At 36.8% G+C, this 144,179-nt stretch overlaps 6 protein-coding genes, 2 long non-coding RNA genes and 5 pseudogenes across 26 annotated transcripts; 8 read left to right on the top strand and 5 right to left on the bottom strand.

The window, feature by feature from the left end:
* The first annotated feature begins 17,844 nt into the window (after window positions 1–17,844).
* Window positions 17,845–21,123, top strand: LOC147481946 (uncharacterized). The gene is made up of 4 exons (XR_015205214.1): window positions 17,845–17,902; window positions 17,978–18,100; window positions 19,151–19,247; window positions 20,996–21,123. It is a non-coding gene; the product is annotated as an uncharacterized LOC147481946 (long non-coding RNA).
* LOC147481947 (cyclin-D3-1 pseudogene) lies at window positions 19,848–20,978 on the bottom strand (annotated as a pseudogene).
* Window positions 21,124–61,874: 40,751 nt separating the features above from the next.
* Window positions 61,875–62,237, bottom strand: LOC147481945 (uncharacterized). The gene has a single exon (XM_086579134.1). It carries the CDS (start codon window positions 62,235–62,237, stop codon window positions 61,875–61,877), a length of 363 nt encoding a protein of 120 aa, XP_086435260.1.
* A 1,510-nt stretch (window positions 62,238–63,747) lies between these two features.
* Window positions 63,748–76,995, bottom strand: LOC147481944 (disease resistance protein RGA2-like; annotated as a pseudogene). The gene is made up of 5 exons (XR_015205487.1): window positions 73,808–76,995; window positions 68,264–68,492; window positions 67,601–68,016; window positions 65,360–65,430; window positions 63,748–64,394 (listed from the first exon to the last, which is right to left on the bottom strand). The product of XR_015205487.1 is annotated as a disease resistance protein RGA2-like (transcript).
* A 315-nt stretch (window positions 76,996–77,310) lies between these two features.
* LOC147481941 (uncharacterized) lies at window positions 77,311–94,232 on the top strand. 5 transcript variants are annotated; one of them, XM_086577598.1, is made up of 4 exons: window positions 77,311–77,841; window positions 90,398–90,562; window positions 93,718–93,767; window positions 94,033–94,232. In XM_086577598.1, the coding sequence occupies exons 1-4, from the start codon at window positions 77,731–77,733 to the stop codon at window positions 94,097–94,099; spliced, it is 393 nt and encodes a 130-aa protein (XP_086433724.1). In that variant the 5' UTR covers window positions 77,311–77,730; the 3' UTR covers window positions 94,100–94,232. The 5 variants fall into 5 exon arrangements, 1 of the variants encoding a protein (XP_086433724.1); XR_015204689.1 differs by lacking the exon at window positions 93,718–93,767 and having other exon boundaries at window positions 77,311–78,125; XR_015204687.1 differs by having other exon boundaries at window positions 77,311–78,125; window positions 93,718–94,232.
* On the bottom strand, window positions 78,993–83,765 carry LOC147481943 (uncharacterized; annotated as a pseudogene). Its single transcript, XR_015203912.1, has 8 exons — window positions 83,493–83,765; window positions 83,288–83,402; window positions 83,182–83,210; window positions 81,080–82,179; window positions 81,030–81,036; window positions 80,775–80,989; window positions 80,551–80,669; window positions 78,993–80,439 (listed from the first exon to the last, which is right to left on the bottom strand). The product of XR_015203912.1 is annotated as an uncharacterized LOC147481943 (transcript).
* Window positions 87,904–89,571, bottom strand: LOC147481942 (K(+) efflux antiporter 4 pseudogene; annotated as a pseudogene).
* Window positions 94,233–96,768: 2,536 nt separating the features above from the next.
* On the top strand, window positions 96,769–101,394 carry LOC147481940 (F-box/LRR-repeat protein At3g58900-like). Of its 4 annotated transcripts, XM_086580440.1 has the most exons (5): window positions 96,803–97,001; window positions 97,476–97,540; window positions 97,617–98,572; window positions 100,314–100,475; window positions 100,916–101,394. In XM_086580440.1, exons 3-5 carry the CDS (start codon window positions 97,640–97,642, stop codon window positions 101,204–101,206), a joined length of 1,386 nt encoding a protein of 461 aa, XP_086436566.1. In that variant the 5' UTR covers window positions 96,803–97,001; window positions 97,476–97,540; window positions 97,617–97,639; the 3' UTR covers window positions 101,207–101,394. The 4 variants fall into 4 exon arrangements, with proteins under 4 accessions (XP_086436565.1, XP_086436566.1, XP_086436564.1 ...); XM_086580439.1 differs by having other exon boundaries at window positions 96,769–96,899; window positions 97,476–98,572; XM_086580438.1 differs by having other exon boundaries at window positions 96,804–97,001; window positions 97,476–98,572.
* A 14,081-nt stretch (window positions 101,395–115,475) lies between these two features.
* LOC147481939 (uncharacterized) lies at window positions 115,476–117,170 on the top strand (annotated as a pseudogene).
* A 517-nt stretch (window positions 117,171–117,687) lies between these two features.
* Window positions 117,688–119,498, top strand: LOC147481938 (uncharacterized). The gene is made up of 3 exons (XM_086579133.1): window positions 117,688–118,244; window positions 118,324–118,608; window positions 118,696–119,498. The coding sequence occupies exons 1-3, from the start codon at window positions 117,688–117,690 to the stop codon at window positions 119,399–119,401; spliced, it is 1,548 nt and encodes a 515-aa protein (XP_086435259.1). The 3' UTR covers window positions 119,402–119,498.
* A 1,196-nt stretch (window positions 119,499–120,694) lies between these two features.
* On the top strand, window positions 120,695–132,437 carry LOC147481937 (uncharacterized). Of its 4 annotated transcripts, XM_086578099.1 has the most exons (8): window positions 120,695–121,004; window positions 121,082–121,186; window positions 121,283–121,357; window positions 121,497–121,736; window positions 128,241–128,312; window positions 130,054–130,193; window positions 130,281–130,379; window positions 130,779–131,011. In XM_086578099.1, exons 1-7 carry the CDS (start codon window positions 120,948–120,950, stop codon window positions 130,282–130,284), a joined length of 693 nt encoding a protein of 230 aa, XP_086434225.1. In that variant the 5' UTR covers window positions 120,695–120,947; the 3' UTR covers window positions 130,285–130,379; window positions 130,779–131,011. The 4 variants fall into 4 exon arrangements, with proteins under 4 accessions (XP_086434225.1, XP_086434226.1, XP_086434227.1 ...); XM_086578101.1 differs by lacking the exons at window positions 128,241–128,312; window positions 130,779–131,011 and adding an exon at window positions 131,998–132,437 and having other exon boundaries at window positions 120,696–121,004; XM_086578100.1 differs by lacking the exon at window positions 128,241–128,312 and having other exon boundaries at window positions 130,054–130,379.
* A 2,782-nt stretch (window positions 132,438–135,219) lies between these two features.
* LOC147481936 (uncharacterized) lies at window positions 135,220–140,733 on the top strand. Of its 7 annotated transcripts, none has more exons than XR_015204621.1 (8): window positions 135,220–135,403; window positions 136,107–136,197; window positions 136,561–136,609; window positions 137,348–137,538; window positions 137,735–138,173; window positions 138,290–138,922; window positions 139,038–139,084; window positions 140,373–140,733. XR_015204621.1 is itself a non-coding variant. In XM_086577490.1 (7 exons), coding segments are annotated over exons 5-6 (627 nt in total). In that variant the 5' UTR covers window positions 135,220–135,403; window positions 136,107–136,197; window positions 136,561–136,609; window positions 137,348–137,538; window positions 137,735–138,163; the 3' UTR covers window positions 138,915–138,922; window positions 140,373–140,733. The 7 variants fall into 7 exon arrangements, 4 of the variants coding, with proteins under 4 accessions (XP_086433616.1, XP_086433614.1, XP_086433615.1 ...); XR_015204620.1 differs by having other exon boundaries at window positions 139,038–139,090; XR_015204622.1 differs by lacking the exon at window positions 135,220–135,403 and adding an exon at window positions 135,442–135,505.
* A 1,004-nt stretch (window positions 140,734–141,737) lies between these two features.
* LOC147481935 (uncharacterized) lies at window positions 141,738–143,698 on the top strand. The gene is made up of 2 exons (XR_015205707.1): window positions 141,738–143,014; window positions 143,377–143,698. It is a non-coding gene; the product is annotated as an uncharacterized LOC147481935 (long non-coding RNA).
* The last annotated feature ends 481 nt before the right edge of the window (window positions 143,699–144,179 follow it).

Genomic DNA, 144,179 nt, shown 5'->3' with positions numbered 1-144,179 from the left:
AACGTTAGGATCTATACCCGCACATCAATATACGACCACGCGAAAACATCTTTATTCATGGATAAAAAGTTTACAAGCTGGGCTTTGAATGTGGGATCGAGGTTATCCACTACATAGACGAACTTAGGATCGTCTTTTGTTCCTAAGTTCACTCGGTGCCTTTCTTTAGCTTGTACGGTGGCATGTGGTGGGTGAACGTCCTCTGGGGGACTACTCTCTGTAGATGCTTTGTCGGTCTGATGAGTAATGGGAGTGGCTGCAAGAACCGGAGCGTCTTCTGTGGTTACGACAACAGGGTCTGAGATGACTTCTGTGGTCATAACAACAGAGGCTGGAGTAATTTTCTGAAGCTGTATTGGTTGTATGGGATCTGGTGGGGCGACCCTCGGGGTCCGAACAGTGGAGCCGATCGCGGGAGCGACCTCCTCGGGGTCGATTTGTTGGATCAATACCTACTTTAGCGACCTTCGGGGTCTGGACAGATGGATAGACCTTTTTGCTAGGCCCCCAGCGTTCTGATTTGGTGCGTTGCCTCTGACTTCAGTGACCAAGTCTTTGGCCATCGTGTAGCTGGTGGGCTCGTTCCTTATGCTGACAGGTGAATCGACGGTTTTTTTCGCTAAGAGGATCTGATTACAATGATAGGCCTTGAGTTGATTGCTTCGAAGCTCCATCATTCCCCTAGGGCCTGGAAAATGAAAGACTTGATGCAATGTTGACGGTACGGCCTACATTTGATGAATCCAACGCCGTCCTAGGATGGCATTATAAGACGACTTGATATCTAAGACGCTGAAATGCATATTGAAGCTGACTTTATCCTCTCGTGATCCCACTGAAACTGGGAGTATAATGTCACCAATTGGGTCGGCTCTAGAGCCATTGAACCCATAAAGAGGAGCAATCGGATCTATGAAGACTAACTTAGGTAAGTTCATCTCCTGGACTGTGTGGTAGAACAAAATGTCACATGAGCTACCAGGGTCAATCATAACACGCTTAACTGTCCAGTCGCTGATTTTGACATGGACTACAAGCGCGTCATTGTGCGGGAGGCAAACTTTGTTAAGGTCGGCTTCTGTGAAAGTTATGTCTCCGGTGTTGCGACCTGAACTTCGCGGGGAAGGTGTTGCTTGTGAGGAGAAATGGCAAACTTCTTGAAGGGCACCCACCGCCTTCTTTTCTCTCTGGACGAACTAACTAAGTCGTCAGGGAAAGTGATCATGTGAATAGTTCTTTCATTGTCACGATCTGATGAGTGCAGGCGTCGTTCGTGGCGGGAACAGTCGCTGGGACGTCCTCTGCTGCAAGATCGAGTTTGATCATTGTGGCGATCACGGCGAGGTGGAGTTCGGCTCCGTAGCCTACGAGCCATCAGTTTATGGCGCAGATCGCCATCAGAGATGTTGGTGTACTACTTGATGTGTCCTGCTTCGATGAGGTCCTGAAGGTATTGCTTTAGCCCCCAGCATGCATCGGTTTCGTGACATTTTGCTCGGTGAAAGGCGCAGTAATGCTTGTCAGGTCGATCTACTGGTTGTCGTACATCAGGTCGGTAGTATGCAGCTCGCTTGATCTTTTCCAGTATGTAACTAGCAGATCATGTGAGTACAGCAAACTCATGGTCATTGTTCATTCGGTTTCCTGACTTTCATTCTTGCTGTTGTGGTTGCTATCGGGGTCGTTATTTTAAAGCTAAGGGGTCATCGGAAATTGCGTGCTACTTCTTCTTCTTCTGGTAGGCCTTGGTGCCTCAGTCCTTCCTGTAGCTTAATGTACTTGTCCACGCGAGCGTATAGCTCGGATAACGTCTCGGGGCATTCTTTCATCAACGATCTGGCGAGGGCCGTGTTGCGTACACGACAGGCGTTGGAGAATGCCAAGGTGGCAAATGATTCTTTCAGGCCAGCTTCCATGCATAGTAGTTCTGCTTTGAATCGACCTAGAAATTCACGAATGGTTTCATCTTCACCCAGTGAGAGTTGGAACAATGAATCAAGATCAGCTTTCTTACGTCTGTTGTGGACGTACTAACTAGCAAACAAATCGGTGAGTTGCTCAAAGGTCTTTATCGAGTCTGACTCGAGTGAAAAGAACCAATCGAGTGCGCCATCTTTGAGACTGGCGAGAAACAAACAACAATGAAGATGGTCAAACTCTGGTGCACTATACAGTGCCAAGCTTTGAATGTAGCGGGCTACATGCTGACCAGAACACGCGCTGCCATTATACATCGAAAAATGTGGTTGGATGAAATCTGGAGGAGAAGCTCTGCTCAGTACTTCAGTAGTAAATGGGGACGTGCGGTATGTCCTCAGCATTTTTTAGACAATCTGGGTGGCGTCTTTCTTGATAGCACTTTGGTCAATCCATTGTGACAGTTCGTTAATCTGTTGATTAACTTTGTTGATGTCGTCATCTGCTAAGGCAGGAGGTGGATTCTGCGTGTCTACTTGCGTGCGAAGTATGACGTTCTCCTGCCTGAGCAGGGTGATTTGTTCATTCATCGATCCTAGCTGACTAGCTAAACTCTGGATTTGAGCTTCGAGGCTTGCCATGCTTCGTGGGCTTGAGAATTTTGGTTTTTGGTTCTAGGTTTTAGGATTTATGAGGTGGTTTCTCAAGAAATTGAGACCACAAGGCGCCAATGTAAAGGTGCGTTTTGGTCTTCCCTTTACATACAAGGAGAAAGAGGGAGAACGGATTAGAATATGGTTAAGACCGAGTTCGGCGAGGAGCGAACTGCCTACGTATCTTCTCTCGATTCTGGGGGGAGAGAAGAATCAGGTCTGGCGTAGTTCATATGGGGAGTATTTATAGGTGATGAAAGTGAATCCTCACCCAATACGTGTAAAGAACAGCACAAATGTAGGGTCAAGATTGTGAAAGCATGTGAGAACTGCACTCATAGGCCTGCTGTAATGATGGGGATTAATAGCCTGGCTTAGTAGCTTGTGGCAGTGGTCAGTAGCTGGCGGCAGTGATTTGCGTACGTGTAGTTTCATTCATGATTGCTTCTAGAAGGTAAGTTGAGTCACGATATAGAACGATCTGTATAATGATACGAACTATTTTGGAGCGATCTCGTAGCTTGTTGATGCGATCTAGTAATTCAGATCGGCAAAGTACATCAGAGATCGGTGTGGTATTTCCACCATGCTTAGCACGTGCCTGATATTCCTGAAGGAGAATATCACTCCCTCACAGTCACCACTAAAAACATAAATGTTCCCATTGAAAGCTGTGGTAAAAGGAGAATCCTTGTCCCTAATCATTTGCTTCGTGGTAATTGCTTCTTCCAGGTGTTGTCGAGTTGTGTCAATAACCAAGACAGAGGAGGGTACTTTTACTTGTAAAATAGATATATATTTTAATCTTGTAAAACACGGAAGGGTCCATCGATCTCTACTATAATATGAATGAGAAGTTACTGGGAAAATCTTGGCAATGATAGAAGAACCACCACCACCAACATATTTGTCCTTTTCCTTTCTACTTTGCCCAATAAATCTCGAGAAAAATTGAACTATTAGCCTCGAAAGAACCAGAACTTTGGTCCATGGCTGTTGCAGAAGTAGAAGTAGTAGCACTGTTGTGGGCAAATATCCTCAACCCGATATTCCAGCCCGATATAAATGTCGATATTTCGTATGTTATTGAAAAAAATGCATAGATGGGTAACGAACTATACCCTTAATCAAACATTGGGGTTCAAACTTTATTTTGAGCAAGTTTGGGTATCCATGTCTACCACGTTTTGCAACGTTTGGTTCTGTTTCGTTTCCGTCCATTTTTTTTTACATGTGGCATGCTATTTTTCATTTTCTCTAATTATTTTCCTATGTGGCTAACAACTTGCCACATCCTCAACCCGATGTGGGTTTCAGTTTCAATTTCGGGTAACCCGATTAAAACCCGATTCTTCAAGACAAAAAAAAAACAGATCTGAGAAGACCTCTTCAAACTCCGGCATTAATAAGTCTCTTAAACATTCAAACACATCCAAAATCTTGAACAACCGCTCAGCGACCGACCCAATGTTATTTGAATTGCGGTTCCTCGACACACTTCCATAAATGAAAGATCAGCTGCTGAAGTAAGATTGTTGAAAATCCGATCACATAATCTTCGTTCACTTTCGGAAAAAGTATCATAACTTAGCGACATTTATCGCTTTAACCCATTTTTCAATCTCGTCTTCTAATTTAGACCAACTCATTTTCTGAACTTCTTCAATACTTAATTTTATCAACCCCAACCTTAGATACTCTCTTCCAAGAACTCTCTTCTACAAGAACTATAAACATGTGCACACTCTTTCCCAAACCCGGTGACACCATCCGGCGAGATTTCGTGCAAATAATAGTCCCCGACGGCAGCGCATCAATTATGATATCATAATCCGTTATCGGATTTTTAGGAATCGGCTCATCTTCATTATCCTCCTCCTCGTCATCGAGAAGCCTCGAGATTAGATCAGCACTTCTTTCAATCAGCAAAGAACGAAATAAGCGGAACATAGTTTGTTGTAAAAGATCATCGGCCCGGGACTAATTTCTCCCCACTCATAGGCTCCCAACTCGAATAGTCCCAATTAATTCATCGATGGCGTCAAGAAACGCCAGATGGACAATAGGTTTGGAGGATTCTATGGCGATATCGCCAAATAATATATATGTCGATTTTGGAGGATTCTATATGTATACATAAAGATACATAGCCACATAGGAAAATAATTTGATAAAAAAAAAAGTGTGCCAGAGGAAGAAAACAAAATGTGGTAGACATGGACACAAAAAAGTTTGATGTTTGATTAAGGATATAGTTCGTTACCCATCTATGCATTTTTTTCTATGTTAAAAGAAAGGGAGAAGAAGAAAAGGGATCATTGTGGCATAACACGATTGGACAAGGCTATAAAGGTAGCACTATATAAAGATTGGTAGAGGAAGAAATATGGACACTAGATTCATTCTAAAAAGATCTAAAAAACCAGAGCAGTGAGAGTGAGAGAGCGACACTTGTAACCGATATTGCTACCAATTAATAAGATTCGATTACATTTTTAGTTTGATCTTTGTTCTTAGTTTGGATTAGTTCTTTGTGATTGATCTTTGAGAAACTTCTTTGCAAACTACATTGGCGCCACCCGTGTTTCAAGGATCAAGAAAGATCATTCTTTTCTTGGTTTTTAGGGTTCGAATCTACTGATTAAGGGGTGTTGAAGGAGTTTTGAGAGGATCAGTAAAGAATATTAAATTTGTTTAGGGAGATATTCAGTTTCATATCAAGATGCCTCCCAAACGAGCGACAGCAAGTAAAATATTAATGGTTACTGAAGCAAGCACATCTCAAGTAGCATCTAAGAATGCAGAAAGAAGAACTAGAAGATCAGCGAGTAGACTGGTGGAAGAAGTGGATGAGATACGAGAGGAAGAAGTGTCTTTGAAAGATTTGTTGAGAAGGATGAATGAATTGGAAAAACAAAATTAGATGTTAATGGCTGAGAATAAAACGGTTAGGGAAGAAAATGGGAGGCGTGCTGAAGACGCTATGTATGATAAGGATGGCGAGGAGTCGAGCTCAGGCACCCCAGTGGTAAGAAAGAGCCTCCTCGAGGAGGTGAGAAGAAGTCATTTTGAAGAAGTACAATCTTTAGCGAAAGTGACACCGAAAGTAGGGCAAGAGGAAGAAGTCAAAGCACAAATCACGAAGGAAATGGTGCAAGAAATGATGCAGAAGCAGTTTGGAGATCAGTTCCTAGAGAAAGTCTCGCCCTTGATACGAAAGCTGGCAGACGATGTGAGTAGAAATCCATTGAAAAAAGAGATAGAAAGGGCCTCGTTACCTCTAAAGTTCAAGAATCCAAAATTCAGTCAGTTCGAGGGGGCCACTGATCCCATGGACCATCTTTTTAGCTATCGACATCAGTTCTCGATATATCAGGGTACCAAGTACTGGGATACGGTACTATGTCGATCATTTTCTTCTAGCCTAAAAGGCAAAGCATTGAAATGGTTTTGTACTATGCCTGAGGGATCCATTTCATGCTTTCATGAAATTGAAGAAAGGTTCCTCACCAATTACGGTCACTAGAGGGTGAAGCCAAAGTAGGTGTCGGACTTATTTCAATTGAAGCAAGTGAAGAAGGAATCATTGAAAGATTTCTTGACAAGGTTCAAGGCTGAAATGCAGTTAGTGGAAAGATTGGATGAATCAGAAATGACAGCTGTCATAGCTTTTCAAGCAGGGGTAATACCAGGATCTTATATGCATAAGTATCTGTTGAGGAAAGAGGTTAAAACATTGCAAGAATTGTATGATAAGGTTGATAGAGATATCATAGTAGAGGAGGGGTTGAGAACAGCCACTGCGCAAGTGGTATTACAAGTCATCGATGCAGGAAAAAGAGATAAAGAAAGTGGTGATCGACATGAAGGCAGAGACTCCTCGAGGTCAGACAATAAAAGACCTCGAGAGCATTACCTAAATCGAGATGGCCAGCCACAGCAAAGAAGGAAATATAAGAGAACATTAAGGGAGGAGTTGGATCCTAGTAATTTTATAGCTCTCAATTCCACGCCGGAAGATATTTTGAGGAGGATAGCAAAAGAAGATTTCGTGCCAGAGGACTTGTCCAAGGTAATGTTACCACATGACAATGCTTTGTTAATCACTTTGCGTATTTCGGGCTATGATGTACAGAAGATAATAGTGGACTGTGGTAGTTCAGTTAATATTTTATTTTAGAAAGCATTCAAAGGAATTGGTCTAGATGAATCGTATTTAAAACCACCGAAGTTCAGTTTATATGGTTTTAATGGAACTTCTACCAAGCCTGCTAGAGAAATAAAATTGCCAGTTTGAGTTGGGCCTCAAACGGTGATGAGGAAATTCGTGGTCATCAAGCACCAGTCTGGTCACAATGCCATATTGGGAAGGAAATGGATACACAAAATGCGTGTTGTGCCTAGTACATTTTATCAAGTTATCCGATTCCCGACTGTATATGGATTGCATGAAATTAGGGGCGATCAGTCCGAGTCAGAAAAATGTAATTTCGTCACAGTAAAGGGAATGATGAAGGGGAAAAGCCAAGACACTGGGGGCGTCTTGGAAAATTCTAACTAGCAGTTACAGCAAGCTTTACCTGTCGACCCCGACATACAGATACATGAGCAGGTAAAGTTCACTCAAGAGATAAAGCAACATGAAGAACCCACATGGGAAAGAAAGACCATAGAAACGGTGGAAAATGTTAACATTAGTACAGAAGAAAGTGAGCATCATACGTTCATTGGGACAGAGATGGATGCAAACATAAGAAATGAGTTGATGATTTTTTTGAAAGAGAATCAGGATGTTTTTGCATGGTTGATGTCGGACCTCACTGGTATCGACCTAGATGTCTGTTCACATAAGCTGAATATGGAAGAAAAGGCAACTCCGGTGCAACAAAAACATCGGTAGGTGAGACCAATGTATGAAGAAGCGGTGCAAGCGGAGATACATAAGATGTTAGATAATGGCATCATCAGAGAAGTAGAGCATTCGGAGTGGGTAGCGAACATAGTGGTCATACCCAAGAAAGATGGTAGAGTTCGAATCTGTGTCGACTTTACCGATGTAAATAAAAAGTGTCCAAAGGATCATTATCCTATGCCCAGAATTGATGAGTTAGTTGATCAAACAGCTGGTTTCGAGTTGATCAGTTTTTGTGATGGGTATTCAGGGTATTTTCATATTTTAATGGCTATTATGGACCAACTAAAAACAGCATTCGTTGTTAATGGAGGTATATACTGTTTTATCAAAATGCCTTTTGGGTTGAAGAATGCTGGAGCCACCTATCAAAGATTAGTAGAGAAGATGTTTAAAAACTCATCAAACGAATTGTCGAGGTTTATATAGATGATATGGTCATTAAATCTATGAAAGTTGTAGACCATGTAAAGGACCTCGACACTGTATTCAAAATATTGTGAGAGTTTAATATAAAGCTTAATCCCGAAAAATGTACCTTCAGGGGTCAGTTCTAGCAAATTTTTGGGGTACATCGTTACAAAGTGAGGCATTAATGCTAATCCTAATCAAATATGAGCGCTCCAGCAAATGCCGTCACCTACAACTAGAAAGCAGATACAAAGGTTGACAGGAAGAATAGTTGCGCTCAACATATTCATCTCCAGAACTTCTAATCGATGTAAGCCGCTTTTTAAGTTGCTTAAAAAGAATGTTAAATTCTGTTGGAATGAGGAATGTGAAGAAGCATTTTCTGAATTAAAGAAATATCTACAAGAAATGTCAACTCTTACAAAACTAGATGAGGGAAAAAGTTTGCTCCTTTATTTGGTTGTATCAGATTTTCCTATAAGTTCTGTCCTCGTGAAAGTAGAAAATGGGTTGGAGAGACCAATATATTTTCAGATCAAAACAATGCTCGAGGCGGAGACTCGGTATCCCATTTTGGAGAAATATGCTCTGGCACTTTTATTCTCATCTCAGAGACTGAAGCCATATTTTCAAGCACATTCTGTGATAGTGATGACGAATCTCCCATTAAAGCAAACTCTAGCAAAAACTGCTAAGTCAGGATAGATGTCTAAATGGTTTGTACTAATAAACGAATTCGGAGTCGAGTATCAAAATCGAGTATCAGAGAAAAGTCAGGTATTGGCCGACTTCCTGGCAGATTTTCCATCTGAAGATGCTAGTTGGGGCATGGAAGAAGAGGAATTCTCAATGTTGTAAGAGCCTGAAGAGGTTATCGATGTAGACGATCCATGGGAGGGAACTAATGGTTGGAGATTATTTGTCGATATATCATCTGGAGGCAAAGGATGTGGCATCAGAGTGGTGTTGGTCACTCCTGAAAATCAAAGACTCAAAACGGCAATAACATTGGGTTTCCATGCATCTAATAATGAGGCTGAGTATGAAGCTTTAATAGCTGGTCTCAAAATGGCTAAATCTCTCAATATAAAAGAGTTGTCAATCTTCAGTGACTCGATGCTCGCGGTCAGCCAGATCAATGGAGGGTATTCGGCAAAATGTGAAAACATGGTGGATTATTTGAGCTTCATAAAATCCAAGTTGAGGGATTTCAACAAAATAAAGCTTCAACATCTTAATAGAAATGAGAACAGGCATGCTGATGCCTTGTCATATGTTGTAGTGATATTAGAAAACACATAGGGTCGCACTCTACATATCAGAGTTTAGCAAAAGCCAAGCATCGACATCGATGACTCAGAAGTTATGGAAATTGATACACTGGGGGCGTCATAGATGGAAGCATATATCTCATACTTAGCTAATATAAAACTAATGGAGGACAAAAATGAGGCCAGAAGGATTAAGTCTGGCGCTCAAAGATATGTCTTGATTAATAATGAGTTATATCGAAAGAATCCAAAAGGTCCACATTTGAAATGCATATCGTCTGAGGAAGCGTTGCTAATTATTGCCGAGCTTCACGAAGGCGAATGTGAAAACCACTCAGCTGGTAGATCGTTGGCTAATAAAATAACGAGGCAGGGATATTTCTGGCCTCAGATGCGAAGAGACTGTCTTCGATTTGCAAAAAAATGTATAAAGTGCCAAATTCATGGGAAAGCCATACATGTTCCAGCTGAGGAGTTACATTGTGTCTCAAAACCCTGGCCCTTTGCTCTATAGGGTATGGATATTGTAGGTCCTCTAGTACCAGGGAGAGGCAAAAGAAGGTTCATGTTGGTGGTCACAGACTATTTTACAAAGTGGGTAGAGGCTATCACTTTGCAGCACATCAAGGAAAAGGATGTCATAAATTTCCTTTTTGAATGAGTCATATGTCGATATGGGTTGCCCTATGCCATTATATCAAATAATGGGCCGCATTTCGAGGGAGGACAAGTGAAAGTTTTCTTGGAATCTTACAAGATAAAACATTTCACATCTGCACCATACTATGATCAGGGTAACGGGCAAGCCGAGGCGACAAATAAAACTATTATGGATAATAAGAAAAAGTTATAAGACAAGAAAGGTCTTTGGGTGGATGAGCTAAACAGCGTTCTATGGGCTTATAGAACGACACCTCGAACGGCCACAGGTGAATCACCTTTTACTTTGGCCTATGGTATGGAAGCAGTAACTCCATCTAAAATGGTGGTGTCGACATCCAGAACCAAAATCTTAGTAAATGGTCAAAATAATGAGGTAATGGCTTCAGAAGTTCTAAATCTCGAGGAAACAAAAGATCAAGCAAAGATAAGGCTCGATACATATCATAGGCAGCTCAGAAAAGCTTTCAGCAAGAAAGTAAGAGAGCGACATTTTCAGAAAGGTGATTTGGTCTTGAAAGTGGTCACTCAAGCTACGAAAGGAAAAGGGGTTGGCAAACTAGCAGCAAGCTGGGAAGGGCCTTACATTGTTCACAAAGTGGGAGTTAATGGCGTTTACTACTTGAAAACGGCTAAAGGTGTAATATTACCAAAGTCTCAAAATGTAAGCAATTTGAAAGCATTTTATTAATAAAGAATATTTCAAATATCATGGTGAAATTTTTATTTAAGATTATACGTTCACTAAAAATATGGTCATTCTCAAAATCAATATCTATACAAATATAGAAGATCTTCGTATCTTTAGAAATATATAACTGATACAGGTCAAACAAAAATCCTAGTGATCTGTAGATCCGTATCTCGATACCAGGTCAAACAAAAAATCCTAGTGATCTGTAGATCCGTATCTCGATACCAGGTCATACTAAAATCTCGATGCTTGTCCAAGATTGGAAGGGCCAAAACATGAAATATGTGGTATCGGGGGATCGATTCCAGGTTAAAAAAATAAGGAGACAAGGAGGTATGCCATTTTAAGTGAAAGGTTATGTATTATTTTTTATTTTTTCTAATGATTGAACTTTTCAATAATGAGATGTTGAATGTCGATGATAGTTGTTGATTATGGGTGCAATGTCACATGTCGAAGCATGTAATTTAGAGTGCCGGTGGACGAGGTAGTGCAATAATAATTCATTAAAAGGGGCAAATCATAGGCCTAACAGGCTATTACAAATTGAAACAAAAACTAAAAAGATAGAGAGCAAGTCTAATCATCATCTTCATCGTCATAGTCATCTTCATCTTCATCTTCATCATCATCATCACCATCTTTACCATCATCCTCATCATCACTGGTAGTTGAGGACCCATTGCTATCTTTGCCATAATCGTAGCAGTAGGGGTCTCTCAACCACTCGTCATCATACTCTTCTTCTTTTTCTTCTTGTGTATCTTTTTCTTCTTCTTCTTTTTCTTTTTCTTCAGGTTTTTCTTCTGAGTAGTCTGTTGTAGGGTAGTCAGACCAATGTGGAGGCGAGTCGGGCAAAACCATGAAAATTGCTAAGATAATGCGAAAAAGGGAGATGAGAGACATTCTTCAATAAAACTAAGGAGTCTTTAGTAAGAATTTTAGAAGAGATGTTTAGAATCAGACATTTTGAAGGGTTTTTATAGTGGTAAAAATTATATAAACGAGGAACATTAATGGTGATTAACAAGAAAATGATGAATATTAAGGTTAGGTGAGTAAGAAAACGATGAATATTAATGAAAAAGTAACTCTTTGTTATTTCTGTGCGGGACAGTTTAAAATTTGAATAATAATGAAATAAGGATTAATAACATGGTTGTTTTTCAAGGAATGTTGGTTTATGAGCCAGTTGGTTAGAGTTATTTATTGGAAAATATAAATGTGTATTTGTTACATGGCGAAGGGTGCTAAGTAAAACAAAATCCTGGTGATCTATAGATTCTCATCTCGATACCAAGACAGAAAATTATGATTCAAGGGAAAAGCTATATATGGAAGTATGTCGATATTAAACCTAAGTATCGATACTACTTTTGGTTGGAGTGGTATCGAAAGTCGAATTTGATTTTTAAATATTGCTAAGTATCGATACTATTATGGTTGGAGTGGTATCGAAAGTTGAATTTGATTTTTAAATATTGCTAAGTATCGATACTACTTTTGGGTTGGAGTGGTATCGAAAGTCGAATTTGATTTGCCAAATTTTTTTTAAGTATTACTAAGTATCGATACTACTTTGGGTTGGAGTGGTATCGAAACTCAGATATAATTTTTCAAAGTATTACTAAGTATCAAACATATTGCATATATAAGTAGATGGTAGCAAGCAAAAAGATCTTTTTGAATAATTCAAAAGGAGTTTAAAATAGTCAAAAGAGATAGCCAAGCCATTGTATCAATATTACAATTACAAAACATCAGAGCAAAGAGACTAGAGTTGGGTTGAGGTTTTAGTTTGGTTTACATCAAGGCATGGGGTCTCAAGAAGGGTATTGAGGGCATCTCGCACTTTGGGTCCATCCAAATAGCTGGTTGTACTGATGAAGGAGTCAGGATTGAAAAGTGGAGTAGCTGCTTTAATCTCGGCATTATCAGCAACTGGTGAAGCAAAATATACAACATCTGTATCCAGATCATGGGCAGTGTCGGAGGGCATCTCATTCTCGTCATCAGAATCAAGATTATATTCTTTGATAAGATCAGCGGGAAGATGTGGTCTAAAGCTCTTCATGGTGTCAACACAATATTGCATGTGCTCAGTTTGAGTAACCAGCTTGAGATGGGCCTCCTTCAGCTTAGCCTCCAGATCAGTTTTTTGGGATACCCATTCTTTTTTCTCATTGACAAAGTTGGTTTTTTCTTGTGCAAGTTTTTTCTCCATACTTTCATAAGAGCTTTGCAGTTTCTTATTCAACTTGGTATGCTCGTCAAGATATTTCTTCATCTCGTCAGCATGTTTTTTATGGGCTTTCTCTAGAGAGTGTTGAAGTTGTTCTTTTTCTTTCTTCAATTGGTCATTCTCTTCCCTATAACAACGAAAGCTAGCAATTTCATTATCAAACTAGCCGACAGCGGTAACTTTTAGTAAGGCCAGCGATAAATACTTACTTTTTCGATAGAAGAACACAAAAGTTGGAAGCGTTCATCTATACCAATTTCAGACATTGCGGATCTATCTTGAGGAAGGATGGTATTCAGGAGAAGAGCTTTTCCGAGGCCAGGTATCGGAGGATTAGAAAACAGAGAAGCAGACTTCGGAACCCTTTTCTGGTTTCGAAGAACAAGATCAACCAAAAAGTCTTCAGATGGAGAAGAAGAGCCAGAGGCAGTAGTTTTAGTAGTGGTGGGCTTAGCTGAAGATTTGGAGGGCACATGAACAGGTTCAATACTGGTGGTCGTTTTTGCAGCCTTAGTTATCCTTGAGGTTGGTGGTGCTTTAGTATGGCAAGGTTATTTTCTTTTCGAGGAATGAAGATCAATGTCAACGTTTTTTTCTTTGGAAGAGGTGGGAGCTTGGGAAGAACTGCCACCTGTTGATTTTTTCTTGCTCAGAAACTTGTCCAGAGATTTGGATGTCATATTTGTGTACAATAAGCAGTGGTGATCAAACACATCTTGCAAAAAGGGATAATTATAGAAGTCTGGAATTTCTTGATTGATCTTGGGAAAGAGATCTTCAGTCATTTTAAAACTAGTTATCACATAATCAAAGTAACATCGAGGAGTATTTACAGGTAATTCAGAAGCATCAAAAGTTTTCCTAAATCCTTTTTCATATGAGCAAGGTTGTAATGAAAAAGGGGCAGTTTGGGAGGGGATAGCAGGTTGGGAAGGTGAAGGATTTTGACCTTTAAGCACATTACTTTTTAAGTAATATAAAGGAGCAACATAGTTGTCGACATCTTGTAACACGACCTTCGAGGTAGGGTTGCCATATCTATCAGCACCAGTTCTAACTGATATTTCTTCTTCAGTGCCTTTTAGAAGATCCATCACTCTAGTGGATTCTCCAAGACTTCTCAGCGATGCAGGTTTTTGTACTGAAACAAGGTCACAACAATAAACCAATCAGATAACCGGTCCGAGATAGAGGGTCGAAAGATTGGTTCAGGAAAGGGGATTCGTAAAATAACGTACCTCCAACGTTAAAAGTAGGATGGGTCAAGGATGGCACAGTGATTAAAGCAGATGACTCCCATTGCCCAGAAATAATGATAGGATATAATGGCCATCTGAAGTCACTATCTTAATTTTTTCTTATGATGCCTGCGCGATTGCTCCGTTTTTTGGGATAAAAGTAGCCGCTAGGCTCCGGTACACCGTTTTTATTCTTTTCAACACGTTCGACAAAGGTATAGTGTTTTTGAATGTCGACAAGGCGGATTTTTTGGGATGCCCGTACATCGGATTCAAGTTGAGAATTATAATAGTTACAAATGTACAGTAATCTCCAAAAATTGCATGTGCCTTGGCTGGGAGAGATGGTCAGATAGTTTAATACTGATCGATCGAGGTCAGATAAGGGAAATCGCAAACCAGCAGCTAGTTGCCCAACAGTGATGATGGTGGTTTGGGGATCGCCACTTTGGCATCTAGTCCCTTTCTTATATCCAGCATAGTGTCGAAGGTTGACAGCATCTGGGATCTGGTAGGCAGCTCTAACTATGTCTAAATTGGGTCTTTTTGGAAAGCAAGGATTCAAGCCACTACTCCATATACTATCATTGTCCATAACTTTGTGTTCGGACTCCAAGGTCGCAATATCAAAGGGATGACATGGTAAGCCTTCAACAATATACGTTGTGCGCCACTCGGGTACGTCAGTTATAGTTCTTTGTGATGTCGAAGCTGAGGAGGATGAGCTATTTCGAGTTGCAGACTCGGTACTTTCGTTCGACATGTCGGTATCATTAAAAACAATAAATTTTTTATTAGAATTATATCCTTTATCTGTGCTACTATCAATATACTCTGTATAATTGTATAATATATTATTTGACAAGATATCGAGGTTTCGAGATGACAATGTCGGGTTTCGAGGTAAGGATGTGTGTCTCAAAAGCATGCGTTCTTGACGTCGAAGCCATGATTGTTTCGAGAGGGTACGCCTAAAGTTAATACAAGTTTTTCTCCTAGTCATACTGTCAAAAATTATAATTCAAGGTCTAGTTAGTATAGGGATACACAAATAGCACGTTTGAACTCAAAACCCTAATCCTAAATTCTAGTAATTTGGAAAGGGGAACAGATGCAATTCTTCAAGATAATTAAAGACAACGATAAAGTTTTTTCCAGAAAGTAGCATATTAAGCATTTATTTTAACTAACCTGACAAGTGTGCAGAAAGATTTGGTGATGAAGACAGCGAATAGAACCAAGTTCAAGCTTTTCAGGTTGCTAATGGTGGTGGGGTTGGAGTGTCTCAAGTCTTTTTTGTGAATAAGTGAAGAGAGAGAAAGCGATTGAAAATTTTTATATCTGATATTTCGTGATAATTGTTCAGTTTCTAAGTGTAACTGCTTGATATTTTCAAATTTTGAATTTTCAAATTTTCAAATTTGATTTATGATTCTTGAAGCATTCAAATTTTTCATGGTCGAAATTTAAAAGTTTCGAGAGGGGACGATGTCGTGGGCAAATATCGTCAACCCGATATTCCAGCCCGATATAAATGTCGATATTTCGTATGTTATTTTGTATGTTGCAAGTTTAAAGCGGGAAAGGAAGGAAGAAGAAGAGAATGGACACGTGGCATAACGTGATTGGACAAGGCTATAAAGGCAGCACTATATAAAGACTGGTAGAGGAAGAAATAAGGACACTAGATTCATTCTAAAAAGATCTGAAAAACCAGAGCAGAGAGAGAGAGAGATAGCGACACTTGTAACCGATATTGCTACCAATTAATAAGATTTTATTACATTTTCAGTTTGATCTCTGTTCTTAGTTTGGATTAGTTCTTTGTGATCGATCTTTGAGAAACTTCTTTGCAAACTACAAGCACCACCCGGAGGAGGGTGAGGGACATTGATACGGTACCAACGCAGACTAAGGTTATTCCATTTGAGACCCAAACACAGAGCAATAGTTGCTTTGGTATCTTTCTCTTCTACACAGGCTTGCTCTATTATTACTACTACTTAAACTTTTCATCCCCAAGGTCCGTGATAAAAAATTATGTAAGGATTATGGAAGCTCTGTTACTGCTTGGGCTTCATCATCCCGGGTTTATCTCTTGTTCCACTTATTCTTTTTTTCTCATCGCTAAAATATATGGGACTGGACCGAGCATCCTTTATTTTCGGTCCCTTTTTTCTTTCCAAATTAGCCCTGATTAAGATAAACAAAACGGTCAATACCAAACACATCAAGTAAGGATACCAGCGTAGTTTTCAAGATAAGGTTTGCGTTTTTTTTTCCTTTCTCTAATCATTTTTTACAAACATGGCGATGGCGACCCGAACATTAACAATGATCTCTCAGTTTTTCAAGTCTACCAAGTCTAGTTTCGTTATTTTTTCTTCCCGCCACTGATGAGTTTCCTAGATCTCCTTCAACAACATCAACTAGTCCAACAAGCCAAAATGGAAGTGTAAAGTCCACTTCCAGAAGAAGAAATCCTTGAATATTATGTCAGTCCTCGGATGGTTGATAATTATGTTATGATTATAATCATTCATTTATTTCTAAATGGAATTGTTCTAATTACGAAGAAATGAATAATTTTACTTACTAATTAATTATCTTTGGCTTTGATTGCATCTACCATCCCAAGAAGTTTATGGTGATGAGGAAGAAGCAAGAAAACGAATGATTATGGCTTTTACTAGGCAAGGTTTCTATGGTTGATATAATGCTTTTCACCCTACACTACAACAGAAGGGCTCTTTTGCAGCGCACCCTTTTGCCACGCTAAAAATTTGTTGCTAAAACACATCTATTTAACGCGCCCGGCGGCCGCTAAATGTCTTTCGACTTATTTGCATTCACATATTGCAACGCCCTAGACCGTGACAAATGCTTGCTTTTATTATTTTTAAGAAACAATAACAAATATTTTTTAGAAATTTTAGCATTATAACGCAGCTTGTCGCGCCGCGACAATACATGGAATTATTTGCGCCAGATTCATTGCTATAATCTTTAGTCGATTTAATATTTCTGGTTTCTCAATATTTGGTATATATTTGTTGCGGCGATTGTGGCGTCACAATTGAACTCTTTCAATTTTCACAGCCTTCTTCGCGGGCTTTCTTTTGGGTTTTGGCTCGAACAAAATAACAAAATACTGAAAATAGAAATAACAACAGAATAACAAAACAAAAAAAAAAAAAAAAAAACCCTAAAATCACTTCTTCTCTCCAACTGCTCGCTCCCCTCTTTAGTTTCTTCAACAAATATTGCTATTGCTAGGTGGCTTCAATCTTCCACCCCCGAATTAAGGTAGTCTTCTTCTACATTTAAGATAATTCATATAAGCTTTCCATATTTCGCAATCTATTTTTTTTTTTCATATTACATATTAAATTTAAAAAAAGACTTTGTTTTCGGTTCTAGGATTGGGATTGGTGTTTTGATTTTAAGGTAATCTCCCACAACCAGAAAAACGTTAGTTTTGATTTTGGGTTTGTTGAAAGTTTCATTTTTTTTTTTCGATTAAAAGAATCTGTTGTTTCACGTACAATTAGATTCAACCGTCTCTGCTGGGGCAAGGCCGGATCTGGGACCACCGAAGAATTCTCCCTTGGTCTCATTCATTTGGTGGTCGTCGATGGCAAAGATCAACATTTGGAATCCCCTCTCTCTCATTCGGTAGTCTATTTCTCAATGCCTTTATTATTATGATTTTTATATTACCATCAACCGATCCATCCATTGTTTTCCTGTTATATCGGGATCCATTTAGGGTTTCTTCAATAACAACTACAAAATTCATTCCTTACTTAATAATAATTAATCAATTAATAAACGTTTATCCCTGCAGTTCACAGGATGTTGACCGTTCTCTTGTTGGACGCGTTTTCCAAAGCATACAGGCCCTGTAAGTTTTTCATAACCCCCGCCTACATCATCCTCTCTTGATTTCCTCACACTTTTACTTACCTCTGGGCTAAAGGTTCGTGGTCTCGAATTCAATACCAATTTGCCAAACCTTCTTGTATCTGGTGCTGTTGAAGGGGAAATCTGCATTTGGGACCTGGCAAATCCAGCAGAACCTACTCATTTCCCACCACTCAAGGTAACAAAACAACATTATTTCTCAATTGATGCATGCACTGTAAGATTGACAACAATTTCATCTTTGTCCGATTTTTGCCGTCTGAAGCTCAACTTATTTGACTCTTTTGTATGTAATGGAGTATCTAGTTAGTTATATATTAATGGCAGTGAGCTTTACCGGAGTGGCTTAGAGGGTTTCGTATAATTTTTCCATATCCTTATGTCTTAAACCTAGGTAGATCTTCTAATCCCGACAAACTAACTTGCAGAGCTACACTGCTTATTGGATCCAAATGTACAAAACGCCAAATTCTATCTATTATAGAATTCAAGGAGAACCAATTTAAAGCAAATTTGTAAAGAAAACGAGAATGAAATAAACAAGTAGTGAAGGAACCCCAAGAAATGAGAGAGAGAGAGAGAGAGAGAGAGAGAGAGAGCATTCGTTTCTGCGTTTGCACTGTTACTCATCCGCAGTCCTTTTTATTCCTTTTCACCCAAAACTTTGTCAGATATACCTTTTAAGTCCCTCCGCCAATCGACTTGCAAAGAGGAGAGTTATGTTACTGTTCACCACACCCGAATTTGTTTGTTCCTATACCTATTAAGTAAGCACCCCATTATTTGAGACTACAAGAATGACAAATTTTCCGTTATCATTCAGAAATATGGACTTTCAAATTGAATGTCATTCAAGTACAATATGGGAAATTTTCAGCTAGGCTCGGCATTTTTGTTTTGTTTTTATGTTTTGTGTTTTTGTTTTGGGGTGCTTTTTGGGAATTCTGTTTAGGCAACTAGAGTGCTTTAGGGAAATTGTAATCACCCTATCATTGTATATATTATTGTTACACATAGCGCTTTTAACTATTATTAGTTGTTCAAAGGTTTACCACTTCAAGCAGGTCAGTGAACTTAGCTTATGAACGTGCTACTTCTAGTAAATTTTAATGGAATCGGTATCTTCAAGTTGAACATGCTTTGTTGTTCCAACTGAATTCGACCTCCTTTAAGAAATGATTCTTGTCGAGATGAAACGCTTGCGATTTGACAGTGAAATATTGTGCAGAGTGTTGGATCTGGTGCGCAAGGAGAGGTTTCATTTTTGTCATGGAATCATAAGGTCCACCATATATTAGCATCCACTTCTAATAATGGTACCACAGGTGAGAAAGGGAAGACATTATCATTTCTGTATATTGATAATTGTGTGTTTTTTTTTTTCTTTGAATTCTTACTAATGCATGTTTTCATAAATAAGAATAATGGCTGAGACATAATAGTGTACTATATCAAATAGTTCATTCCCTCATCACTGTTCATTCTTTTCCAAGTCAAATGCCACACATCTCTGCTTTCCAATCTCCCTCTTCTCTTTATTCTCCAAAAACTGGTGATGGTGGGAGAAGTTTCCAATAATTTTCTCATACATGTGAAATGTGAATTAGGATTGGCTAGAAATGCAGAGATGGTGAAATTTGACTTGCACTTGAAGAACATATATGATGAAAACCACAATTCTTAATAGCATGGATCTTTGGTAGAATAAGAAATAATAAGAAAAGAAAGAGTGCTTAACGAGGACTAGTAATGACATCGACCGCTAAAACGATTGAAAGAAGTTGGCATCCGGAGCTCCCGGATTCTCGCTTTTTCTTGAACGGACACTTTGGAGAAGAAGATATCTTGAAGAACTCACGCTTTACGAATCGCGTTCGAGCTATCGAGCTGAAAAGACGATCAATTACTCCATTTGGGCTGCGGGTTCAAACCGATACTAGCGCTTTACAAGTGCAGCTCACATTCTCGGTTCTCCTTGATATCTCCGAAGTAGAGTCCAAGATAAGAACTGCACTCATCCAGCTTTGTCGATTGATTTTAAGGATATCCATAAGCTGGTTCTCGATACTTTCGGTGGGATTACAAGGTTCAACCTCCTTGATAACATGCGGCATTGTTGCAAGCAAGTGAAGGGAGATAACAAAACGGACCTCGAATCAAGAATGATTTAAGCAAACGTTCACACCTCTTCATAAACTCCCAATGAAGATTATTCTTCAATCCAAGCCTCCTTATTATGTGATCAAGAAATGAAAGTGGTGTAACTTGATTCATCCTCCAATGAAGAGTAGAAAGTACCAGAAGCTCCATTCTCTGAATAGATTTGGCTTCAAACACATACTTTGTTTCTTCCACTTGCAGATCTAAGAGAAGGGGAACTTGGGTCTCTTCCACCTTAGCAGCAACAGAAAGACAAGCTACAGCAGCAAGTTGAGTCATCCATGGCTTATCTTTCTGAAAATGAAGGCTTGACATGAATCTATCAAGATAGTTAGTTAATGCAAAGAAGAACCGCAGTGAGTGCAGAGAAACCATAGTAAAAGGCGTCAACTTTTAACATCCACTCAACACCTTCTTTACGAGCTAAAACAAGACTTGAGTCAATATCGAAGTTACTTGTGTTAATAAGAAGATGGGGTTCTTTTTCTTTAGAAAAGAGTGATACAAGCTCTTCATCTTCCCAAAACAAGTCTTGTTCTAATAAGAAAGTAGTTGGGTTTGTTGTTTCATTAGTAACATTACTATTCTCACACTCACTCTCTTCTCCTTCTTCCAAACGTTCTTCTTCACAGTATAGTGCATCAAGAAGATAGAGACGGTGCTGGCTTGATGATTGTTGTTGTTGTTCGTTTTGAGGTGCCATCTTCTTCTGGGAAGAAGAGGTTTAAGGCTCTATACATTATAAGCCATACAAGGTTGAGCAGCTTACACACTCACACATCTTCTTCTCTCTCACACTCACTCTCACTCACACATCTTCTTCTCTCTCACACTCACTCTTTTTCCTCTGTGTCAGTTTAGTTTCAATGCATATTATTTATTTTTGAATATGGCTATACCGTTGGTATTTCAGTTGTTTGGGACTTAAAGCGGCAAAAGCCAATGATCAGGCAAGATACAAACTTGTGACTGGAAAATATCTTTGGCAAATTTTCATCTTATGTTCCATTGCATGATTGGTTGTGATCTTTGTGTCATTAAGCTTTTATGGATTCAAATCGAAGACGGTGCTCTTCTTTTTGGTGGAACTGGATGTTGCCACACAATTCATTGTTGCATCCGATGACGATAGCTCACCTTCTCTTATAGTACGCTTCTCTTGACATTTATCTTATCTATGACCTGGTTTTCAAGATTCTGTGTACTTAGCTTGGTATGTTTCTCTGATCTTTACCCACAGCTTTGGGATGTGAGGAATACAATATCACCAGTGAAGGAGTTTGTGGGCCACACAAAAGGTATGAGACATCACTGTTTCATTTTTATTATTTATTTTTTCCAATTAATTTAATTCCAGTGGCCTACTGGTAAGGACTTGGGAGGTTGGGCCCAAGGTCTAGGGTTCAATTCCCGCCTTTACTGGGGAAAAGGGAATTTAAAGGATTAGGAATAAAGTTATACTATAAAAAAATAAGTCTTGAAAATATTGTCGTCATCATATTGATATCGCGAAGTTAACCTTGGATGGCTATATATGTATACAAAATTTCTCTTGCTTTCTTTTCTCTTTCTTCATTTATATTTTTTAAGTCGGTTAAGTTTTTATTATGTGTGTTTTCCTTGGCTGGTAAACTTGGGTGCTTTGTTTTAATCAAAATCTGGAATAGCTATTTCTGTGGCAATGTCGAGTTCTCTTCATATAATTGGATGTGTTTGTTTCAAATAAAACATCTTGACCATATTTATCCAATTATTTTCTACACCGGATGTAATCGCGAATGTCATGGTGTCCGATCGACAACTCTTTTTGCTAAATTGCAAAATACAATAGGACTATTTCTTTGGGATACAATCTCGGGAGAGGTGGGAATGTTTTATTTTCATATTTAGTGCTACTTCTTTTTTGGCTCTTTGTTATTCAACCATTTGTGCTCCTAGATTCTTGTTAACATTATTGTCCGCGACTTGGCTATAGTTTTTCGATGTCAACAATATTGGCTTTATATTAAATTTGGTGCAGATAGTATGTGAATTACCTCCACGGAACCAACTGGAATTTTGATATTCACTGGTATCCAAAGATCAGGGGTTGATATCGGCCCTCCTCTTTGATGGGAAAATTGGCATTTATAATGTTGAGGTATGGACATTCTACAATGCATGTACAACTAGTTTTTGGAGACATTGTTTGACAAGGCTTCATCCGAGTTTTATACTTTTATTTGCATATTGTCGAAGAAAAATAACTGGATTGTTAGAATTAGACATTTTGCATGCTTGATTGAAGGTTGTAAAATAACCGGATTGTTAGAATTTTACATTTTGCATGGAAGATTGAAGGTTGTAAAATGGCTCGAAGAGACAGGAAGTCGTCCCTACTTCATATTAGCAATCGACAAGTTAGAACCTAAAAAAGAAAAGATACTAGAAATAGACAAGAGAACAAAACCTGAAAACCCACCTTTTATTTTGAGAATACAGGAAGCATCCCACGGCCGATACCTTTACATCTGACTCTGCCATCTGTTGGAACTAATTTTTGTAATTGAGCTTGTTTGCTTGATTTACTTGATGTTTAGCCTTGTTTATTTTATTGTTTTATTGGTGATAACTTTATGACACAAGGTTTTTTAATGGTTTGGCATTTACATGTACAATTTAGTTCAAAATCTATTAGCTTTTGGCTATTTTTGTCTTCTTATTTGATCTATGTCTTCATGAATGTGATCGAGTTATAACTTTGATAAGTTCTTTCTAAGTTTTTGGCCATGGGCACCAATTTACTCATATAGGAGGTGCATAGTTTCACATACATTGCCAACTTGAGTGTATTTTAGGTTTATTAATGTTTCTAATAAATTTACTTAAGTAATTTTTTTAATTTGTTTGTTGCATTGGGTCGGTCGCTTGAAGTAGTAGAATCAAGAAGAAGCTCCGAGTGGATGCTGCTCAAATTAGCATGCTATAGACATTATTTGTGGAATTTTAGTTTTGAATAATTCGTCTAAATTTAGTTGAACGTTGTTAAGATTATGTGAGATGATGTTTTTTTGCAAAAAATAGTTATGTGAATTCTTTAAGATCTTTTGTATTGAATGATTTAGCATTACAGATGTGTTATATAAAAATTGTTTTGGGCAGGATTATGTAAATGGAAATATATAGGTATATGTATGAATTGCACAATCTGTAATGTTAAATGCGTCCCAAATAAAGCGTGTGTTTTTCTGAAATTTATATCATTCGCAACAATTTTAGTGTAACTAAAGCTTTGATTCTACCGTAACGTAGACATTTTTGCCACACTTTGGTGTGTGGCTAAATTATATAGGCGTCTTTTGCCCTTCAAATGTTCACTAAATATTCAAGCTTCCCAAGATTGTGTAGCCAAATATTTAAACTTTTCGCAACGGAAATAGTGTAGCAAAAGGTTGCCTTTTGTGACGCCTAGTTGTGTAGCTAAATGTATCACTTTTGCAACGCCATCCTAGTTGTTACAAGCTCACTTTTGCGACGTCAAGCGTTGCAAATAGTTTGAAATTTTTTTGCAATTAATTTAATTTTCATAAATGAAGTAGCAACGGAATTAGTGTATTAGCAGCGTCCACAGGCGTCGCAACAAACTAAGAACATTTGCCATGCCACTTTTGGCGTTGCATTTGAGTATTTGAGACGCACTTTTTAGCAACGCCTTTGCAACGCCATCTGGTGCGTTGCGACAGATCTTTTGCCACGCTCAAAGGCACCTTTAGCGATGGGGTATGGCGTTGCTAAAACCATGTTCTGTTGTAGTGTAGGAAATATCCTCTCTCTTTTATTTATTTTTGTTTCCTGGTCAAGTAAAAGCATATCAACTGTCAGGAAAGGTTACAATGTTGGTTGAGAAAGATTATAATTCTCTCCATCTGTTCAAACTGGCGCTTCCTAATGATACAAGCTTTCCTTCCTATACTTCTAGTAAATTTCTCGCTAATAGAATAATTGCAGCTACAACTAGACGACCTACCTGATAGTGCGTGCTATCGTTTTTACTGCTACATTCCTATAAACAAGGCATACCAGCTTGAAGGTACAACAACCTTTGAACCGTTACTGTTGTGTATATCCTATCATTTTACTTCCCGAATTAATTGGTTAATCTGTTTTTGCTTGAAATTGCTCCGAAATTTTCAAGTGAGCTTGTGATCAAGGTAAGTTGTTTTGAAACATCTTGTTCAACTCACGTATGTTGGATTTTATTGAATCCCTAAAGTTGTCCCACAATGGACACATGTCATGTATAATTAATGGTTTACATGACATGGGCTTATATGATGAAATATCCAAATTCATATTAATATTTTGGCAATTAGAAGTTGTGTCTAATTATAGTCTAATTTTTATAGAAAATTAGAATCATTGTCCAATTAAGGAAACTGTCATCTCCCGCCTTTTCTCTATATACACATGCCTCATAGTTGTGTATTATGTCATGAAGTTAAGAAAAACACATTAGGGTTAGAGAATAGACTTAGGGTGAGAAACAAGTTCTCCTTTTGTCGTTCTACAAGTTTCATTCATTAAAGCTATGGATTAAGGTATGTTTATTTACATTTAATCATTGATTTATTATTATTATAATATTGGTGAGTTCATGCAATTCAAGATCTTGGTTTACATTTAAGAATATGTTTACATGTGGTATCAGTCGCCTTGTTGCCTTGTTGTGAATCGTATGTTTCTCCCGTTACAAATACGAACTTTAATATTTAATTTATATTGAGGGTATTATGATCTAATTGAACTGCAAAAACTTTGTTTGTATATATCAGTTTTTGTCAGGTTTTAAGAACTCTCACCCTCTCATTACTGTAAGGTCCATGATTCTTGATTGAGATTTAGTTTTTCGGGATTTCGATCGTCACCGTAAAACATCATGTTTTCTGTTAAAACCTTGTCTTGACAAATCAAGCTTTTGTTTTCCATTATAGTGAAGTATAATCAGTTAAGTAATTCTTACTGCTTGTTTTTCACCGATATTATGCGTATACTTGAACTACTACGAATTGCTCATGTTGGGGTTATTTTTTTGTCAGAAATTGAATTTTTTTTATATGCTGATATACTGATATTATAGTTTTAATCACCTATGATGATATCGTGGTTATTAAGGGACCATAGTATATTTGCTAGCAAATGGTGTGTATGGGTCTGTTCAAGGGTTAAAGTCGATGGTTCGTTAAGTTGTTTTGGTGGTGATCGGCCGCCAGAATTCATGTGATTGTTTTATCCATAATTGATTTGTTTTATCTGCATGGTAAAATATGTATTTCCGTTTTGATGATGTGTTTTTTTTTATTATTTTGCAAAGTTGAAAGTCTGTTCATACCTATCTTTATATATATATAATAGCAGTCCCTTTTCGGGCTCATTGGGGTTGTCCACGTAAGCAGGGGGATTAAGAAAAAATATGAGAAAAAAAATAGTAAGTAAGAGTCTCAATTAATTATGTTTCCTACTTTCCTTTATATACTAAATCTCTTTTCAAGAGTCCTAATTAATTATGTTTCATGTTTCCTAATCTATACACATCCAAACAAAGAATAATAAGGATTACCGGAGAGACTCTCTTCTTCAAGAGTCCTAATTAATTATGTTTCATGTTCCTAATCTATACACATCCAAACAAAGAATAATAAAGATTACAGAAGAGACTCTATTCAAATCAGGAGAAAAAAATTGCTAATAAAAAAGCTAGAGAAACAAGTTGCGAGAAAAAAACTTAATAGGAACTAAAAGTCCCAATTCTTGAACTTCTAAGTATCCCATATTCTCGAGTTCTTCAATTTACAACTATTATGCTGATTTCAAAAGTCTTCTTTCTCTACCTCCCCAGTATGTGCTGATTTCAAAAATCTTCTTTCTTTTGATTTGTGTTTACCATAAAGTTTGGAGTGTTAAGGGAGAAGATAATGCAGGTCTAACATTAGTACGTTTGACTGAAACTTCCGAGATTGACAAACCATACATTTTAGGTATATATACCAACCTTAACTGTTTATCAACTCAATCTACTTCCTCATCTAGGGAGAAGGTTAAGTTATTTATTTTAGTCGTCACTATCTATATACTATCCACATATTTTAGTATGTTCCATAAGAACGTTAGTAAGTGGATCTAAAGTTTTAAACCTTACATGTATAGTTTTGGAGCTTTGAACTTCTCCTTCATATGAGCAATTCTTGATCAATAAAAATTTTCAAGTAACTATTTTCACTCATCTACTAGCTGTATTTTATATAATGTGTTTAAGACTTATATTTCCTTTTTCTGTAGTTATTAGCATGCCCCATCCATGCTAACGGATAAACTTCTTTTGACATAATATTAAGATTTCAGTGCATCCTAAAGATGTAAATGTAGTTACTTATTGATGGATCTGATAACCAAGTGTTTTTTTTTCCATATTCTATATTGTTTTTATTTGTTTCAATATGTGGTTGTTATTTTTTATTCTTCACTCTTAATTTCCTAAGAGCATTTCTAGACCAATTCGTGCTTGGGTAGACATCAATGATTCTATCCATAATATCTTTAGAAGTTTAAGTCATCCAAACTTACTTTCATGGTTGTTATTTGGTTATATTTGTATAATATGATAAGTTCATGGTCGTTGTTTAAATTTTGAATGGGGTTATTGGTGTTAGTAGTGTACTCAAGTGGGAATGAATTATTTTGTATATGTTTAAGGTTTGTGTGTTAGTAGCTTGCATGCCAATGGTATTTTGGAGTAGATAAATTTCTCAGGGAGTGTCAGTGGCACTGCCAGAAATAGGAGATTCTTACATGGAAACACAAATAGAAGATTCTTCAACAGAAGGTGAGTTAGTAGACTAAATGAGGTTTTTTTATTATTTTAGGGTATGTTTTTAGGGTATTTTTAAGAGATTCTTCAATAGGAGATTTTTAGGGTATAATAATAATAATAATAAGTAAACCTCGCAAATCTGATACGATATAACTGAGTTAGATTGTGTTTTGTGAAGTTGTTGGACTATATATTCAAAACTAGCTTGAAACTGTACTTCTAAATTTTTTGGTCGCACTAATTTTATTGTGTACATATGTTTATGTTGGAACATTTGTGTCGTTCAGACTACCATTCTTCAAATGCATACGTAAAGTAAAATGATGTAAACCTACATGATAATATAGATACTTGAGGGAAACCAAAATGTTCCATGATCATGTACCATAATAGTTAAGTAATATGCTCATATGGATTTATTTTCTTAAAATTAAAGTTTAGGCACACAACATAATTCATATTTGATATTTCTTAAATTTTGTGGGAGTCGGTTTCCCCAATTTTTCGGTTCACAAGTTAATGTTTAATGTATCTTAAAGTCAAAGCAATCGGTACTGCGTTTTTCGACCCAGTTGGGTACGTTTGATTGATTTTCTAACCTGATTGTTTTGTATGTTCTTAGATTCAGGTGTGCTATTAATATAATATAATGCTGATTTTCTTTCACATGTGTTGCTTTACTATATTTTTGTTAGCCTTAAGCTACTTTATTGGTACTTTCATCCCACTTACAATTACAAAAGGAAGGATTTCTTAGCACTTGGTTTCTTTTGCAACAAATCGAAGACGAAAAATCTAAAAAAGCATCACATTTTGGGTATGAATTTGAAGGTCTTGGTTCTCTAAGTCATGGCTCAGTTCTGAAGGTTGGATGACTCATTGATTCTTATCTAGCGAAAATTGCGCCTGATCCATATCTAGATCTACGGAAATTCATTGATATCATTGAAATCTTGCTTGACTATGCCCGAGTTATTGATGATGGACTCTACAAAGCAGCTGATATATATTTAAAGGCAACTTATCCAACTTTTTGTTTTTGTTAGTGTTGTAGTCTGAATTCATTTCTAATATAGAGTGATACTGTGATTCAGTGTTAATTCGACTATTTCTTATGCTTTACTTCATTTTAATTTGTGATGGGGTTCTAATTAATAGATTTCTTTTGTAGAACAAAATTGAAATTTTTATCACAGGTTTGTTTTGAAATTTTCATGTTTTTAAGAGTGGTTTTTTTTTTTTTTTTTTTTGTAATTGCACTATTAGTAAATTAAGTATTTATTTGCCTTCTATCACAGACCACATTCCACATTTGTCTCTATTGGTTTTCAAATATTAAACCATGAAGAGGAGTACCTGAGTTTTTTGGAAAAAAGGTCATTGAATCAATAAACATATCAGTGCTCATGCTCTTTACGTGCTAACATGAATTAGCAAACGATGAACATTCTTATTATCTGCTTTGAGGACATAACAATAAATAAAAGTTGGTATTACACACCAACTTTGATAATTATCAGGAAATCAGAAACTAGACACAAATGCATTGAACCAACCCACCCCAAAAAATAATTAATGGGAAATAGGATAGTAATGAGAAATCGGAAAATGGATGCAACACTACATTAAACTAACTCAGAATAATTAACGGGAAATAGGAAAATGGATGCAACACTGCATTGAACAAACCTCAAAGAAAAATTAATGAGTAATCGGAAAATAGATGTGAGTACATTGAACTAACCTCAAAGAATAATTAATGGGAAATTAGAGACTGGATGCAACACTACAATGAACTAACGTCAAAGAATAACTAAAGGGTAACTGGAAATAGGAGACTGGATGTAAATGCATCGAACTAATCTCAAAGAGTTATTATTGCAAAATCGGGAAATTAGATGCAAATGCATTGAACCAGCCAACGTCAAATAATATTAATGGGAAATCGGAAACTTGATGCAAATACATTGAAGAAATCTCAAAAAATAGTTAACAGGAAATCGAAAATTTGATGCAAATGCATCGAACTAACCTCAAAGAATAATTAGTGGAAAATTGGAAACTGGATGCAACTGTATTGAACTAACGCCAAAGAAAAGTTAACAAGAAATCAAAAATTGTATAAAAATGCATTTAACTAACCTCAAAGAATAATTAACAGAAAATAAAAAAAACTAGATATAACTGCATAAACTAACCTCAAATAAATAATTAACGATAAATAAAAAATTGGATGCAAATTCATTAAACTATCCTCAAAGAATAATTGACGTGAAATTGGAAACTGGATTCAAATGAATTTAACTAACCTCAAAGAATAATTAACGGAAAATTAGAAGTTGGATGCAACTGCACTGAACCAAAGAATAATTAACATGACATCGAAAATTGGATACAAATCCAGCTAACTAACCTCAAAGAATAATTAATGGGAAATCGGAAGCTGGATGCAAATGCATCGACTAACCTCAAAGAATAATTAACGGGAAATCAAAAACTTGATACAAATGCATTGAGCTAACCTCAAAAAATAATTAGTGGGTTGAAAATTGAAAATTGGATGCAAATGTAATGAACTAACCTCAAAGAATAATTAACGGTAAATCGGAAACTGGATGCAACACTGCAATGAACTAACCTCATAGAATAATTAACGGGAAATCGAAAATTGGATGTAACACTGCAATGAACTAACCTCAAAGAATAATTAACGGGAAACCAGGAACTGGATACAAGTACATTGAAGTATTGAACTAATTAACCTCAAAGAATAATTGACAGACAATCGAAAACTAGATGCAAATGCATTCAATAAACCTCAAAGAATAATTAATGAGAACTCGGAAACTGGATACAAATGCATCAAACTAACCTCAAAAAATAATTAACGGGTAATCGGAAACAACATGAAACTGCATCAAACTAACCCAAAAGAAAAATTAATAGAAAATCGGAAAGTGGATGCAAATGAATGGAACTAACCTCAAAGAATAATTAACGGGTAATCGGAAACAACATGAAACTGCATCAAACTAACCCAAAAGAATAATTAACAAGAAATTAGAAACTGGATGCAAATGAATGGAACTAACTTAAGGAATAATTAACGACAAATCAGAAACAGGATGTCAATGCATGGAACTAATCTCAAAGAATCATTCAGGTGTAATCGAAAACTGGATGTGAATGCATCAAACTAACGTCAAAGAATAATTAACTGGAAATCGAAAATTAGATGCAAATGCATTGAACGAACCTAAAAAATAATTAATGGGAAATTGAAAATTGGATGTAAATGCATTGAACTAATTAAACTCAAATTATAATTAACTTGAAATAGGAAACTGGATGCAAATGCATTGATCTAACCTCATAGAGTTGTTAACGCACAATTCAAAACTAAGTACAAATTCATGGAACTAACCTCAAATAATAATTAACAAAAATTGAAAAATGGGAAATCAGAAACTGGATGTAATTGCATTGAACTAACCTCAAAGATGAATTAACAGAAAATCAAAAACTAGATACAAATTCAATGAACTGATCTCAAAAAATATTTAACGAAAAATCAGAAATTAAATGCTAATGCATTGAACTAACCTCAAAACATCGTTGTTTTATGTGTAGTGGAAATATCTCGACAAGTATATGATTGAGAATGACTTGATATTCAAGTATATTCAATATGAATTTCGTCTCATTGGGCATTCTCACAAAAATTTTATCAAACTTCTATTATTAAATAACAAAAAGAACTCGAAGGGTTTTTATAAAAGTGCGTTATTATTATTATTATTATTATTATTATTATTTTATGGAGTGTGGTTTTCATGTTGCAAGAAATTTGGATAAGTGACCAATGTAATATTCATATCTCATAAATAGATCTATCTACATAGTTCAAATATTTTTTAGAATAATTTAATATAACGACACCCGTTCGTAGGACGGGTTCGAAAGCTAGTTGATTGAGGAAGGAGATGACATGACGTCATCACCCATTAAGATGGACTTTAAGTTTATTTACTTCGGGCCTAACGTTTTATAAACCTGTTTTGGACCTGATTTGCTGGATGGCCTTTTTTCGGGCCTAACTTCTTATAACCTGACTTATGTTTTAAGCCCATGAGCTGTATGGGTAAGGATCTGACCCAACCCAGAACTGGATTGACCCAGATCGGCTTGCTGACCCGAACCAGACTCGATTTACAGACCCATATAACTTGTTTTTGCCTTATAAAATTTGTTTTAAGTCCGTTTTTAACGCATAAATAGTCGTTACGAAGGTTTTTACGAATCCTATATTATTGAAAGGCTTAAAACATGAATTGAATTCATTTGGGATTAACAACTTTAGGTATATGAATGCATGCTCTATTTAACGAATACATTATTAAATTCGATTTTTTTCCACTGCATATCATGGTTTAATTGTATGAGCATATTTATGATGTTAATATTACCTACTATCATGTTGAATAATGTCTATTGAGAGCATGGTGGTAATTACAATAATATTGTTTTGGTAGCTGCCAAAGTAGCTCAAAATCTTAAGATATTGTGAATACCATATTATTGATGGCAAACGTAAAATTTGTCTTAAACATTTTAAGATATTCATTAGGTTGTTCAATATATATTTATGATTTGCTAAGTTATATTTTGACTTCCGAAGTTGCGTGCATTATCTGTTTTATTACGTTCAAAGCATGCAATATAATAGAAAGAATGAATATTTCTTTTGGTTTATTAATATTATTGAAGTCAATCAATTCCTACTATAATGATTATTTCATAGTGAACTTTCTGATCCTGTACATTATGAAAGTACACACGTTATTCCGCTGCATGTTTAGCTTTCACTATGATTATATATGTTAACCAATGTCATTTAACGATTTGGTACTCACAAATTAGGCTGTATTGATAGCTGCCACAGTAGCCCAATAGTAAGATATTGTGAATACTTCATTGTACTATTGTTAGTGACATTGTATAATATTATTTATGATGATGATTAAGGATCCATTGGGATTATAATAAAGTTAAAATAATTGATATAAAGCTGATCATTTGGTAGTCACCACAGTGACCCAATATTGAGAAGTTGTAAATATCATTAACGTTACAGTTCTAATTAATTTAGGGTGATAATGTGTACTAAAGAGTTAGATATGGACTTGAATGCCCACAGGTAGTAGACCTATCTAATTTTGACATACTTAATGACTTGGCCCTAAATGTAAGTGAACTATTTGTATGTTGTGATACACATCCACAGGTGGTTTCACAATTATAATATACGTTCATCATCATATTATTATGGATTGAACACCTCATGTGTTGTAGTACTCACCCACAGGTGATATTGCAATGATACTATTATGTTCATCATTAGATTTTAATCTAAATTATAGTTATTTGTATTAATAATCAAAGTTTTAATGTAGTGAGCATTATTTTGTTTATTAAAGTCCCAATTCATATACCATAAAGTTTTACTTGTCAAAACCTAAGGTGTCGCATATTCATATTATGTATAAGTTGGTGTTCACCACAGTAATTTCAACTTTGTTCATGAATATTGACTTGAAACATTCACTTTATGTATAATTTGGAATTCACCACAGTGAACCAACTATGTTCTTGAAAGTTATAATAGTGACAATAATAGTTGTTTGTTTTTTCAATTGTTTTAAGTTTCCCACAAGTAGACCAAACATGTAAGGTTGAATAAACATTAAGCGGTAATATGTGTTCTTTGGTTAAATAAGTATAGGATATCCACGGATACCATACTTGTTTGATTATCGAATAGAGACTTTATTATTATACATCTTAAAGTTAGACTTGAACGTAGCTAAAAGATTGTCATGTCTTCTTAGTTGTGGCATGAAGAATGTATAAATTTTCAGAGAAAGAGTTTATAGAAAGATTAGCATATGATGTAATTCATTCGAATCTAAATTTGCTAATCTCATATGTGTGTGGAGTGTAGAAAACAAACCAACACACAAGAAATGAAGCCACAATAAGTATTGACATTTATATACATTTTTCCACTTTGTATTTTGTTGTGAGATACATCTCACATGAAGATGACAATTCACATTAAGATTATGTTCCTATCTTACATAATGAATCTCTACCAGCGTGAGTCATTAAGATTTATATTATTGAGATTGTAAGCAACTAAACAGACAAGTGAAGACTGTCAAACCAAATTGAAGTGGTGAAAATTAAGATAAATGTCAATGTCCTAGACTAATAATTGTCAAAGTTTTAGAAAAGCGTTGTAATTGTGAGAAATACACAATACTTAGAACTCCACAGTATAATGATATTGATGAAAGGCGTAATTCATCTTACTATATAGGACATGGTTAGGATTAGGTTAAGTTAGTCTAATTACCCTAGTTATTGTAGATATTTAAAGTTATAAAGACGTACTATTGTGGTAAACTGAACTCGCTTTTCAGTAAGAAAGTTTCAAAGACTCTTTTGAGTAGTTATGGAATAAAATGAAACCTAGTTCATGTTATCTACCATTTTAGGGATACCAATAGAGTTTGAGCTTATAAATTATCCACATAAAAGTATATTGGATTTTAGAAAAGTTACTAGTAACATTATTAATTGGTTATCTTGAAAAATCTAAAGGGTATATAGATTTGACTTATCTAACCATAGTACGATAATAGTAGAAACTGGTAACATTAGATCCTTTGACAATAGTGAAATCAGTGGGAGTGACATATCATGATACGTGTCTATTAAAGAAAAACAACTACATAATTATGATATGTGAAAAGTAAAGAAGCTTTAACGTAAATCTAGATACTTGTAGCTTCTACAGTAATTGTTGATCCTCATGTTATTGATTTATTCAATATGAATGAACAATTGTTATAAGATCAAACACTCCATAATGGGATTCTCATCAATGAAGCGTTTGTAGAAAAACCACAAGGAATGGTATTTGGAAAATCTTATATAACACAGAGATCTACAATTCCGAATGACATTGTGGCATATCTACAAGAATCCGATTATGATCTAGGGTCTGTGCAAACTCGGTTTCATTTCTATGAGCCAAGATAGGTATTGATTCTACTCATTATATTGACACCATAAAATAAAGTTCAAATCAATGGAACATAATGGAGTTAAGGATATTGTCACATTGCCAAAAGGATACAAGAAAGTCTATTATAAATGTGTCTTGCAGACAAAGCGTATCTATAAAGGCAATAATAAAAGACATAGCTAGACTTGTTCTAAAGATTCCACCGTCAAAGGTGTTAGCAATATTGTGTGTGTCCTAGCAGGTATCACTTAGAATCATTATGGCTTTTGTGACTCATTACGATTTGGAGCTTCACTAAATAAATGTCAAAATCACTTTTCTGTATGTAACTTCATAATGAAGAGAACGCATAGTTTGCAAACTTAAGAGTCATATTATGGACTTAATAAACGAGTTTCCCAATGATGATATTTTAAGTTAAACAATATCATTAGTCTCTTCAGCTTTAAGGGAAGCACTATTGATTAGTGTGTATACCTGAAGGTCAGTGGGAGCATATTTTTCGATCTTGTATGTTATGACGTTTTGTTAGCTAGTAGTGGTCTTGGTTTAATTGCATAAAAATAGATATTTTTTTTCTTCAAGAACTTTGAAATGAAAGATATTGATGAGGCAACATATTTCATTGAAATCGAAATTTTTTGAGATCAATGACAATAATTATTAGCGTTGTCTCATGAAACACATTTTAATAAAGTTTTAGAGATATTATCTATATTAAGTTTTTTCAGCTACTGGTGCATTTTAAAGTAATATTTGTTTATTAATTAGCTCACATTTATTACGATGAATCACTTGATCGTGATTGAATGCTTAAACTCAGATTATGTTGATTCCCTTTTATAGTAAATTTGAGTTTTGTTACTATATTTATGAACGGGCAAATTTGTGGAATAATGTGAAGCAAATTACCTTGCTACTTCCACTAATAAAGCTGAGTTCGTGGTTTGCTTTGAGGCCACAATTTACGATGTATAGTGTGCATATTATCTTAGAATTTTGTTAACTTTATTTCTAAATTGTTGAGAACTTAAGTTGCACCTATTTCTCCAAGAATGACAAACCATTATTGAGGTGCTAAATTGGTGAACTTGGAGATAACTTATGGAATGCAAAAACAATAAGTGTCTATAGATTATATAATAGCGCCAACTTATGAACTAGTGTGTCCTTAAGCAAGGTTACTATCAAAGATAATTATGGATTATGTCGACAATACAAGTCTTTGATACAACCAATGATGTTATGGTTATACGAATACATTGATGATTTATGTTTCTTCTATTAGACACCTTAAGAGCTCAATTTTGTGTTTTTGCCAACTCTGTTTCATTAGTAGGAGTTTGTACATATTATGAATGAAACGAGTTATCAATGTTGGACATTTTAGGAAATTATACATTGACCTATGCTTCTTACTTATGCGTTATGTTAAACAAATTATTATTGACGTAGTACATGGAAGGAATGGTGTCGCACGCATGCATAAATGACACACAACCGCTATGACTCATATGAGTAGATTGTTTGATAATGACATTATGATGACCAAATTAATGAGAAAATTGGGTTGGATATATTTTTTTTAAAATCGCGTACGCATATCAGTTATTTTAAGTTAAACCCATGATGAGTCGTTTTACAAAACTATTATAAGGTATATATTTTCAATAAAACTTGTCATGTGGGCCAAGTGGGAGACTGTTAGATTTTATTGAATCCCTAAAGTTGTCCCACACAATGGACACATGTCATGTATAATTAATGGTTTACATGACATGGGCTTATATGATGAAGTATCTAAATCCATATTAATATTTTAGCAATTAGAAGTTGTTTCCAATTATAGTCTAATTTTTATGAAAAATTAGAATCATTGTCCAATTAAGGAAATTGTCCTCTTCCCCCTTTTCTCTATATATACACATGCCCATAGTTGTGTATTATGTCATGAAGTTAAGAAAAACACATTAGGGTTAGAGAAAATGCTTAGGGTGAGAAACAAGTTCTCCTTCGCCGTTCTACAAGTTTCATTCATTAAAACTATAGATTAAAGTATGTTTATTTACGTTTAATCATTGATTTATGATTATTATGATGTTGGTGAGTTCATGCGATTCAAGATCTTGGTTTAAGTTTAAGAATATGTTTACAACGTACTCATGTTTACTTAAGTGTATTTTTTATTTTTTATTTTTTTTGTAATTATCAAAAATTGTACATTGATCTTCTCATCATAATCCCTTGTTGTTTGATACTTTGATCATAAATATGATATAAGTAGTACAATGTGATGTACTAGTTAGTGCCTGTGTCGGGGATTTCTTAAAGGTATTGTGACATTTAATTATAATTAACAGTAACCTAATTTTACATCTAATTCACAATATTTCATAAAATTATTGTGACCTTTTAATTGTAATTTGAATAAACGCTATGGAAAAAAGAGAGAGAGAGAGTAGTACCGGGATTTTCAATATTGACGAATGTTGTTATAGTTGTCGTTTGCACAACCTTAAGCCAACTACTCGTGGTTTGATATGTTTTCACCCTCTTAATTCTCCAATCAACGTTGCCATATTGGATATATGTTCTCTAAAGTTTTGTATCGTTTTTATTTGGAATGCTTTCGATATTTCAAACAGTAAGTGGCAAACATCTTCCAAATGAAGCCATCGAAACCAATTGGTGCTGTCTTGTGCAACAATGTATTAGCTAGATAATAATTCCTCGATAAGAAATCATTGTAATGTTAGCTATTATATAGCTACCGTTTCAAACATACAAAAATCACAACAACCCAATGCTTATAAAGGCGTACTTCATTTAACGAAACATGCAATAGTGCACATAAAAGAGCATTCCACCATTGTTTCTAGTTGATTCCTAAGGGCCCACTTGGCCGAATCATGAACCACCCCAATATAACATAGGAATCAGCTAAAACAACCAAGTAAACATGCATGGTTCCACGATCTTTAAGAGAAAACTAAATAATTGTATACTCATTAGCTTTCAACTGCTAGCTTCCTCAGGCAACTTAAGGACAGTGATAACATTTGGTTGTCACCCTAGCCTCCATATTAAAAACTAGGATATCCTTCCTCTTGATAAGAGAGCAGCAACTTCAGCAACATCTATCCATTCTCCTGCATCAGGTGATGATGTTATGATCTTCTATATCAACAACATTGCCCCATCCTTCAACAAAATTGCTCTTGCAGCTCCTATCGTAAGATACATCAAATCTAACATAAGTTGAACATATATTATTATAATTTAAATCTGACTGATCTTGAAATGCTTGAATGCATGCTTCCACTTCAGTCTGCTTGTGTACTCAACCTTGGCTAGCTTTTCCTCATATAAGATCAAACATTAACACACTCCAAAGGACGAAAAATAGGCAACTAGTAATAATAAAAAAGGAGTACCATATGAGGGCAAATTGATGAAGTGAAAAAAAATAAATTGTTTGGATATAAAACTGACAATTTCAGTGAGCCAAACCCTACTCAAGGAATTGCTTTTGCAATGGAACCCTTGAGTTCGCAAAATTAGAATTGTTCATCTGCTCAAGGTGCAAAAGTGCATTTAGATAAAAGTTGGCTAACCCAAACATTAGTACAAACTATATAATAAAATTAGGTACATAAATAGTAAAAGGAGTACAATAAGAAGGGAAATGGATAAAGAGAATCACTAAAAAAGAAAATGTAATAAATTATTCTATTGGATCCAAAAAAAAATATTGATAAATAAAATGGAAAAACGTTAAACCTATCCAATATTAAGAATGGGGGAATGGGATCTAGAGGATCTGTTAGGAAGATGTCTCTTCATTTTCTTTCCTTGATTTCCAAGTTGAATAATTGCTCACTTTCCTTGTTGGCAACTTATGCTCATTAGTGATTATAAAGCTAGATATAATAAGTAGAATCTCGGATAACATTTATTCCAACGGTGTTATCTGGCGTGTCCTACCAGAGTTGATACCAAAATAATGTGTCTTCAGTCCCATAATTTTCATAGCAGAAGAGTTGAACAAATAACTATTATAGCTGACAAAACAACACATTTCTAGACTACCTATCATATTACTCAATTACAATCTTGGGCAAGATGGTGGGGAAGGTGTTGATCATATTCTAGCAAAAATGCTAATCTTGCTTATACTATTATATTGGATATATGCATGAGAGTTTAGTATAAATTATGATAAACTCGATCTAGCTTGCATGAATTACAACACCCAGAGTTTATTTTAGAAATTATGATGTTTTAACAAAACAAAGATGATTACAACACTTTGGTGTCAGCTTAATCAATTACTTACACAAATAGGACAGGTGGATGCTTGAATCTCCTACTTATTGAGAAGACAGCTGAATCTTATCGTAATGATTGCATATTCAAATATCTTATATGTACATCCGAAGCCTTACACAACATTTTAGTTGTACACCATATAGCTTATATATATCTAATATTACCCTCTACGTATAGTAATGTCTATACAACATTCTTAAAACTTTCCAGCATCACCGAAATAGTTGATGAGCTAAGACTTTTACAAATGTTAGCCATATAACCTTGTGAAGGATTATAAGGTATTAATCGTAAAACGTACAATCGTGGAAGAAGATATACACACTATGGTTTCATTAACAGTTTGAGGCCAAAGCTTCTCCCTCACCATTGCTTTTTGAACTTGTATAGTTGACTATTGTTACAAAATAAAATTAAGACACGATGTAAAAACGATTTTGCCAGTAAAAACCCCAACTTTTTCAAGCAAAAAGAATTCTTTATCTCTGCTTAAAATATACAGGTACTTCGATTTCTTTTACATCTCCAGTTCATAGTTGCTCTCTTAACTTTGATTGATGAACTTGTAAGTATGACTGTTGTAACAAAAAAAAAAGGTGGGTAGTTTATCTAGGGCAGATGCCTCCTACACAGTAATGGTGATAAGATATGCTAGCATTGGACTAAATAAATTCTGAAATAAGAATAATATGCATACCTTAACTTCTTTGACCATTTGATCGAGTTCGAGCTTTGTCACGAATTGTTGCCCGATACATTTCTACATTTCTCTGCACAATAAAATGGAAGGACAACCTTAAAACATGTAAAGAGATAAAGAATGTGCACACTTTAACATCAATCAACAATTTTAGGCATACCTTGCTTGACTTCAATCACCTTGTATGCTTCAACTTGCTCCAGCATACTTGAACTTAAAGTGAACTTGTAGGAACAAAAAAGTGATAAGAGAAAAATAAGAATGAAGAAGAAGAAACAAATTGATTCTGGAAGTAGAACATCATGTTTTCCATTTCAAAAGTTTGGAACAGTATAGAAATTCAACAAAAAATTACTTAACAATATTAGAAATGTTGTTAACACACTCTAAAAATTTGGTTTGGTTAGAGGAACTACGAAGTAATGCTACAGGATAGAAATATCGATTTACAATGTGCATACCAACACCGTTTTGTTATAATTTGTTATTTTGTTTGGCATGACTTGTCACTACCACTAAATAAGCAACGAAGCAACCATGAAAAAACAAAGGTTTGTACCTTCTGATTATTAAGTTCGAGCATTATTGTAGCCGCTAATTAAATCTGATTCAGCCACTTGTTTGCGCCAATTTTTGTGACCTGCTCACTCCAGTGCCATGATTGTTGTATCAAATCCCTAAAGTATTAATTGTATATCTAAGACCACCAAAAGCATGCAGAACAAAAACGGTAATAGAGACTCGCATTATTATGTTGGCACATTTTCTACTTCGGTAAGTATTATCATAATAATCACCATTTGCCATAAATGCTCCCATGTCTACTGGCTTCCATGCTACCCTAATAACCTTACATGGTATTAGGATGAAAAGATTAAATATTGCGTAAGAAAGTTACATATTGCAACCAAAGGACTGTTACAGATCAAGAAAACAAATGGTGAAGAAGAGCATTCAAAGTTCAAACAGTAGAAGAACACATTCAAACAAATAAATATAACATTTGGTTGCAGGCACCTCTAAAAATTTCTTAAGCTCCCGAAGCTAAAAACCACATTATAAACAAAGCATCCAAAAAAAAAAGACCAATGGTATTGCAAGGAAAGGGGACCTGGCATTAAACTCCAGAAATCAAGGCATTATCTCCACTAAACACTAAGATAAATACTCAATCAAGAAGTCATATAGAGCATTTTCTCCACACAACGTCATTGCATCAAGCATCACACTGGCAAAAGTTTCAATGTTTCAGTATGCGTACGTATGCAAAGTTTCATAAATCCATGAATCCACAATTAACTATAAAGCTGTTTCATAAAGTGGAAAAAAAAAATCGAAAAAATTACCAAAAAAAAAATAATAATAATAATCCAAAATTGAAACATGGACTTACCTAAGTTTCAGATGTAATACCACAAATGCAATTATCAACTGCTTTTCTTGAACCGACACTTTGCTGAACAAAGAGAGAGAAAAATTTAACGATATGGAGAACAAAGAAAGTAAATAAGAAGATGAATATGTGTTTTGTTCTTTTGTTCACGACAAAGTATTAAAATTGAAACTACGACAGAGTATTAAAATTGAAACTACTTGAGGTTTGAACATATTGCATTAGAATGACATAAAAGACAAAAAAAAAACAATCAAATTGTACATAATGTACACGGGAAAATGTAAAAAAAAAAAAAAAATACAGCAAAAGAAATTATCAAAATAAAGCGCATACCTAAGAAGAAGATAAAATTTGTGGTGTTATGTGGATTAGTTTTAGGAGAGAGAGAGAGAGAGAGAGAGGAAATTGCAGGTTTTTGGAAGTGATAAAGAATAATGAGAAAGTTATGTAAGAAGTTGGAGAGTTTTGTGGAGCTAAATTTATTACTTCAATGTGGAGTAGATGGAGGACCCAGTTGGACGTATTGAGAATTAATCATTTGTTATTTGTTGTTGTGAGGGTAGAGTAAAAGAGACAGGAAGAACTTTGGAGAACGAACGGTTTTGACGTTTCCATTTTTTTATTCTCATTTAATTTTAGTTTAAGACTGCTATTGGGACCCTCGATTTATACCCCTTATATTGAATCCCAGTCGTAGGCTATCAATACCGCTCTGTTTTGTTAAGTAGATATATACACAATTTAAAGTTGGGTTAGTAGACCCCCACCCAAGTTGCAAGATTCAATGGCTACGAGATGATTTTTTTTTTTTTTTCCAGATGAAGAAACATGACCGTTGGATTTTACAAATGGGGGGCATCACTAATATTTTTGAAAATGGGGGGGGGTGTAAGTCTCACTAACCCTTTTGGTATTCCTATCGTTTCCCTCTTTATTTCTGAACATCTTGATCCACAATCTTAGGTTTTATGCTTAGTTACCGCGTTTGAATCAAAGGTGTTATGAGGATCACAGCGCCAGTTACTTCTTGGTTTTATCATCCCTACGGACCCTGAATAGCCTCCCAAGGTTTTTGGCAAGAACGATGTAAGGATCATAGTACTTTACTGTTTGGCCTTATCATCCCTCATAAGCCTGCACAACCCCTTAAGAAGCACATTTATTAGGATCTCTTCTCATCCCTCATGTCTTTTTATGTCTCCTTTCTTTCCCTGCTTATATTGCACAAGCACGCTACACGCCACCTTGTTTCTAATCAATTTTCTCTGCCATGTTCTTGTACAACTCTGTATACTTGGAGGTTTAGATATTGTCCACCAATTGCACTTCCAGGTTGTTATTGAACCTGATTCTCAACTTTTGATGATGGTTGTCAATAGGAAGGTAATGAATCTAAAACAAGCTTTCACACCCCCCCCCCCCACCAGATTTTAGCACCTCAATGTCTTGTATCCTTGTGAGGGGCCAATACGCATGTCCAATGCATATCGGACACGTGTCCAACACCGAAGCACATCACCCAGCTCGTTACTAGAGCCTCCGCAACAACTCAATGAACTCCTCTATCAGAGTTCGCCATGTCCTCACAAGCGACCACCACAGCTCGTCACGGTCAGTTCGGTTAGGTGTCCAACCTCGAACTACCGGATGTGCGTACCAAAAGTAACGGCCAGTAACGTATGCCACAACTATCACCATTAAGACCGAAGCTTCGGGGATGGGCCTCATTAAACATCCTTTACTCACCATCATGCCTCATTAAATGGCTACAAGACCTGAGCTTGACCTGATGCAGGAGAAGAGGAAGTGCGGGCAACTTGCATATATAAAGAGAAGAGGAACTACGTCTGACTTGATTCAAGTTGCACCCAAGAACTTGATACGTAGGTAGCTCGCATCTATCGCAAACTCATACCAAATCTACATTCCCTTCCCTAATCAAGATTTGCAAAGCTTACACCAATTCGAACCTTTACAATCCTCATGTAGTCTTTTGACAGATGTCCTGCACATATTCATTGCCTTCTCACATAGCTCTGACAAAAATTTAGGATGTTGTTACAGTCTTCAAAGTGCACCTTGTTCATATGCAGCCATAAGCTCACCATGCATGCCTCCAATAATAGCAGCCTGCCATAACTTCTTCGGTATTGTACTCCTATTTTGTATTGCCCCCATGGCACTCTGAAAGTTCTGAATGTTACATCTGTTCTTGAACCTACTTGTTGTCCACCTCCATAGCTGTTTAGCAGAAGGACATGACCAAAGTATATGATGTAGGCTTTTAGATTTCCTTTTGCACATAACACCTAGAAATTATAGCAATTCCTCTTCTCTGAACCTTCTCTTATAGTGGCTGCACAAGTCATTCATAAATTTCCATGCAAGTGTTGAAGTTTCAATAATTGTTTTTTGTTCAAGCTGTGTATTCTTCTTTTGTTAATCATCTAGTATATACTTGGATAATCCTCTTCATCCATTACATTTAGGATGACAGTCAAAACTCTTACGAGTTACTGAGTCTAAACTTCGTTCAAAATGAAGAAATTCGTTCACAATCAGAAGCAACTCTATTTTGGAAACATCTAACGTTGATCTTCGTCTGTGGTGTTTCAGGTTACCAACATATTTTAGAATTCAAGAAAGGGGCCTCAGCCCCCTGGTTTAGACCCGGGTTCATGTAAACTCCTCCCCTTTGCCCCGTACCATAAAACCTTCATATTTCTAATTCCTCGTGACATAAGCTCCCTATTTTTGAAATTATACAAAAATCATGATCTCTTTCTTATCTCTCATTCTCTTTCTATTCCTCTTTTACCCTTTGGAAAAAAAAAAAAACCCCCATTTTCATTCCTTAGTTTCTCTCCTTCAATCATTTAAACGAAGAAGAACACTAATTCAACTTCGATAACACACAATTCAATATTGAAATTAGAATAACAAGTTTCGGCGACGAAAAAATTAGGTTTGAAGAAAAAGAAACATTTTTCAACAGTGAAGAAATCAAGTTTAACAATGAATAAACAAGATTCTACCATGAAGAATCACTCTCTTTCTCATTTTGATTGATTGTTGTGAATCTTTATTTTTGTTTTATTGATTTTTTATTTCTTCTTCCTAAGTTGAATAAATTGGGTTCCTATGACTAGGCAAATTTATTTTTACATATTGATGTTTTTTGGATTTATTCGATTTTGGGCCCACTTTTAATAGGGTATTTAGTGTTTGGCTCCTGTAAGTTGCTTAATTTGTTTTTGGCCCCAGTTCTATCAATTGACTGAGTCAACTTTAACTGTTCTGTATCATATTTTTATAATGGTAATTTTACCCTTCACGTGACTTGCACATGGAACTTGTAAATTTCAGTTTCGATTTATTTCGATCTTGAATTCCAATACAATTTCATTTCGTTGATTTCGATTTAAATGACCATCTAAATTAAAAAATCGACGGCTTGGATGTTAGTTTTTACATATCACGAGAAGTCAAGAAGGAGTTAGTTTATAATTTGGGTACTAAAATGACTAATTAACAATTACCCTAACAATTAGGGTTTAAGGTTACTTACAAAATTTGGGGGTTTTTTCCAATTATAATTTATTTGTAAAATTGAACATAAATTAGCCCAAATTATACTATATAAATTGGGGTTTTTGTCAAATTAGACTTCTATTGTGCATATTGTACATAAATTGGCCCCAATTACATGTACACAAATAGGGGCTTTCGTCAAATTAAGGTTATATTGTGTATATTATTGAAGATAAATTGGCCCTAATTACACATAACAAGTTAGGGGTTTTATCCAATTAGGGTTCTCATTTGCAAAGTGAACACTATGAAGTTTATTGAATTGTGGGATTTTAGTATATTTTAAAAAAAATATATTCAATTTAAATATATTTCTATTTTTGGCCCCTCTTTTAACAAAACTTTTAAGCTTTTAGCCCCTCATCCATTGAAGGACTATGTGAGCAACATTCAAAACTCCAACGACTAGTATCTAAAAACCCTTGGATGCTAACCGTAAGATTTCGACACGTGTCATTTTGTTTTGTTTCAAAAAAAAAATCACGTGTGGCACATGTGAGGGGTATTTTCGGCCATTTTGAAATTATGAGGAGCAAAACATATGGAACAGTTAAAGTTGACTTAGTCAACTGACAGAACTGGGGCCAAAAACGAATTAAACAACTTACAGGAGCCAAATGTTGAATACCCTATTAAAAGTGGGGCCAAAATCAAATAAAAACCCATTTTTTTCAGCATATCCCGTGACTGACTATGTAAAGTTGTTTTTACATAATCGTTTTAGTATGCAAATTTAGTTTTACTTAATGATTTTTATGTGCGGGTGTGAGTCTGTGACTGTAAATTTGTTTTTACATGGAAATTTCAGTATACAAATTTATGTTTATATAGTGATTTCTCTGCATATCTCATGACTATGTAAATTTGTTTTAACATAATCATTTTAGTATGAAAGTTTATGTTTACATAATGATTTTTAGGTGTGGGTGTGAGTTTGTGACCGTGTAAATTTGTTTTTACATGGAAAATTCAGTATGCAAATTTATGTTTACATAGTGATTTCTCTGCATATCTCATGACTATGTAAATTTGTTTTTACGTGGAATTTTAGTATGCAAATTTATTTTTACATTGTAATTTTTCTCTGCAAATTTATTTTTACATACTGATTTTCTATGAAAAATTAATTTTTACATATTGATTCCTTCTTTCATGTTAATGATTCTATGACTTTCTTATTTTGTTTTGCCATCTTGTTAAATAATTTTCATTCAACTCGACAATAGAAATTTCAGATATGGAGAGAAGGAAGATGTGGTTTTGGAATTGTAGTTTTAGGACAAATTTTGTCTTGGGCCTGGACTTAAGTGGGGGGTATTTTTGTCAGTTTCTTATTTTCTAAAAAACAGGGAGATTTTGTGAGTTGTTACAATTTGAGGGAGTTTTAATGGACCAGTTTTTTAACTAGGGAGATTAAACTCAAATCCCCGAAGATTAAGAATCTTCTTCCTTTTTGGCTTGATTTCCATCAAAAATGTTTTCCTTTTATTGCAGCTTGCAGTAGTAATGGCTACACTCTCTCTCGAACTAAGTTTGATAGGACCCTTATTTTCGGGACAAACAAAATCTTGAATGTATTCTTTTAACCTTGCGTCATATTTGTTTTCTCATAAATTGAAAAATCGACTCAGATGAATAAGATGCAATGTCTTACGATATTTGCATCTATGATTTGAATCATTTGATGAGTTTAATTTTTTGCACTTGCATTGGTGGTTTGAGCATTCAGTACATGGATTTAGATGAGAATTGGTTGATTTGCTGCCAGACCAGTATGTGCTCTTAGTCATGCCAGCAAACACCTTGGTAAAAGGCATCAGCTGACCGATCAGTTACTTAAGAACTAAAAACGTTGTGCTGGAGACCATCAATTTACACATCCAGTCGTATATATTAAAAAATGTTAAAACTCAAGCAAATATAGATATGTAGTAGAACTGTGGAACTTGTGCTGGTATATACTATGTGCTCAATGGCAAAAGTAATTGGCCTTTGATTTGTGGTTCATAGATTCTATTAGACCTGCATTATACAAAACCCATAAAAATAAGTAGAGGAGAACGTTGCAGACTTAATTAAATTGACTAACGTTTTTTGGTTTTTTGCTCGGTAAAAATAAGAATCAATCTTTTACAAGCAATAACATGCTAAAATTTTATACCAAACCCTAATATCAAGAAACAAAATAGTCAAGAACCCTAATTAATTTGAGTAACTCTAATTTTTTAAAACGAACTAAAAAGCTATATGAATCTTCATCAATATACTAGTACAACAAATTGTTCAATACAATTTGCTTCATAAATGGTAGTTACTCATCATGAAATACTAGAGCAACTAACAAAACTATAATTGACCTCAAGATTGCTTCAACCAAAGATCTTGAAGCCTTCCTATTCCTCTTCATCACTCCAGACTTGCTGACCTTGAGACTCCTGATGACAACAATCAGCCTAGCAAGTGCACCATTCTGCAATCAAACCACGCCTATGGTGGTGATGTTTGACCTGCATGATAAACATTGGTTGTCATATTTTTCATTAGTTCCAAATCTAAGTTCTACGTTGTTCATTATGAATAACAAAGTTTAGAGCATTATGCAATGGTTTAAAAGCCAAACGTAGTGAACATATGTCATATATGTAACAACTTATAATATTTCTCACCTGTTTTTGGTAGATGGGGAGCATGCTCAAGCGAAATGAACTCTCCGTAGAAGAACTAATTCATGTTTTGTATGAATAAGAATTGGCTTCAATGACAATGTTAGGAATGTGGGTCAAGATGCTCCAGTCCTCTCTGATGTGTCCACTCATAATAGGGCACAAGCCAATTTGCAAATTTTGAAGCATGATGAGTGGTTTCAACTCCTCTAGTTTGAAATCAAGGAATTTGCATCCTCCACAATACAATTTTTGAAGTGACATGAGTTGGTTTAGTCCTTGGGGGACAAAAGGAATGTGGTGATTCTAAGATATCAAGAGACTTGAGGTTGTTGTTGTTGTTGGTGGTGAGGGACATTAACGATTTTGAAAGAATTCCTACATTGTAGCGTAATGACAGATATTCAAGTAGAGGAGAAAACAGGTAGTGCTGTATGATAAGAGCCCAAAACTGTAGTTTTAACCCCTTAATAATCATACTGTTAGACCAATTATGTGAATAATAAGTAAGAGTTAATACTGATTACGTGTTTTTATGCATTTCAGGCTTCAAAGTCCATTATCTTGTAAATGTGCCACTTTTAGCGAGATAAAGGAGCAAAAGTCAGCAGAACTTCGAATGCCATATCTTTGGACTCAGACCTCGGATTGAGGCCTACCTTATGTCAAAACGACCGGCTCGGAAAGAGCTTTGCAATGGTCCAAGCCTTGACCCAATCAGAGGAGCAGAAGTGGACGAAAAGTCTGTGGAAGCTAACTGCAGCTGAAGAAGCCTTTTTTGATCGAAAAGACTGGGTTTTGGGCCCGATTCTGCGCCCAACCCATGGCTCCAAGCCCATGCACGAATTTTGGATCTGGATGTATAAAACAAAAGCTTAGCTCTTTGTTAATGGTAGCTAGTTAGACCTAAATTAAGATATAGAATTATAGATCTAGTTTTATTAATTAAATTAAGTTTTAGTTCCATTTAAATTCTTGTTTTAGATTAAATCTCTGAATCATTGTTCTTGATAGATTAGATAAATAAAGTAGTAATTTTTATCAAGTTCGAATTTGTCATTTCCATTTTAGATCTAAATTCAATTCTTGTCATTGTTTTATTCCAGCCATTAAATTAGATTCATTATTGCTAAATTAAGTAATTCTCAAATTCTCACATTATGTTTAGTTTAGATTCAATGGTAAATGTTAGATTGATGACTCAAGGCTAAACCTCCATTAGAGGGGTTGATGAAGCCTTGATGAAACCTTAGTTGTTTAGTATAGAAACGTTGTAGCATCTATTCCACTCTAGAAGGTCGCGTTTCGCCATGAGAATGGGTGGGCGACCTCACATGCTAGTTAGTACTTGGTAGAAATGCCATGAACACTAGGGATTAGACTTCGAATTCTTGCCGCGGAAAACGTAAGAATCGAGATACCTTAATCTGTACTAGGTCATTAAGTTGGATTCGAGGTGGATTCAATTCCCTCTAATTCCTTTATCTAGAGTCAAACAATAGTATTTCCATAGCATTTGTAGTTAATTTCTAGTAATCATCTTAATTAAGACCCAGTAGTATAATATTTAAGTAAAGCTCTCATTGACTTAAGAGCTTAACTAGTTAGACTTAGAAAACAATCCATGCTAGGAACTAGGAGTGGAACTAACTTCGTGACTCCATTTAGTGCAATTCGCATTGAGAGTAGAAGCTTTGATAATAGACACGTAAAAGTATCAAGTTTAGTTTACTTACGTTTTGGATTCGTAGTTCATTTCGTAGGTAAACTACTCATTTTTATATTATCAAATGGCGCCGCTGCCATCTTAGTTGCACTTTAGCATTGTTTTCATAATATAATTAGTTATTTTTAAGTCCCATTTCACCCACCCACCCTTGTTTGATTCATACTGTGGTTGCCGTTTCAGTTTTGGAAAAATTCGAGAAAACGCGACCGAAGGCCACGCTTCAAAGAAAGAGAGCGACCCGCTATCTTCTTGGACTTCGCTTATACATAGAAGCGGCCGCACTTCAAAGAGAAGCGACCAGCGCTTATCTTAATGGAGGTCGACTTTACCTTTAGGCGCCAAGATAAGATAGAAGCGCCAGCGCCTTCTCGAAAAATACAGGATTTCCACGGCTTGTTTTGAACTTCGAGTTGTCAAGTTTTTCGGTGTTCTAATATCTTATTACACGAACACGCTGCACACAAGACGCTATTCATAAAGCGAAGCAAGGACGCTTATCGGTATTCCTTTCTTCCATACCTCGCATTTTCGGTTAGAGGTTTTCTACTAGTATATCGTAATTGTTTGGAGTGTTGCATGTTTAGTTGCTTTTAACTTAGTCTTGCATGAGATTAAGGTCCGGTCGAACAAAAAAACAACAAACGTAATTACACCACAACAAACAAGTCTATCTAGTACACCACCCACCTACACCTCTAACTACTATCACACACACCATACCCGACATAATGGTGAAGAAAAGAGACTCCCTCTCTCGACTTTTATAAAGCTTTGAGCGATAGCCCTAAATCTTGCATCGTTCTAGCAGACTAACGGGGATTTTCGAATTCCCCAAACATATTTAATTGTTACCCGTTTTCCATGGTCTAGACCATGAAAAACCTTACCAACACACGCGTAGGGATTGAACAAGTCCTTACAACATTCCATCATCCTACGGTTGGTGCGGAACAGATTAAACTAAGGGTATTTCCTTTCACATTAGCCGATAAGGGCGTCTTGGTTAACGCCGCCAAGCCTAATTCTCGTGGACTCGTGGGCTAAACTTGTTGTTGTTTATGGAACATTTTACCCACCCCTAAAGACGGATGAAATGCTTTCCAAGATTCATTTCTTCCGACGTAACCCTCATGAATCATTTTTCGAGGCATGGAATCGTTCACCGATCTCCTTATAGAGTGTCCACACCATAACCTAGCAAAAGACACGTTAGTTCGTGCCTTTTCAAAGGACTTCAACATCACCATAAAGAAGTCCTTGACATAATATTTGGGGGTAGTTTCCTAAGTAAAGGAGCCACGGAGGCTTACAAATTTTAGAAGACCAAACTAAACGAAATAATAATGGGGGTAGTGATGATATCCCCCGCCCCTAGTTCTTCTTCAACAAGAAAGGTCACGGTATATTTGAGAATAAAACCGATCCGTAACTTAAAAATTTACCGGAATCTCTAACTAAAAAGTAGAGGCTATTTACGTTCAACAAAAGCCTATCCCCGCCATGAATGTAAATTCCAACCCATGTACTTTCTGTTTGAGTCCAGAGCACCGACAATTATTGTCCTCTAGCTTATGAACAACAACCACCGTAGCGGGGATAATGTTTACTCTATTAATAACTATCCTATTCCTAACCCCTTGGAGACAAGATCCCAACTTTAGTTGGAGAAATAATCAACAAGTAACACCTCCGTGGTACAATAATCAAAACGTTAGGCAAGCAAACAATTATAACCAAGCTTCACTTAGACAAGGACAAGGACAAAGTCAAGGGAATTATAATAATTATAACACCCAAGCCAACCTAGGCAAGGTCAAGCACAAGGTCAAAATAATTATAATAATTATAATACCAATAGAGGTATCGTTAGGTTAATAATAATAACTATCACAACCCACCCATAAATAATCAACGAGAGATAGTTCCAAGTCCACAACCCGTGACTACTACACCTACACAACCGGATCAGATCGACGCCTTTATACAAAGTTACCCAACAACTTTTCCAATCAATGACTAAATCAAACTAACGGATCTTACAATCAATAAATCGGGGCATACAACGGTTAGCCCAAGAGAAAGCTCCAACCAAAAGCGTGTTTCCAGTCAAGCTATACCAAACCCTAAAACAAGCAAACACAACTTTGAGGTAAACGGTAGTTCTAGTAACGGACACTACAATCGTAGGTGACCTAAATGCCATCACCACTCTCCGTTCGGAAGAGTGGTTGATAACAAAGTAATTGCCCTATAGTTACCCCATCGCATTCTCCTACACGGATATCGAACTAGATGCCAAATAGAAACCGAGGAGCCTACCACGGTAGAGGTACCGGTTAAACCACAACCAAAGAAACCGAAAGCCAAGGTTACATGGCAAGTAGAGCCATATGCTTAAATATAGAGCTTAAACCACCGTTCCTCAAAAAATTAGCCATGCTAACTAGGGATACAAACTTTGAGGAAATTAGGACGTTTTCAAGAATCTAACGATAAACCTCCCTTTTTTCGAAGCTATTAAAAGCTTCCTAACCACGCTAAGTTTCTTAAAGAGAGTTGCACTACTAGGCGAAGACTAACATACCCAAAGACGCCTTTTTAGGCGAAGCAGTTCCCAACTTTATCCGAAAATAATGGAATTGTTAAGTACAAGGACCCCGGTCGCCCCATCAGAAATGCACCTTAGGAGATTCCCACACGACGACCGCTTTATTAGACACGGGGCGAAGTGTTAACTTACTCCCGTATTACTTGTATAAACAAATAGGTCTACAGGAAATGCAACCTACAAAAATAACGTTGCAATTAGCGGACAAAGTCAATTAAGTATCCGAAAGGTGTAGTGGAAAACGTGTTTGTTAAGGTTCAGGATTTCTACTATCCTGCTGATTTTGTTATCCTCGATATGTGAAGTCGCGAATGACTCCGTTACCGATCATCTTACGCCCTTCTTGGCAACCGCCAATGCGCTTTATAAATTGTCGCGATGGGAAGATGTCCTTATCTTTTTGGCCATCTTTCGTCGAGGTAAATGTTTTAAAATGATGAAACAGTTACGGATTCGCTCTATAGATGGGGAGGTTAGCATGATCGAGAGTTTAGCTCAAGATTATTTTAACAACACGTTTCCTGAAAACAATATGTACAAATTCCTTTCTTTTGGAACTTCTGATTTTGTAAATGACTCCTACTTAGAGGAAGTCAACACCATCCTAGAGTCCACACCAATTGTAGACCCGTCGGTTGCTCCATACACTGATTATGAAGACTTGCTACCTGAGCAGGTATTCATTATGCAAAATGAGGACCCGGACGAAATATCTATTGATTTTCCACCCACCCCGGTGCTTAAACCTCTTCCCCCGGAATTAAAATATATACAACTTGATCCGGATGGTAGTCATCCGGTAATTATATCTTCTTTGTTATCTAAAGATGAAGAGACATCTTTAATAAGGGTGATTAGGGAACATCGGGTCTGCGATTGGTTGGTCCTTAGTCGACATTAAGGGCATCGACCCTAATGTCCGCGACTCATCAGATCCATTTGAGGATAACGCCAAGACTTCTGAACCGAACCTCGGGCCGCTTGAACCCCGCCATGAAAGAGGTGGTTAGGGAAGAAGTTTATGATTACTCGACGCGGTATTATATACCCAATCTCCGATAGCGAATGGGTAAGTCCCATTCATGTAGTTCCTAAGAAGTCGGAATTACCATGGTGCGTAACGGGAAGGGTGACTATGTTGTCACTCAAGGTCCTATGAAATGGAGAATCAGTATTGATTACATGACGCGTTTAAATGCTATGACACGAAAGGATCACTTTCCTTACCATTTATAGATCGATGCTAGAACGCGTCTAGCAGGTCATGCTTTTATTGTTTTCCGGATGGCTACTCCGCTATTTTCAGATTATTATTGATATCGATGACCAAGAAAAGACAACTTTCACATGTCCCTTCGGAACATATGCCTATAAACCGAATGCCTTTTGGCCTTTGTAATGCTCCCGAACCTTCCAAATGTGTATGCTTCATATATTTAGTGACATGGTAGAGCTTTATGGAAGTTTTCATGGATGATTTTTCTATCTATGGAGACTCCTTCACGATCGCTTTGTCTAACCCCGTCTAAGGTTTTGACACGGTGTGAAGAAAAGAGCCTCGCTTTTAAATTGGGAAAAGTGTCATTTCATGGTCAAAAGGGAATAGTCCTAGGTCATATTGTATCTAGTGATGGCATCAAGTAGATAAAGCCAAACTAGATAAGATAGCGACCTACCTAAACCACGGACCGTCCGTGAGATTAGAGCCTTTTAGGCCATGCAGGTTTTATAGGCGTTTCATCAAGGATTTTTCAAAATAGCTAGGCCTTTAACTAACCTCCTATTGAAAGATGCAATCTTTGATTTTAATTTTAATCGAACAGGCTTTTGAAACCTTAAAAGCCGCCCTAACCATCGCACCTATTATATACCTCCGATTGGTCTAAACCATTCAACTCATGTGTGATGCTAGTGACTATGCGTTGGTGCCGTCTTAGACGTAAACTAGATAATAAGTCCACTGTTATTTATTATGCTAGTAAAACTTTAAACGATGCTCAACGGAATTATACAACTACCTGAAAAAGAATTTTTAGTCTGTCATTTATGCTTTAGATAAATTTCGGCCCTTATTTGGTTGGTTCTAAAACTTTAGTTTACACGGACCATGCAGACCTTTAGGTACCTTCTTGCAAAGAAGGATGCTAAGCGAGATTAATCCGATGGATTCTTCTCCCCGCAAGAGTTCACATTAGAAATAAAGGACAAAAGAGGGTCGAAAACGTAGTTGCCGACCACTTATCTAGACTTACAAATGACGATAGTAGTGATTCGAGTCCATACCGACTCTTTTCCGATGAGCATCCAGATGCTATTTTTTCATCACCATGGTATGCGGACATCGAAATTATTTAGCGGCTGATGTTATGCCTCATAATTGGTCAAGAAATGAACGTGAAGAAATTCTTGGCCGAGTCAAGTTATACTATTGGGATGAGCCCTACCTTTTTAAGTATTGTGCGGATCGATTATTCGTCGTTGCATTCCCCAATGGGAATATAATGAAGTCCTATCGCTCGCCATGACAAAAAGTGTGGTGGCCTTTTAGCGGAATGAAAACAGCCGCTAAAGTTCTTCAATGTGGATTTTATTGGCCTACCCTTTTTTAAGGATGCCCAAGTGCATTGCAAAGACGGTATTCGCCAACAACTTGGGCGAATCACGGCGTAATATGATGCCTTTAAATCCAATCTTGATAGTAGAAATTTTCGATGTTTGGGGTATTGATTTCATGGGCCCCTTCCCTATTTCCCACGGTTATATTTATATCCTAGTTGCCGTGGACTACGTGTCTAAATGGATAGAGGCCCTAGCTTGTCGTAGCAATGACCATAAGACCGTTGTATTTTTTATTAAAGAATATATTTTCAGTCGGTTTGGCATTCCTAAAGCCATCATTAGTGATGGTGGAACACATTTTTGCAACAGAGTTGTGGCATCCCTAGTTAAAAAGTATGGAGTTACACATAAAATAGCAACTCCTTATCATCCACAAACTAGCGGACAAGTAGAAGTTTCTAATAGGGAAATCAAAAAGATTTTAGAAACAACAGTAAACCCTGATAGGAAAGATCGGGTCAAGCTGCCTATCGGATGCCTTATGGGCATATAGAACTGCTTTCAAAACTCCTATAGGTATGTCTCCCTTTAGACTTGTATTTGGGAAACCATGTCATTTGCCCGTCGAATTAGAGCACCGCGGCTCTCGGGGGCTAAAAAGCCTTAACTTCAATATTGATGAGGGCGGGTGTCAAACGCAGTTACAATTAAATGAGCTTGAAGAAATCCGCAATGATTCTTACGATCTCGAAGGATTATAAAGCCAACATGAAACGGTTCATGATAAGCATATCTTGGCGCAGAAAAGAGTTTGTGGTCGGACAAAAGGTTTTGCTTTTACAACTCCCCCGCCTACATATTTTTCCTGTGGAAACTAAAACCCGTTGGTCCTGGTCCTTTTTCTCGTTATCAAGTCACCCCTTACGGGGGCAATTACCTTGGTAAACCCCAATGACAACAAGCATCTTTCAAGTTAATGGTCAACGGTTAAAACATTTTCACTTAACTTTTGTCCCCCGATGTGGAGGAAGTCCTTTTACAGACTCGCCTATGAGGATCGACCTTGTCATTTGGTGTACTTACTTTCATTTCCATTTACCGATAAGTACACCATTCAGGTGTAACCGGCCCTCCTTATGGAGTGTGTGGTCGTGAAGTACCGGATCCTAAGTCCACGATTCACATAATTCACGTTTTCCACTTTCGCGATGTTTTTCTCGATTTTTGAGTCATGTTCCTCTATGGAGTGAATTGTGTATTTATTGTTTTTCGTGGTTTCTTATAGTAAACAAATAAAAATAAATTAAAATTCGCAAAAAAAAAAATCATAGTCATAGCAATCCAACAAGTCTTGGGAATCGACTTTAAAGCGATGACGTTGTAAACAAATTTTGTGGTTAAAAAATTTGTTTGGGGTGGGAAATCAGTCTTTCTATCCGGATTGCTCGAACTTTCTAGTTGTGTTGTGTAGGTCCATTAGTATAGTTCATTTGGGTTGACGTTATCAAATTTAGTGTTCATTCGTCAAGATAACTTACGCCATGCCCGCGACTACGAGGCGTTTTCCACTATCTTATTCGTCACCCCCGGTTGGAATCGAGTGTTTTATGGATCATTGATTGGAAATTCTCTCCCGATCATTTCCATATCTCATTCGCAAGAATCGGACCGATAACAAAGCTGGAAATCTAGTTTGAAATTATTAAAAATCGACAAAAGTCGAAAAATACGAATTGGGCTTGGGCCTTTCGCTTATACAATCGAGCCGCCACGCTTCAATCATAGCGCGAATTCGCCATACTCTGTAAGTCGAAAATCCAAAGAAAGCGACTCGCGCTCTATACGAATGCCACTTCCTTTCCAAAACCGATCGCGATCTTCTTCTTCTCCGTACCGCTTGACACAAAGTATAAATCAAAACCCTAGCAACCTAAAAATAAAAAAAAAATAATAATAATAATAAATAATAGAATATATCCATAATAGAAACACCACCCACGCCCATAATAGAAACTCAACACCAATCTTCCACAATCTCCAACCGATCCCACCATCGAAAACCACCAACCAATTCGAAGTTCGAACCCGCCGTTAACCTACCATAACCACCCTTTGTTGGTTTGTTTTGTTTCATCAAACTCGCGATCCACCACCATCTACAAACCCCAAATCAGTAAATAACTTCAATGGCGCTAACGACGAGAATTCTCGGGCCGGAAAACGCGTTTGTTTCCGATAGCCAATAGCGCCATTTTATGACGCGGAGATGTTAAAGAGACATTGAACGGACCGTGGTATTCGACGAGGATTTCTATCACTATGAATTGGTAGAACAGTTTTATAAGAAACGAAGTGGAGGGAAATAGGATTTTCATTAGGATAGCAGGACGCTGCGGAAGGAAGTTACGAGACGGTTGTTGGTCGAGCTATTAGGAATCACCCCCAGAACCAACCTAGATAACGCACCATTCAGAATCCAAGAATACCGCAGTAGTTCGCTTTGATGAAAGATACGGTCATAGAGGGTGAATACAATACGATATCTCATTCGTTCATTCAGACTACCTCGAGAACTAATCAACCGGGTCAGAGCTCGCTGGATTGGTAAGAACGCCCCGGGAGAGACAAAGTCGCCGACGACATCGGACTTCGGTTCCGTGACTTCTCTCGAATTTGCAAACTAAGGAGTATAATTTCTGCATCCTTGATTTAATTTTGAATGTGATTAGAGGAGGGGAAAGAGCCTAGCGCCTCTTCCCGTGATTGATCACTAAGATTATGCTCATTTAGAGCCGCCGCTAGGTCTGCTCCTATTAAGATCAAATTGCCTTCTAATGCAAGTATTTATAAAGAATGCATTCAAAAGACTTGGCCGTTGTCCGGCAGAGAAGGAAGTTGAGTGGATAATGAAGGGGAAGATATGACATGGTTGGTTGAGGATAATTTTGATAGTCATACTTCTAATTTAGATTTTAATGATAATGCCGCAAACCTGGTTTGCGATGCAGTTATAATATCTGTGAAGATATGAGACATAGACAAATTGCACTTCGCAATAAGCAAACGGACCTTCAGAGGACAGTTGAAATGCTCGTAAAGGGTCAGCAAGATATAATGTTTAACTTGGAGGTTATAGACGAGAATCACCAAGCCCAAAGATGCGATTTAAGACCGGAGATGGAAGCACGCTTTGTTCAGATAGAGATGCTACGACGATGCCACTCATTGATGAGTCCGTCTCCGATTGAGTCCGAGAGGCATGAGCCGCCGCCGCCAAGAGGCCGATGGCTCGCCATTCGACACCACAGAGCCGCCTCCATCTCGTGGACCATCTTCTTCACACGCCTAGGTGTGCACCATCGACAGGTCCTTTTATTTCATTGTCTTTATTGTTTTGTAGTGCAATTTTACTTCAAGAGTTAGATTTGAATATTAAGTTGTTTGTTTTAGATTATTTGGATTCCATATTATTTTAATATAATTTATTTTGATCATCTTTCGAAAGGTTGTCTTGGAGTAAAAGTTGAAATTAGGCCGATATCGGCATATCTATGATTTTTTTTGTAGTGGTAGTATGATATATAGGAGAGTTTAGAAGTTACTATTCTAAACCAAGTTAGAAGATACCAGGGTTGTTAGGAAATCAAAGACATGGTTAGTTCCGTTTTTGGGTTTGGCAGTTTCCTATTTCCGGAAATGGCCTTAAAACAATTTGGCAACTTGCCGATTCGTTTTGGAAACCCAGAACCTATTTAAACTTCCATCATACTACACTCACAACACACACTACACCCCACAATCATCTTTCACTTTTCACTCCAGCCCTTTTTCTTGTTTTTTCTTGTTTTTCTTAGAAACTCAATTTACGACTTCACGAAGCGCCAGCTCAAAGCCGAAAGCGACTTCCTACTTTATCAGAACTGAAAAATCACTCGAGGCCAGCGCTTCAAGTAAGAGCGACTTCGCGCTCAAACACCGGAAATCGAAAATTTAAAGCGCGCCAGCGCTTCAGTAAGCCGACCCGCTAAAAAACACGTGAATAATTCAAAACCAAAGAGCGCCCGCTTCAAGATAAGCGCGCCGCGCCTCTCTCCAATAAACACAGAAATTTTAGATTTTTCGAGGTTCTTCCGTGTTTTCGCAGCTATTCTACAAAGTAGTGTTGAGATGACACCACCTATAGTCATTCCCGAACAGTCTTTTGAAGACTTGATGGGAACTTATACCTATGGAGCATCGTTCACGGCGGATCTTGCAATTAGGATGGCTTACATCTTCCGGTGAGTGATGACGATTCTTTTTCACCTAAGCTAACTGAATTCTTTTATAATAATATTACTTTCTTTTTGTACCCAAGAAGGAGAACAAAAGTTTTCCCTTACTATCGATTCCGAGACGCCTATGGAATTCAAGATAAGCACTTGATAGCTTTGGTTTCGGATTGCCATTACCCCGACCCTATGCACACGGGGATATATGACAGATAACTCATACCTATATGAATATGCCTATTTCCATGAGTATTATGGGGAGGGGTATTTCAGATCATGGACCAAGACCAATATAACATCGCCTCGAAAGTAGCCTATCACCGAATGTAGGCCTAACCATGTTGTTCATCATGATGAACATTCTAGGGGAAACGCAGCGGTTTATACGCCAATAATAATACCGGTGACGTTTTCCTTGCTTTAGCTGAGGGACGTCGTCGGTATGACATTCCCCGAGTTTTAGTTGCTACGTTGAAGCGAGGCCATACCTTGAGGCATAAGTACCTTCTTATGCCTGTCTTGGTTTGTCCGCCTTTACGCGGCTTTTGCCTACCAGATCTACAGACACACGCGATTACAGATTGGAAAAGGGTCGAAATCATGAGACCTACCAATCGTGTGGTACGATCATTCCGAGCCATGACTTGGCCGGGATGGCAGGTGCAACCACATTTGGTTGCTCCTTACACCCCATCAGACCAAATATCACTAGAGAGGTTAGCATTAGTTGATGATACACGACGTAAGGCGTGGCAAGTTGTTATGGCATGGCAGGATGCGAAAGAACCTCATATAGAAGAGGAGGACGACGAGTAAATGCAGGGGTGCAGGTAAGTTTTTAGTTAAGTTAGTGTCTGCTTATGTCCCAAGCAATTTAAGTCTGTTAACCCCATAATGGGTGGAACTCTTATAGTCAAGGCCGTGGGTTTTTATTTCCTATATTAGTATGTTCTAACCGTGTTTTTGCGATATTCCAGAATTTCACGCAGCGTTTCCATGGTATTTTTCTACCCTCTTTATTTAAATGCTTTGAGGACAAAGCATGCTTTTTTGTTGGGGGGCATAGAAACTCGCGGTAATTAAGGCATCCTGTTAGGATATAGATATGTATAATATGCACTTGTTTTCTAGTTAAAATTTCAAAAATTCAAAAATATAAATAAAAAGTATGCTAGACACTTAGGAATATTGGTATTGTTTTCTTTCTCCATGCTTTTAACAATCTAGAAGTCTCAATGAGCTTCTGTTGATCGGAATAATTGTTAGAAACTTAGGTTAATATGTAGGTAATAATCTTTGCATCTATCTATAAATTTATTACATGAGTATCTATGATTGTTAGCGATGAAGTTTCTGAAATCTAGGCTAGAGTACTTATTCTACAAATCCCGTGAGAATATAGCCTAAAGCTTTATATGAGTGAAACATTTGAGAAATGACACAAGGGAGAAGTAAAATCGGATAGAGAAATCACACGCCCACTTGCTTGATCACTAAACCATATCCTAAAAGAGAATTTAGGCCGCTCTTTGGATCGATATAGCCGTAAATTCAAACCTATGAATTACTTTTCCGCTAGTCGCCACTCGAGCCCCTTCTTTAGCCTTCCATAAACCACAATTCCTTTACCTCGTTACAAAAACAAAACAAAAAAAAAAAATAATAAATCAACCTACCCAATCTAGAATAAGTCCGAGAATAGAAATGAAGAAAGAAAGAAGAAGAGAAAACCCGTGTAAACAAAAGTTACTTAATTGCTTCAGAAAATAAAGAAAAGAAGTTTCCATCCAAAGAAAAAAAAAAAAAAAAAAAAAAAAAAAAAAAAAAAAAAAAAAAATAGAATAAAAGGATTAAAAAGCCAAAGAAAAAAAAAAAAAAAAAAAAAAAAAAAAAAAAAAAATGGCTAAGGATGGAAACAAAGTGTAGAAGCAAAAGTAAATAACAAGGTTTTCTCTAGTTACATAATATGAAGACTCTATTATCTCAGACTTGTCCTTTTTGAATATCCATTTCCTTCCTTCTTAAACCATCTCCTAATCCCGCAACACCTAATAAAGACCTCTAGCTCAATTAGGAATAGGTTAGTGTGATAGTAAGTGGCAGATGTGTTTGATCGACCCCGGCTTCCTTGTTGTCATTGAGATTGTAAGGTAAAGTGTGCCCATCGCATTAATCGGAGTAGATTAAACTTGAGTGGAAAAATCAGAGAGGTTTTGTCTTGACATTTATGTGAGGACCTACTTAAGGACGCTTATTCCGAAGTTCTAAACAAACCCGCTAAACATTTCATAGTATTACTCATTGTTATATGTTTATTGTAGATGATTGATTATTATGCATATATTAACTTAGGGTTTTTACTGTTATTCTTATGTAATTGCTATAGAGATGTATAGATAGTTGAGCATGAAGGGGAAAACAATAGTTTTATTTCTTAGTCGTTGTAGTATAGATGAAGTTTGTGAGTACCTTCATCTGGAAAACTCTCACGAGGTTATAACTCGGCCCACTAGGGAATTCCTAGTGGTTTAAGGCCTTGTTGCATATGGTCAATGCAATCGCGACTCAAGCTAAACAAGATTAGGTAGAACTCCATTTTTGGTCACTTATTCTAATTTCTCATATTTGCTCGAGGACAAGCAAAAAAATCTTTGTTGGGTGGTTTGATAAGAGCCCAAAACTGTAGTTTTAACCCCTTAATAATCATACTGTTAGACCAATTATGTGAATAATAAGTAAGAGTTAATACTGATTACGTGTTTTTATGCATTTCAGGCTTCAAAGTCCATTATGTGAGAAATGTGCCACTTTAGCGAGATAAAGGAGCAAAAAAGTCACAGAACTTCGAATGCCATATCTTTGGACTCAGACCTCGGATTGAGGCCTACCTTATGTCAAAACGACCGGCTCGGAAAGAGCTTTGCAATGGTCCAAGCCTTGACCCAATCAGAGGAGCAGAAGTGGACGAAAAGTCTGTGGAAGCTAACTGCAGCTGAAGAAGCCTTTTTGGACTGAAAGAATTGGGTTTTGGGCCCGATTCTCCGCCCAACCCATGGCTCCAAGCCCATGCACGAATTTTGGATCTGGATGTATAAAACAAAAGCTTAGCTCTTTGTTAATGGTAGCTAGTTAGACCTAAATTAAGATATAGAATTATAGATCTAGTTTTATTAATTAAATTAAGTTTTAGTTCCATTTAAATTTTGTTTTAGATTAAATCTCTGAATCATTGTTCTTGATAGATTAGATAAATAAAGTAGTAATTTTTATCAAGTTCGAATTTGTCATTTCCATTTTAGATCTAAATTCAATTCTTGTCATTGTTTTATTCCCGACCATTAAATTAGATTCATTATTGCTAAATTAAGTAATTCTCAAATTCTCACATTATGTTTAGTTTAGATTCAATGGTAAATGTTAGATTGATGACTCAAGGCTAAACCTCCATTAGAGGGGTTGATGAAGCCTTGATGAAACCTTAGTTGTTTAGTATAGAAACGCGTTGTAGCATCTATTCCACTCTAGAAGGAAGCCATGAGAATGGGTGACGACCTCACATGCTAGTTAGTACTTGGTAGAAATGCCATGAACACTAGGGATTAGACTCGAATTCTTGCCGTGGAAAACGTAAGAATCGAGATACCTAATCTGTACTAGGTCATTAAGTTGGATTCGAGGTGGATTCAATTCCCTCTAATTCCTTTATCTAGAGTCAAACAATAGTATTTCCATAGCATTTGTAGTTAATTTCTAGTAATCATCTTAATTAGCAATCGTAGTAGTATAATATTTTCTCAGAAAGCTCTCATTGACTTAAGAGCGACTAGTTAGACTTAGAAAACAATCCATGCTAGGGAACTAGGAGTGGAACGAACTTCGTACTCCATTTAGTGCAATTCGCATTGAGAGTAGAAGCTTTGATAATAGACACGTAAAAGTATCAAGTTTAGTTTACTTACGTTTTGGATTCGTAGTTCATTTCGTAGGTAAACTACTCATTTTTATATTATCACTGTACCACCTTCAGTTTTGAGCATTTACCAATCGCTAGGAAATTGAGACGGGGCATGATAGTAATATTATCCCTACTATCATGCTCCTCCTTCTCCCACTTTGGCAATCTAATTAAGTGAAACTCTTTCAATTTTGGAAACAGTACCATTGACGACGACGACGACAAAGAAGACAACATTGAATCTCCATTTCCAACCCTCAAAAGATCTGCACCCAAATGTTTCACCACACTTAGATCATGTAGCCAGAGCTCTTCAAGAAATTGTAATTTTCCTAGAGTGGGCAACACCTTCAAATTTGGGCACTGGTAAAGTTCCAAGTATGTAATATTGGACAATACAGATTCTTCAACTGACATCATCCAAGGAGGGAACGTGAAACCAACATAGTTTCCTATTCCCAATCGTTCCAAGCTTTCTTTATGTGGTTACAGATTTTCAAGAACACCTTCCATATATCCTTCGTATCTCCTCTTCGCTACTGACATGTTCAATTTCTCTCAAGAACAACAGAGGGAAGGATTCTTCATCTCCAAAATTCAACCCCAACTCTGAAATGTTTTTCTTTTTTTGTAATTCTGCCAGTTTAGCCTCATTCACACTTTTTACATGTCTTAACCCTCTAAATACTCTTTCAATGGGTGGCAGCTCTTCTCTGGAAGTCTATCGACTCAAGATAGACTTATTCATAAAAAGGTCCTCAATACTTCTTCATGTTGCTTCTGTGATTCAGCAAGGGAGAACTCGAAGCACCTTTTCTTTGATTGTCAATTCTCTACAAATGTTTGGGCACTAATGAAGAATGTTATTGGTCTAGGATGATCTGTCAAAACTTCCAATGCGGAATGGTGTGATATAATCAACCTTTGTAGACAACACAACATTCAAGTTGAGATTTATAAGGTTTATGTATGTGCCACTATAGGGCATCTTTGGAAGGAACGAAATGGTAGAAGATTCAGGAACAATATAAATTCATGGAGACATGTTGCTAATTCAATCCTTAAGGAAATGAAAATCTATTTGGGGATTAGGATCGACTCTATTCAAGACATTGTTGCCATCAGAAGTCTGCTAACTAGACTAGACATTCAAGTTTCATTCAAAACTAAAGAACCAATTTACTGCAAATGGAAGTTTCCTCCTTCAGGTTACATGAAACTGAATACCGATGGTTCTTTGAAGTTGAATATTGTGGGATATGGTGGTATCGTCATTGAACAACATAGGAATGTTTTACTCACTTACACAGGAGGAGGTACCCAACGTTCAATAATATTCTAAGAGCTTAAGGCTATAGAAGTGGGACTTATCCTCTGCCAACAACATGACTTCCATAAGATCAAAGTTTGCTCTGACTCCCTTAGCAATACAAATACTCAAAGGTTTAGAAGATGCTCCATGGTATTGTTGTAATCTAGTTGCTACAATCAGATATCAAATTTCAAGAATGTGGGATATGATGTCATCTTCTCTCATGTTTATAGAGAAGTTAATAGTAGTGTGGATTACCTAGCTAATCTATCTATGTCTGTTGATGAGAAATATGTTTGTAATGGTCCTCCCTTAGATAGTAAACTCTCTGAACTAGTTTCGAATGATCTAAAGGGAACGATTTATGTAAGATCTTAATACAGGTTAAGGGTCTGCCAAACCCTATTAACTCGTTTCAAAAAAAAACCCTCTAATGCGTAGCCTTCCTTTTAGAAAATTGAGATTTCCTAGTTCCCCAATCACAGACTCTTTGCTTCTATCACTCACAACAAACTTACTTAATGTTCAAACTTGCCTCAATCTCTCAATACTTTATCGTGGATAATAATTTCGCTGCCCAGTAGCTTCGACTTCCAGATGTCTTAGGTTAGAAAGTTATCTAATTCCTTCTGGCAATTTGCAAAGATGTTGACAATAGTTAAGCTTCAATGTTTGCAAATTAACTAGACTTCTCACTGTCTCGGGCAATTCCTTCAAACCTGTAAGCGACAAATCAAGGTACCGAAGATGTAATAATCTACTCACTTCACTTGGAAGTACTTCAAGGGCAGCATCACTATATCTATCACTTAGGTCCAAGGTCCTAAGGCATGTCAACTGATGGAATAGTAAATTAGAAGGTACTGACTCAGATGATCTGGCTACCAGTGTGCGTAATTTTCCCGCCTCATAAATAGATGGATTGTTTATATCATCAACAATCAAATGGTGAACCTTGGGACTATAGATTTTGTCATTATTCACCAAAATAGAGCAATCAGTTTTTGTGAGGAACTTGGCAAAGTCATGTACGAGATCATGCATCTTGCATCTAACAATGTTTCCATCATCATCTTTCTCAAAATCTTGGAAGAATGAACGCATCGCCAGAGCATCAAAATACTCTACACTAACCTTCTCTAGCTCTCTTGCTCTATCAGAACCGAGATAACCTTGAGCCATCCATAGCTTCACCAACTGGTCCTTCTCCATGTTGTGGTCTTTAGGAAAGATTGCACAGTACATAAAACATCGTTTCAGAACTGAAGGCAAAGTATGATAGATTAACAAAAGAGCAAGTAAAAAACTTTTTTCTTGTGTTTCCCAAACGTCACTTTCTAATACACCCATCCAATCTTCTTTTGCTTGTTTGAATCACATTTGACTTGCTAATGTCTTGACAACTAGTGTTAGAAAAATAGATTTGCACAAATCCATTGAGATATGAATTAGTAATTTGTCTCCCAAGTTATCCCACATTGAGATGAAATGGATTTCTCTTGAAATAGTACATAAAGTGAGAAAAACCTTTTCAAAAGGATGTACTAGTTTGAAATAGTGCATTATGCTGAAAAGGTGCGACCTTTCGAAATGTGCACTGGTTCAAAACAGTGCATCATGCCGAAAAGATGTGACCTTTCGAAATAGGCACTGGTTCGAAATAGTGCTTTTATCTGAAATGGTGTGTCTTTCCGAAATATATGACTTTTCAAAGAGTTGCTTACTTTTTTCCAAGAGTCTCTGTATTGTTTCGAAGAGGCACCACTCACCTATAAATAGTGGATGAATTTAGAGAGAAAGACACCATATCACACAGAGTTCTGATCTTTTTCTTCTCCCCCTATTCTTAGTCAAATACTATGTTGTGTTCGCTGATTCTATAGAATTGAAATGTTAACTTTCTATAGAAGGAAATCCTTTCTATCTTGGGAGACAATTTCCCATCAACCTTCAAGTACCGTGAGGGGGAAAATCTGTCTTAAGGACATAGTGTATCTACACTAGGCTCGGATTTAACTAAGAAGTACAAGACAAAAGGTTTGTATAGTTTGGTAATTGGTAAAGAGTAAGTATAATTAAGTTGGATATTCCTAACAACTTAGAACAGATTTTTTATTCTTCTTTTTCTTTACCGAATAGAATTTGGTTATGTTTTCTTTTCTTTTTTGGTTTAAAGGAATAACAAAGTGTGGTTGTATTTCAGAAAATGCAACACCACCAGTTATACCTGCTGTATTGTTCCTATTGATATTCCCCATTCTGTTCCTCATGGAGAGAAGCCTGAAAAGTTCAATGGAACTAATTTCAAGCACTGGCAATAGAAGATGCTCTTCTATTTGACCACCCTTAACTTGGCAAGGTTTCTGTAGGATAAGGCTCCTGATGTAAGCCTTAATGAAACCGACAAAGAGAAGGTTTTGGCAAGGATGCTTGGTTTCATACTGATTTCTTGTATAGAAATTATGTCCTTAGCGGGTTGGCTAACTCATTATATAATATGTATAATGTGTTCAAGACTGCTAAGGAACTTTGGGATTCATTGGACAAGAAATACAAGAGTGAAGATGCTGGCATGAAGAAATTCATAGTTGGCAGATTTCTTGATTTCAAAATGATGGATAGTAAGACCGTCATAAGCCAAGTCCAAGAACTTCAAGTAATCCTCCATGATGTCATTGCTGAAGGAATGACCCTAGGAGAATCTTTCCAAGTGGCTGCTATGATTGAGAAATTACCACCATCTTGGAAGGATTTTAAGAACTATCTTAAGCATAAATGCAAAGATATGAATCTTGAAGAACTGATTGTCCGTCTAAGGATAGAGGAAGATAAGCGCCTATCTGAGAAGAAAGGCAAGGATCCCATGGTGGCAAAGGCCAATGTTGTGAAAGGATCAAGTGTTAAGGGAAAGAGGAAGCGCCAAGACAAAGCTTAAGGTGAAGAGAGTAGTACGCTTACAAAAGGTTTAACAAGAGAGCAAGTGGAAAGATTAGCAAGGGGAATGGGCTTAAAGCTTTTGAGATAATCAACTAAGAGTCCTCATAATGGAAAAACCAACCTAGTTGACTGGAGATCCCAAGATCTAGGTTCAATGGGCCAACTGAATTATGTTTGTGACTCAATTAGCATTGGAGAGTAATATTATACTCTAACCCATTCCTATATAAGACAGTGCATATCTTCCGCGAGAACCAGGATAAGTCAAGCTTTTAATGATTTACTATATCTTGGAAAGTTATGTTATCCAAGTGGAGTATTGCATGATACTCTTTATAGAAATCACCTATGTGAGTGTGAAGTGGGGCCGCTTCTATGAGAATTTTAAGGCAAATGTCTTAAAAGCACTCTCTGAAACCAAAAAGTGTTCAAGGCCAAAATGAACAAAAATGTGAGAACCAACAGTATTCGAGAAGGTACTGCGTGAAGATGATTGTCTAGGTTTATACAAACGGCTGACAGTTCAAGGACATTAATTGAAGTCTACTGATCGTCCAATTAAATCCAATCGTCTTTCACTAAGGCAAGTTCAAGGCCTCCCATGCTACTTGACCTGATGCAGTATATTTTCATTTGTAAAAGAACAGAAATCCGATGTTTATGATAGAATAAGCCAAATTTTCATTCATGTGGGAGATTGTTAAAAAAATGGATTTGCACAAATCCATTGAGATATGAATTAGTAATTTGTCTCCCAAGTTATCCCACATTAAGATGAAATGGGTTTCTCTTGAAACAGCACGTAAAGTGAGAAAAACCTTTTCAAAAGGATGCACTAGTTGAAGCGATTGCATTATGCTTAAAAAAGGTCGCGACCTTCGAAATGTGCCTTTGGTTCAAACAATTGCATCATGTCGAAAAGTGTGACCTTTCGAAATAGGCACTGGTTCGAAACAGTGTTTTATGCCAAAATGGTGTGTCTTTTCGAAACATGTGACTTTTCAAAGAGTTGATTACTTTTTCCCAAGAGTCACTGTGTTGTTTCGAAGAGGCACCACTCACCTATAAATAGTGGATGAATTTGGAGAAAAAGACACACCAGATCACACAGAGTTCTGATCTTTCTCTTCTCCTCCTGTTCTTAGTCAAATACTATCTTGTGTTCACTGATTCTATAAAATTGAAGTGTTAGCTTTCTATAGAAGGAAATCCGTTCTATCTTGGGAGACAGTTTCCCATCAACCTTCAAGCACCGTGAGGGGGAAAATTTGTCTTAAAGACATAGTGTATCTACACTAGGCTCGGATTTAACTAAAAAGTACAAGACACGTACAAGACAAAATGTTTGTTTAGTTTGGTAATTGATAAAGAGTAAGTACAATTAAGTTGTATATTCCTAACATCTAGTAGAACACCTTTGCATTTTTTCGTGATTTCCTGTCCAATTTCCATCAATTTTTCACACTCTTCTTCTGATCTTCCCCAAAAAGCTATATGTCTGAATATTTGCCAACATTCATCATCTGATAACTATGCAAGCTTGTGTATATAAATTGAGCCGATCATTATGGCAACTGCCTTGTTACGTGTGGTAACGATGATTTTGCTTCCTCGCTCCCCACCGTCTAGAGATAGTTTCAATAGCTCCCAGTGGTTTGAATCTTCAGTCCAAACATCATCTAGCACGAGCAAAAACCGCTTTCCCTTTAGTGAGTTGTACAAAAGTTGATGTAGAGGTTCCCACCCAACCACTTTTGGTGGCTTCCCACCAGTAGCTTGTTCAATGATTTCTCTTGCAACCCTTTCAAGTTCAAAAGGTTCAGAGACACAAACCCATATTTTCAGCTCATAGGTGGTTGCTATAGTTCCTTCGTTATACACTAGCTGCGCAAGAGTTGTCTTATCGAACCCGCCAGTTCCAACTATTGACAATATAGGTATACGGACCTGAGTTTCTTATTGACTAGTCTCACATAGCAGCCTACTTAGTATAGTTTGTTAGTCAAGATCCCGACCGCATATCACTGATACATCCACAACAGAGCTAGTGAGTTGTTGAGGTTCCCCGTGACTATGACTCTGAACCAAGCTTAGTGGATCCTTGTTGCGAGCAATCCCATCTAGTCTTTTTACTATGCCTTTAATCCTATGAGCAATGTCATGGCGTACACCAACATGTTTAAAGCAAACATACAAAGAAAACAAGTAGGAACGCACCCTGTTCGTTAGCAGAAACGAGAATTCTGGTGTTCCATTCATCCAATACATCATCTGCATCATACATCACATCTTTGAGCTCTCCCAACCAAATCTTTACTGCGTTATCATGAATTTGTTTCTTTTCAGCATCTTCAAGCTCCGCTTAAACCAAACGGAGCTTAGTCTCGAGGTTTTCTAATTCTTCACGAACCCCCACCACCAACCATTAGAAGAAGCAAATACAACGGGTACACTAATCAATAAGATTGATCGAAGCTACCAACAAATAAACTATACACCATTTGATCCCACTCTTAGACAAGGTTGCTGACTTGTGCAAAGACTCTGCAAAGTAGGGCTAGGAATGGTACGGGATCAACCCGAATCCGACCCATATCCGAATTCATTTTTATCCGAATAGACCATATCCGAATCTAAATTATCCAACCCAAATATCCGAAAACCCGAACTATTTTAACAAGATTCATATTTTGATGCCTAAAAATAATTTATATATGAAAATCATTAAAATAATATATTTTTTTGTGTGTTTTTAGTGGATATGGATATCCGAAATCCGACCCGAATCCGGATGGATCCGGATATGATAATGAGTTTTGAGTGAGAATCCGACCCGAACCCGCTCCATTTCCTGCCCTACTTCAAAGTGCCCATTTTATAATCTGTTAAAATAATTGTTTGTGACCTGGGCCATTAAATTAGACAAGCTGAGCACAGGTGAAAAGCATACAAAACTTCCTGGAAATATGCAAGGATGTCATTGCTGACATCATGAATAACATAAAGCTTTAAAAAAAATAACGTAAGTATATGATATAGTTTTGTGCCTTTGAGCTTCTTTCATTGTTCCAAACCATCATTTTTTTCAAACATTTTATGAACACAGGATAAACAGTGTTATTGTGTTACTAAACATATACGATCAGTTGCAATAAATGGGCCCGTCTAGCATGTCTTAATCCAAGGGGGTTTGCTTCTAATTCTTACAGCATTTTCAGTACGATTTGCATATTTGATATCCACTAGAAATATAGGTAGAAATTTTTTATTGCTTGACGGACGCCTGGACAACCAATTCGATCTATCTAGGAGAAGTAAATTTGCGGACGTGCAAATTGCTATGGATTCGACTGTAACAACATCCTAAATTATACAAAAAAAACCGAAATGTATCGATATAGATCAGTTAGCATTTACGAAATACGTCTGATACCATATATTTCGTCTAATCCGACATTTTGACCCTAAATCACTTATCGCACGGTCCATAATCATCAAAACATCGAAGCCAGATTAGCCAGAGTGAACAACCAAAACACCCTTTAACTAGCAGAGGCAGACCCCAACAACTAACATATCGATCAATCAATAGAAAAAAAAAAGCTCGGCGCGATGGCAAGTAATGCGGCGGTGCCATTCTGGAGAGCAGCAGGGATGACGTACATAAGTTACTCAAACATATGTGCGTCACTGGTTCGTAACTGTCTCAAAGAGCCTCATAAGTCTGAGGCCATCAATCGTGAAAAGGTCCATTTCTCTGTTTCCAAATGGTCAGATGGTGTCGCTGAAAAGCCCAGTAAGTTTCTTTCTCTTAATTCGAATTTAAGATTTCTATTGTTTTTATTTATACCATAATAGGTGATCCCCAATGTAACATGAGATTCTCAAAAAATTGATCAATGAGTTTACTGAGCACAGGTTCCCTGATACTGTGGTAATCGACCTCAATATGCTTAGTTCTTACGTGAAAAACTGGATTGTTTGCAAGAGCTATGGCACTGATGTTGTCACATAGAATGCGAGGAGGTTTCTGTAAAGGAATTCTCCTCATATCTTTTAGTAGTTGGCAAATCCAAGATATGTCTGCAGCGGTGTGATATTCACTTTCAGTAGATGATCGTGCTACTGTTAGTTGCTTCTTTGCTGACTAGGATATTAAATTAGGACCTAGATACAAAATCCACTAATAGAGCGTCTATCCATGGGGCAACCAGCCCATTCGGCATCACTGAATGCTTGCAGATGAAGTGATCCTTTGGTAAGCCAAATACCATGATCAAAGGTACCTTTCAAATATCACAGAATTCTCTTGGTGGCAGCTAAGTGTGGTTGCCTAGGATTATACATAAATTGGCATACCTGATTAACAGCAAAGGATATGTCAGGTCTACTCCAAGTGAGGTATTGTAATGCACCGACAGTGGATCGGTACTCTGTTGGATTTGATACTGGATCTCCTGTGTGGTTGTCTAGCTTGCAACTTGAAGATATTGGAGAAGAGCATGGCTTTGCGTGCTGCATATTGGATTTCTGTAAGAGATCATAGCAATATTTGGTCTGTGATAAGAACAATCCATTAGTGCTTCTCTGTATTTCAAGACCTAAGAAAAAGGATAGAGAACCCAAGTCCAGCATGGCAAATGAGTAACTGAGCTCTTTTATGAGAGTATGATAGAGTGAGAGTGAGCTTCCAGTAACCAAAATGTCGTCCACATAGACTAAGACATAGGTAACATCCTTGGCATCCTTCCTTATAAACAATGAGTGATCTGCTTCTGACATGGTTAGGGCTGGTCATCGAGCTACCCTAGTCGAGTTTTGCTATACTCGAGCTCAACTTGCACATGCAGAAGCTCGACTCGAACTCGCCTTTGAGCTTAATATTGAAGCTCAAGATCGACTCGTCTAGTTCTACTAATAGCTCGACTCGTTTTACACTTCGAACTCGAGCTCAGGTTTGAGCTTGACTCGCACATGCAGAAGCTTGACTCGAACTCGCCTTCGAGCTTAATATTGAAGCTCAAGATCGACTCGTCTAGTTCTACTAATAGCTCGAGCTCGACTCGTTTTACACTTCGAGCTCGAGCTCAAGTTCGAGCTCGAGTTTAGTTATGCTCGTTTGAACTCGAACTCGAGCTCAAACTCGAAAAAAATGTATATAAAACATTAAAACTAGTATAAATTGTAAATTATAGTTTGGTATAAAGTATAAAATGACGTATAAATTATAAATTATATACTACGTATGAGCTTCTAAAACGAGTAGCTTGCGACTCAAACTCGAACTACTCGCTATCTAGAATGAGCTTTAAATTAAGCTCAAACTCGACTCATACTTTTGTGCAAACGAGTTTGAGTCGAGCCTTCGAAGAGCCAAGCTCGAGTTAATCACGAACAACTCGACTCGATGACCAGCCCTAGACATGGTGAACTCAAGAGAGAGTAATGCTTGATACAACTTTTCATACCGGGCTCGTGGTGCTTGTTTAAGTCCATCTAAGGACTTAACAAGCTTGCAGACATAAGTAGGCTTCAATGGATCAATAAATCCTTGTGGCTACCTCATAAACACCTGTTCTTTCAATGCTCCATGTAAAAAGGCATTGGACACGTCGAGTTTCCTGATATCCCATCCATAATGTACTGCTAAAGATAGAAGAAGTCTGATAGTAGTAGCTTTAGCAACTGGACTAAATGTTTCATTATAGTCCAGACCACTCTTTTGATTATAACCCTTGGCCACCAGTCGTGCCTTGTACTTGTCAATTTTGCCATCAACCTTCTGTTTTAGCCTGAACACCCACTTATTTCCAACCATGTTTTGAGAAGGAGATGGTGGTACAAGATTCCATGTGTGATTCTACAGGGCATTAAACTCCATTGCCATTGCATCTCTCCAGTTTTTATCTTTGATGGCTTGAGAGAAACTTGTTGGAGTAGATGGCAGGCTTGAAAGAGACACATGTAGTGTCAAGGGAAAGGCTTTCGGTTTGTGAATGCCACTCTTTGCTCGAGCTTTCATATGATGATCATTGGTTGGAATGACACCATTGTTTGAAGATGAAAGATTACTCTTCTGGTGGGCTAGTATTTGAGGTGGGAATGTCGGAAGATAAAGATGGAGATGTTTTTGACGTGGAAGAAGTTTCTGGTGGTGAAACAAGTGTTATATCAAAAGGAAAGGATTTAGTGAGTTAAAAGAGGATTTAGGATCATTTCTAAATGGAAACTCATTCTCATTAAAAATGACATGCCTTGACATATATATCCTTCCAGTGGAAGGATCAAAACACTGATATCCCTTATGATTTAAACTATAACTGATATACACATGGCTTAGATCAAAGTTCTAACTTATGTGTGGTATATGGCCTAAGCCAGGGATAACACCGACATCCCAAAGTTTTGAGAGCAGAGTAATTTGGACAGTAGTTGAAGAGTTTTTCAAATGGGGATTTGTTTTGAAGAAGTTTGGAAGGAAGTCGATTTATAAGAAATACAGATGAGGAGAATACTTCAACCCAAAGTTTGTAAGGAAGACATGACTGAGCAAAGAGAGTTCTCCCCATCTCACTAATATAACGATGTTTTCTTTCAACAATGCCATTTTGCTGGGGTGTATGTGGACAACTAAATTGATGTCTAATACCATGAATGGATAAAAAAGTTTCAAAATAAGTACCAGTGAATTCTCCACCAGCATCAGTGCGAATGCACTTTATCAACTCAAGATTATTTTCTATTGATGTTTTGAATGCTTGGAACACAGAGAAAAATTCACTCTTGCATGATAAAGGGAAAAACCAATTGTATCTAGTGAAATCGTCAACAATACTGACATAGTATCGAAAACCATTTAAAGACATGATTGAACAAGGGCCCCATAGATCAATATGCAACAACTGTAAAGGTTTTGAAGTTTTACATACGACACTAATGAAAGGTAAACGAGTACAGTTTCCTAAAGTACATTCTTCACAAAATGAGGATGCAACTGAACCTTGAACATCAATTTTATTATCATGATGCAATGACTGTAAAACTGATGAAGAAGGATGGTCGAGACGATGATGCCAAGTTGTTGGAGCCTTGGTGGTAAGAAAAACTTTTGATGAATTGTCTGGAGTTGATGAAGAAAGATGAAGAGGATATAGATCGTTTTCAGTTGGACTTTGGAAGAGTATCTTCCCTGACATATTGTCCTTAACAACACAAGAATGAGGAGTAAAAATGATTGAACAATGATTATCATTCACGAATTTATGTTTTGAGATAAGATTGTGTGTGATGTTAGGAACGTGTAAAATATCCTTTAGAAGAAACTTATGATTTGAAGTAGGAGAACTAAGTAAAGAAGAACCAGTTATAGAGATTTTCAAACCTTGTCCATTGCCTACTGTGAATCTGTCTAACCCCTTGTAATCTAAGTGAATGGAAAGGTTGGAGAGATCAAATGTGACATGGTTTGTGGCCCCAGTGTTTGCGTACCAGAATGATTCATTGAGGCTTCAGTGATACTCGCAAGCATTGCTAGCTTTGAAGGTGGTATTCGTCCAACATACGAATGGTTCATGTGATTGTGACAGTCGATCGCAACATGACCAAATTTATCACAGATTTGACATTGAGGGCGTGTTGAACCTTGACCATAGTTCTGAGAATTGCACTGGTTGGAATTATTGTTGTATCCTCCTCGGTTACTATTATTTCCTTTGCCTCGGCTGTAGTTGCCATTTCGACCACGTCCTCGGTAGTTATTTCCATTGTAATTAGTACCATTCCAATTTCCATAGAAATTATTGTTATTACCATTTCCACGCCAGAGTTATAGAAATTTCCATTTCCCTTGCTTGAAGATTCTCCATTTCTGATTGTTGAGAATGCATGAACAGTATTTAGATGAGACTCATTCTGATATCCTTGTTCCAGAGCAATTTCTTCACTCAGAAGCAAGTTATGAAGATCATCCACATTAACAGAAGTTCCTCTTGCCCTTATTACAGTTGTGAATGGCTTGTATGCTTCTGGCAATCCTTTAAGAACATGGAAAACCAACTCACTTTCCTTAACTGGTGTTCCTGCAGCTGCTAAACCATCAGTGATTTCTTTAATTTGCTGAAGATACATGGATACTGTTTTCTCGCCTTTCTGCATTCCTTGCAACTCTGCTTGTAACTGTAGTATTTGTGCTTGGGATATGTTTGAGAAAGTAGACCAGAGTTCATGTGATGTTGGGATGCCAACCACAAACAGAAGAAGATCTGTTGAGAGTGTTGAGTTAATTCATATCAACAGAGTTTGATCTCTTTTCACCCAGTTCACATAATCTGGATTTATTGTTTGTGTAAGTGACCCATCATCATTCCTTTTATAACGTTCTGGACAAATTTCTGTACCATCAATTATACCCATAAGATCAAACATGTTGAAGATCGGTAGAAAGAACTGCTTCCATATCAAATGGTTCTCTCGAGCAAGTTTCACTGGAACCATATTTGCAATGTTAAGAATAGAGAAATTGGAGTTTGAGGGTGGCATTCCCATTGGAAGATTCATGTTGAAATTGAAAAAAAAAATCGGAATTGTGAGCCTGATTTTGCACTTGATTTTGATTTTGATTTTGATCTTGAGTGTTTGGTGTTGGTGTTGGTGTTGGAATTTGATTTTGTGTTGTTCTTATTGTGGAAGAATAAGATTCTTGAATTGAGAATTTGAGGTTTATTTATCAAAATTATGAGATCTTGAAGATGAAGTGATCTAATTTATGAGATCTGGAAGATGAATTGATCTAATTTCAAAGATGTGATCGAATTAAGCAAATTCACATACAATTGCAAATGAATTAAACTGATTTGCAAAAAATTGAAATCAAATTGAGCTGATTTCGATGAACTTTGATTGAAATTGAATGATTTGAAGAAAACATAGATGGATATTGAGAAATTTGGGTTTTGTTATGGTGATGAGCACTTTGCTTAGCTTTTAAGCTTTCATGGCTCTAATACCATAACGAGTAAACAAGAAATAAGGACAAGTCTGTTTTTCATTTCCTTTACAGAGACATGTATTTGTACTATACATTCTAAGTTCTTAGCTTCTAGAACTATTCCAACTGAATCTGTTACATTGTTGACTAAGACTTCTCTGTTGACGTGTCTTCTTGGTTAATAATGTACACCCTACTATTAATTATATATGCTATTCTACACCCCTCCATTCTCATGGCATTCTGCCCCCGCAAGTACTTATATGCTTGCAGCAATGTGTTGGTGTGGTTTTTGGGACATCACGGTATCCCTATGCTGTGGGTGGTTAAACTTTGATGTGAAAATAATAATAATAATAATAATAATAATAAGTCCTTCGCGGCAAAGCTCTAACGTGGTTTGCATTGCTCTCACGACACCTCACTGGGTCTTGGAATGTGGGAACTCATGGCACCTCGTTACCATTTCTGTTGGGGTGTAAATTGTTAACCCACATTGAGGAAGGACGTAGGTAGAATAACCATTTTTCTTCTACCCTATTCCCAAAGGGGTGCAATAAAATATGATATTTGGAGTGGTTTGAAATCATTTTAGAAATCATCTTCCAGTGGGTTTAGATGTGATGTTTGAGATTGTCATTAAAAATGGTACCACCTCTTTCTATCTATTTGTACACTACTTTTTCTTGCATTATTAATACAATTGAAATTTTTCTGGTAAACAATAGAAATTAGTAGCTTGTAGATAAACATTGACATCTCAATTGGTGATATGAAGTTCGGTGAAAGCCCATAAGCACATGGTTGACAGTCCTGTACTTTTAGGGTGTAACAGTGGTTTTTCCATTGTCTTTGTGTGATTTTGGTTATATGTGGCAGTGCAACCAAACAAGTAATCTAATTGCTCTTGGAAATGTTTTTGTATTTTTCTCTTTAGGTCAGGTTGGTAATGCTGAGATTACAGTAGTACGAATAAATTTGCAATAGCTCTCTAGATCTAAACCTAGATTTAAAATGTAATCATCTACTGAATAACCTGCAGTTAACTGTAGACTGTGGCTATTTATTGCTCAACCACTGAGATACTTTGCCAAAGTGAAGTTTCTGATTTTATGGGTAGGTTCATATCCATGATAGAGAGGACTTCGATGTAATGAGGCGAGAGGCCTCACAGTGTCTGTTTGAGCAATCACGCCCTTTTGGCAAATGTGCATTAAATATATGATATTGCGATATCATGGTATTATGCTGTTTTTAAATTGTTGCAGCTGGAAAAAAGTCATCGCACCCCACATGGCATTTATATTGTGCTTCACATCTACCAATCTTAATGTTTGGGATTAAACTTTGCATATTATAGTTGTATCTCCTATACTGATAACTTCTTTTGCTGGTTTCAGCCCTCCGTTCAGATGATACATCTGAAAAATGAAACTTATGAGCAGAAGGCAATTCTCATGGTGCAAGGAGTAGCAATCATTTCTCTTTTACTTGGTTAATAGCTTCATTTTGTTTGGGAGATTACAAACCTAATGCATGAACCCTGTATAACAGGGTGTTCATTGTAATAATGTCATTACTTGTACTTTTGAGCTAATTTCACTATGCTGCCATAGGAAAATCTTTTCATTTTGCTTAATTAAGAGTTGAATTTTCCTATGTTTGCACATATAGTTACATTCCGTGGATACGAAAATCACAAGTTGTGATGGTGTATGAATGGTGCTTCCAAATAGAGCTACCGCCCCATCAAGGAAACACTTGAATAGCTGCCTCAGTTGAATTGGCTCAGTTCGATATGTTAGTATATTTTTGACTGTTGCACCAAATAAGCGGCGTGTTAGTATCAGACTATCAGTATCAGGAATCCTACTTAGTGCGTAAGTTTCCACTGCTTAAAGTGTATATGCCTCCATTGCGTATTCTGAAGTGAGGTCAAAACGTCAGGGTTACAGGATATGAATGATTAATTTGAACCCAGGCACCAAGCATCAATGATAAGTGGCTTTTGGGTGACCATGTTAATAGAGTCCCTAATGATGATTTTCAAGAAGCCCACAGGGCCAGCATATTTATCATGTCTTTGTATGTTTTAGACTAGTAGTCCTGGTGATCGGACAATCGCGGTCATTCAACCTCTAATCTATGTATCCTAAATACAGTATGGGCTGGGCCGGATGCCCAAACTTTTTATTCTGAGTGAAATGGGTTTAACGATTTTTTGGAGAATGGGGGCTAGCATATGAGACAAAACCAACTTGGTTGGTTTCTGTCTGTCTGTCCTCTTCTTCTCTCTTATTTTTTTTTTTTTGCCCAAATATCTTTCTCCTTCACCCATCTCTCTCTCTCTCCCCCCGCATCACCCAACTCTCTCTCTCCGCCGCAGCTCTGCTCACTCCCTACTGCCACGCAGTATACTAGTTATCTGAGTGACTGGTCCACTCTTTTGTGTAAAAAAAAAGATTAGGGGGTTTAGGGTTTAGTGAAGAAGTCTTGCTCGCTCATGGTCACCTCGGAAAACTCGAAATGTTTGAAAGTGACGATCACTTTAGCAGTTGCAGCTATTTCAGATTTTTCTTTTTTTTTTCTCGAAATTTCTTCAGCTCATAAGCCTCATATGGTTATGTAGCACTAAAATAAAATAATATATATATTGGTGGAAATCATTGCAGTTTATGTTTACTGCAATGCTTCTGGAATTAAAGGTGAAGGATCTGGAGATATCTCTCAAGGCTTCTATTGCTAAATGTACTGCTGAAAGGAAAGGTAGAACTAGAGCCCAGCAGGTATATTTTCTTGTTTTTTCAATTTTCATTATTATGAGTATGATAGAGGTGGGGATTGTCAGGTAAATGTATGTACCCCAAAGTTGAAATCGTTCAAGTTTGTAGGCCCGTGTTTTGCGCATGTTTGGCTGGAGAATACTCCTTGTTTAGTTAGTGCTGACCTTGATGTGTATCAAATTAAGTATTATGGGATTGATAAAGATCTTTATCTTGAACGTTTGGTGAGAATTATGACTGGGATGGCATATCTCAAAGCTGTAACTATGTCCGGTTCACTTCTAATGGTACGCAATTTGACCATAGTCTTTTGTTTTTAACATTTACTTGAATATTTGGCTTATGCACTTAATTACGAGATCAAATTAGTTAGGCGGAACACCAGAATTTTTTACCACTGTATGAAGTAGGACTTGCCTTTTGCTCAACCCGTAATTGAGATTAGTGTTTTCTAAGGAATTAATTGAGCGTGCTTCTATGGGATATTCAGAAGTCTTAGTCTCAATATCCTCAACTGGAAGGTCATCAGTATTAAACTTAAGTCAGTTGTACAAGATAAGAATAAACTTAAGTCAGCTGTACAAGATAAGAATGATTATTAGAGGTAGGAAGTGGGTCTTCTTCGTTGCTGGTCCAATCATTATCCAAACATATAGTATCCGCCTTGTATGTGTGTATGAACCCAATTCATACCCCTTAACCTCCCATGTCTCTCTCCTCGGTCTCTCCTCTCTTTTTCCCTTCTCCTCACACCTTCTTTTCTCTTATTTTTTCCTTTTCTTCCTCTCCTTCCTCTTTTCTCTAGGTCAAAGTCACTGGGCCTCTCTCATCTTTGGGCCCATCCCTTTGGCCCAATACCATACGAGGCCCACTTGTCCCTCTCTCGCTCTTACCTGTGATGTTCGTGGTCATGAATATGGCTCACACAGATGCCCCCTCTCGGGTCCATCAATGAAGACAGCAGACCCGAAAAGACTTTGACATGTAGAGCCCCAAAACTCAAACAAATATACCAAGGCGTGACCTTTTCGGAAAAATTTCGACGTCTGCCTCACCCTCGTATTTTCAACATTTCATAAACATAATAACCTGTCATAACCTGAAAATTTAATAAGGATACAGCCAAACCACATATAAAACCTCATATCTCAGTTGTAAACTCAACTACTAAATATGTACTAGTTCGTAGAACCTGGGCAGTTAAATCGCTACTCGGTGGAGGTGCGAGTAGCGAGTAGGTTTACTTGGTCGGGGATTAATCGGGATTACTCGGGCGATTTTTTAAACTGCTACTCGGTCGCTACTCGGTAGAGGAGCGAGTAGCGAGTAGGTCTACTCGGTCGGGAATTAATCGGGATTACTCGGGTGATTTTTTAAAACACTATTTTTCTTTACAAATACATGTTACATATAAATTAACATTGAAATACCAATATGGTAACTGGTAATTGACCACTAGAATTTATATAAAATTTTGTGAACTTGTGCAGCCAATATGGGATGAAGGAGAAGAAGGGTCAAATGAATTCTATGGTAACAGGCTAACAGCAACTTGTGCACCCAATATGGGATGAAGCAAAAGGGTCAAATGAATTCTATAGTAGCAGCAGTCTTAGAAACAAAGAAACGGAGCATAGACTGCTACAAGTCTACAACTATCAGAGTATCAGTTAGATATTTGTAAATTGTAGGCTTATAAGTCGTAACTTCAAACAACTTATCAGAGTATCAGTTATATATACAACTACAACTTATTGATATTGAAATTGTAAGTTGCTACAAGTCTACAACTATCAGAGTATCAGTTATATATACACAATAGAGCCTATTGAAGTTGTAAGTTGCTACAAGTCTACAACTATCAGAGTATCAGTTATATATACACAATGGAGCCTGACAACCATTTAGCATCTCTAACAACCAAATCCAATTAAGCAGAATATAACAAAAGTGCACGTCATAAAACAAATTAGCAGAATATATGCCAATAATCCCAATATCAGATAAAAAATGCTTAAAAGCACTTGAGCAATTCTCCGTAGTACTAACAGAGTAGTAGACTAAATTACTGATAGAGTAATAGTTCAAACTTCAAACAAAGAGAATATGTTAACAACAAAAACTCAAAATGCCAGCAAAAACGTCCATGACTAATGACTACTAATCATCTCCAACTTCAATATCAATATCGTCATCACTTCCATTGACATCATCGTCATCTCGATTTTCTTCACCTTGCTCTCCACCTCTTGTGTGGGCCTCAAAGTCCACCTCATCTTCTTCATCATCGGCTTCATCACGAATTGTAATCGAGTTTCTGGTTCTATTCCTTGTACTTGGCCACACATCAATATCGGCTCCCCTCGCTGCTCGAACCTGCTCCCAAGTAAGGTCATCACCTTCCACCACAAAGTCTTCAAGCTACGTCTCGCTCGTTATGATCCAATCATCATTTTCATCAATTTCCTTCAAAAGAATAGGATCACTATCACTGTCGGCCAATCTTTATTTGAATCGCTTCTCTAGCATTCGATTGTATTGAATGTAAACAAGATCATTCAATTTTGATTGAAGAAGGCAATTCCTCTTCTTTGAATGTAACTGAAATTGAAATGAGAGAGGAAAGAAAGAAAACATATTAAAAATAATTACATAGTGATAGAGATAACCACTATATAACTAAAGTAGTTTTGGACACTCTAATGTACTTACATTATCAAAGGCACTCCAGTTGCGTTCACATGGTGATGCACTACATGTTTGCAATAAAACTTTAACTGCAAATTTTTCGAGGCTAGGAGCATCACTCCCATATTGCAACCACCATTCGTCTATATTTAACATATTATGATGAATTGACGATGTTAAAGTTAATACTTGAAAAGATACAATAAAAAAACTACTAAATAAAATTATTATGTCAAATGAAAGCTTACGAGGTTGCATAGTTGCTTTTCGACTTATGGCGGACTTTATTCCAAATGTCCCCTCTGCATCTCTATAAAGTTTCGGTTCATCCATTGCGACATCCGACTTCGGTTCGGGTATAAGCACCACCATAGCTTTAAAAAGACCCGTCTTAACTACACTGTTTATCTCCATCAGAGCTTTAGTTTCTTTGAAATAGATTGATGGATTTAGATAAAACCGGCTTCATACCAAAATGTTTGGAGTTAGTACTTAATATATACCTCAAGGCTCAAGCTGACATCTATGTAAAAAAAACTTTAGAAGTTGTTACCTGCATGCAATGGACGATGGAGTTGATATTCCCACCTCCTGTCAATAATGGTCTTCACCTTCGTCGATGTCCTTATGTCCGACCCCAAGTTCTTTTCAATTTGCCCCTCTGCCCTCTTCATAGCCTCATATAAATAGCCCATACATGGCTTCTCTTCTCTATCCACCATTCTCAAAACATCCACCAATGGGGCCATCACTTGACAAGAGTAATAAACATTATCCTAGAAAAACTCCTTTGCAACTATTCTTTCAACTCTCTTTCCATCGGATTTTTTTGCAAAATCACTATTTCTCCAATATTCAGAAACAAACAACACCTGCAAGTGGTGCCTATTCTCCCACATACTCCGCAATGTGTAAAATTGAGTAGCAAACCTAGTCACGCAAGATCTGTGTAACTTTCTACCTCCAGTCAACTTCCGCAACCAAGCTAACACTCTCCCATGGTTATAGAGATAAACCACCACTACTTTAGCTTCAGATAATACAGACTTTATTTTAGGCAATGCGGTCTTCTCTCCACTCCCAAAATCTTGAAGCATCAAATTAATGCAATGCGCTGCACAAGGAGTCCAAAACATCGAGCCATGCTCTTCTTCCAACATTGCTCCCGCCAATTTATAGTTTGATCCATTGTCGGTCACAAACTATTGAAAAAAGAAATACATCATTAAATTGATAAATGGATTTTTAGTAACTTGTTTTGTACAATGTACACAACTAGTCAACTGCACACAAACGTCTAAGTAGCTTACCGAAACAATGTTCTCAGCCCCGACTTCGACAATCACTTCATTAATCATTCTCACAATATAGATTACTTCCTTAACTTCTTCTGATGCATCAATTGACTTCAAGAAAATTGTGCCCTTTCGGACAACTCACCATAAAATTGATCAAACATCTACCTTTTCCATCGGTCCAAAAGTCAGACATAAGTGAGCATCCATATAGCTGCCAGTGCGGTCTAAAAGAATTAACAAATTCTTTTGTCTCCGCATACACCTCCTTCAGCAAAGTCACCCGCAAATTATGATAGCTAGGCGGGGGTAGGGGTGATAATTTGGCCCTCAGGCCCTCAACCCGGCCCGACCCGGCCCTCAAAAATGCGCATCAAAACCCTCAAAAGTTGGCCCTCACAGATTTGAGGGGCGGGCTGGCCCGGCCCTCATGCTTGTTAGGGGCGGGCTAGGGTCCTCATGCTTGTTAGGGGCGGGCTAGGGTCTAGGTTCTGGAGCATAGGCCCGGCCCGCATTTGGCCCTTCCAAGCCCTCACTTGGCCCTCAGTATTTTTTTTCCGATAAAATATATTTTATTTTTTTACATTATATATGTAGGGTACCACAATTATCCCTATTTGAACTAAATATTTTCACTACAAATGATGTTTAATAATAGTAGTTTACCACATATCATATGAGGTATTTTGTCATTTGAGTAAAAGAGGTCAAATATAAAAAGAAAAGTGAATTATGATTATTTTGTGTAAACCCAAAATAGAGGTGATAATTTATGTATTATACTATATATTTGTGTAAACCCTAAAAGAAAACCATATTTTCTTGTTATTTTACATTATATTTATGTATTATACTATAATTATCTAAATTGTATAAAAAAAATTATTAAATTAGTTTTCAATAGGGGATAAATTATAACATAATATAATATATGCACTTTTGTAATTGATTTAATGATATGTATATAAGTCATACATAAAGCAAATCCAACCTAACAACATAGTTAAGTATTAAAAATGTAGATATTTTAAGAATATCATCTCTTCCACCATCTCTATCTATTTTTTTCTAAAGATATAAGAATTAGTTTTGTATATTTATTATATACAAAAAAAAATTAAAAAAAAAAAAAAAAAAAAAAAATTAAAAAAAAAAATAGTAAACTAGTGAAGTATAATTAGGCCGGGGCCCGACCGCCCTCATTTGGCCCTCAAAATGAGGGCCGAGGGGGTTAAGGGCTTGAGTTTTCATGCTTTCGACCCTACTCGACCCGGCCCTCAATATCAAATAGGGGCGGGCTGACCCGGCCCTCAATCATGAGGGCTTTTATGGTTTGAGGGGCGGGCTAGCCCGGCCCGGCCCTTTTATCACCCCTAGGCGGGGGCATAGCTGTAAGGGAATAATAATAATAATATAAGCACAATATTTCAAAATAACAAAATATTTTTAAATTCTAAATAAGTTACCTCTTCCATATTCTCCAATAGCATGAATCATTTTTGTGAAGCTTGGTGGGCGTACTGTATTGAAAGGTAATCCAACTTCGTATGCCCACTTTGCTATACATAGCCATGCTTTTTTCTTCAAAACTTACTTCTGAGGGTTGTTTTTATCCAAAGTAGATTGCTTCATATTGTCGGTTGTCAATAATTGATCAAGAGGACCTCTAACATTGTCAATGGCTTTTCTTCTACCAATGGAAATACCTTGGTTTCTATTACCACCACCACTACTACAAATATCTTGTTCTTCTACTACATCATCATCTTCATCTTGTCTCTGAAGAAGGTCATGTACTCTAGCCTTATCAAGCTTCTTCTTTTTTACTTCCCGTAATGTTGCATTGACTTTATGTTGAATCTCTATGGTCACCTTTGGACATGACGTCACATTCCCTTTCTTATGAACTAGATGTTCCTTCAACCGATTTATCCTTCCAGACATCCTTTTATCACACAATGTACACCAAACAAAATTTTTGTTATTTGGGTCCCTACACTCACCCCATTCCCATGCCATATCATCCGACTTCCTCTTCATTGAGGTGGTTGTGGCAGCAGTTGTTGTGGCACTTTCATGGAACGGGCTCATTCAAGCTCTCGAAGACGACATCTCTAAATTTCAGAAAAAAAAAATCAAAGGAATAAATTAGTTAATATATCACAGACTCACAGTAGATACTCGAAGCTCTATTTTTGTTCACATATCACAGACTCACAGTTAAGTAGTTAACATATCACAGACTCACAGTGGTCAAACACTCGAAGCTCTATTTTTGTTCGAAGCTCTTTGATTTCATTTTTAATTAATTTGACTGAGCCAAATTATGACCACAGCTGCAATTAATCTGACTGAGCCAAATTAATCTGACTAGCTCTATATCTAAACACAGTCCAAACTGTCCAACCCATTTTCAACAGTCCAACAGCTCTATATCAACAATTTCTTATTACATTAGCACAGGTTACAAAAAACTGAAAAAAGGGACGTGAGAAGGGAAGAGAAGACAAGGGACGTGATGACTGAAAAGAACATGAGAAGTGAGAAGTGAGGAGGAGGAGAACTTGAGAAGTGAAGAGAAGAAGAAAAAAAAAATGGAGAAGAAGAACTGCTGGAGAAGACGACGTACCTGGAGAAGACGAACTGGTGGAGTAATGGAGAAGATGACGAACTGCTGGAGAACTCAAATTTTTGATTTCCCGCAGCCTTAAAGTTTTTGTTTTGCAGTTTTGGACCCTTTTTTTTCTGTTTCGCGGGCTTAAAAAAAAGCCCGATTTCTCACTATTAACTCACCCGGGCCCGATTACTTAAAAAATGAAATATCGGCCGATTTCTCAGCGATTTCTCGTCCCCGATCACTCATGGGGAGTAATGGGATGACCGGATCGGCTAGGCACCGAGTAGGGAGTACTCGGCGATTTTATAGCACATCGTAGAATTAGCTACTTAACCATCTCGACCAACGCCAGTTAAGTTAAGTAACCAATCCTCGAATAAGTCGAAACTATAAATATACAAACAACCTTCCAAAAACCATAATATAAACTTATATAATGCAACTAACATATGTACCTCTCCACGTCATCAAAACAATCTCAACAAAACAGTCTAACCCTACATGTTCCAAATACACCCATAAACAAAGGATGAATAAATGCCAGATCACTGGAGTACCAAACTAGTATCTACTAAGCCAACTAAATAAATAAAGATATCTCTAATATGGCACCCGGGTGGATGCAAATATGACTAGAAATAATGACACCCATAGCGATAAATATTTAACTTATAGCACCACTCACTCTCTCTTTACAATTCCCGCATCTGCCTATTTGTAACCAAATGGCATACGTAGGGCCCAATATTAAACATATCCCCCAGATCACACCAAGCACGCTCTGACATATGTATATGGTTGGGAAATAAAACAACAATCCACATCATAAACATAACACTCTACGAGGTGGGTATCTACGTAGGGAAGCCACCCGGCACCGATGCTTCCCTTTCAGGGATCAAGCTATAGATAGTTCTTCCATCTCGTACTAATATACCAGGCTACCAAACTCAAAATATACTTGGTCCCATACGTATTCAACGCCACGAATAAAATTTAACAGTAGTTATGCACAAACTAAAACCCTTGCTATAAAAGCTATAAACAACGAGCTATAAACTCCTGTACATACCACACCATTAGAATATGAAACAGGATGATTAATAAACCGAAATAAACAACCCATCACCTATACTAGCTCCGTCCTTTGGGCGGCAGTAGTAGGTATAGAGGGTCGTGATACTTGCCAATGTTTTTGAGTGAAGGATCAAGGAGGAGCGGACTGCCCTTGTCAGGATCAATGCTGAGAATATCACACTGACTGCTCCCTAGATTGCGAAGCTTGTTAAAGGTCTCGGAGGAAACACCGGCGTATGCTCAGGACTGCAAATCCGGAACCCAACCTGACACAAAGAACCGTTGCCTTGGAGATGTTGGGGGCAACTTAGTTTGCCCCCAGTTGAATTCGGACCTCATTATCCACGAAGGGCTCATCCCCCCTACTTTGGAGATGTTGGGGGCAGCTCAGTTTGCCCCCAAGTTGACTATGGAGATGTTGGGGTTAGCTCAGTTTGCCCTCAAGTTGACTATGGAGATGTTGGGGGCAGCTCAGTTTGCCCCCAAGTTAAATTTGGACCTCATCGTCCGCAGAGGGCTCATCCCCCCCCACTACCATGGAGATGTTGGGGGGCGGCTCAGTTTGCCCAGACAACTCAACTTGCCCCCAAGTTGACTATGGAGATGTTGGGGGCAGCTCAGTTTGCCCCCAAGTTGAATTCAGACTTCATCGTCCACGGAGGGCTCATCCTCCCCGCTGCCATGGAGATGTTGGGGGCGGCTCAATTTGCCCGAGCAACTCAGCTTGCCCCCAAGTTGATTATGGAAATGTTGGGGCCAACTTGGTTTTCCCGAACAACTCAACTTTCCCCCAAATTAACTATGGAGATGTTGGGGGCAACTCAGTTTACCCCCAAGTTGAATTCGGACCTCATCGTCCACGGAGGGCTCACCTGCATACTGCCTGCCATGGAGATGTTGGGGGCGGCTCAGTTTGTTCGGGCAACTCAGCTTACCCCCAAGTTGATTCCGCGGAGGGCTCATCTCCCGCGCTCGTTCGGATAGCGCATCCAGGAATAGCTCTGTCAGTTCAATCTCAACTCCGCTCCGCAGTACTGCGAGTCTTTCTCTTTCTCAGAAATCTACTGCGGTGTATGTCTTACCACTTTTTTTGTAATCATTTTACCATTCGTATTCGGACGCTCGAAGTTGTTGATCTCCGTCCCAATTTATTGATCTCATCCTTTCTCTACCTCGAACTTCCTTGCCGTCGATGTTGTCGAACACTCTTGCTCAAGCTCTAAAATTGATTAAAAAGTACTCTGGTTGAAGGTTGAATGTATGATAGGATGCCGGCACTGGGCTCGTAGCCGCGGATCTGCGGATGGAACTATTGACCGCGGTGGTGTTCCATTCTGTTTGATAGCGCGAAACATATCCAGCTACCCCAAATTCTATATTTACATGTGGGTCTGCAGATGGCTCCTCCCATCCGCCGAGTCATCCACCCTGCAAGCTCAGCTAAACTCGAGACACACAACTTACTGCATCATTGTCTTCCTTTGTCGACCACCACCACAACAATGGACCGCATCCAAATTCACAGAGAACCAGTCGTTCACACCCCTCGTATCCACCATCAAACTGACTTCCGTATAATGGTCGATATTCAAAGATACAAGACTGTGATAACGTGTAGCACCCAAGGAAAATCAAATCTAATTATATTATTTAAAAGAAAGTTGAACTGAACAAAAGAAAGAGCCCACACCGAAAGAGAAAATAAATTTCAAAGCCACAGTGACATTATTTTCCACATAATTTGTCGGAAGGTGCTACTCTATATCAGCCGCATCCAGCTATCCGACTCAGCTTCAATGGGATATGAACGCAGAAAGATATCTCCAGTTCACAGATAACCCCCTTGTTTGGCCAGCATCTTTAATAGTCACCAATGAGAGTATATGAAACAGAATGTTCTGCGGCAATTCACTACAAGCATCCCCCGTGATGAGCAATTAACCTCACAGGCACAACAACAATTAATCTCGTTTCGTCTTCATCAATCACCTAATAACAGTCCACCTTTAACGCAACCTGCACTCCCAAGCTACAAGTAGACAGAAAGCCACTGTTGCCAATTGATAAAGTTCATTGCTCTGTGAAGATAGGTTAATCATCAGCCTGAGAAACCAAGGTACACAAGTACGAGATAAAATCGACAGGATGGCCAGAAATGAAAGCAATACAACCAACGACTTAGGCTGAGTCCAATGGCTCCCTATTCCTTTAAAAGTAGTATTAAAGTCAATAAAAAGTAAATTTAAAAGTCAAAACAAAATATATTTTACTTCTCTATCATTATTTTTAAAATATATCTGAAAGGATTCTACTATCATCTATTTTTTACTACATATATATAGTAAAATAGAGAAGAATCTTTCAGATATATAAAGGAAATTAATGATAGAGAGTAAAATCTGTTGACTTTAGCTCTATTTTTAAAGGGATAGAGAGTCATTGGACTCAGCCTTAGTCATTGATACAACTCCTTGAAGAACCCCAGAAGTCCCACCCAAAACTGGAAGCAGTGCAAACAGCAAACCTACAGCACAATCCTGGAGAATAAGGGTTCCAACTGTGACTTGTCCATGAAGGGCATTAATGCTATTTTTTTTCATTAAAAACTTTAAAACCACAGCTGTTGATGACATGGACAACAGTACACCAACAAACACCCCTTCCGAAGGTTTACCACCACACAACGAGGCTGTAATGCCGCATAAACACATAAATAGAAAGATCTGGAGTAAGCCTCCTAGAACAGCAACTGCTCGAACTACTTGAAGCTTTGTCGCAGAAAACTCCAAGACCAACGCCAAAAGCAGGAAAATAACTTCAAACTGAGCAACAGTTTCAACTTGAACCATTTCACTGACAAAGCTCAAGCCACCTCGTCCGATTATAGATCCTTCTAGCAAATATCCAGTAATCACCGGTTGTCCTCAAGTCCAACTTCTGCTCAATTCTCATTATCCAAATTGAAGACATCGTGTAGTTTAAACGACTTCTCCTTGTCCTTGGTTTCATTTTTCTTGAGCTTAACTCTGGCAACAGTTTCCAGAACTGCCTGTTGATCAGCAACACTATTATTGAAACTTCCAGAATCAGATTCTCCATTCTGTTCATTTGCAGGAAACTCTTTTTCCAAAGCACGATCAATCATGTCAGCCAAACTGTCTTCTTTTGGATCACTATTACTACTGCTACTACTATTTGTCACGTTCCTCTTTTCTATCTGATCCTCTTTTCTCTAGGTCAAAGCCACTGGGCCTCTCTTATTTTTGGGCCCATTCTTTTGGCCCAATACCATACAAGGCCCACTTGTCCCTCTTTTGCTCCTCTTACCTGTGATGTTCGTGATCATAAATATGGCTCACACAATGTGGCTTCCCCTTAATCTATACACTATGAGCTAACATGAGGCCTAAATCCGTATTGCAAATGATTAATTGAATGTTGATTATGTTATCCATATCGGGATGATTAATTGAATGATAAAAATTAGAACTCTACTTAAGTATTAATAAAGAATAATTGGAGTACCCTGAGCTGGGAATTCCTCCCCAAAAAGATAGTGTAGCAGAAGATTTAGAAATGTTTGTGGAATATTTAGTATAACTAGATAGTATGACATACATACAAAAGATGAAGTCTATCGTATCCTGAATGAGCTTATGCCATGTTTCCATCGTCATAAAGTAAGCTAACCATATATACACTTGAGGTATCTACATATATAGAACTATATGAGTTAAGAAACAGACCTGCAACAAAATCTGTTAACTATGTAGAGTCTTAAACTTGCCCTTACTCAACACTTAAGTTGCTGTATCCTCCATAAAAGGTGTGTAATTCCAAAATTCCTCATGTTTGAAAAGGTTGTACTCAAGATATCCGAGAATAAGTTAAGGATTTCCACACAACACTCTATGCAACTATCTTGCAAAATCCATTGGAGAACTAGAATAGGGCTGTTTGTCCCACCACTGGAGTGAAAATATTGCTTTGCTGCACTAGGTGGAGTCTCCACGTCGACCGTTTCTTTGAAGCCCTGTATGGAGTCACAATTTCCATTTAGCGCTAGCTAAAAAGAACTCAGCAGTCAGGTGGAGCAATCCCTTTAAGCAGTTAATCCCTCGTTATTAGGGGATTTAATCAGATTATGCAACATATATGTAGATATTTATGTGGCACAACTCCTAAGTAAAACTCGAAATAATTAAAACATAATATTCCTTAATGGTATTCTTAATAACTACATCAGTAGTGATTAACTTAGAATTTGGTTAAAGACAGTGTAAATTTTTACATTTATTTAACTTTCGGTCTCGTTTATTAAGGTTTCCTTATAAGTTGGGGCTTTGGGCTAACCTAAGTTACATTGATACGGATAGGTGTGTCCGTATCCGACACGGATATATAGTGTCTGACACGGCGAAATATTAAAATTTGAGGTAAATCATATACAATATATATGTGTCTGACACGGACATGTGGATAAGTATTCGACACGGATTTTTTTTTTCAAAATATGGTGTGTCAATGTAACAGAGGGACTAACTGTACCAACTGTCTCATTTCCAGGCTAACTGGACCTTCCCACCATAAATCTCCCTAAACAAAAGTCCGGGAATCAAAATCAACAGTGTGGGAATAAATTTCTTCTCCAAACATACTTTTAAACCTTAAAGCTAACTGCACACAACAAGGTTTCCTTCTCGAAAATGCGTGTACATGTGCTTTGCAAGTCTTTTTTTTTCCTCTTGTTTCTTTTTTGCATGTTATTAAAACTTGTAGCTTGTTTCTAGTTCCAAATTTCACTTTCTCATTCATTGTAGAGTAGAACGTAGATTTTGTATGTGTGACTCTAAATTTTGTTTTTTCCCTTTCATGTGTAAAGACCTTAACAAAGCTTCCTATATTGGGGTGGATTGGCTTTATTTTCCGTAATGTGAAGTATGTGGAGCTGACAAATCAATGGGACGGTGAAACTTGCATCTGTGCAATAGCTAATATCCTGGAGAGGTTGCCTCATATTGAAGCTCTTGCATTAGAGAGAAATAAGGTACTCTAGAGTCTAGACTCTTAACACACTATTCTTCAAAGATCTTGTCTATATCCTTGACACCTTACTTTGACTCAACGTGTTTTGGAACGCCACATACTTTCATAAGGTAGTCATTAAGCATTTGGGATTTTTGCCAGTACATGTAACAATTACCTTAACCTGCATAGTTATGGCATCATAAGGTCCATGAGCATGCATTAATTTTGCATATTTGTTTGAATTAAAACTGTATATTTAATAAAAAAGGATACATGTGCAAACTTCTTGATGGAACAGCCACAGCTCATTACGTCCTAGGGTCCACTTACAGTGCAGTACAGGCATGCATATGTTTATATATTAAAAGATTCAGAGAGATTTCAATACTTGTTCTTTGGTTTCCACGAGTATCGAGTATATTATGTCGAGTATCGAGTATAAGAGATGAGCAAACACATGTTGGGGTATATGTACAATTTCATTAGCGAAAGACAATCTATCTTCTGTGAATATTAAAAATCAAGTTCGTATTCGTTTCAAAGTAAATGAAAATTCACCATCGAGTGGAAGATTAATAGGAAGATCTCTGCATGCTTAAGAATGTTGTGGATGCCTGTGAACAACGACAGTATTTGAAAGAGCGAAGAGCACAGTGGCTTTCTCTAAATGTTTATTGCTGAAAGGAAGTCTTGTATGTTATTTTTTTTTATTGAAAGAGTTATTAGTTAGTTTGAATTGGACATATTATTGTTTTGGCCTAACATTTTTATAAAAAAATATGGAAATAGAAAGGCTCTAAAGCCTCTGCCCTGAAGATACTGTAAGACATACGCCTTAACTCAAGTGTAAGCTTTGTACTCAAAGGAATGGACGACTAAACGCTTTTCTTTTAACGCCTGGGCACTCAAAATCCCAGCTCTTATTGAAACTCTGACAAACCAGTTATAATAAGTCAGTGTTTACTGCCTTACACTCGAATAATTGTGCTTAGATGTTCTCTCTTGCCACTGTTAGTTATTTCTTATGGTTCAGATCGTTGCTTGTGTGACTTGAGTAGATTCTGATGATTCACGAACTTTCTTTCATTAACAACGTGATAGGGAAATGAAGGAGAGATTTCAATCTACACAAGGGGAAAAGGGGGTGGGTAGGGGAATGTGGAACCCTCTTTAACTTAAAACCATCGCATGACAGTGTAAGGCACTATTAGGAAAACATTAAGCAGTCAATCTATTGAATTGCGTCAGTTCATGCTTATTGTCTAGAGTTCTATCACAAAGATTTTCATAATCGTAATTACTAACTAATCACGTCGTTTAATTGTTGTGGTAGGGTTTAACTTTTGCATATGCCCTTTATTCTGAAGTTTTTATCGTTGTCTCATTGAAAGGTTCACTTTTGTTTTTTATCAGAAATTGAGTTGGGGAGAAGGGGGTGGGGGGAATGTGGAAGCCTCTTTAACTTAAAACCATCACATGACAGTGCAAGGCAGTATTAGGGAAACGTTAAGCAGTCAATCTATTGAATTGCGTCAGTCTATGTTTATTGTCTACAGTTCTATCGTAAAGATTTCATAATCGTAATTACTAACTAATCACGTCGTTTAATAGTTGTGTAGGTTTTTTTTTTTTTTTTTTTTTTGTGGCCCTTTATTCTGAAGTTCTTATCGTTGTCTCATTGAATGGTTGGGGGAAGAGGAAGTTGACAGTTTAGCATGTGATTTGACTATATTTGTAAGCTTAGAGGTGGGTGATTGTAAGCCAGATGTCTAGATCCTGTTATTGCAACCTCTGGCCCTAGCCTGCTTCAATTCTTTTCAGCATATAAAATTAAGACCATTTGGACCGTCTCCCAAGCCTAGTGCTTTGGGCAACTGGGATCATAAAAAAAACTATTTCAACCCATAAGGAAGAGTTATGTGATTCTAATGTATTTTAATTTTTTTATAAATGCGTATTATTGCAAATACTCTCTTAATTGATATCATCTTGTTGGGGTTCTTGTACAGAATCGGTCATTTCCTATTTAATTACATTTTTCAAAAAGTATGTGATATTGCTTTCCACTATTTGTAGACATAAGTCATCCCTTCATTGGGAGTTACTTAAATGAATAAGTTAAATCGAAAAATGGTTTTATATATTCCTGTGTAATGATTATATATTTTCATTTATAGTAATATCATTCTGGTCATTCCAGAAATTTTTTAGCACTTTTAATAGATAATGCATGACCTTATGATATTAGTAGCATTTGTAGCATGCTGAGTGCAATTGTGCTTTAAGATTCATTAGACTCATTGACTGCAGCTTCTTTTGATTTTATAATGTATCAAAATTTTATTTTAAATTGTCAAGTGAATGTTACTCAGGAATGAGGGGATAGATTTAGTGTTGAAGTGTAACCATAATTGAGAGAGAAGCTGAATAGTCTATGAGATGTCATTCTTTGAAAGGTAGATTTGGAAGATGATCCCTAGTACAATACATGTGGCGGCATTTTGAAGGGGTGGTGCCACCTATTGATGAGGTGCTCCTGTCTATCAATACCTTGACGGTTGTTGGTTTTTATATTTAAATAAGTAATTGGATGATTCCTAATCGATATGGGACTAAACGCTCGGCACAACTTCACCCTTAGTGCCTTTCCAGCATACCACTGGGGCAAATCCCAGGGGTATCACAATGTATGTCAGACCGTTAGTTGGAGGCTATAATGGTTTCTTAACCCGCAAATAACTGGGTTTCTTAACGCATAATAACTAAATGATTTAATGTAGCCCGTAAGTAGTTGGGCTCCTAGAAAGGACTAGGTTTCTTTCCCCACAAGTTTCCTAGTGTGTTTGTGCTCTCTCTATGACTAGAAGGTTGTTTAATGTATTCTTGTATCTCTCTATGCTGCATCATCTTTATCCTCATTCTCTGTTCTTTCTCTTTAATAAGGCATAATGTTTGGATATCAGAATTGTTGTTTTTATCCTAGTGAACTAAATCGGTGGTTTAACCATTACTTTAACTGTTTAACAAACTATTCCGTGTTAACAGCAGTCACTTCTTAAAGGTTGCATTACCCCTATTCTTGACAATTCGTTCTAAAAGTAATCTGATACTTATGCCCTATTCATTGTGTTTTTTTTTATTGCATGACCTAGTATAATTATGTTTTCCTTACAGCTTATCCAGTGGCTTCATATTACCTCCATCATGATTCATGAAGTTAAATGGTGAGCTTTAGATGCTAAATCATATCTATATAAGTTGACATTAGAGGTGTAAGAATTTTGTGTTCAACATGTGATTGTCGTATGCTTCAGGATCCTGAAAATACTGGGAGTGAAATCTGGTTTTAGAGTGCATGTTTTAAGAAGTTATTCATCACTGTGAATTATATTCATGTTGGTAGATTTTGTCAGACCCATAATTTTTATGAATAAAATCCCATCTTAGTAGCAAAGTTATCATTACTCTTTTTTTTACTTTTCTATATAGGAAATGTGGTTGGGTTCAACAAACAATGCAGAAGCCTTGCCATCTGAGTGCCTATTTGATTGTTTGAAGACAATTGAGATCAGGAATCCCCTATGTCTTTTTTATTTAAGAGGGCCGTAGCATTGTAGAAAGTTATTATCACAACTGGGCAGCTGTCAATAGAGAGAATGAACAAGCTGAATGAATTCAGTGAGACTATTAGAATTACCTCGTGCTTCTTCGAGTATCTTGATAGATTCACGAGAAATGTATGAACCCAATTCGTACCTTTTAATCTTACATGTCTCAACTCTTCGGTTTGATGCGGAAGATGAGAAATAATCATGATTTGAATTGATCATCTGAACCTATGTGGGTTGCCTACTTACCTCCTTACTGGGGGATCAAGTTGCTCTGTAGTTCTTCTTTTCTCCTCTCTCCATCTCTCATTTTCTTGTTTGTGGAATAGCCTCATCTTTTTTCTCCTCTCTTTCCAACCATATTTTTTATGGGCTTTATACCTTTCCCTAAATCTTTTCCTAACCTTTGATCCTTCTTTTCCATCTCATGGTCCAAAGTTATCCACTTGTCTCTCTCTACCCTTTTGAGTTAAGTTCCCGTGCTCCCATCCCATACTATTGTTAATGTTTTAGACCTCTTATGCATGTGATGTCACTGGTCATAAATATGGCTACTATAAGAATTCTGAAGCATTTTAGCTATTGAACTAGAGATTCTTGGTCTAGGCTTCTAGCAGACTTAAAATCTAGTTTCATAATCAATGAAAAGCTTATGATTTGCTAATTGCCGTTGTTACAAACATGTCGATTTGGGGTTTAATATTTCTCACATTGACATATACACTGATTCTGAAGAGTGAAGTGTCAACTCAGAACAAAGCTTGAAGTTCAAATGTCATTCCATTCTTGATCCGCTTTCTTAATAGCACCAAACAAACGCACACAGACACGAGTAGTCCCTGTCCAGTGTTCTAAAAAATGGCGTAGGTGGCCGTCTAGGCGGTGCCTAGCCGTACTGTATTTCATTCTAATCAGTTGATAAAACGGACCGTTTAATTGGGCCTAGGCGGCGGATTAATCGGCCTAGGCAGGGCTGGATGGTTTAGAAGGTCCAGTTTGTTTTTTTGGCCTAATTTGTTACAAGCCCAATTAAATTTAAAAAGCCCAATAGGGCTTAGAAACAAACAGGCATTTGCCTCCTTCTCACTCACCAACAATAGGGCTCAACGGTTCTGCCCAATCTCTTCTTCAACAAACCTCTCGTCCTCTCCTGCTCTCTCTCACTCACCAGCTAGACTCTATGTATTTCAGTGGGAGTTAGTGTGTGTTTTGTGAATACAGACGAGGCATTCATGTGGAATTCAATTGGCAAAAGGAAAATATTGATTTCATTAAAAGTAGTTCAGCCCATTGCAATCAATTCATGCAGTTTACAATACAATACAATTACATAAAAACAATCACTTCAACCAAGAGAAACAGATGAAAGAAAGAAGAAATTCGGTGACCCATTTTTCCATTTCGTTTCGCCTTTTCAATTCCAACAACTTTGATATCAAGCTAAGTCTTGCCACGTATCAAATAACATGTTCTATCCAGAGAAAAAAAAATTATACATATATATTTCAATAATTATACAATATATATATGGTGGGCTTTGGTCTTGAGCACCTAGCGCTCCCCTACCGTCCGACTACCGCCTAGCGCTCCCCTACCGTCCGACTACCGCCTAGCGTTTTTTAGAACATTGTCTCTGTCAATATTTTAAACTGACTGAATTTGGGCATATGGTGGGCTTTGGTCTTAAGCTTAAATACCCAATGTTATATCAGAGAGTAACTCTAGAGAACAAATCGGGGGGAAAAGTAACTCGAGAGGACACTTTTTTTTTGTAATCACTCATAAGGACCGGGTAGATGAAAGGTCAAGTATGCCCTTGATGCGAAATTAAAAATAGCTCGGGTAGATGAAATGTCAAGTATACCCCTGGTATGAAATAATAAACTGCCCGGCCCAACCAAAATGACCCAGTGTATATAGTATGAACAATAATTGTTCATACCTATTTGGGGTATGAACAATCACTGTTCATACCTCAACATAATGTATGATCAGTAAAAACACCTATTAGAGTATGAATAATTATTGTTTATACCTCAACATAAGCTATGAATCATTGTTCATACCTATTTGGGGTATGAACAATTACCTAAACATAATGTATGATCAATAAGAACACTTATTGGAGTATGAACAATATTTGGGGTATGAACAATAATTGTTCATATATGAAAAATAATTATTGTTCATACTGATTTGGGGTATGAACAATCAATGTTCATACTTCAATATAATGTATGATCAATAAGAACACTTATTGGAGTATGAACAATTATTGTTCATAAAGTATGAACAATGATTGTTCTTATTGTTGATATCTATTTGGAGTATGAACAATCAATGTTCATACCTTAACATAATGTATGATCTGTAAGAACACCTATTGGAGTATGAACAATCACTGTTTATACATCAACATAAGTTATGAATAATCATTATTCATACATCAATATATTATGTAAGGTACATTCACCTATTTGGATATGAACAATCATTTTTCATACACTAGCAGAAGGTATGAATACTCATTGTTCATAGTAAAATGACAGAAATGGTAAAATCGGAAAATATTTATTTTAAATCCGGATCATTTGTCCTTGAGGATTATTTTCACAAGAAAATTGGTTTTCAGGATTATTTTTGAAATTTGTCCTTGTGAGTGATTATAAAAAAACTCTGTCCTCTAGAATTGTTTTGAATGGAAAATTGGGCAAGGCCCAATTTCTTGATGTTATATTTTATTTGACGGTAATCGCGCATATACAATTCAACTATTTTGGCTGTTACCAAAAAATATAGAAAAATTACCGGTATCTCCTCTCTATCAGATGCGCTCACTTCCCTGAATCGGTCGGTATACCAAAAAATAAGTGCTTGGTTTTTAGTTTTTCTATGCTAAAAGTCGTAGGAAATTTGAACAGTAGGAAATCAAGTAATATATTTTGTTTTTTTCTTGCAAGAATTTTAGAATATGAAGGCAGGTAGTAATATTTCAAAACGGAGTCGTAGGATATGCATGCATTACCCTACCCTATATAAGAACAATTTGGTTCAAATCAATGCTAAGTAAGAATAATAGATATCCTGAACAATGGTACATACAATAGTGGAAAAAAAAATTACTTAAGAAACGGGAGTATACATGTTTAAAGTTTGAAGTTGCATTAATATAAAATCTCCAACTTAGCAATGTTTTGTTTAATATTACTGTTTATTTTGTGGCCTGTTAAATGCAATCGGAGTTATTTTGAAAATCCATTAACTAGAAGTTCTTACTCATGGTCTAGTCATCAAAATTTTCTGAATGTTTGAATGTGTTTGCAGGGTTGAACTTTGTTCGTCCGCACCTTGTTGTGGCTTGAAAAGAAAGGCATGAACTGCTAATTGCTGTAAGTGATAACGGACTCGAGTTGAAGTTGTTAGCAACTCTTGTTTGTGACTGGCTGGTTGTTTCTATATATTAAGATTTCAGGTTAAGGAATCTCATCATGAAGGAGTGTAGAAACAAAGATAGAATCAGTGTTTTACCTGAAGCACTATTCCATTACGTCTTCTTCTTTATGGATATGAGAGATGTTGTACAAACAAGCCTTTTATCAAAAAGATTTAGATATTTATGGCTGTCTACTCCCTATCTCAACTTTGGCTCCGAGTCACGCGAGTGTCAGTGTCCTGCTTTCTATCGTTGCACTTATTGCATTAAAGAATGGCATCACTTTGTTGATTTTGTGGATAGGGTTTTGCTTCTTCATGGAAGTTCTAATATTTCTAAATTCAAAATTTATTATAATTTGGATTTGGAGGCAACTCATGTTAAGATGTGGCTAATTGCTACGTTAGGACGAAATGATGAGGAACTTTATATTGATACTTTTGGTCATGATTCCCTTGATTTGTCTCATAAATCTTTTACTCTAAAGGTTAGAGAATTAAGGTTGTCATACCGCCAGATAAACTTTCCATTTTCAACTTGGATAGTTGCGCGTCTTAAGAATTTGGAGCTGGTCTCTGTCAAATTTACAGTTGGAAATGCCAATGAGGAGCTTAGGTTGAATTGCCCTGTTTTGGAAATTTTGAAGATGCGTAAGTGTAGTCTCAACCATCTCAGAAATCTCACTGTATTAGCTCTTATACTCAAGAGGTTGGAATTGCGTAGTTTGTATTGTGATATAGATAAACCTTGCACGTTAAAAGCATGTACTTCAAATCTTAATTTACTCAGATGTACAGTGTATGAATACATAGATTACTGTTTAGAGGGTCTTTTGTCTCTTGATGATGCACGCATTGGTTTATATACCTATGCTGAAGAGGGTAGCAAATACGGGGTGGAGAGGAAGAAGTTTGCTCACTGTTTGATTAAAGTTCTGAGTGGGATTTACAGTGTGAAAGCTCTATCCATATCAACTTTATCTGTTCAGGTATGTTGTGCTCCCCTATGTTCTTAAATTATTGTTTGTATAATGTTATTTATATAATCTTGTATTCTTCTCAACTTATTCTCCAAAGTATTTTTCCCAGAACATAGATTGTTTCATCTAGCATCTAGTATAAACTGAGTGGTGACGTTGATTCGGTGAACCTTGAAGGTAGGAGAAACAATCACGAATCTATAACATGTTGCATCCAACAAGCCAAGTAAGTTTCTTACATTAAAGTATTAGACGTATTAACAGACATGTCTCCTTTTTATTGTCTCTCTTTATTGTTCTTTTTTTTTTCCTCTCGTGAAGCAGTCTCACTCTCGCCATTGACGACCGCTCTAAAGTCTCATCTTCTTATGCCCATAGTGTATGTACATGCATCTGAGAAAAGTGGTCGTGTAAGATGAGTTTAAAGCTGATTTTTGTGGGTATGATCTCCTCACCGTGGACAACATGCCCACAAAAAGAATATGTTCATTCGAAGAAGTCTAATCGTATGAAAAATTGTTATAAAATCTTAAAGTAGTGGACCGTTAGATAAAAGTTCAAAATAGGACACAAGTTTATATTAGATTGGGCACATTTAAATAAGATAACTTTTTGTGAGGATAATAATCCAAGGCCCCACAAAAAAGCAGCCCTTAATCCATTTTGGAACTCATGGATATGGAGGCAATGTGAGCATAAGAAATGCACAGCTCTATCAGGCTTTCTTTAAACGGACTAGTCCATTAACGGACGTGTTCGTGGGGCAGCAGCTTATATAGTGTCTTGAACAACTTTTTAATTTACGTTTATTAACTTTTTAATTTACAGTTATATATAACACTATATAAGCTGTGCAAGACACTATATAAGGTGCTCAAGACTGACCAGATGTCTTTTGAGATGTGTGTGTGTGTCTATGTGTGCGCGAGGGGTGTTGGTGCTGTAAAATTTTTTTGCCTGACGGAATGGATCTTCAAATACGTGCTTGTGGAAATATTATATGTGACTTAAAAAGGAATGGTATGATAGAATCTTGTCATGCATGTGGAGGATGGTTTTGTTTTCAATTTGGTTGGGTGGATGGTGATTTTAAGAAGGTATCGCAGTATCACTAAAGGTGCATTTTAGTGACATGTATAGTTTGGCATATAACCAAAAGACAAGGATAGTAGTGGAGCATATGGATAGAGAGGGAATGGAGTTGTGTGTATTATGATTTTAAGAAGGGGTCTAAAGACTCTAAACTCTAACTATTGGAATATTAGTTCCTACGAGTCTTTTATCAATTATCACTACCATTTATCAAGCGGGTTAGAACTTTCGGGAGCTTGATAGAGGACAACGGGTTTAGGACAATAAGGAGTTCACAATGAAGGAGTATGCTTTTTTAACATTTTAGTGGGCAACGTGGTGTTGTATAGTTTTCCTTACAAGAAAATTTTCAAGGACTTCATTTAATTAGTGACTTGATGTTATATGTACTTTGTTGGTAGATGGAATCCTCTAATTTTTACACTGGTATTTGCATTTAATCCATTTATAATTCTTTTACATTTCCATGAAGTAATATTTTACCATTTAAAAAATTATAATTTTACCAGCGTGTTTCTGGCTAGTAAAATGTCTTTTTAAAAGCTTGTTAGTTATGATTGTTATCTGTAAGTTCATGCACTTTAATGGTTTGGTAAGCTATTTGTTATCTGTTTCTTGCTTACTAACCTCCCTGTTTTATCCCCTTTTATGTGTTAAGATCTTCACAGGATATCAAGACATATTTGCAATGTTTCCCGATTTTCGTAATTTAAGGCGAGTGTTGCTGCTTAATTTTCCTAGCAGTGTTCATGTCGATGATTTGGTAAAGTTCTTTGAGCGATTGCCATCTATAGAAACTCTCATTTGGAAAGGATATAAGGTAATAAACTAACACTTTAGTTTATTGTTTTTGAAGCCTTTAGTTTACAATTATTTCAACCAATATGGGCTTAAATTGCTTTTGGTTGCCTCCTGCTGAGTTGTTGTGTTCATCTATCATTCAGCAGTTTACCAGTAAAATATGAAAGTAAAATCAGTTATTAAGCAGCTTGAATTATTTAGTTCTCTCTGCATATTCTTAATCCGTGAGCGGAGCGAAACTCTTGCGTTGAGGCCTTGAGGGGGGGTTGGGGGCCCAAATGTGGTTTGGTCATTTTCTGTCTGTGTTTCTGTCCAGCTTTCTCTCTCTTTTCTCTCATCTTCTCTTTTCTTCTTCTCTTCACCATCTCTCCTCTCACACCTCACTGCATGTAGTTGATCTAGTTTATAGTTTATAAGCATTTGTTTGCAAGCAGTTTATGTATTTTTTCTGTTTGATAGGAAAAATGGTCCTTAGGTTCAATTGATGAGGTAGAACAGTGGGAAGCACATATGCCTATCCAGACAAGGTTTCCTGGTCTAAAAACCATTGAGATCTGGGAATCCCATGGGGCTGAGCTTGAACTGAAGTTCGCAAAACTTCTGCTTGAAAGAGCCATAGTTTTGAAGGAAGTAATTATCAAGACAACTAGGACATGCTCAATGGACGACAAAGAGCGGCTAACAAAATTCAATGTGAAGTTGTTATCTTTACCTCGGGCCTCTTCAAGTATCAAAATATCATTTCAATGAAGGAGAAGAAGCTTGATCACCAACAAAGTGGAGGATTTCTGCCATGTCAAGATCGAAGGCATTACCCAATTGTAATATGGAATTTCCTTTCCTTATTAGGGATGGACATATACAATCGATGAGCACCAATGTCCAATGTATATGAGGTTCATAAGCACTCTTCTGTTTCTCTAAGTATTTATGCTTCCTTTTTGTTTTTATTTATTTTGCTTTCCTCCCATCCTACTTAGTAGAGCATGAGAACAAAAGCGTCGACACGCATAAACTCAGAAAGGCTGTTATGTGTGACATGAGAGTGATGAGGGACTTGATGCAAGGTGGAAACTATAGTTTGGTTGCTGAGCAAGCAGTTCTCCACATCTTTGGCATCACTTGTCGCTCTGGGTTAATTATAGAATCAGAGAGCTAGCTTGGATCCCTCCGAGGCATAACGAAATCAAAATTAATTGCGATGGTTCTAGCATGGGCAACCCCGGAAATGGAGGTGCTGGTCTGGTCTGTGGGGATTTTGAAGCGAAAGTGGTGGGTGTAATGGCGCAAGGGCTAGGTCAAGTCACTAATTATGAGGCAGAATGCCATGCGGTTGCACTAGCCATGGAAGTAGCAACGAACAACAACTGGAGTACAATTTGGATTGAATCGGATTCAAAAACAGTTGTACAAGGATCAACAAGAAGGATGTGCCTTGGCAGTACAGAGGAAGATGGTATCAAGCTAGCTCTCATGGTATAGAATGGAGGCTCACTCACACATGGAGAGAAGCTAACTTTGCAGCAGACATGGCCACAAAGCATGCCGCAAATTTGATGGAAGGAGCATCTGAGTGAACATCCTTCAGACCACACTTTATAACCTCCACGGAATGGCCATATAGAACCTATTATAGATTTGACTAGAACATTACAATGTGAGTCGAATCTAAGATGTAAGGAGTTGTGCTCCACCCTTTATGTTTCTGTTTTCCTTCTTTTACTTCCTTGTATTTTTCCTTATAAATTTTTTATAAAATGCTCGCCTTTCCTGCAAAAAAAAAAAGAGAGCATAAGAGTTGACTATGTGAAAGCTCACATCTATAATGGACTGAGTATAGTATACGAGAGGCAAATTGGTGAAGACACTCCTCCTTGCTCAGACATTTCTAGCATACCAGTGCATATGTATTCTCGCTTCAGCCAGTGGAAGTAGGCCACTTTCATAGAATTATATACTGTTATCATTTCATCTTGATCCTTCTTGAGCTGCCAAATCTGCTGCAAGATTCACTTGTCTTTACATTGAGGATATAAGGCAGCAATCTAGCTTATAACATTTACTAGGAAATATACAAATATTAAATCCTTATGCAACCTGAGATTTAGATTTAACTAAAATCTGGAACCATTCCCTAAAATCAGCTCTTGATCCCAGCCCAGCGCTGGAAAATTGTCTTAGCCGGAGGCTTTTTTTGTCCTCTCTACTCTTCTGAACTACACCAGGACCACCTAGGCTAGGATTATTTCATCGGGCTTATGGTTGAGGAAGTACCCACTTTTCTGTTAGCTATGGGGAGCTGACAAAGGTTTCATAGGCTCATAGCCACTCCTATATTTATGAGAACAACAAACTTCTTTGCAAAAGTAGATCATGAAGATTATTGTCATTACTCTTTCATCATGTGTACTCTCTTCCTATTCTTACGTACTTCCACCAGGGTGCAGATAATTGCATAGACCTGAAGTCCTTAAGGACTAGTTAACCCTCAACCTTTGGTTTGTGCACTTCGAACCAAAGAAACCTGCCCTGCCCTGTTCATGTCAGTGATGACTGATGACCTCTTTACGAAGGATCAAGGCTGATAATGGTGCTTGTGATCAAGTAGCAGCCAAACTGCCAAAATATGGGGACGTTTTTACATAATCACCACCAACTCCTTGGGTACACATTGTATCTGGTCGTTAATATGGACTTTAAGTCGTGCAACTAATGTTAATAACACTGATGATTGGACTATTTTTGTAAGGTTTTATCACTATGGTTTACTAAACAAATTGATAATTGGGCTACTTAGTAAAATTTGGTCTATACCATTTAAAAAGTAATTCCACCATAAGAAACACAAGCTCTAGACGGGGTGTTTGGATCCTATTTATTTATTGCCAAAAAATGTTTATTAGTGAAAAAATATTTTTTGAAAAAATAAATGTGTTTGGTTTCTATTTAAAAAAAAAATAGTTTTTCATCCAAAAAAATACTTTTTAGTCCCAAAAACTTGTTTTATGATAATTAGGTAAAATTTGTTTTTAAGTTAAAAAACTATTTTTCTTTGAAGGAAACACTTTGGGTGCTAAAGGCAAATGAACTCTCCGGATGTTTTAAACTTTAGTGATTTATGCCACGATATGCCAAAATGTATCGAGAAACATAATACGAAATCTGATTTGATAAAATAGTTTTTAAGAAAAATCACAACCAAACATATTTATTGAAAAACTGTTTTTAGAATAAATATTTTTTCATAAAAATATTTTTTAAGAAAAAATGAGAACCAAACACCTAGGGCTAGCTCTAAAGGGTAGGCAGCCACAGCCTAGGGCTCCCATTTGATTGCTAATATTTAGGGCCTCCAGCTGCTACACAAGTGCACACCCACTGACCCACGTCCATATTCATTTTTTTCTTTTTTAGTTTGGCTGTTTGGCTAGGCCCATTTAGTCAAAACTCAAAAGCCTAACTGCACTAAACAAAAGAAACGAAACTTACATAAGATATGAGGATGCCGGATTTCAGACTATTTTAGCGAATTAGCGGATGCCGGATTTCTTCTCTTTTTGACTTTTTCCTACAAAACTTGAAAGTTCTTCTAACAAATGTATGAGGTCTCAAACTCTCAATGCTAAAATTATTTGAATTGCTTATTCTATTATTTCAATTTAAAATTTCTTTTGTTTATGAATTATGAGTTTGAATATATAATATGTTAGACAATCAAGTTTTACCTTTGGTCAAGCATGTCACAAGAAAGACTAAACGGATTGGCTATGATCACGAAATGCATTGCTCTGTTCACGCCCCCACTGCAATGCAGTATCTATATAATAAGCTAAGGTTTTTTTTTAGCACTACAGGACAGAATTACAAACAAAGGACGGTCCATATCTATTTTAGGAAAATCTAACGGCTGTTGTGTGCGGACCACTTGCGAAATTAGAAACCCAAACCTTCGAAAAACCCTTCGAAAAACTCAACAAAGTTCGTAGACAATACAACGGCTGTTGAGTGCAGCAAAAAAGGCTTGATTCGTATTTCGTAGACAATACATCTCTTTCTCTACCGCAGCTGAAAAACATTGGTACTCCAACAAAGTTCCTCCTTTCTACAGTTTCAGTTGATTTGCATCTCTTAAAGGTTCTTTTTATCTCCGTCTCAATTAAAGTTGTGATTTTTTTTTTCGTTGTTCAATTATCATCGTTGTTGTCTAAATTTCGTTGTTCAATTATCATCGTTGTTGTTGTCTAAATATTTCGTTTAAAGTTGCCAACTTTTAATGGTGGTAGCCGTCCATTACTTCATTGTTGGTGTATTGGTATTTTTGTGTGTGTGAGGGTGTTGTCCTTTAATTCTACGTTGTTTTTAATTGTTTCTCTATATGTATGATGGGTCCTTTGTTGACTGGTACTAATACTCTCAACAGAGAGTCGAGGAGCTCCCTGGTTTTGATGTGTAACCAAATTAATTATGATGGGACTTGAGTTTGGTGTTTGGGAATCAGTAGGATGACATCAAATCTATAGGTGCAAACTTGATTTGTTAAACGAACTTTTCGGGTACGCTTCTTCTCAATATCTACCATTACTTTTACTACTAACAATCTTGAGATGGTGAATGAAAATATAAATTCGGTTTTGTAAATGTTGTTGATTTACATAATGTGTAAAATCCTGTGGTTAGGATGATGATACGATTGATAATGTAGACTTGAGTTAAGTGAATGGTGGGAAGTTACGTATGTGATTCCTGTAGACTTGCACTATCTGAGTTTATTTTCATTCATGTCCTTAGCAACAACGAAACAGGAAAGCTTTAACCGAGTACTCCTTCCATCACTTTTCTTCTCACGACAGCTTTGCAACCTCCATATACCATTTTCCTATTTACGACTGTTTTATATTGTATGATGTATTGTATGATATTGGTGTTGCTTTCGTTAGATATTTGGCAAACTGTTTTACTTCATGTTATTTTAGGTAGTATTTGAATTTTATTTTTTACTTCCAAGTGAGAGGATTTGAGTCAATAGCTTACAATAAGGACTGTAGTTGTCACACCCGAATTTCGACAGAATTCGGAAAAACAATATTTGTTCCCAACTCTTCGATCTCCGAGGTGTGACGCACTCTCAACTTCCAAAAACCCATAAACAGTTTAAATATGCAGATAATTAAAAACCAATAAAATTTTAACTTAAACAAAAGTCATATTCATTACAAAACTTCACAAATGAAAATGCAAATAACCTTATCTCAACTGAAAATCTATATCACCTCAAAGGAAAACAAGGCCTATCTTGAAATGTGACGCTAACGCAAACCACAAGCAGCAACCAATCTTCTTCAACACTAAACTTGTCAAGACTTATCAACTATGTTCATTTAATTAACACACCCAATAAGCAAACATGCAAATCGGGCCAGCATTATAAAATGCTGGTGTGAGTAGCTCTAAAATACAACACATATTTATACATATACAAACACAACCCATAAGACAGTTAGTTCCTCCACCGAGGCGCCTTAACTCCCAACAACTAATACGACATTCTTAACTACAATAGGTAAGGCAGGTAGTTCCTCCACTGAGGCGCCTTAACTTCTAACAACTATTACAACAAACTATACGCATAATGAATAAGGCATGTAGTTCCTCCATCGAGGCGCCTTAGGTTCTAACATCTAACAAATAACCAACCAAGCATATTATATACGTACCGCATTTCATGCTCAATTACAAAGTGGGTCGTCTCTGCCCAAGTAATTAGTTTGACCCACACTTCTGCAAAACCATATACAATCATCTATCTAAAGATACATCAATAACCCACATATTACCATAATTATATTATTTAAGACTTTCTTTGCGTGTCCCTAAAATCACGTCGTATCTATGTCTTACCTAGTTTCCCTGACTACCACAATCGCTTCTCAACGCCGAACATGTACATCCACATGCCTCCCCTTACATAATGAACCACTCCGTGTGTAACTACCTTAAGCGGGATGCCGCACACCAGGTAACCCTCACACGGAAGCCATTATGTAAGTACTGCCACTATTCGGCATAAAATATCGCGCGTCTCGTTCTATTTTGCGAACGGAATAATCAAGCCACTATTCGGCTACGCCAGAAGGGCCATTCAGATTCACTGAAACGCCAGAAGGGCCAATCACATTACTTACGCCCGAACTCCATTTAGATTCACTGAAATGCTAGAAGGGCCAATCACATTAGTTACGCCCGAAGGCCATTCAGATTCACTGAAACGCCAGAAGGGCCAATCACATTACTTACGCCCGAAGGCCATTCAGATTCACTAAAACGCCAGAAGGGACAAATCACATAAGTTGTGGTAGCTAGGTTCTAGGATTTTCGTTACGTAATTTATTCAAGTGTCATCCATTTATGACTCATAATAATTCCACTATATCACGTGCATGTCAAATACATTATTGCATTAAGCCACAATATTTAGAAATATCTCAATTATATCTCATAACCACTTTCATTCTTTCACGTGCCAATATATTATTGCACTAAGCCATAATCCCGTGGGAAAATATCCACACATACTATACTACCTCATAAATAAAATAATAGAGTGTCTATACATTTATTTCTCCAAAACTATTGCCTTTAATATATATATCCCAATATATTATATAATATCACAATATCAACGTCAAATATTAATTAGATAATGACAACCAAATTCATACAAGCTTCCACAGCATTTTAGCATTTGATTTGTCCATACAATTTAATATATAAAAACGTAACACAATTAAACCGTCAACAGTCCACAATCAAAGCCCAATATATATATGTTTTACACACTACTCACGTCAAATCTTAATTAGATAATGACAAACAGCGATATATAATTTTCGACAATATTTTATTACTATATTTTTCCATATTCTTAAATATGTGAAAATCTAGAAAAAATCAACATTCCACGGTCAACAGTCAAAAGTCAACGGTCAAAGGTCAAAGTCAAACTGTCGTTTCCATGTTCGACAGGTTCAGGGTCATAGCCATGGTTCATGGCTAAGGTCAAAGGTGCATGGTTCCTGGGCTCAAGGCTAAGGTCATGGTTCGGACCCAACTAGCCAAGCCCAAACCTTAGAACCCGAAAGTCTAAATGTTGAAAGACCCATTTGGATCTCTATTAAGTCCTATGGACTGGCCCCAAGCAATGTTAGAAATCGGCCCAAAAATTTTAAACTGAACTGGCCCAAAACTAAAACAAAACCGGGCCCAATCAAAACAAATGAAACTGGCCCATAACTAAAATAACTTAGTTCCGGCCCAACCAACAAAATTAGATTTCGGCCCAGCAACTAAACCACCTAAGGCCCATGCCCCAAGCCCAACCGACCAACAGGTCGTCTTCTCCATCAGCTACCACCAGCCTCCTCTCCAGCCACCACCGGATCAGCCACAACAAACAATGTTGTTCACTGTCGATTCTGGAAGGAGTATTCCAGCACCAAACAACAACCCTTGCGATGGATAGGTAATGAATATCACATTAATTCAATAAGAAGTCGTGCTCTGATTTCTTAACAGCCACATTCTATACTTATTGGCCAATCCACTTTAACAGGTATGCTAAAGCTGTCGAAATGTTTCTAAAGTTATAGTCATATGGTACTCCTAAAGTCTTTTTGAGAACTGAAGGTGATTAAATAAATATATTTAGGTTTCTCACCAAGTAAGTAAACATAAATAGATAAGGATCAAAGGCAAACTGAATATTGAGAGCTTTCTCGCACCCACTTTATGTTCTAGTCGCTAAGGATCTTACACAGTGGATTTAAGAGCCTAATTTCATCATACCATTCTAGGACCTTATCATACACAGATTTAATCAGACAAACTCCATATCCGTATGAAGCCCAATAATATAAGTACGGTATTGAATTACCACTCTAAGGGATCAATAAAAATTCTATTGATATACTCAATATGCCAACAATTAGCAATGTCCACTTAAGATTCACAGGATCAAGAACCGGCCAACAATGAAGAAACAGTCACCAAAAATTTAAATCCCACTATATATATATATATATATATATATATATATATTATATATATATATATATTCATTCGACAATTTACGTATTATATTTAAACTTGCGAAAATCATACGGTGTATAAAAATTGTCTACTCACCTTTATTAACAGCTCGACGAATCCCTCCTAATCCGAATCGTCGCGCTCCAACGCTCTAGCAACCGAGTTTCTATCTCTTCCTCCATTTTTATTATTTTTTTATTCTCTAAAAACCCTATTCTCTAGAACAATGTGATTATATACTTGGGTTTGAAACCCAAGCCCAACACAGACTCGGGCCCAGAAACCAGGCCCACGTATCCCAAATCCAATCCAATCAAATATTAAATAAATAATTAAATTAATTAATAAATAAATAAATAAATACGTATTTTAAATACGGGTGTTACAGTAGTGGTGTGGTTTTGCTGACAATCACTCATCTGATGATATTAAAATCCCATTTTTTATTCAGGAGGATATTCATGAGCTTCTCTTGAGTTTCACAGAAGTTGGTTAGAGCTCCCCTAAACCAATATTCCAGGTATAATATTTCACCCGTTTTTGTTCTTAGAACTTCCCTTATTAATCCATCATTTCAGTTATGATACCATTTAACTTTCTGCATAATTTCTTTCCTAGGCAATCATGGCCTGGTGAAAGAGCGAATTCAGGCTGTGCAAGAATGAATTGCAACAGTATGAAATACTATTATGTGATTTCACTTTGTGTCATAACCACTTTTAAATATCACTTGAACATAGTCCCGAGTAACAAAATTGGTTTTTTTTTTACATAGATTTACACACACCCACACATATATATATTTGTCCAGTTACATATCTATCATTATATTGATTGTTTGTTATTTACGAGTACAACTATATTAACATATTAACGGGCGTATCTTAGGCCACGACTTCATTACCACAAACTGGAGAAATGAAATAGAGGGGAAAGGAGTCGTTAATTCACACAATCAATTCCATAGCACGACATCCTATTACGCCTCCCAATCCGATATATGTGCCTCCCTATCGAAGATATGCTACACCCCCGAATCTGGTATATGTGCCTCCTAATCGAAGATCTACTCCTCCATCTGATGTGCTTCATAATCGAAGATCTACTCCTTCTCCATCTGTTGTGCCTCATAATCGAAGATCTACTCCTTCTCCATCTGTTGTGCCTCCTAATCGAAGATCTAATGCAGTTATTCTCTGTCTATCCCCAATTGGATGTTATGGACACATCGTCTCTAACTTTCTTAACTTATCGTACTATTCTTGCTGCCTGTAATAATGATGTGAGTGCAATTAATGAGGTTGCACTGAATTTGTTCCCTGGTGAAACGCTCGAGTATTTGGTTGTAGATAAAATCATCGAAGATGATATTGATAACCCAAGTGGGGCTCACTATCCCACCGAGTTTCTGAACTCCCTCGACCTTTCTAGCTTACCTCCTTTCAATCTCAAGTTAAAACCTGGATGCCCTATAATGTTGCTCAGGAACATAGCACCTAAAGATGGCCTTTGCAATGGGACACGACTTATGGTGCTTCAATGTGCGAGTAAAGTCCTTCAAGCCAAAATTTTGACTGGAGAGAAAGTTGGAAATCCAGTACTCATCCCAAGAATATCTCTGGCTCCTTCAAATTCGGAGTTGCCTTCCAAACTATCAAGGCGACAATTCCCTGTTCGACTAGCTTATGCCATGACAATTAATAAGTCTCAAGGCCAGTCAGTGAAATATGTTGGCATTGATTTGAGGACATCGGTTTTCAGTCATAGACAACTCTATGTGGCCATGTCCAGATGTACTTCTTCAAAAGGAATATCCGTTTTTCTTCCACCTAATGCAAGAAATTGTACCATAAATATCGTATACCCAGAAGTTTTTCTCTAAGGACATCGATACCAATGAGAAAAAGCGAGTGAGAAATTAAAGAATGTTACTTTTATTGGTTTAGAAATTAAAGAATATGTTGTATCCATATATATGCTATGTAAGTTTTTATGATATTTTTTTTTTATGATAGCGTGGATACTTAAAAATAAAAATAGAGATTATTTTATTTTGAGAACCATCTCTTTTGTAAACAATATGCTAAATGTATCAAGTCTAAAAAAATCATGTGTATGTGGTTTGTTTGCGGGTACCAAGTTAAATTGCTATAATTTTTTAGCGACATGATTGTAGTCTTTGCTCCATAGTGCATTTATCCATATGGTAGCAGAATGGTGTGAACAATATGCATAGAGGAGAGAATGAGAGAAATGAGGAACTCGATCAGTGGGCGTGGAGTTTTTATTTTATTTTATTTTTCCCTTTCATTACTAGAATTAGCCCCAGGTGAAAAATTATGCAAAGTCTTCTTTAATGTTTAATGAGTTGTCTTTTAGTTTTAGAAGTAATTTGTGTTTTGTATAAATATGAAGTTATATATTTTGGTATGGTTGATCTATGAGAATTGTATTGTTTGATTTTCAAGTTATGACAGGATTTAGGTTTTTGAAATGTTGAAAATACAAATGAGACTCTGCTGGATTTTTAAAAAAAAAGATGATGCTCTTAATTGAATACTCTCTCCCTTTATTTTCATCATTCTCATTCTGATATGTATTGAATTAATGAATGTGTAAGGGTATGTGTAATGAGTTGGTTTGTGAGAAATGAAATGCATAGAATTGCAATAATTAAGCTCACTTGAGTATGCGTATGAAATGATTATGAAGTATAAAACTGTTGGAAATGGTTATATCATCGATCCAATGCTACCATAGAGATGATCTCTTGGGATGTTGTTCAAAAGCAATGTGTCTAGAGTGCCGACTGGAACGGGCATTCACTAGTACTATTAATAATTTTAAAAAAAATGCGTGTGTGTGCGTGCTTTTTTATTTTTCCTAAGACAGAGGACCCATTTTTAGGAGCTCGCCTAGGGCCACCCAAACCTCAGAGCCGTCCCTGCAAACACCCACAAGTGACTAACACTATGTCTCATAAAAACTAATTTTAGAGTAGCTTTCCTGGGACGAATGAAGTCAATGAACACATTATATCACGAGTTGGACGCAACAGAGGCGAGCTGAAGCCTGAAGGAGTGATCGAAGGTGCACATGCCAAGTGGTATAGCCAAGGTTGATAAAAGAGATGAGCTTTAGTGTTATACCTATTGGAAGAATGGGGCGGGCTTTGGGCTTACAAGATCCGAGAAAGGTCGGGCCAGGTTTTACAATACATAGATACGAATCATAACTTTGACGTAAAGAAAAGTAGAAAACGGCTCAAATTCCAGTTGTACAATCTTTTCTTAGGTTTTCTCTAAATTAAGATATCAGTCTTAGGATTTTGATCACTTCCTGAAAGTCACTATGAAGGATCATATAAACAAAGATAGGATCAGTGCTTTACCAGAAGCACTAATCCATTACATCTATATTATTTTTTATGGACATGAGAGTTGTTGTTCCAACAAGCGTTTTATCAAAAAGATTTAGATGTTTATGGTTGTCTACTCCCTATCTCAATTTCTGCTCCGATACACCTGAATGCAGTTGTATTTCTGTGTCACATTATGATTATTGCCTAAAGGAATGGAATGGATTTAATTTAATGAATTTGTGGATAGAGCCTTGCTTCTTCGTGAAAGTACTAATATATCTAAATTCAAACTTTGTAACAGAGTGGCTGTGCAAGTGAAGACCTAGATAATAGCGGTGTTAGGTAGAAATGTTGAGGAACTTTTTCTTGATTCTGTTATTCAAGGTCACCTTGATTTGCCTCACAAATACTTTACTTCAAAGGTTAGATAGGGAATTAAGTTTGAGTTAGTTACAGATTAAAACTCCGTTGAAAATGTGGACAATGTCACGTCTTAAGAATTTGGAGTTGGGACCATATATGAGTTTTGTAGTTGAAAATGCTAATGGAGAGGTCATCTTGAACCTCTATCAATATCAACTTTTTCTAAGGTATGTTGTCCTCCCCTTTTTCCTCTAGTTCCCTTCTCTGTTTAGTCTTTACTTTATTCTTTTTTAATTTAAAAAGAGTTATGTAAGGGGAGGGATGTGGACGCGTATGCTTTTGGGAGTTTTATTTTGTATGGTTTCTAAGCTTAGTGTGATGATGTCGATTCGGTTAGCCTTGAAGGTAGAGACCCCATCCCATCTAATGCAAACAAGCGAGTGAGTTTCTTGCATTATATGCGTTAATGAACATGTGTGATGTGTCTGCCTTCTTGGTTGTGTTGTTTTAATTTTTCTTTCTTTCTCAGGTCAAGTGATATCATTAGTCGTTATTAACGATCGTTCCAAGGCTTCCTCATCAAGCACTATTGACAACTTGAGAAGTAATAGTGGGAGTACGGGCTTTTGGAACATGGAAGAAGGGAAAGGAAAGGAAACATAGAAAGAAGATGAAATTCTAGTTTTGAAGAACTTTTAAGGGGAGTATAACACTAGGTGAAAACATGATTTTTTTTACTCCTGGCTCGGATAGGAATTGACTGGTACTAATAGTCAAGAATATATTTGACGGGCTTTTTATTAAATTGATGGTCCATAACCGTCAAACAAAAAATTGATGGTCCACGCTCGTAAAGAAAATTTCCCCGAAATCCCAGTTGAAGCGCGAATACCTTCCCCCCAAAATTTTCGCTCTCATCCAATTTTCTCTCTTTCGGTTTCTATTTCGTTAAAATTGAAAACCAAAAGCTCGCCGTCATATACAATCTCCTTCCATACCTCGCAAGCAGCAGCTACTTAAGGACTCCATTTGCAAGCCTCGCAGATAAGTTTTCCGCCAAAGGTAACAGTTTCATCTCTACAGCAACTTCCGCCAAAGCTAACAAATTCAGCAAGCTTCAATTTCACCGGTTTGTTTCTTTTATTTAGAAAATATTTTACTTTTTCTTTAATTAGTATATTGGGATGATGCATCTTTCTCATGAAGTCAGTTTTCAAGTTTGTGTTCTACCCTTTGACAGTCATAATCCGCCCATTCTCTAAAACTCACAGGACTCTTCTAATTTATATTTAACAATGGTAAAATATATAACTATAATATGAAATTCATATTCTGAACTGTTAGGTGTGACACAGTAAAGTTTTATTTTTGGATTCAAAGAATAGAAAACCATGTATTTTTCCATGTACTGTAACACCAACGATATGATTGTGAAATAACAATCTAAGTACAGTACGAAATTGATGAACTTATAATGAGTCGAAAACCGGGGTAGATGTGTTTGGGGATGTAGATAAAGAGTTTGAGTCTAAGGAGAAGTTAGCTGGGATTGGGAGTAGGAGATCAAATGTAGGTAATGTGGAGTCATGGAATACGAATGAGACGAAAGGAGATGTGTTTGGGGATATTGATAAGGAGAGTGGAGGTGGTGGGGAGGAGTGGGAGAGTGCACAAGAGATGAAGGGTTGGAGTATTGGGGATGATGATAAAGTAAATGATATTTTTAATATTGGTGGAGAGGAAGGTGGGATTGATGGGATTGAGGATTTGTCTAGTGAAGTCGAGGACAATAGGAATAGGCGAAGAATGAGGTCCAAATAGAATCGAGATGGAGAAAAAACAACTTTTACTTTAGTTGAAAAGTATATTTGCACGCAAAATCCTTGTTTTGTTTAGGGAACAATTGATTTTAATGAAGATGTAGGAAGAGATTTAAGACCATAGTTTACATTTGTGTACACCCTTTTATCATGGAAACTGGTATTAGTAAGGGACCTTTTTGAGGAGATGTATGATATAGGGTTCTTTTATGTTTTACGTTTTCTATGTATGATTTGGTTATGTATATGATATAGGTATTGGCTGGAATGGCATTAACTTAATTAGTTAATTGCCGGCGCAGTAGGATATTGAAAAACAATGTCACCGGTAGTTGGCGATGATTGCGCCAACACTGCTGTCAAAATAACGCATGCAAAAATACACAGAAAGAAATAAAACTAGGCATTATGAAGTTGAACCTAATACGTGCATGCACAATATCAAGAAACAAAGTAACACAAGTTAAGAAAGAAACATAATGAATATACAAGAAACTTACTAGTGCCATTGCTATTGGTGGACGAATTATGAGGAATACCAAACATCATTGTGGCTTGTTAATTCAATAAGTGAGAGATTGATGGAGAAGATACGTTCTACTACTCTAGTTATCTAGTTATCTAAGAATCATAACCCTTGTTTTTTCCCATTCTTGTAATGGGTTGCGTCAAAATTCTAACTTTTTAAATTGATCGTTTTGCATATACACTACTACAGCTAGTTTTGATCGAATTTTAGTTAGTTTGCATCTCCTAAAGGTTTGTGTTTTTTTTTCTTTGTTTAAAAAGACTTATTTGTTTTAAGAAATGAAACACATATCATTATCGTTGTTATTGATATGCTATTGTTAATGCGAATTAATATTGTATAACGTTGTGACTTTTTATTGCTTTATCAAAAAATTTGAGTAAATTATTGTTGTTAAAATTGTGAGTTTTCACCATTCGTTTTACTGAGTAATGAAAGTTTTCATCCTTTAATTGGATGCACTTCTTGGTGAAGATGTTGGTTTGTCGTGTTGAGGGTGTTGTCTATCAATTCTAACAATTTTTTTTTATAAACTATGTTTTGTTCAACATGGTGAGGGTGTTGGTTTGTCGAAAATGTTATTCGTGTGGTGATTGTCTAATATAGGGGCAGAACTACGAATTTAGAGTGAAAGTGAGGGGGGTGCCATAAACATAGTAAAAAAAATTAGTAGCATATCGACTCATGAAATTTTTGATTATATGGCTTTCACTACCACAATTTTAATTTAATTAGTATGTTCTTGGTGATGTAATATTACTCATTTGTGCGTGTGTGCTGCAAGTTGTATTAGTTAGTTAGTATGACACTTTATTTGATATGCAAGTGGCATTTGTATTGATTTATTTTTTGTTGTAAAAGATGCCTACGAAAGTGCCAAGCAAGGCATGGATGAAGGCACCGACGTTATCTACGGAATACATTGAAGGTGCTCGTTCATTCATTAAATTTACCCAAAATAGTTTGGGGGAAAAAATTGACTGGTACTGCTGTCCTTGTGTTGACTGCGGTAACCAAGAGAAGAGATCAGCTGAAGATATTTTTTACCATTTGATTCGTAAGGGTATAACAAGCTCTTACACATCATGGGTTCAACATGGAGAGCATTCTTCCAGAAAAAATGTCAATGCTAGTACCTCAACTTGTGTCGGTAATGAAGAGATGCTTCCAAGAATGGTGGAGATGGTGAACGATACATTTGGGCATAGTCAACCTAATGACTTGGATGCATGTCTGGATGAGGTGGATGAGAATCAAGATGAAGTCGCTAGATGATATTCAAATCAATATACATGAGGATGTTCGGTACAAGAAATTGATGGAAGATGCATTACAACCCTTGTATCCTTCATGTGAAGGTGAACATTCAAAGTTGTCAGCGACAATTGAGCTATTGGGGATGAAGTCTAGACATCGGTGGTCCAATAATAGTTTCACACAGTTACTGGGATTCTTAAAGAGGATTCTGCCGGATAAGAGTACATTGGTACGTTAAAAGCGGATAGTGCTAAAAGTATGATAAAGGCATTGCGTATGAAGTGTGAGGTTATCCATGCATGTCCAAATGATTGTATTTTATACTGGGGGAAGGAAAATGAAAATAGAGTTAGTTGTCCCACATGTGGTGCGAGCAGATGGAAGCCAGCTGATGAATCCAAGCCAAGGGCTAAACCTTTGCCAATGAAGAAGCTAAGATATTTTCCTTTAACAGAAAGGTTGCAGAAGATGTATAGTGTGCCGTGGCTTGCTGAAAATATGACATGGCATGCAAAATCAGTTCCAAACCAAAGTCATATGCGGCACCCAGTAGATTCTTCTTGTTGGAAGTCTGTTAATTATCGGTGGAGCGATTTCGCTGCTGAGCCACGTAATGTTCGATTAGGACTTGCAACAGATGGATTTAATCCATTTGGTAACAACAATAGCATTCATAGTTGTTGGCCTGTAATGATCGTCCCATACAATCTTCCTCCATCCTTGTGCATGCGCAAAGAGTTTGTAATGTTAACACTATTGATTCCAAGTAATCCAGGAGATGAAATTGATGTTTATTTGCAGCCGCTTATTGAAGAACTCAGAAACTTGTGGTCCAAGGGGGCTGAAACTTATGATTCTTGCAGTAAGAAGACTTTCAACATGAGAGCAATTTTATTGTGGACTATTCACGATCTTCCAGCATATGGTCATGTTTCAGGACGTAGAACAGCAGGAAGGTACGCTTGCCCAGTTTGTAGTGAAGGGATAGAGTCGAAATGGTTAACAAATGGGAAGAAATTTTCTTACATGGGGTGTAGGAAATTTCTGAAAAACAAAAACCATCCTTTCAGAACACAGAAATCCCAATTTAATAGGAAGGAAGAACATGGAGAGCATCCTCGTCGTTTGGTTGGTTCAGTAGTGAAGCAGAAAATGAGCAAAATTCCTTATGTATACGGTAAGGTGAATGGTAAAAAGAGGAAGAGGGGTTCAAACGAGATTAAGTTGACTGGTTGGTTGAAGGATTCCATCTTCTTTAAACTGGATTACTGGGAGGTATTTATTACCCTTTCTTTTTAATGTTCTATGTAATAGAGCACTGTAATTTATTGTTGACCACATCCATAAACTTCTTCTTGTTGCCACCATATCCTTGAACTTCTTCCTGTTTTTAGGCTTTTTCTTGTTGCCGGTACCATCCTTAGACTTCTTCCTGCCACTAAAAAAAGAAAATATCACCTTCCCTTTGGATTTTCTGGTAGTATCTCTATATCCATTTCCTTAGTGTTGGCCTCACCCATTGGCGAGTTGATCGGACTTGTAGGTCTTTAGGGTAGCAATGCCAAGTCTCGTCTTTAGGCCTCACCCTTTTTGTTTCTGTATTATGCTCTTTTGATATTAAAGTAAATGGTTACAGCAAGACTAGTTGACCAGTCTTTTATCTCAAGCATGTCCTGCTACTAGTTACTAGTATTGTAATTATATTTTGCATATACTAATACTCTTCTCACATTTACTACAGTATCTTCCTATTCCACATAATGTAGATGTGATGCACGTTGAAAAAAATGTTGCAGAAAATCTCTTCTCTTTAATCATGAACACTAGTAAGTCGAAGGATGGTATGGCAGCACGTAAAGATCTGAAGGCTATGAAGATCAAAAAGAAGTTGTGGCCTGTGAAAATTAATAGGAGGTTATCGTATGCTAAGGCTCCTTATTGTCTTTCCCGTTCTGAGAGGTCCTTGATTTGTAGAACTTTGCACCAATTAAAGGTTCCAATCGGATATAGTGCAAATTGGAAACATAATGTGAACTTGGATGATTTTCAATTGAAGAGTCTAAAGTCACATGATTATCACATCCTGTTACAGCACCTATTACCAGTGTTGTTGATGCATGCGTTCAAGAAACATAAGCCGTTGCGTGCAGCTATTCGACAATTTTCTTTGTTCTTTAATGTCTTGTGTTCGAAGGTTATTTGTCGTGCTGAACTTGAAAAAATGGGACAGCGTGTTGTGGAGTCACTATGTGTGTTTGAAAAGTATTTCCCGCCATCTTTTTTTGTGTCCATGACACACCTTGTTTTGCATTTGGCGGAAGAGGCTCAAATTTGCGGACCAGTTAGATATCGTTGGATGTATCCATTTGAGAGGTCAGTGTTACTTCTGAAACTAATTATGTTATTCATTAGTTTTTTGTGTATATTTACATTGATTAATTACACACCACAGGATGATGAAAACATACAAATCGTACGTAGGGAACCCAAAATTTCCAGAAGGGTGTATTGCTGAACAATACCTTATGGATGAAGCAATGAAATATTGCATGGAATATATCCCGTCAAGCAAAAGAGAAGTACATAAGCAAGAAGAAAAGGCTGCCTTGGATGATAAAACTGAGTGTGGCTACCCTATTGATAAAAAGGGGAAGGACTACTTGCTTCCGAGTTTGCAATACCAGCAAGCACGCAAATGGGTTTTGAGAAAGTCAAGTAAAAATGTTGAGTGGGAAAGGTAAAATTAGATACCACCTGTGTTCAGTTTCATTTATTATGTCTCTCTACATTTTTAATAATAAATGTACATTGTTTACAATTATAGGAAGTACGAGACATACCTCCAAAGCTTCAAATCTAGGGGTAAAAGTCGTAGGGTCATTGCATCATCAGAAAAGGAGATTGAGTATATTCCTTGGCTAAGGAAACAACTTGAGAAAGAAAAAGAGTCTAAATTCAAGATGCTTGCTGATGGGCCATCCTTTATTGCAAAGTCATATAATTCCTACGCAATAAATGGATATGTTTTTTGTACGTATGATTCAGAAGCAAACTCAACAACCCAAAATAGTGGTGTCTCAATGAAGGCTTTTTCTAATTTCAGAGCAAGTGCCAAAGACAAAAATTTAGTGGAAGATGAAGCTACTTATTATGGAATCATTAGGCAGATACTTGAGCTAGATTACCATAAGTTTAAACAAGTAGTGTTCTTTTGTGATTGGGTGCGTATTGAAGATAAAAGAAATGGATGCGTTGTTGATCCAGATACAAATCTGGTATATGTTAATTTGAGAAGGTGCCAAAGAAATACGAATGAGGATGATGAACCATTCATTCTTGCTTCTGAAGCCGCTCAAGTTTTCTATTGCAAGGATCTTAGTAGAGATAATTGGCATGTCGTCTTGCATGCTCCTAAGAGATTGAACCATGATGTGGATGTTTATGAAGACCCCCTAGTCTTTGAAGCAATGGCAAACTCAAATGGTTTAGCATCTGCTTTAATGGGTGATATTGATGGTGTTGAAGTTTAGTGGATAGTAAAGCGAAATCCGATTAGTGCACACAATTGTAACTCTTTTTTGGCGTGTGTCTGCTGATTTGGATATTGCATTTTTTTTTTTAATTATTTTGTGTCTGCTGATTTGGTGTGTCTGCTGATTTGGTGTGACACTTATATATTGCATTTTATTTCTATTTTGCGTAAGTCGAGCTTTTTGAATATATCTAATCTTGAATGGTATGATGTTCTTGTTTGAAATTAGTTTGCGTTTAGTGAATTCATTACTTATATTATGTCTAGAATTTGGTGAACTCATTATTTAGATTTGAATCAGTTATGTCGCAAACCGGATCTGATCAACCTAGTGACTATCAACTTGACTTTGAACCTAGTGACTCCGAAGAAATCGAGGAACAACATGAAAGCGAGGAACAACATATAGGTGACTTTATGATATTGATTTTTTACATAAATGTTTAGTTGTTATTGCTTTTTCTTTGTTGTGTAATCTAATATATTGAAATCTTTAGGTCCAAATAAGCAAGTTCGGTTCAATTATAATGGGCTACCTGTTGGTCCTGGTTCTACTCAATTTGTCACCTTTATAGGCAAAATGGCTAGAATGCATTGTGCACCTACTTACGCTGACTGGCCTACTGTGCCAGATGATATCAAGAAACACGTTTTGAAGAGAGTAACAGTAAGTACATTATACTTCCCCCCCCCCCCCCCCTCTAAGTACATTTCTAAACACATTCTTCTTTGTGTTGAATGCATCTACTGCCAAGGAATCAGTTTATACTATAATTTCCTTGCTGCCATGTCTCAATGTCATGCCCATACCATGTGCCATTGCTCGCAGTTCAACTGACGAGCCATTGTTGGCTGCTATAACCTCACCTGTGTCGTTCGCGTAGTCTTTTGCTCCCACCCCCCCACTGATCCTTATAATTGCGAAACACATAATGCCTTATTAGTCAAGAATGCTTCCTCCAATTTGTTTCATTCCACTTATGACTAATGCCTCCAGGAACTGAAGTTCACCTCAAGGTGACAATGTGCCCTTCATGTAAAGGGAACCTTTGCTCCTATCGAGGGTACTTGTAATCTGAACGCTACTATTCTCCCTGTCTTGGGATTACACTGAATGCCCTCCCAATCTCCTGCACAACAATCACTGCCAGCCCATAACGAGAGAACACATGTTGTGTCTTTTAGGATTTTGGCTTTGAAGCTGAGAAGAGCAGTTCTATCTGTTTTTGCCTAATTTCAAGAGTTTAGTCCTCTCTTTTGTTAACAAGTTTTAAGCTATTTTTATCTTTTCCTGTTTTATATTGAAGGATGTTTATGATCTTTCACCTACTCGTCGAGTTGGTGTTTTGCTAAAAGCCAACATATCTTGGAAAAATTGGAAACACAGACTTCGCAAGGTTTATGATCGATATTCAACCAATTCTGAGCGTATGGAAAACATACCAAAGCGTACAAAAAAATAAGATTGGGAAAGCTTTATAGAAATTTGCTCGACTGATGAAGAGAAAATTAAGCGAGAAAAGGGCAAATTATCTAGGGAGCACATGAAGTTGCCACACACATCTGGTAGACTTGGATGTGCTAGAATCGAAGAGGAACTGGTATTTTCTATTGTTACTAACAACTTTTGGATTTACCAGAATATTGTTATATGCTTAAGAGTTTGTTTTGTTTTTAGATTAAGGAAAGCCCAGATGGTACGGTCACAAGAACGCATGTGTTTGTGGCCACACATACAAGTAAGGACGGATCATGTCCTTTTCTTGAATTGAGACCAAGTCTTGTAATTGGAATTCTTATTCTTTTATTGTTCTTTAACTTTAGCTCTTAATTGCATGGTGGAAAAATTTGTGTATATGACTATAAATTTTGTTTCTAGGATGAAATCAAGCGGCTTGTGAGCCTTGACCCCTACTTGGGAGAGAAAGATTTGGATAATGATCCTGTGGCAAAGGTATATATATTTAGATAATGGTCATGTTAGAGCAGGCATCTATCTAGTATACTCTAAAACTTTTCAGTTGATGTATCCAGTTGATGTATGTGTTAAATGTCGTCCTTTGTTGAATGTAATCATTTTGTCTTATGGTTAGGTCATTGGTCGTGATGGCACGGGTCGCGTTCGAGGACTAGGAACTGGTGTTACAAAGACTGTTGTACATGCCTCCGCTCCTTACATCAAAATTGTTGAAGAAGAAAAGAGAAAACATGAAATTACAGATGAAAATGTCAAACTAGTGATGCAACGTCTTGATGAAGAGACGAGGGCACGTAAAATTCTTGAGGAAAAGTTAGAGGGTTATGCACCAGAGTTTGAAAATACTTCTCCACAGGTAATGAAAGCTGACTTAATGCAACATTTCTTTATACATGTAGTAATATATATCGTGCTAGTTTATTGCGAATGGTTGCTACCCATCCACCCAACATCCATTCTCATTACTGCATACAATAGGTTTAATTCTATTGGTTCCCTGCTGCAATGAGATTGGTTTCTTCACATCCTTGTTCAAGACATCTTTTTCCTCATCCTTGTTTATAATCGCCGCTGGATTCTCTGCTGGTGTGCGGGTAGGTAAATTCTTGCCCATCTCTCTCTCTGACGTTTTGTCATTTTCTTCTATAATTAGGCCTATGTTACTTCCATCCTCCTTTTGCTCATTGGAACGAGAGCACCCTTCCGCTTGATAACTCGAGCCCTGCAGCTGTGTTTCTTGTTTGGTGTTTCCCATCCATCACTCTCCTTAATATTGTTAACTTCCACCAGTTCTTGAGTGTCTACCATTACTTCTTTAAGTTTCATCCTCTCCTGTGATTTTGCCTTGCCTTCTTCTTCTTTCTCAACTTGTGTCTTTTGTAACCACACTTTGTTCGACTCAACTCGACCGAATTGCTTTTTCTTATGACAACTTTGGTCAATATGTCCAAATACTTCACATTTGAGGCAGCGCGGTGGTTTCCAGTTAGTTATATTCAAAAGCTACTTTATAAGCCCTTCTTTGATCTAGTATAACCGGTATAGCTTCAGGGTATGTGCACTTGGCATCAATTTCTACACACACTCGTGCGTAGGCTGTTCTAGACATGTTCTCAGTTAGTCTATCAGTGAAAATAGGCACTCCTATTGCACTGCCAACTTGGCTAAAACCCTCTTTATTCCACATCTCCATTGGCAACCCTTTCATGACCACCCATATAGGAATGGTCCGAAGTTCTCGTGCTCTGTGTGTCCAGCAGCTTCTACTTCAACACTGCCTTTATCTTCCTTGAGTACCTGTGGTGTGGCCACTTGAGTTTGCACTCCCTGGTTAGTCAGGTTCGAAACCTTATTGAGTTCTTGTGTTACTCCTGGAAGGTTCACCTCATTCCCAATAGTTATCGGAATCATTCCCTTGGTGGCAGCAGCACAACCTTGCTTGACCGCTATAACTTCCTCGACTTCTGATGAACCTGGTGCTTTCTTCTCACCCGATGAACTTGATGTTGCTAGTTTCAGGTTCTGCTCGTCCCCAATTACGATCGTCTGAGTCATTTCTTTTGCAGCAGTAGAACAACCTTGTTGAACAGTTAAAACTTCTTCCACTTTTGAATCTACTGCCCTCTCAGACTTTACTAGTTTCTTTAATTTTTTTTTGGTAAACTACTAGAGTACTAGTTTCTTACTGTGATGCATCATGCATGAACAATTGTACTTGCTTACCGGCTCACTTTGTTGGATACTTAGCTACCTAAACCAGTGCAACCTCTCTGTATATTCATAACCGTTACCCTGGGATTTTTTTTTATCTCACCTGTTTTAGTTACTATGAGCAGAGGCTGCAGAGCCTACTTCTCCCATTGTCTGTTCTGTAGCATTTTGTAGTTTAAATGTTTCCTATCACAGTAGGCTTTAAAGCTAGTTTAATATGTTTCTGATTATAGGTGGTGTTTGTCGGAAAATGATCTAACACGCAAAAACTAGTGAAAAGAGATTAAAATGTACCAAAAGTGACTATAAGAGAGCTTAAAGGCTCGAGCAAACGATAAATTTCTGATTATCAACCGAAACTTAGCGTGAGCTCTCAGTACTGCTAGTTCTTGAAAACCTAGCATTGTTAGTATAAAAACAGTAAATATCACCGTGAATTGCCCTCTCAGACCTGCCACCAGACTCTATAATCATCTTGTCCTGACACTATGAATTAGTTTGCATGAATTAACCTTCGTGTTATCAGCACGACGGTCTTTACAGCTCAACTATATTACCTTAGTGCAATTCGTTTTAGATTGATATTGAAGCCCACTTCACTAAAGTAGTCAAACAATTTTCTAAAAATCCTATTATTTCTTTCAGTTCACATGTCCCTTGAAATAGCACTTAGAGAGATCTTCTTTAGATTCTCATGGCAGTGGATTCAGTAGTAATATACTTGTTTTTTGAAAATCAATGAAGGCCCGACTAAGTTCTATCAGGTAGGCCACATTATTATCTTAGATAGCAAGTAGTGAATGATTTAGGGATCGACTTCATCAATTTGGGGCATACTCCTACTTTTGGGCATCTTCAGTTTTCATTTTAATTTATACCTTAGGTGATAGTTAGTCGTTTAGTTTTCTAGTAAGTTCTTTCTCCTCTGAAGAACTAAACTTATGGTCAAGGAATTGGAAAACTGTCTAATACACAGAGGACTAGGCCTTAGTCATAGAGCGATTGGATTTCACTTAATCATTTTATGGTTTGATTGTGAAAACATACATTATGAAACTTTGCACTTCAATGGTTTAAATATACTCACTGCTTGCTGCTTTGCATTGAAGCAAGAGTCCGCTGCTCATGTGGCGATTTGGTTGTCCTTTTAAAGCTTTCGTTAGGTAGTTCTTGATTCTGCTAAGGATCTCATCATATTGGTGGTCACCTTTGGTTGTCTATCTTGGTTAGGGAAGATTTTGAGCAGGATAGTCAACAACATTTGTGGATTTTTTTACTATAGCACAGGTATTTGGAAGGCCTTTTTAATTGAGTTGGCACCTAGGGAAAAAAAGAGAATAATGGAGTTGGACAGCATTGAATTTGAGATCTGTCCATTTTTTTTCGATGTTGCCTTATTCTATAGATATTTGCATAGATACTGCTCCTCCACTTGTGCACATAGGCTAACCCTTTGTGCGTATCCAGCACCTGCGTCTTTACCTGTGTAACTGTTAGGTTTCAATAGAATGACAGAACACAGCAGCCCAATACACTGGAGAAATTCTTTTTTCAGTTACGATTTTTTTTTTTTAAAGAAAGTTTAAGATTACACTCTGACGTTGACTTGAGCAAGAGGCTTTTTTAAAGAAGTATCTAGGTAGTTGTGAAAGGTATAAAAAATATGACCACGAGGCTTTCTTAAGTAGCCAGCTGGAATAGCAGCATCTGCCCCTGACGGTACGGAACAAGTAACAAGGGCTTTCGCCTCCACCACTTTCGCTGGTTTGGAACCCCCTTCCCTTATAGAGGAGTCTTGCTTATCGTAGCTCATCCCGAACTTCCGTTTCATTATGTGTAGTCAGGAAGCAACCAACCTGCAGCTATGAGTGAAATGTATGGCCATTGACCATGCTTACTATCTCGCCCGAGCAATTGCTTTCTTTGGTTGAACAACTAGAGTCTAGTGTCCGTCACCAAGCTTCATTATTTAAAAGCGGCAGGTGTAATAAACCGTTTTCTAGTACCACGAAGGATTTCAAAGTGAAGAAGTCTGGTAAGGATAGGAAAAGATCAAAATTGGTGATGATGTATCCCTTCGGTTCCGGCTTAGTTCAATTCATGGAGGAAAGGAAATTGATCAGTTTAATGACTGATTTGAGCGGTACTGTTCGAGTGAAGAAGAAGAAAGGATCTTATTTTCTTCCAAGCCATCTCTACGCAGTCTGCAACTTTGATATTTCATTACTACCGATCAAGCTCAACCTGCCTATGGTATGCAAACCTCGAGATTGGACGAGAGCCTGCCCGCCTGATTAAAATCCTAGATACCTGTCCGATCCATCAGGGGGTTACTTAAGTGGGCCAACAGGTGGCCTATATGATCGTTACCGCCTCTTAAGTTCAGGTGACATTAATCATTTTTATATTGATATTGGAAGAGAAAAAAATTACGAGAAACTGTCTTGTAATGAACAAGCTGCAGGGTCAGGCCTTCCAAATCAACAATTATTGGTTGCAATGTCTTAAATAGAATGTCATTTGTTGAATCGGTAAATTCACACGAGTACTGGCCGAACCTAAGTAAGGCCAAGAGGGACGTGTGAAGGCTGGAGTGTGAAGACTCTTCACACGAAACCCTGGTTCCTGTTCTGTCAGCCTTCTAGCTCATAGACAGGCTGCATCCCTCCTTATGAAACTACCATCTCAAGAAGTGGAGGAATCATATCTGTAATCTGAAAAATAGGAATTTCAATCACGAACGAGATATGATTCAGAATTGCTGTACCCATGCCCTTCATGAACTCCATGGGCATGTTCGGTGACCAGCCGTGCTTCCTGCCTGTCACCACTAAGAAGCCAGAGGGTAACAACAAATTGGTGCCATGCCTAATGTCTCCGAAAAAGAAGAGCAACGCAAACCTAGCATGCCCAAAAGTGAACCAACCCCTTGGACTGCTCCGAAAAACGAGGCCCTTATCTATAAAGGTTTGAATCTCTCTTCCTTGTGTTCAATTCCATCTTTGAAGATAAAGTAAGTCAAGTTTCTTCTTTATTGCTTGTCTGAACCCAAAAGGGGGCTGAAGGATTCAATATCGAGCTGCAACCCCTCTCCAACCAAGTATGGCTATTTTTTTATCATCTTATGAAATAACCGGAAAATAAAAGGAACTGATCCTAGTGGCTCTGGGTCAGGTCACGAACGGTATTCGAATGATTTGAGCTCTATCGTCCCATCCTCTAACTAAACTAGTCCACCAGCGAGGGTAGGCAACAACTTAAGAACTTTAAGTTAGCCCGCGTAAACACCACTTAAAATACATGGAAACTCCGTGAAAGGTCAAGTCTTGGATGTTGGTTTCAAACAGAGCGTTGATACCAAGTGAGTTCCTGACATTATTTCTAAAGTTCAACCAATCTGTTTTCATTGTTCCTGATGGTACAAAGATATTTACTATGCTGACGACAATAGGCATGTAAACTGCTAAAAATTGCTAATGTTTCTACTTTCTGATAACAGTTTAAGTATTAGTTAGTTAAACTTCTATCCTATATTTAACCATTGCAATGTTAGTTGGAATAGCACTGCTGCAACTTCTGAAGTAGTTTGGGGCCAGCAGCAGTAATATCACATGCGTCTTTACCTGTAAAAAATTCATTACTCAAAAATATGCCAAACACCCACTACTAAAAAAGTGACATATTATGACGCTTGTTTTTTATCTATCTTGACGGCTTTGTTAAAAACCGTCAAGATAGGTGTTTTAGTAATATTTTTATGACGGCTATTACAATTTTATGTCGTGTATGACACAAGCGTCAAGAAAATATAATAAATTTATGACGGTTAGTACAACATTATGTCGTGTATGACACAAACGTCAAGAAAATATAATAAATTTATGACGGCTGTTGTAACATTATGTCGTGTATGACACAAACGTCAAAAAAATATAATAATTTTATAACGACTGTTGCAACATTATGTCGTGTATAACATAAGCGTCAAGAAAATATGGTGGTGTTTCCTAAAATAGTCAAATTAGCAATAGAATAAACCGTCAACGTTCTCACAATTTTTTGGGCACTAGCTATGCTGTACCATTTTGGCTTTCAATAAAACCGTCAACAACTTTACAAAAAAAAAAAAAGAATACCAAAATAATAAACTCCTCACTAAGAATTGAACCGGTCAATAAACTCCTCAGTCCTCACTTATGGAAACCGCAATAGAGAAATCCAAGTTCCCCTCTCCAATGAAAATTCTCCCGCTCACCTCAATTGTTTTTCCCTCTCACCGGATATTAAGGGATTGATGTTAGGGTTACGCCTATTTATCTTTCTTCCCCTTCCATTGCAAACCCTAAGCTATACGCTTTTTTTTTTTCTTAGTCTCGTTGGTTTCTCGCGACACTCACTTCTTCATTTTGCTTTAAACTTGTTTGAGAAGGGATCAGTCTGATTACTACTACAACAAAGTTTTCTGAAATCTAAAAGTAAGTATTTTTTTTTGTTTATTTATTTTTTCTTGTTTAAATTATTTGTAGAAATACTTTTTATTGCATTCGAATTTTTTGTTTTCAATGAGAACCTCAGTCTGAGGTTCAAATCATCTGAAAAAATGCAACAGTATTATGTTTTCTCCCTCTCTCTCTCTCACCGCCATTACACTATTCTCTCGCTCTTAACAGACTTATTCTTAAAGTTTTGTTTATGCAATGTTTGATTGGAAGCTTCAATCCTCCTAAACTAAATCCATTAAAGTATTTGTCGGTCGGATGGTGGTTTTTTTCATTGTAGTAGAAATTTTGTACTCTTAGTCTTATCTCTTGAAGATTTCTATCAATCTCTCGTGGAAATCTACGAGATCTTGTAGCTTCCTAGCACGCCCTACGATGAATCCCATTTGAAGACAAAACACCCAAACAACGTCTCTCTTCATTCCTCCTATATACTGGATCAGTGAGAGAGATGTGGCATTAGTATCGTTAGTTGGTGTTGCTACAATGTTTGATCTCGCAGAGATGCATCTACTGCTTTTTTCCTTTTTTTCTTTCTTTTTTTTTAAAGAAAAAATTGAGTTTGTTCTTATGTTCAGGATTCATATTTTTAAGCTGTGGGTTCCCTTTTACATAATTAAGCTTGTGCGAAATGTTTTACTCAATTCTAGGATGGGGCAGGTCGTATCGGGAAAATGCTTTTCGCAAGGCAAGGAAAGGAATTTGACTATGATTTAAAACAGGTAAAGTTGTACTTACAGACATAACACTTTTACTTTTTTTAGTTCAAGATATGATCAAAAGAAAACAAAAATCCTACAGGTAAAACATGTTCTACAAGTAATTCTGTAATCAGTGTGGAGATCCCCTGGATGACAAATCTAGAAGTCAAAACCAGTATAATTTATCACCATTCACTGGACTGTTACAGAGCCATCCTGCTTCATTTTCATGAGGCTGCTCTCAATGTTTCGAAATACAGGTTTATACATGCGTGCAAGGCCATTATATGCTTGAACATCGTGTTGGAGTTGTGCAGAAAGCTTCATGACCTCAGCAGAAAGTTCCTCTGCTCTACTTTTGTTCTTTTGCAAGTTGCCCCTCAAGTAACAAATATTCATCTGTGTAAACTTTAGCACCTGCAACATTTCCATGATCTTTCTCGGCTTAAAAATCTTGACGGACCTTTCGTTACCCATAGGTAGTATGCTAGTCTTTTAGGTTCTTGATTTATCCAAGAAACCACGGAGTTCTTCATTCTACCTAAGGCGGTCTTTGACCTGGTTACGCCATTGTACCACCACTGCGGCGGTTGCTTCTTCATAAGAGGCCGAGATATTATAATTTTTCCTCAAAAGCCTCTCTATCTCCGAAGATTGTGAGTCGATCTCCATCGAAGTTTCGGCGACTATTTTTCGTCTCTCAACCATGATTGCCATATCATGCAATTGTTTCTCAAATCTATCCTTGTCTTCCTTTGAAAGTTCCTTGTTAGCGACTTCATCCATAGCTTCGAGGTCTTTTTGATAAAAGCGCAAGTCTTTTTCTTCCAACTCTTGCTTTTCAACAATAAGCAACGAATTCCTAGATTGCTCCTCTGCTAATATTCGTTCCCTCTGTTCTTTAGTAGCTTCACTTGTCGCAACTCGAGTTCAAATTGGCCAACTCTTTTTCCATGCTTTGGAAATGATCTTGTGAGATACCCATAGAAGAGACAAGTGGATTCATTATTGCTTGTTCTTTGTAAAGAATTTAATTACGCTCTCAAAGCTGCAAACATCTTCCTCGGTTGCATCTTGTTCCTCTTACGCCTCCTTCAATCTCTTCTTGACCATCCAAAGGCTGGGAGAAATCCTCCCGTCGCAAGAATCGGCCGCATCTTTTTCCATGGCCACATCCCGAAGAGCTTTCCTCGGTGAGGGCACACTATTCGCTCGTGTCATTCAAACGCTTGTGCATCGATCGTTTTCAATTTCCTTTGCTTGAAGCTCGAGAGTTGGCCACCACTTTGTGATCTATTGATTCCCAAAGGCGGAAGTGGATTGGAAGAAGATTGGAGATCGGGCCCCGATGATGCTTTGCTTAGTCTTTTCTGCGCTCTTTTTTGGCCGAATTTCTTCCAGCGTTAGATGCACGCCTGAGTTGCGTGGTCACCTCGTGCACCACGGTAGCTCATAACAATATTGTATTATGATGTTGTTTTATGTTGTTCTAAGAGTGAACTATATAACCTTGTGGACACATTTAGCTCATAACAATTTCGTTTTTATAATGTTTTTTTATCGTTGTTCTAACAGTGACCCTTGCTGTCCATGTACTCCTTCCAGGTCACAGTGGATTTTCCGTGATGGCATGATCCATGACTCATGCTTCATTTAATTTTGAAATTTTGGCTAGAGTATAATAGTATTTTATATAGAAATGTTGAAAATCGTGTTTTCTTTATTATTGTTCGTTTCGGTAGAATTGATTTGCTCATTTCAGGTGCATACTGAAGTATTTTTCAGCGACCGCCCTGTGCTAAGGGTATGTAATACAAAGGAAATGATTGATAAGCACTTGAAAGCAACAGGAGGCAGAGTTTTTTCTCATTTCCCCAAGAACCGAATGGATACCTACAATTGGTATCCCAAGAACTGTTATTTATCATACTAATTGCAAGTATATAAAAAGAACAGAGATGATTGTAATTTCTTTGTTGACTTATGTAGCTAATGGAGTTGGCTAACACTAGGACATATACAAGCGCAGACCTTATTGAAATTCGTTTGGAGTTTATCAAGTACATCGAGAAATTTATCTCGGCATAGGTATGTGTACCATTTATATATCTTTTATGTTTGATAGGTATTTGGGGGTTGTATAGGAAGCTTTAGTCTGAAGTTTTTCCACCATACATTTCGAATTTAGGTCTAACTTCTTATGTTCTTTCATTTGCCTATTAGCTAAATGGTTATTTGTGTACTTGTGGTAGATATATATACAGATAAGATATATCCTACAGTGGTGTACGTATGTTATTTCGGGCTTAACCAATATGATTCTCTGTCATAGTTGATTGTATCTCTTTCGTTTAGTAGTTATTGACTTAGTTTGCTAACACATTGTTTGTGTATTTTTTTTAATACTGTGTAGAAGTCGTTATATGATTATATTTTTAGTTTACTTATTAAACAAACTAACACATTCTTCTTCATATTGTTTTTTAGGTTATAAGTGAGATAAGGTAGCTTAATTAAGTTTGTTTGAGATGGATTAGTTGATTAGCAATTTGTTGGATGGGTTATGTAAATTGCATTGTTGTTGGATTATGAGACTTGCTTGATTTTGAATAAAGTGCTTAAGTTATTTAATTTTTTTCTCCGTGGATAAATCATGTAATATGAACAAATTCTTGGAATGATTTATGTTGGTAATAAAAGTATGATTCTTGTTTCTGTAATGGACTCTAGCTGTCAGGTGTCTAAATGTATTGGTGGTGTCTGAATGTATTGGTTTACAAAAATTTCAAATTTACAGGAATTTTCAAATTTACAGGAAAAAAAAAATAAAAAAAAGGGGAGTTATGACGGATTCCAAAGAACTGTCGTGTGGCATACCAATTCTTGACAGTTTTTAGTGTTAATTTCTTGACGCTTTTGTTTCTCAGAGTGACGCTTAAATAAAAACAGTCTTAAATGAAGGTTTAGTTCTTGACACTTTTTCTAATAAACTATGACGGTTAAGTAAAACATGTCATGCAAAAGGATCCAGTTATGACGTTTATAAATGAATTTTTGTCATATTAAGTTTGAGCTTTTATGTCAGCTTCTCCAGAACCGTCATCATCTTTATGACGTTTTTTGTTAACTTTTATGACGGGCTCTATAATGACAGTTGTTTTTTAAATGAAAAAATGTCATTAAACCTGTTTCATGACGGCTAAAAGCCGTCATCACAAGTCATTTTTTTTAGTAGTGACCTAAAGACCATACTTTCTTTCTACTAGATTGCTACCTAAAAAAATCATTTGAAATAAAATAAGTTAGATACCTGTGCCAAGTGTTAAAACCGAAGTTCTTATGCGGGGATCGCTTGATATCTCAAAACACAATTTATCCACCAAGTCTACCTGAGTAATGTACAGGAGATGACAATTTAACATGTTGCATGTCTTAATACTTGTTTTCAATTATTATAATAATTAATATTTGTCAGATGGGTTTGTACTTCTATAAGAGGTTATGAGGCGTTTTGGGAAACAATACTCGATAAACAAAGACCCGGTCAGAGCATCCGTTTGGTAGAGAGAGAATGGATGTTGCTCTAACCAACTGAGCTAATAGGCCAATTTAAATTAATTATTTAAATTTAAATATTGTTGTGTTTTTATTGAGAGTTGAACTTGTATATCTTGTATTCATTTATAATTGTGATGTTGTCCTGTAGGTAAGAAGACAATCACGTGTTTTTGATGAAGTGTCACATGTTCAACAATCCACACGATGCCTTTTGAAGAACTTCAAGAAAAAAACCGTTGCACTTGGAACCGTGTCTAATGATGTACCATCTGCCGACTCATATAACATAACAATTGACGATATCTTTGACTACACAACTGAGTTATATGTTGGGGAAGGAACATTTGGCGACATTTCAATTGGAGATACAATTACATGGCCCATACCTTTTGTGGAGCCAATTTGATGTGAGTTGGTGAACTTTTTTTTGTGCATTTTAGTAGTTTCGCTTTTTTTTGTGCAACCTAGTTGGTTTTGCATACACATGAAGATGTATGGTTGTATATGGAGTATACTAAAACTCATGTAATGTACTTTGTTATAATATTTTGGTGTTTTGATGAAAGAATCTATTGTATTTTGGTAGAATGTTGATTTGAGTTGGATAGTTTAATTTTTATGAAATTTTGATTATAAGAATTTCTTTTAAAAAAAACATTAATGCTCAGAAAAATGACAGATATAGACCGTCAAGAAAATTTATGTATACAAAAAATTGACGTAGCAAACCGTCAATAATTTTCAAATTTGCATCCCAAATTCCATTAAAATTGGATAAATTTGACTAGTGAAATAGCAAACTTTGACGGTTATGGACCGTCAACAATTCTATTTATTATTGACGTTGACCACCCGTCAAATAAATTTAAAATTATTGACGGTAACTAACCGTCAAGAAAAAAAACGACTATGATTTTTTTGACGGGCCTTGAGACAGGCAATGTCAGTCAAAAACAGTGTTTTTTGACAGGGTCTACCAGTCAAAAAAGTCTTATTTTCACCTAGTGTAACACCTAGCTATTTCTATTAATTTTTTTTTATAATATATGATTAATATTAATAATAATAAATAAATAAAATAAAATAAATATGATAAAGATTAGTGGAGAGAGAGGAAACGTGGGAAAAGAGGATAAACCCTCTTCCCTGTTTTCGGGGGTTTTGAAAAAAATAAACACATAAAGGAGTTCATACGGAAAGTTTTACACAGAGAAAAAAAGAAGAAGAAAAGGGCGGATTTGTGCACCTCTTATTTAGTTTTGGATCAGATTTATGGCATTCTATTATATATATTTTTTTCTGCGGGATACGAGAGGTGAGTAGATACTGTTATCTTTCATTGAAATTATCGACATTCACATTACTACGTATGTTAGTCTATTTAAAATTTGTTTATTCTGTCCAAACATAAGTTTATGTATAAGTTATGATTTCTGTCGAATCAATTAGGTTCTGTTTTTATTCACGAGTAACAGTTGAAACAAACTTTTATTGGGGGTTTAATTGTTTGAATGGGTTGATTTTTATTTGATTGATTGTATTGGATTGTGTTGTGTGAACCGTCGATTTGAATTCTTTGAAACTGTTGGTTTGTTTGGGATGTGAAATTTGATCGGTTGGTTGTTGGTTAGATGTGATACGTGGGTTAATATTTAGGGGGTGTTGTTGAAGCTCTGAAGGGGTGTCAATGGAGAGTTTTGGAAAAACTTTATTTGGTTGTTTTCTGTTTAATTAAAGTTGTAGGGTTTTTTATTTGGATTAAAATCGATGGGTTTATGGTGGCTAAAGTTTGGTGTTTGATGGTAGCTGATCGGTGGAAGCTTTGGGCAGGGCAGTAATGGAGTCGAACTCGTTTTGGGATGTGAGGGGAATTGAATTTTGGTTATGTCTAGAGGTTGGGTTTTTGTTAACTGTTTCGGTGGTGGTGAGTGGGATTTGTGGTGGTTAATTCGGTGGTGGTGTGAGCTGTTGAGGAAGAAGAAGGAGACTACGATCTAGTGCTTCAGGGCTTCTATTTCTTTTAGTTTGGCTTGGGCCGAATTAGAATTGGTGGGCTTGAGTTTGTTTTTAAGTTATAATATTGTTGGGCTTAAGTTTTGTTTGAGTTGGGCTTGGGCCGAAATATAAACATGTGGGCTTAAGTTTTGTTTAAGATGGGCTTTGGGTGAGAGTTTGTTTTTGGGCCGAATATGTGCTTGGTTTGGAATCGAGTTTTCACATAGTTAGGGTCAGATTCAAACTCTTGACAAAACATGAAAATGTGTTTCTGAGTCTTCTTTCCAACTCAATTGGCCTCATCGCATTCCGAGGTCTGTGGAGGTAGATATGGTGTCTGGAAGTTTGGTTGGCATAAAACAGTGTGTCATAAATCAGTTTCTGCGCACTGTGTTCAAGTCCAGTTTTAATTTAGTTTGAGTTTGAACTAGATTTTTATGAAAACATAAAAGAGTAAGATCTGGAAGTCTGCTTTCTATTACAATTGGCTTTATCACATTCCAAGGCCTGTGGAATTAATTATGGTGTCTGGAAGTTTGACTGGCAGAAAACAGTGCCTCAGAAATCAGTTTCTGCGTACTGTGTTCGAGCTTAGTTTTCGAACATTTACATTGAGATTGAGTATTTTTGTAAAACATAAGAAAGTAAGTTATGTGTGTTAGCTTTTCAACGCAAAAAGCCTCGATGCATTTGGACACCTGTGGAAAGCGTTGTGTCATTCAGAATATAATCCGTCAGAAATCTATTTTGCTGAAAATTAGAATTTTTACCAAGTTTGAACTAGATAGAATGACATTGGGACTTTGAGTTCTACATGAAAAAATAAATATATTTATCCTAGTTTTTAAATAATCAAGTGGTGTATCATTTGGATGGCTATAGGAAACGTTATTGTTTTGGCAAGTTACCTAGATAACCTACCATATTTTCTTTTTAGGGGAGCTCTAGTTAACTTTTCTTATTTTAATGAGATAAATTATTTTACTTAGACATACGAGTGTCTTGAATCTTGATTGCTTAATTTTACACACTACACCATAACAAGGATTTTCTAACAATTGAAATTTCTTATTTGTAACACATATACATCCTTTACTAAATTAATAACAATTAGAATTCTGTTACAAAATTACTTAACCGTTATTAAATTATCCGAATTATTTTGTAATGTTTATTGAAATATTAACTAACCAAAATTCTATAACAACGAAATCTTTTGAATCGAATTTGTGAACACACTGACGTGGCACTCATCAGGCAGGGGGTGCGTGTGTATTGGTCAAAGAAGTACTGAAAATCAAGGTCTCTCTGCTTGCCACGTCAGTGTGTTCACAAATTCGGTTCAAAAGTGTGAGTTGGTGTAGAAACACTCGTTAACTAAGGGATGGACAACTGTGACCGATGTTAAATTCTAAATAGAAAAATTGAGACAATTAAAAAAGCATAATGAAAACAGGGTGAAAATTTTAGCGGGATTGTTTTCAATTAGGTCAAGTGGTCAACTAGAGTAAGAAAAGAGTTAACAAAAGGGGAAAAGACGAAAAGTGCTCGCTGATGAGGTCTTTCTTCTTCCTTTTCTTCTCTTTATTTCTGAATTTTAGTTGGTTTGGTACCCAAAAGGACCAACCAGTCCTAATTTCTACTTAATATCTTTCTCTTGGGTGAGTGGGTTGCGTCTCCTTTTCCTCGAGACTCTAAGGGATGGGTTTCTCATTTTCCCTTTTGCATCTCTCAGTTTGGTTTTTCTGTAATCATTTTGATATGTTGGATTTGGGGGTTAGGGTTTGAAAGACGTGCTGAGAAATTGAATTTCTTGTTGGGTTTAGTTATGTCGGGTTTGGCATGAAACCCTTAGAATTGTGTTGGTACATTACAAAATTTTCAATTAATTGCTTGAAACCTTTCTTGAAACCTTTTGTTTTAATTATAGTTTCTGTTTCTATTTATTACTTCTTGAAAGTTGGATTCTTTTGTGAGTTTTCTAGTGTGGGTAACTGTTAAAATTAGTTAAAAGTGGTGCTAGTTGTTTATGTAGCTCTACATTTAGAGTTATGAAATATTGAATTTGTGATGAATCTACAGTAAGAAAGAAAATGTTTAAGTGTTAAAAAACTTATTTTGGATTAAGAAGCTGGATCTTGCTTATTGGACGTAACTCGAAGTTTTTCGTTTCTTCTACCATATAATCTATTCTTTACTGTTACAAAAGGATATACTCTGAAATTCTGCTATGTGATTGAGTATCTTCGTTATATTTTCCAGTTGGTGTCCGAAAACCTCGAAAACTTGCTGGGAGCTTCAGTCTACCTATTGTAGGAATTCATCACATGGAAGCACATGCTCTTGTTGCCAGGTATTTAATTTTGATCTCCATGTAAGATCATCTACTCTTTTACATGAATTTAACATGGAAAGGACATCACATCATAACTATATTGGACTATAATGTAGATCACATGAAAGGTCTTGCTTGTAGATATCTCCAAGTTGAATTGAAATTACTTCAAGTAAATAGTTATCCAAGGCTGGAAACTTCTTATGAAGGATTATTTGCAAAATTGTAGTTTTCTAATTCGTGTTTCTCTCCCTAGTTTGTCATTACTCATATGTGGGATTTTTCGTTTATTGTTTATGAATTGAGAGCAAAGCATGGTAAATCATTTTTTAAATTTCCATCTGCCATTGTCACAAAAAGCTAAATTAAAATTTGTATCAGGTTAGTTGAGAGGAAGCTGCAATTTCCGTCTTGACCCTTCTGATTTCAGGTGCGTAAATGTACACCTTTGTATTTACTCGTATTCGTTGCATGTATCCATCACCAAATGCCACTTCGCTGACCATTTCTACTAAAATTTTCTTTTGACAAAGGAAATAAGAAAGTTATTTAACATAGACGCAAATTCCTTAATGTGAAGGTTTTGATGGATAACTTGTGTTTCGAGCCTGTACATGAATTTATGAGTGAACTTGTGTCATGAAGAATGTTGATTTGGGGATTTATGCAATCTCCATTAGAATGACCAGTCTGGGAGTTTGTTCTGATTCACATTTATGGGGGAATAATTTGTGCATAGTGTTGAGTGTTGACTATTAGTGTTCCTTTGAGAAAGAAATAGGCAACTGCAATATTTTGGAGCAAAAGTGACTAAATGGGGGTGTCCATTACCTGCAATCGCTCGTCTGGGAAAAAATTTCTCTGCAAGTTGCCTTCAATTCTTATACTTGTAGAACCTATTTATAAGTGTTTTTAATGGATGTAGGGAGCTAACCATCTCTATATCTGATGAATCGATAATCATATAATTTAACGAAAGATATGTTCTTACAATCTTACCATAAACACTCCTTTACGAATTCCAGCCCGAGTTATTAATGAAACTGTAGCAAATTTTGGCTGATTAGGCTAGTAGCTTATAAGTAGGAAGTTATTATGCTTTTCTATACTATTGTGAAGCTCATTCTGGCATGAAGCTGGCATATAATATCTACTGTTTAATCCTTAGGTGGACATAACCTCCTTGTTCTTGCACGTGACCTTGGTAATTATGTACAACTTGGGACTACAATAGATGATGCAATTGGTGAGGCATATGATAAGACAGCGAGATGGCTTGGCCTTGACATGAGAAAGGGTGGTGGCTCGGCTTTAGAGCAGCTTGCTCGTGAAGGAAACTCACAATCAATAAAATTCTCAGTAAGTTGTGTCTTGAGACGTCCTTTTTTACTTGTCTTTGTTGATTATGATCGTCCAAGACCTCACAATTGCTTTTGCCTGTTAATGGTTGCATTGTGGTGCCAACTTGTTCCCCTTCAATTACTTGGAATTGTAAAAGTTCATATGTTTTCGTAATTCTGGTCGGATGTAACCTCAGAATTGATCTGCTTTTCAGGTTCCAATGAAACAACATAAGGATTGTAATTTCTCTTATGCTGGTTTGAAGACTCAAGCAAGGTTGGCCATCGAAGCCAAAAATATGTAAGTAGAAGGCTTTTATTTCTGTGCAATAGTACATTAAGCATTAACCTTCCTACTTCATTTTGGGTAGTGAGCCTAATTCACTTCTTTTATCTTTCTTTTTGGTACTGTGCATTCTTTTTGTATTCTATGTTATTTGGTCACAGTAGAGGACTTGCTTTTCTTTTGAAGGCAGTTTTTGTTCAAATACTGTAAATGCTTTTCTCTCATTCATTCTTTTTTCTTTTTCAATGTAACCTCCTGTTGTGTCTCGCTTTCTTCCATTTATAATGACACCATTGTCCCCTGCCCAACATGCTCTTGTGGCTGCGAGAACAATATAACTCAGCTGGGAAGCTGTGTGATGTAAGACTGTAAGTTCACTTATAAGTTTTCGTTTTCTGTTCCACCAGTGCACATGTTACACTCTTTCTTGTTTTCTGAACTTGAAGTTGATTTACCAATAATTACTTTCCTGTTTGTTTTGAAGGCCAAATTCTACAATGATTTGCTCATGCAAGATGGGTCTTCATGGGGAAGAAGTCGTTTCCATGACTGTTGAAGGTCCACCACCTCCTGGAGAATCTAGGGCGAAAGCGGTCGGTGCAGGGGGTGTTATGATTGGACCGGGTTTGGGTCGTGCTGTCGGTACAGGTATTCCTACTGCTCCTTTAGTTCAAGCTCAACCTGGTTTATCTGGTCCCATTAGAGATATAGGTGGACTTGCTCCTGGTATGATGCAGCCTCAAATATCGAGGCCACCTATACCCAATATGATTGCCCCACCGATGAATTATCCTCGACCTCCTCCTGGACAAATGCCACCTAGCTATCCTGGACAACAGCCACAGCAGATGGGAAGAGGACCGCCACCACCTATGTTTCGACCTGGTGGACCTCCTAGGCCTTTTCAGATGCCGCCACAGCAGTTTGGACAATGGCCTATGCCTCCACCTCAGCAGATGATGAGAGAACCACCTCCTTCGCCTAGGCCCGGTATGCAGGGTCAGCAGCCACCTAGGCCTGGGATGCCTCCTCCTCCTGGTCAGGGGATTCTGGTGTTCCGTCCTGGTATGCCACCTCCACCACCTAATCAGCAGCAACATCAGCAGTAGTGATGATGGTATGTGCTTGCTACATTGTGTAGATGTCTCTTGCTTTTTTGTTTTTATGTTTATTGGATGGCTACTGTTTTTTTGCTACAACTATGTGCGCAAATATTCTTTTTAACCATGTAGTGCTATCCTGGGGAAGATGATGTGGCCATTGCTCGAGCAATTTTACTGTAAGGGTATTGAGCTTGATACCCATTCTGTATATTATGCATGTCCTTTCTGTAGAACTCACTACCATGATTTATATATTAGTATTTATTTTTATTATTTTGGGTATTATTATTTGGCATTGGGAATATCTGACCTGCTAACAGTAACCCTAGGATAATGCCCTACTAGTTTTGATCATTTAGAAAATGAGGTGGGAATGACCCTCCTAGAGTAGAACAGTATTGCTGTAGTGGAGGGCATCATCACAATTTGTTTATTTTGCATTGTGTTTGGGAACATTGAGCGATGTTTTTTCTTCCTTATTAGTCACTTGTGGTTTGTCTAAATGCACTCGTTGCACATTTTATTTCCCGGAACATGTTATTCTAAATGAAGTGCCAATAATGAAAGGAAAAATGATAAAGCTATCGAATGAGTTTTATGTTACTTTTCCTATCGAATGTTATATAGAGCTAGGGGTATGGTGCTTAGGTCTATGTAACAAGGCTAATTGATTTATTAGGAGTTAGGACCATGTTACAATGGTAGTATATTAATTAAGTTATTCTTAAACTTCGTTATAGATTTACGTTGAGATACCTTCCATGCAAAAGAACCTTCCAGTTGTTTTTGAATCTAAATCATTCAGTTAGTAAATTAGCCAAGTTACATTGACACAGATAGGTGTGTCTATATTTGACACGGATACAAAGTTACCGGCGTGGTGAAATATTTAAAAATATCACATACAATATGTGTCTGTTATGTGTCCAGCACAGGCACTTGGATACATATCCGACACGGATCTTTTTTTAAAAAAAATGTGGTGTGTCCATGTAACATAGTAAATTAGACATAAATACTATATAATTTAAAACAACTTAAATAAATTTATGTGATTGCTCCTCTGTGCATGGAGATTGTTTCATCTTTGTTACTTTTTTTTTAGTAATCCTTGTTTTATTATGAGCTAAGTATGATAAAAGTTCTATCATATTATTGTATGTATGCAAAGAGATGTAGCCTCTGCCTATTGAATTTCTCGAAGTACTGTCTGAAAATTTAAGCTTATATTGGTCATCCACACAAAAGTCAATTTATTTTCAGATAGGTTAGAACTTCTGGTGGCTTTAATTTCTAGGCCAGGAGAATTCTAGGTGTGACCGACCTCGTGGATGATGTATTTTCACCCTTGTTATATCTTTGAAGAGTGGAAAGTTGGTTCCTTGTGTTTTTAGTTTCTTGACTCTTGTAATCTTTTTATTGAATAATGTTCGATGTAGACTCATACTAACTTTGGATTTGCAGGCAATTGTAAACGAAGATGCATCTGGAGATGTCCTCACCATGCGCATTCAGATTCAACAACTCAAGGTACTGATGCCATTCTTGTTCTCTATCTCAGTTTGGAATGGATGCCAACTTTGGTATTCTCAAAGCGTGGAATCAGGGCTTCAAATAGTCAAGATTATTGATTAAAGTAATATGTTGTAAAAATTAGCTTAAATTAATCAGACACAATTGTAAGTCTAGCAATTTTTCTTGTAAATTGGTAATGCGTTTTTTAGCTTTAGATAAATGGTGTTGGACTGGCTCACATAGAAGTATATAAGTTCAATTGATAAGTTGAGTGGCGTGGGATACTACAATATATGATTTTTTTTTATTACACCTTTTCCTTGGATCATAATACATTGATTGGTTGGAAGGTTTTTGGCCAATGAAATGGGTAATGTGTAGTTTATAAGCTTGAAAATGTTTTGCATGCTAGAGGCTCTCAGTTGTGGACTTTTGTTTTGTTATATGCGTTTCTGTGTGCTTGAACTGTATTTTGAATCTGTTATTCTGGGAAGGACTGTTTCTGTGTGCTTGAACTGTATTTTGAATCTGTTATTCTGGGAAGGACTGAAGGGTGCCCAAAAAATTTCTTCTTGGGTATTCCTAATAATTTATTTTATGTCTAGCTAGTGATTCAGAATGATATTTGATATATCTTAGATTGGTGCACCAGTATAGGTGGCCTACATATAAAAGTGCCAGAGAAACCAATTATTATATTTTTATACAATGAAAATTTGTTAGTAACGGATACAGAAAATCAAAGTGATGCTTATATCCGTTACTAATAGATGATAAACAAATTTGGTAACCATTACTAATAAATTCTAACAGTTACGTATTTATTACTAAAATTAATTTCAATGACATTATAACCGTTAGTAAATTTTGTAGCGGATAATAAATGTTACAGATATCCGTTACTAATATTAGTTACGCTTTTGTGTCAATGCAAGATAACCGTTATTAATATTTTTTGTAACGGATGTATATCCGTTATAAATAGGCTGTTATGGTGTAGTGACATTTGTATTATATTCCAAGTACAATTGTTGCATATACATTAAATGTTAGTATAGATTTATGTTGTATTACGTGACATATTACATTAAAGTTTGTGTTTAATATATATATATATATATATATATATTATATAATTAAGGAATGAAAGGGAAATAAAGTGTGCAATTTTAAAGTATGCATTCTTATTGTTCTTTGACTTTGACTATATGGCTGATAAGAACTATGAATGGTTGATTCCAATTTTGAAAGATTTGGATACGTAGGCAATTTCGAGCAAAAATGCCACTATATTATATATTATATATTAATTTTTGTGATAACTATATGTGTATAATGTTAGTATTTAATTGTGTACGTGATTGTGGATGTTTGAATTGTATTTGATTGATGACCATTCATGTAGTGTTCAATGATATTTAAATGCGTGATTGATTTGCATTGATGCGTGAAAATAACTTTCTGCACGTGTGATGAATTGTTGTGCATGATTAATGCTAGTGCAATGATAAGTGAACTGAGAATAATATTTTCAAGGAGTTGACCACGCCTTTAGAACTCTCCACGCCTCAGGATTTGGTAATTATATATTATGACTTAAGATATCATGTGATAGGAAGGTATTCATTGAATGTGCCATGAATGACCTGTTAGTGTTATGACAGGTATTCTTTGAATGTGGCGGGAATAATCCAAGGTATTCATTGAATGTGTCATGAATAACTTGTTAGTGTTATGATGGACATTTTTTGAATGTGGCAGGAATTACCCAAAGTATTTATTGAATGTGCCATAAATGACCTATTAGTGTATGATGGGTATTCCTTGAATGTGGTGGGAATAATCTAAGATATTCATTGAATGTGCCATGAATGACATGAGATATTGAATGCTCATAAGAGGTTGTGATTATGCGTATGGAAAGCCCAGAGATGGCTGCGACTCACAAATTACGAGTTTGCAAGATGTAAATATGTCCCTGGAGGCGATATCTCCACTTGGGACATTTCTTGTAGTCGTACTCGATGTAAGAGAGGCACACGAGTATGTGTGATTTGGCAAATGTGTGAAGTACAAATTGTGGAATAGGAACTAAAGGTGAGGTCAGTAAATAAGTGATTAATAAACCAGATACATTGTGGAATTGAATGAACTAAAAGTATGTGAATTTGTGTGATGTTATGGATGTGAAGTGTGACTGTGAATAATATTAGTGAATGTTTGTGATCTTTTATATGATTGCGAAATGACTATAATTTGATATGTTATTACGAAAATATTAATGACTTGTGATAGTCTGAGATCTATGGTTATGCACGCAGAAATTTTATGATGTAATAATATCATGTGAATGACTACCCTTGATATAGGTATTATGATAACTGGTATTCCCCGAATATGCAGGACGAACCAGGTTGTATCAATTAGACTTAAATGTCTTAAATAAGGTTTGATTATGAATGAAAATTTGACTGGTTGAGATAAATCATTTTATTGTGATGTCTAACTCTATTTTGCAGGAGGATAGGATGTATTAATCTTTTATGTAAGGACGTAAATATCCTACCCTAAGATGACGTGCTGGCTTAAAGGTAGAGTATATCAAACTCATATTTAAATAAGTTATCATATGTGTATGTAATAAGTGAAAATTATATTGTGAGTTATTTTGGAAAGTGAGAATGATAAATATTGTTATATGAGATTTCTTGGAAATGTATATTGGGGGTTGAACTCTTACTTGGGAAGAAACTGTATGCCATTTTGAGAATACAGAACTAAATTGTCTTCCAAGTTGAAATGATTGTAATAGTATATTTATGGATTTGAAAGATTGAACATACTGCTATACTATTTTATATTTTTAGTCTTACTCATACCAGCAAATTCAAATTCAATTTGCTGACTCATGTTTGCTTTGTTTTGTAACGTGGGTGTGTTCTTTGAAATATAGATGGTGGAGTGGAGTGGATGAGGACACGTGATTTGGATTTGCTCTTGGAGTCTTCTGGTTTAAGTTTTTCTGAAGTGTACGGTTTTGTTTTGAGATAGATGTAATAGAGTTGGTTAGTTCTTTGTAGTTTAATAATGTGATTGAAAGATTGTCCATTTTGGTTTTAAATTTGATCTCAGATTTTAATATCGTAGTTGATAATATGTTATTAGGGTTTCGTTTTATCCTGGGTTTTCAGATGGTTGAATAGGGTGACGATTGAGATAATTATATCTTGAATAATTCCCTATTTTAAATTTTCTCTATTTAAATTTTCTTAAAATTTGGAGTGTGACAGAAAGACACAATTATCTCCGTGGTAAGTATTTAGTTAATATACGGCACGATTTCTACTATCCTTGGTATTCTATTTAGTTAGCCAATTTTGTGTGTCGCATTGGGTTATTTCTTTTTGTTTTGCACTATGCTCAAACAGTTGAACAGGCCTCATCACTTATGTGTTGTTCTTACTATGACTTATTTCAGTTATTTGCTCCTATGTGGCAGTGCGACATAGCATGTTTACACTCTTGCTCCATCTCTCCAATTCAGTTCCCCAATACTTATATTCTTTTAAACATCTAGAGGTTAGGCAGACCGCAACCTGCAAACCCTTGCATATGACCACTTCAGTCCTCCTCAACTATATTATTTGCAACAGTGGCTTTGAAGGACCTGTTGAGTACATTCCATTTATTCATTGATATCGGTGGATTTCGCAACATAATATAATCTGTATGTAACTAGTATCGAAAAACAGTAAT

The sequence above is a fragment of the Coptis chinensis genome, chromosome 8, assembly GCF_015680905.1.
Source record: "Coptis chinensis isolate HL-2020 chromosome 8, ASM1568090v1, whole genome shotgun sequence".
NCBI classification, from domain to species: domain Eukaryota; kingdom Viridiplantae; phylum Streptophyta; class Magnoliopsida; order Ranunculales; family Ranunculaceae; genus Coptis; species Coptis chinensis.
The sequence above is the reverse complement of the archived record's forward strand: the minus strand, read 5'-3'. Positions and strand labels throughout refer to the sequence as shown.

What these genes read in the sequence shown, in the direction of transcription:
- LOC147481945 (XM_086579134.1), bottom strand. Translation starts at nt 62,237, where the DNA reads ATGTCAGTTGAAGAATCTGTATTGTCCAATATTACATACTTGGAACTT.
- LOC147481941 (XM_086577598.1), top strand. Translation starts at nt 77,731, where the DNA reads ATGTTTACTGCAATGCTTCTGGAATTAAAGGTGAAGGATCTGGAGATA. An exon ending in TTGCATTAGAGAGAAATAAG is followed by an intron (nt 90,563 to 93,717) that starts GTACTCTAGAGT and finishes TTTTCCTTACAG; the next exon opens with CTTATCCAGTGGCTTCATAT. An exon ending in ATGATTCATGAAGTTAAATG is followed by an intron (nt 93,768 to 94,032) that starts GTGAGCTTTAGA and finishes TTTTCTATATAG; the next exon opens with GAAATGTGGTTGGGTTCAAC.
- LOC147481940 (XM_086580439.1), top strand. Translation starts at nt 97,640, where the DNA reads ATGAAGGAGTGTAGAAACAAAGATAGAATCAGTGTTTTACCTGAAGCA. An exon ending in TATCAACTTTATCTGTTCAG is followed by an intron (nt 98,573 to 100,313) that starts GTATGTTGTGCT and finishes TTATGTGTTAAG; the next exon opens with ATCTTCACAGGATATCAAGA. An exon ending in TCATTTGGAAAGGATATAAG is followed by an intron (nt 100,476 to 100,915) that starts GTAATAAACTAA and finishes TCTGTTTGATAG; the next exon opens with GAAAAATGGTCCTTAGGTTC.
- LOC147481938 (XM_086579133.1), top strand. Translation starts at nt 117,688, where the DNA reads ATGAACACTAGTAAGTCGAAGGATGGTATGGCAGCACGTAAAGATCTG. An exon ending in TGGATGTATCCATTTGAGAG is followed by an intron (nt 118,245 to 118,323) that starts GTCAGTGTTACT and finishes TACACACCACAG; the next exon opens with GATGATGAAAACATACAAAT. An exon ending in AAAAATGTTGAGTGGGAAAG is followed by an intron (nt 118,609 to 118,695) that starts GTAAAATTAGAT and finishes TTACAATTATAG; the next exon opens with GAAGTACGAGACATACCTCC.
- LOC147481937 (XM_086578098.1), top strand. Translation starts at nt 120,948, where the DNA reads ATGAAGTTGCCACACACATCTGGTAGACTTGGATGTGCTAGAATCGAA. An exon ending in TTGAATTGAGACCAAGTCTT is followed by an intron (nt 121,187 to 121,282) that starts GTAATTGGAATT and finishes TTTTGTTTCTAG; the next exon opens with GATGAAATCAAGCGGCTTGT. An exon ending in TTGAAAATACTTCTCCACAG is followed by an intron (nt 121,737 to 131,997) that starts GTAATGAAAGCT and finishes GTTGTCCTGTAG; the next exon opens with GTAAGAAGACAATCACGTGT.
- LOC147481936 (XM_086577488.1), top strand. Translation starts at nt 138,115, where the DNA reads ATGCTCTTGTGGCTGCGAGAACAATATAACTCAGCTGGGAAGCTGTGT. An exon ending in AAGCTGTGTGATGTAAGACT is followed by an intron (nt 138,174 to 138,289) that starts GTAAGTTCACTT and finishes TTTGTTTTGAAG; the next exon opens with GCCAAATTCTACAATGATTT.